We start from the raw sequence: 144179 nt of genomic DNA, 5'->3' as shown, positions 1-144179 counted from the left end.
AGTTACCAATAAGATCAAAAATTGTAATTTAAAAACGGCAATTTAATAAGTTTTTTATGATGCTAAATAGTCATAAATTAAATCCAGTTACATAAAACAAAAAAAAATTTAGTTAAAAGTTGTTTTTATTAAATATTTAAAGATTAAAAAGACATTTTACCAACGTTAATAGCAGCTGTAAACTAAATCTTTTCTCTAATGCTGTTATAACTTAAAGTTATATTATATGATGTTTTTCTTGTTCATATATTGCTTTATTACATCAGTTAAGCAAGTTGAGAAAAACTCAATGGTTATCTTCAAAATATTTAAAATTATTTATCATACTACTATGTTAATAACTATTTTTAAAATATATAACTTGAAAAAAATAATTTTTATCTATTTTTGAGGTCACAAAAAGTTTAAAGAATTTCCGTACTTAACTTTTGTACTTTCAGCTGTGTGTGTTGTGAACATCTTCTAACACTTCAGCGTTTAAATTTTTGAAATGAAAAAAACTGCGATAATAAGAAAAGTTTATAGTCAAAAATGTTCAGACATATAGCAAATTACTTTTGCAGTATAATAGGACATTTTATTCACTATACTGAATAACTTAAATATGTATCAACCTCAAAACTAATTATAATAAATTGCTTTTTGTTTTACCTGTAAAAAAACATTCAAAACATCAACTAAATAACCAATTAACTTATGGTAAATTAGAAAAACAACCTTTATGTATTTAAAAAAAACTAAAAGTTTATATTTTGTTAGAATTTATTTGTGTTAGAAAATTGCTCAATGATTTAAAAATATAAATAAAACCATTTTTCTGTTACCATTACTTTTTGTGCTTAAAACTAGTTTTAATTATTTTATAGTTTAAACACTAGAAAAAAAGCGCTCAAAATATTTGGTTCTAGGACCTGGTGCAAAAGAACATTTCGGTTAACAATTAGCACACCATTTGGATACCTTTTAACGTCTTTGTCCAAGACTTGGCTTAAATTGATTTTAAGGTTGTCATTTAACTTTTGTTTTTTATTCGAGTGTATATTAATGTTTTACGAAACTATTCGAATCATGTTAAATAAAATTTTTGTATGCATCTGTTTTAAATATATCTTTTTTTTCGCTGATTAAGTTATCTTAAGTTTATAGCAACAAAATATATACTTTTAAGCTTTTAAGTAAGGGGTATGTTTGAAAAATGCTTTGATAAAAAGTACTACAGTCTATTTTGCAAGTATAAATATACTAAAAATAATCAGGTTTAATTGTTAAATACTAGTTCTTTAAACTAATCAAGAAATTTAAAACTACTTATAAACAGATGTATAAAAAACTTAAAATTTTAAATCACTATTAAATTTTTCCTGGTAGTTTTTGATGTGCAGATAAAACTTTAGTTTTTATTTATTTGTTTTTTTTTAAAGTTGTTTATACAATCAAAGACGTAATTTTATAATTAGTTTTAATTGTTCTGTTAATAAGAAATGTGATTTGTTATTCCGTTTTAGTTTTTCATTAGAATTTAAAGTAAAAAAATACAGTTTATACTCAGTTTTAAGTAGAGAAAAAATTTATAAAGCAAATAAGGAATGTTACTAAGTTGTAGATAGTGTTTATAACACAAATCTGAATTTTTTTGATAATTTTTATTTTTGAAATAATTTCATATACACTGTTTTTATTACGCAAATTTTTTGTTGGATGCTACAAAAGCAAAAGTAATGATAAGTTCGAAAGTGAAAAAAGAACTATACCTTTTATTCATTTAATTGATACCTTTTAACATCATGTCCTGGGTATGATGTAAAATGTATTCTTAGTGTACGACTCGAGAACCGAAAAGTTTTTTTGTGAACTAAGCACTAGAACCAAATATTTTGAGCGCCTTATTTTGTCGTTCAGTAACCAATATATCTACTACAAGCAAAAAAGTTACATGTACCATAGAATTGTTGTTTTTATTTTTATTTAATAGTTGTTAGTAGTAAAAAGTAAAAAATTGCAAACTATAAATTTAAGTAGCAGTTCTAAGGTTTCACTAACTAAAAACAAAAAAAAAAGAAAATAAATAAAATCAGTAATTTTATGCAATTAATAGTGCAAGTTGATATAAAGAAAAACAATCAGGCCTTTATCGATTATTATTTATGAAATAAAGAAATGTTAAAAAAAAATTAAAACAACTAGAGAATAGAATGACAGTAAATTTGTGTTCCAGAATCCATACTTTAACTGGAAACGTTGTATAGGAATCATGTAATTCGTTATGGACATGACGTTATAAGGTACCCAAAATGTATGTAACTCGATAACCGAAAATATTTTTAGTGCACTAGGTCCTAAATTTAATATTTTCAGCGTCTTTTTGTGTCTTTCAATAAACTCTAACAATCAAAAATTGTTTGACAATTTTATCTTGTTTAAATGTGTATGTAAAACGAGCAAAGTTTTTGTGACTTGTATCTTATGTTAATACTTTTATTAAATATACATTGTTTTTTAATAAAATTGCAAACATCCTAATTAATGTTTTTTTTTGTTAATTTATGACATAGGTATTTAACAATAACACGAACACAAAACATAATTAACAGTTTATTTCTATCCAAAAAGAATTTTTTATGTCTCTTGTGTTTCTGTACAATATTGTTATTTAGACATCTTTTTGTGTCTCATCTAATCTACTAAAATGATAAAAAACTTGGTGATTTTTGATAAAGCTTATAAAGATTTTTTAATACCTTTTTAAAATTAATAGCTGTTTTAATTCTATTAATATCAAACCTTTTTTTCATACAACTAAACCTTTATAAAAACTAAATGTTATACATATATACTAAGTATAGATATGAACTACTTTAACTAAATTCAAAACATAAAACTAATAATCTACCATTTGTTCAACCTAGTAGAGCTGTAAATAATTAGGTTTGACCATTTTTTAGACAAAGTTAATTCTAAAAATGATACCAACAATTATACTTATTAACTTGATTAAAATTAATTCTTAAGATTGTTATATGTAATTTTTCACATTTTCATAACTATATTTTGATTTTTGGTTTAAAAGTAATAAACAAATACTACTGAAGGGTACTTACCTGGTTTGAGATACCATTTTTTTACATTTGTTAATCTATTTAGCATAACAAAAATATTAAAACTTTGATTAAATTTGCTCGAAATGGAAGTATAGTACTATAAATTAGTCTTAGACTTACTTTTAAAATCTTTTACACTTCTTAAAAATTAACGTAACTGTATTTTAAATTTTTATTTTATCCAGTTATTTTTATTTAGTTAGTGTTTGTAATTTTTTAAAGTTCTTGAGTGATAGTTTAGCTTAGCTTCAATTTGAAATATTAACGTTTTGTTATTATATAACATAAAGGCATATAAGAACATTGATAAAGTTCGATTAAAATTTAATTTTGACCATTGCCGATAGTTTTTATAAAACAAGGTTTTAACTCAAAAATATATTTAATCTAAATTTTAAAAACAGACTAATTATAGAAAAATAAAGTTACCTACTAAGGGTTAGGGTTAACAGTGATAGTAATATAAAATAAACAAATAAGCTTAATTAATAAAAAACTATTAGAATAAACAAAAAATAAATAAATAAATAAACTTATGCAAAAATATCTCCATGTAAAAATGTCCCCTTGTGCAAAATTTTCTTCGTGCAAAAGTAATTTAGTCCCCTCGTGCAACTTAGTCGACTCGTAAAAATTTGACACCTACCCGTGTAATGTAAATTTAATTTAAGTTGTGGCGTTTTTTAGCACGATGTTCTGACTTATTAATTAGTTAAAATTTTAAATAACTTAATAACAGTTTAAGTCTCGTGGTTTGATTTCTTTTAATCTGAATGTAAGTAGTTTATAGTTTTGTTTATTATTTAGTTTTGTGTTTTTCTTTACTTGTATTATAACTAAGATTTAATCATTAATTATATTATAAAACTTTATATTATCTGAAGTTTCATGAGCTTAAAATATGTTATACTACAATTAAATAATAAGTATAGTTGATTAGTAGTAATTGTGAAAGACCTGTTTAATTATAATACACCGCTGTATATCTTTCTTGACATAAAAATAAGTTACCTGACTTACAATGGAATGTAAATAAATTTACAATTGTTAATGTTTTTTAAAATTTTATTGTAGTGTAATTATTAGTCAAATTTTTGTATACTTAAAATAACAACTATTTAGTTTTGTGCATCAGTATCTTTTGGATGTAACCGTCATCAATTTCGATGTTGATTGGTGGGTTTCGTTACTGATAAGCTGCTCTTATATAAGATAACAAGAAACGGTTTTTTATAGAATTACAGAAGTTCAGATTGAACGCCAGCTTAACTTACTATACTAGTACTTACTACAAAAATAATGTTATAAAACTGGTTATATTAGTGCACGTGTTTTATGTAAATATACAAGATTAATAACACACTGTAAAATAAATGAAATAAGTGAAAATACAATTAATCTTTTTCTCATTTTCTATTCTCAATAACAATGTTGACGTCAATTAAAACATTGAAATTCTTTAACTTTAAATCTTTTGAAATAAAATGAAACATAAAATGTAATGAGTTGTTCGTACACGGACTTCCACGTAAGTAGTATAAATTTTGATTTATTGTTTATATTTTTTAGCTTTTTTTTTTGAGTTAAGATTATATCATTACAAGTACTATATAATTTTATAATAGTCGAATTTAATATCGTACACTGTATCTTTTTTTTAACTATAAGTCAATAGCAGATATTATTTACCTAAGGTAAATTTAACGTTGGTAGTAAATTCCATTGTTTTAGGGGGGAATTTTCTTTTTTATTACAATTTATATAAGTTATGTTAATTAGCTATCTTTTTAATGTATAGACATTCGTTAACTGTAATATTTTTTGAGTTAAAATAAATATTTAAATTTTACATATTTTATGTTTAATAAGCTTAAGGTTTCAAAAAATTGTTTAATTAATAAAAAATTAAACACTTTTCTATATATGGGATACATTGGGTAAAAACCTACCAAAAAGGAAAAGTTTATTTATATCTTCCCAAATTGGGTAATACATGAAAAAGAGGTTAATAACTCCTAGTTTATATTAATTATGTTAACTTTAGTATGTACCACACATGTACACCTTCTTTAGCTTCTACTCTTTACTTAAAGTTTTTATTTTTTACAGAGTTCTGTTGAAATGTATCAAAAATGGTTTAACTAATTTTTATAAATACTTGTTTTTTATTGCTCTTTTAGTTTTTTAATAAAATTAACTTAAATTAACTTTTTAAAACAGATGTAAAACAAGATTATTTATAAATTCTCAACAACCAAAATTAAATTCACAAAAATATATGACACTTGCAGAATTGTTGAAAATCTTGCAACAGCGGTAAAACAATGTATTAGAATAACAAGACAACAAAACATTTTTTTAAGGTTCTTTATTTAAAATATACTTTATAAGTAGTGCTTATTATTGCTGCTTAACATAGAATTTTATATTAGTTACTACAAATAGTTTAAAATATTTGTAACCCGTTGAAAACTTATTTTTTTAAGTTTGGCCAGTGTAGGGTTGTTTTTAAGAACAATTTTGATCGAATCTTATAAAAGGTTGCGTACACCTAGTTAAGATATAAGTAACTTAATTGAAAACGAGTACTTTACAGAATCTACAAAAATCAATTCAATTGAAAACCGACATAAAGAATGAATAGTTTTATTCTATTTTTATTTTACGAATTGAATATAAATTACTGTTTCTAGAAATAATGAACTACAGTGTGAGGGAAAAAGTAACTTTTACATAAAAACTATAGAGTAAATCATAAATTATTCTGCTCTCTTTGTAGACAAGTATTACATAATATTGTTTTTAGAAAATTCAAGATTAGAAGTCAATAAGCAGCAGTTTCAAATAAAGTTAGTAAATTTTATAATTTTCAAGCTTTATAAGGTTTTTAAAATTCAGGTAAAAATAGAATTTTGGAAAGGCTATCATTTTAGATCAATTGTTCACTCTTGAAATCATTTCTTAAAATAAGACTTTAAAGTTTTACTTTAAAAATCAATTGGTCTAAATAAAATAACGTACAGCTTAGTTTTTCACTATTTTTTAAGTTCAATCTTCAAAATCTTATTACCTAAAAAGCTTTTGCAGCAAAACTTGAATATTTAATTTACTTATATACAGTTTAATACTTACTATAACTTTTTTTGTAGGTAAGTGTAAAAATCTTTTTCAATTTTACTTTTAAACCGTCTTTGTTAATGTTTTTTTAAAGGAGTTGATTAAAATAATTTTTTAAATAAAGTGTTAGCTGAAAAAACTTTTTTAAAACTTATATATACTAGTAGAATACAAACGCAAATATTTTTTACAAAAAGCTTTATTTCTAAAGTCAATAACTTATACTAAAAAATTTATATTGGTACTTATTTGGTTTTTATTTATTTATACATTTAAGTGCGATATCAAGCTACGTTTTCACTTTATAAAAGTTAGAATAATAAACTTTAATTTTGTTTTATCTCATTATGATAAAAAAAACATACTTCATTTTATTCTATGTTATTTCATATAGCTTTCATAAATTTTAAATGAGAAAAGTTTATTAAAATGAAAAAGTTTTGTAGATTTTGATTTAAAATTAGAGTTTTCTGGCAATTGCATCTTAAAAACGCTTTACATATAACTTAAAGCTGATCAAAACCAAGTATTACATAACAATCGTAAATCTTAAATATTTAACTCTTTAGTTTTTCATTAAGTTGTAACAGTTTAGGATTTTTGTAGTTAGACCTATTTATTTAAAATTAATAAGTTTAAACAATAAGTAAATTGAGTATAACTTATTTATATTTAAAATAAGTTACTTATCAAAACTATTTTACTAAATGTCAGCGTAATGTTAAAATAACTTACAGTAAAACATTTTTTTAGTTAAAATAATTTAAATTTAAAATCGCTATGTTCTAAAAAGCTTTTGAATTAAACAAATTTATTTTTAGTACCATAAAATTAAAAATAAAAAGCTAAAAAGATATTTTTAAATTGGTTTTAAAATTCGATAACCGAAAGGCTCCTCTGTACATCAAGTCGTTAGACCAAATTTTTGAGCGCTTTTTTTATCTTTCAATAAGCAATATATAAAAACGGTAAGTTATTGTAAAACAAATAAAATCGATAAAAAATCTAAGGTTATTATAATCTACCAAATTGTGTACCATAGATTTTTGTACCTACATAGATTAAAAAACGATAATTCAGATTTTAAAGATGTTATGAGCATATACTCTATATGTTATAAAATTTGGTTACAAATAATTTAAGTTTAAAACAACTGTACCTTTGTTAGTACTTTTTTTTCTTTATCTCATGAAAGGTGTTGAATAAAGTTGTTTAACATAACAATTACCTTCACTTTATACTAATTAAATTGGTTTATTTTCAGCTGATTACATCAATTGCTAATGTAGTGATAAAACACCTACTTATAAATATAAACAAGCAAAAAGTGAAAAATATTCATTAAATAATTGTTTTCATTGATTTAACTTACTTCAATATGATAAAAATGCTAAAGTTTTTAGTCAACCAGATTGTTATAATGTTATTTTCAGTAGAAGTCTTTTTTATCAAAATAACTGTAACTACTTGGTAATTGAAAGTATTATACTGGTTAATGACAAAATTGTAAACTGTTTTGTAATGTGAATTAAGCTTTGTTTAGTTTTCAAAAACAGTTATAGCTTTATATTATTGAAAAATGTTAACTTAAATTTTACAAAATTTACTCTTAAGATAATGTATAAAAGAAAGCAGTTTATTTATGACAATACAGTACAAAAAAGTATTTTAAGCATTGAATTTTTAACATAGTAAATTACTGAAAATAAGATAAATTTATTTTATTTTTTAAAGTAAACCACAATATGTTATTATAAACTTAATCGAAGGCATAAATGTTATTTTTTGAATTGTGTAAACCAATTGTTTTTCACTAGTAAAAAGTAATTCCTTGTCTAATTCGAGTAGAAATTGCTTACTATGATAAATAATTATAAATCGACACCGTTCGTCTATTGAACATAATTTTTTTTTTAACTAATTAAAAAAACTAAAACGTTTACCATTTAAAGGTTTAAAGATAAAAAGTATTAGACACTAAGCAAACATTTATCATAAGCTAACTTTTTTTTTACAACAACTATTGTGTGGTTAATAAAAAAGTTATTAACCTTTGAAAAACAATATTCATTGTAGATGTTAAATTAACTACAGTAAACCATTTGAACTAATATCTATATATTTTTATCAAGTACTAGAGTCAGTTCATAGTTACAAAGTTTTTATTTTTTGTGATGATTATGAACTATGAAAGCATAAATTTAGTTCTACAATATCAAAACAGAACTTTAAATTTTTATATTTATTAATTATTAAATATTGCAAAAACTAAATTAAAATATAATAAATACAAACATAAAAGTAAAGATTTTTGAATCATATTAAACATTAAACAGACAAATATAACTTAGTACTCATTTATTTTTACACACAAGCGGAAGTCATGTGGTTATGACGTGATAAATGAACTCAGTATTAAGAGTAATGATCGTATTAAAATTTTAACATAATAAATCAATGAAATAAAGTTTATGTTTAGTTATAACATTGAAAACTAAACCATAATATGTTTTTATAATTTCACTTGAAAGCATAAACACTATTTACAAATAACTGAAACCAGAGGGTGTTGGTGACCCAACATCCAAAGGTTCATTCACCCTAGAACGTTTACTCTTAGGGCTTCATCTGAGTTTGACTTTACAATTGAGGCTTGACATAATTATTACTTTACTCTAGACTTAGTATTACTAGATATCAATACTACTTTAAATAACCAGCAACAACAATTGAATGGGTTTCTCTATTGAACGAACTTCAATGAATACAAAATTAGTTGTTAAAATTACAAAAAACTATTTAGTATGTAATTTGTGTAGTAAAATAATGTATATTGACCATTATAAAAAACTCTATAATACTTTGAGAAAAACTTAAAATTAAATGCAAAACCAAGTGTTGAAAACTACAAGAACTATAAAATTATGTCTATTATGTGAAAGATGCTTTATATTAAAAACTGTAAAAAATGCTTTAGATAAATCACTTGTTGAAAATCAAAAGAGCTATAAAAATATGAATTAAGAGAATTTTAAAACTTACCTTAAATAACATTTTTAAAATCTAACAAATAGAATTACAATTATAGATACTAAAACTTTATGAAACAACTAAATACCAATATTAAAGTGTTTTTTTTTGTAAACAGTCTCTGCAACTCCTGGCGGTTCTGTCAACAACTCAGTTTCGACTCTCAGCTTGTGACCAAAACATTACATAAAAATATTTCGTCAGTCAGTTTTGAAAATCCATCATAAAAGAGAAATTCGCGCTCTTTCTCTTTATTCTCTTTCTCGCTTTTTTTACTTCAGAATTGCCCGGGCAAGAATTGTAAGTGCAATAAACTCTTAATTTTCTTTCAAAAACAAAACCGTTTTCAAGTGAAACTTGGAATAGCATTACATAACGTTAAACTAATGGGTTTTGTTTATTATTAGGACAGGGTAACAATAAACGCATGTGCTAATGCAAGTGGAACAATAAAGCTACCTTTATTGTTAATTGGAAAGGCTAAAAACCCGCTTTGTTTCCGTAACCTCAACAAGGAAGCGCTGCCAGTTGTCTATCGTAGTCAAAAAAATGCTTGGGTCGATCGTGACATTTTTCGCGATTGGTTTTTTAACTGTTTTGTTCCCGAAACAAAACAAAGACTAAGTGAACTTGGACAAGAAAAGAAGGCAATTTTGTTCTATGACAATTGTTCTTCTCATTCTATAGTGAGGACGAACTTGTATCAGCTGATGGAAAAATCACTGCAAAGTTTCTGCCTCGAAACGTTACTTCACTCGTACAACCAATGGATTAAGGTGTACTCGAGTCAATAAAAAGGGTTTATAGAAAGTCGATTCTAAGAGATCTTATATCGCAATCAACTTTCACAATTGAAGATTTTTTAAAAAGAATCGACATGACAAAAGTTGTCGACACCGGTTACTAACATCTGCTTGGGATATGGTAAAGCCTTCTTCATTAGAAACTCAAGGAAAAAATTAATGCCTTTACAGCACATCTCTTCCATGCAAAACATAGACCCTTCAGAAAAAACTCAAGACAACGAGTTTGTACAGCAATCACATTAAATACCACATTTACAGAAGATGATATTCAAAGATGGATTAGTTGCGATGGTCCTGGATATGAGCATATGGACGAGCAAGGAATTGTTGAACTGGTTACTGGGGATAACAGAAAAGAGGCTGTTGAAGTTATTAAAGATGAAATTGGTGTTTCCTAGCCATCTAAGTGTCCATTTTTTCATGCTGAAGCCATGCAGAAAATGGACAACTACTTAGCTTACTATCGTTGCCAACCAGAAGCAACACCTGAAGATGTGTCAAAACTCATCCAATTTCGTGAGTTTTCTGCTAAGAAACAAGAAAGCACTGTAAAACAATCTTCCATTCTTTCTTTTTTCAAAAAAAAAAATTAATTTAGTTAAAGTGTTAACAGTGTAGTTTTTTTTTTATTAATTTTGAACTTATAAAATTTTGTTTCGTTTAGTTTTGTCTGTTTTAGTTCTTTTTTTTTTGAATAAAGTAAAACAAATTAAATTAACAGAAATTTTATAGTACGTTTTGTTATATACATTCATAATGTAACTAAGGCAGATAATTTGTAAAAAAAGCGATATTTTGTTCTTATCCGCTCAAAGACAAATCCGGCCGTATTTTCAAAAAAATCTTACCCAACTTGGCCGGATTAGCGAGGAAGCACTGTAATTATAAACCTTTTTTGTTTATTTTAGAATAGAAAAATTATACTAAATAGAATTAAAAAAATTAATACGTTTACAATTTACAATTTAAAAGTTTAAATTTTTTTAATTTTTAAAACTAAGCAAAAATTTTCATGTTCAGCTCATCTTTATTTTCTTCAAACAATCATTTTGTGATTAATAAAAAGTGATTAACCTTTAAATAAAAAGTATAAATTGTATAAGTAAATTTTACTACAGAAAACTATCTGAAACAGTATCTAAATATGTACCAAGTACTAGTGTGAGTTCATAGTTACAAAACTAATACGTTTTGTGATTTACATACTAAACCGCATTAAATCGTTTATACAAAGTCAAGAACAGAGCATAATATTTTCATGATTATTTGTTGTTAAACAGAGCTATTAATTTTTTAATAACAATAATTATAAAAAAATTATTAATGTTTAAAACATTAAATAAACGCATATAAATAATTTGAGGTTTACTAATTACCACACACAAGCGGAAGTCATGTGGTTATAACGTTATAGTTAAACCCAGTATTGATAATTTAATTTTTATGAAATTATTGTTATTCTATTATAAAGTAAACCATGTTGCTTCACAACAATGATGATTAAAATTCGCACTACAACTAAAAACGAAAACATTTTGTTGCTATTCGTACATCGGTTTAAATAAAACTTCAATATAGAATTGACTTAGGAAGATTAAACACACAAATTTTATTTTTAATTTATCATTGTATGTAAGACGCTTTTATATAATTGTGGTATAGGGTTATAAAATACTTTTATAACTTTTATCAAATCTAAAGTACGCCTTGCATTTGCAGGAGAATTAGTTGTCTCAAAGTATAGTTCTACAATGGCATGATAACCTATATTACTGTTGATTAGAGTTAATACTAGTGATATACTACATCTAAAGTTAAGTATTACTTTGATAAGTACAGTTTGCGAAGCAAGGACTTCTTTAGTGGTGATTTTTAAGTACAATTAGTTTAAATATATAGTAATATTTGTATTTATTAGTATGTAACAACTATATTCATCGTTTTGAACGATCAGAAGCAAGCAATTATTTGTATGAAACAATCTAGTTTCATTTTGTATTTTTAAATAGTTTTCTTTAGGTAAACTATACTGAATTTCACAAAAATTATTTGGCTTTGATCGACAGTCGAAAACATCCAAAAGTTTATTTTAATAAATTATATAAACAATTTTTTGATGATATTAATTAGTATAGCATTTTCATTTGAGTTTTTGTTAAACACATTAAATAATAAAAAAACAGTTTTAGAAAAAAAAAAAGCGTCAAAACATAGGATTAAGAATTTAGACTCTAAAGCAGGGTTTCCCAAATTCATTTACTAAATCGCCCCCTTTTCAGTACTTTAAAAAAAAATCGCCCCCCACGATTTTACAAAGTAGTTTTTCTTTTTAGTACAAACCTTTGAGATAAAAAAAAATTGTGTTCGAAATGTAATTTAGTCTAGTACTTCTTATGCACGCACTTTTGTGTTCAAAGTAGTTTACAGGGCTTTAGAAAACAATTTACAGTTATTTTCTTAGAAGCCCAGTAAAGTCTATTAAAATACTTAAATATTAAAAAACCTTGTGTAATCTGTAATCAATCCTGTTTAAATATGAACAGTTTTGAAACAATGAAACTTTTAAGTCAGTGGTGGACAACTTTTGTAGTGAGCAACTCATATTTACTAAAAAATCTTTTCTAGTTTCAACTCGTTAAAAAATGTAATTGCGGGCTGCATGATTTAAAAAAATAACAAATAAGAAAATTAAAAAACTCGAGCAAAATTGTAATAAAATTGTTTAGTATTATTGTGATCTAGGAAATACTATTGTGAACTGAAAACGAAATGAAAGTGTATTTCAAAATAGTAAGTATCAAAAAAATAAATTTTATTTATTTTGCACAAGTAGTTTTAAATTTACTTAGCGGGTCGAAATTCGACTGGATCTGCGACTGGATCTGAGCAGTACGTTACCTATCTGAAATCTTAAATGAAACCTGACATTATAATAATATCTCATATAACGAATTTTGGACATTTAGAAGTTAATACTAAGTAACTTATTTAAGCCGCACAAAATACTTAAATTACTTTATAAATAGACATATTCTAAAATAACTATACCAGAGTTTAAAAACCATAAAAAATGAACAGTTTATTTTACACATAATAAATAAAAATTGAAAAATAATTTCTGATCTAGTTTGAGGAAGTTTGACCGACTGGTTGATTATCTCACATGAAAAGTGGTTTCATCAAGTTAATCCACTAAAACATAAAACAAACTTTAATTAAAAAAAATAGATCTATATAAGCTATTAAATATTATATATTATTTGTTTTATTAATGTTTAGTTAGTAATAAGATTTACTTTAGTTAAATTTAAGAAAATATAAATTTGCAATTTTTTTTGGTTAAAAAGTTCGAACTCAAGAGGAAGTTTACCGTAATTAATATTTTTTAGGCATTATGCAAACCTGTTTTAGAATAAATAGCTTAATACAGTTGTTATTATAAAAAGACTACTTAAATACAATACAAACCAGGTTAAATAAGAAATATTTTAAAAGATCAAAAAAAATTAAAAAACTTTCATAAAATAAAGTCTGCTACTAAATTCTAATATAATGTGAAGGATGAGGTTCATGACTGCTTGCAAGTTTTTCTAATCTGATTCTTAATCAGTAAAATAGAGCCTTAAGTCACCTCCTTTAAAAATATCTAGATAAGATTTTTTGCTCAAGATGTTGATAACTGAACTGAAAGCTTTCTCAACAATATAGCTAGAAGAAAAAGCTATAAACAACAATCTAAATTCCTCTCAAATAATTGGATACTTTTGCCTTGTTTTTGTTGAGTCCAAAAGCTTTCATATCGTTCTTTGGAAGAATTTACTTTAAGTTCAAGGTCAGCTTGTTAGTCTGAGAAGGTTTCCTGTTAGTCGTTTACTTCAAAAGTATCTGCCTCGAAGGAATCCATATTTTTATCTATATGATAGCTTTTTTGTGTTAAATCTAAATTTTACTACTTATTATGTTAAGATTGTTAATAATTCCAGATTTTTTCCAGGTTTGTTTTTGGCTAAATTGTCAAATTCCAGGTTTTTCAGGTTTCTAGGTAAATTGGCAACCCTGTATAGTTTTATTTCTTAGTCTAACTTAGTGACTTTTCAAAAAACATCTGGAAATATCATGAGGTTATAGTTAAAAATAAATAACATAAATTTTTACCATTTATGATCCCAAATAACATATCTGTCAGGTTATAAAATAGTGAGAGGGATTCCAATTGTCTATGATCTATGTAATTTTTAAATAAGGAATTATATGAATGAAAATATAGTATTTACTTGAAAGTAGGAGTCATAAGCACTTGATTTTTTTTCTATTTTTTACATAAATAAAATTATCTTTTTTGTTTAAGTTTTACCTCAGGGTCAAATAATTAATAGCAAGCTAAAATTAGTAAAATAACAAGAAAAAAAGTAAAAATCTTAGAACAGCCCAAAATTCTAAAATCGCCCCCTTTTCGTCCCCTTACTAGTTATCGCCCACCCTTTCGCCCCCTTACTATTTATCACCCCCAAAATTACAAAAATCGCCCCAATGGGGGGCGATATCGTCCACTTTGGGAAACCCTGCTCTAAAGCCTACTTTGAAATAGCTTTTTGTTTCTAGTTTTACCATGCAATTATTATAAATATATAAAAACTAGTTTTAAGTATTAGCTACACTGAAGTTGAAATTATTTTCAATATTATTTTATAAAGTCATTTTATCAACATTTCAATGTAAACAACTTATTTAAGTGAAATGATTTGGTAGATTTTGATTTTAAACAGATTTTTTTGAAAAAATATTTTTACCATTTTAAGTTTATATTAAAAAAAATATATTAAAAATGCTTTATAGGCTACTTCAATCTAATCAGTACCAAATATAACATAATAATCGTAAGTCTTAAATATACGTATATTTTTTCAATTCTCTCTTTAGTTGTGATGGTTTAAGATTTCATCAGTAAGATTAACGTGTTTGAATTTGATTCAAACAGTAATTAACATGGTTAAATTTAATAATATTGAAAAATATCAACTTCAAAATTAATCAATCAAAAATTAGTTTAAGTGTTATAATACATTAAAATATTTCTAATTTTAGTAAATTAAAATAAAAATCGATCTGTATTGAAAAGATTTTGAATTAATTTAAAAATTAAGGGTTAAAAATTATGTTTTATAAAAAAGGTAAAAATAAATCATTTTAGAAAAGATAAACTTCTTTAAATTTAAAACTAAATATAATAAAATAAAACAACTTGTGTACTAGAGAGTACTAAAAACATTTAAAACGATATTTATTATAAATACGTTATAATAAGCATATACGCTGTCAGTGGTGTGTTTTGAGTAATGGCAATCTCAACTGAAAACAACTATACATTTGTTAGCACATAAATATAATTCATTTCATCGCATAGAAAGCCTTGAATACTCTTATTTTGATGAAACAATAAATTTCATTTTATATAGTTTAAATTTGTTCATTTCTGTAAATTACATTGACTGTTAATGTAGTTATGAAATACCTACTTATTAATATTAACAAGCAACTAATATTAATTTGTTTACCCTAAAATATTTTAATTAACTTCTTTCTTAAAAAACAAGTTACTTCGAAATGGTACAACACTAAAATCTTTAGTCAACTTTACTATTTTAATTTATTTGTAGTAGTAGTTTTTTTTTTGTCTAAAATAACTATAATTAAAATTTATTCTTGGTTAATGACATAATTGTAAACTATTTTGTAGTGTGGTGTCACATTATTTAAAGTTTTAAATTAATTACAACGTTGTATTATTGAGAAATGTTAACCTAAGCTATACAAACTGTACTCACAAGGTAACGCATGAAACAAAGCTGTTTTATAAATTACAATTCAGTATAATATAGTATTAATAGTATTAAATTTCCAACATACTAAATCAGTGAAAAGAAGTTTATGCTTATGACTAAAACACTTATAATTTTGAAAGCTAAACCACAACATGGATTTATAAATTCACTTGAATGCATCAACATTATTTAATAAATAAAGTAAAGGAACTTAGATCTATTACTTAATAGTTTTTAAAGTGTCAAATTCGACAATAAATTACTTACTTATGATAAATAACTATAAATCCATACTGTACGTTTAAAAAAAAATGTTTTATAGGAATTTAAAAGTTGTGAAACGTTCACCATCTAAAAGTTTTAACGTTTCAAAATTTATAAAACAAAACAAACTAATCTTATTTTGAGCTTTACGTAATTATTTTTTTTAGTATGTATTTTACAATAATCGTTATGCGATCCATTAAAAAGTAAGCAACTCTTAAACTAAAATTATTTATTGTATAAGTAAACTTTACAACAGAACAATGCCTGAACTAATATCTAAAAATCCTTAAAAAATCTTATGATAAATAACTACTAACCCACACAGTTCGTTTTTAGAAAATAAAATTATTTTAAAATTATTTAAAAATTTGAAATGTTTACCATTTAAAAGTTTTAACGTTTTGAAAGGTTTTAAACTCAATAAATAAAATTTATGAGCTCAATGTATTTTTTTCTTTTTTCTTGTTTCCTTACAACAATTATACTGTGATGCATTAAAAAGTGAGTAAATATAAACTAGAAGTATTTATTGTATAAGTAATTTTAACTAGAGAAAACTGTATGGGCTACTATCTAAAAATTCTACCAAGTACTAGTGTGAGTTAAAAGTTACTCAACTTATACTTTTTGTAATGTTTATGAACTGAAAAGTATTAATTTTTTTTCTATACAAAACAAAAAAAGAACTTTATGTTTTTAAAAAGGGTAACAACTAATTGAAGCAAATATTTTTTTATATATAGTATTTAAAAATAATAATAATAATGATTTAAACATCAAATTTAACAAATAGGTATAACTTAAGGTGTAATTACTTTTACACACAAGCGGAAGTCATGTGTTTATGACGTTCTAATTGAACTCAGTATTAATAGCAAAGTTTATATGATTTTTTTAAGTTTTAAACTTTAGCAATTAGCAACATAGCAACGATGCATTAAAATTTGTACTACCATTTAAAATAAAATAATCTAGTTGCTATTTATAAAACGGTTTAGATATATGTTTTATTTATAATTCAGTCAGGAAAATTAAAGAAACATTTTACTATTTGTTCGTAATGGTATGTAAAAATGTTTACTGTTATTATTGTATAACCTTGAAATTATATTGTAACCCTTTTAAAATCTAAAGTACGCTTAAAATTGCAGAAAAAACTTTTTGTCTCAAATTATAGCTCTACAGTGATATTACAGACTTTAATATTCTTACTTAAAGTTAATACTAGCGATCTACAGTATCCAGTCTTAAATTTAATGAAGTTAATAAGTACAGCTTGTAAAGCATTAACTGCTTTTGTAGTAATTTCAAAGTACAAATGTTTTAAACAAATAATAATGTTTAAATTTTTTAGTTCAGAAATATGTTATATCACTACTTTCGCATTTAAGCTAATGCAAGAACTATTTGTATGAAACAAACAAATTCCATTTTATAAATTTAATTATTTTTTTGGTAAACTATTAGGAAGTTCAGAAAATAAGTTGGTTTCAAGGAATAGCAAATATTTCCAAATTTTTTACTTTTATAAAATATGAAATCGTTTTTTCATTGTTATAAACTAGTATATTTCACTTACAGCTTTGTGTTATTTAAATATTTTAGCCACAACTTTACAAACTGTACTCACAAGCTAATACATGAAACAAAGCATTTTTATTTATTACAATAAAGTTTACTAAAGTAGTGTTAGCTTTAAATTTCTAACACAATATTTCAGTGAAAACAAATTTATGTTTATATACATTTTAGAAAACTAAATCACAATTTGTTTTTTATAAGTTCTTTTAAAAGAATAAATGCTATTTAATAATTAATGTTAAAGAACTTTTTCTAATTACTTAATGCTTTTTGAGTATCCAATTTTAAAAGAAATTAAAATTGAAACGTTTATTGTTTAAAAGTTTTAGTGTTTTAACATAATCAAACCCATTAAACTTTTTGTCTTTAGCTCAATGTATTTTATATTTTCATTTGTTTTTTTATAACAATCATTGTGTAATTAATCAAAAAGTGAGTAACCCTAAATAAAAAGTATGTGTAATTAAATTTTATCACAGTAAAATATCTGAACTAATTTGTAAAAGTTCCACCAATTACTATTGTGAGTTAATAGTTACAAAATTCATACTTTTTGTGATGTTTATAAACTAAAGGGCATTAATTTGTTTAAACAAAATCAAAAACAGGACTTTTTATTTATATATTTGTTCATTATTAATAAGAGCAAATATGTTTTAAAATATGATATTTACTAAGATAATACTAAATATTTTAACATCTAATTGAACAAACATATATGAATTAAGTTTTAATTACTTTTACATATATGCGGAAGTCATGTGGTAATGACGTGATAATTTATCTGAGTATTAATAGTTGAGTTCATATTAAAATATTTTTAATTAAATATAAACTATACTGTATAGTTTCATAACAACATTACATCAAAAATTGCACTAAAAAAAATTCTTGCTATTCATTAAAATAGTTAAATAAATTTTTATCATAAAATACATTTCAGAAAATTGGAAACTTTTTTTTTCGTCCTGTTACGTAATAAGTTTTACTGTTATTTTAGTATTAACTTAGAACTTACTGTTGTTTTGTTTTTTAAAATGTAAAATAAGTTTTTAGTTTGCTGCAAAACTTTGTGTCTTAAAGTCTAGCTTTACAATTGTGTAATGTTCTATAATATTGCTACTTAAAATTAATGTTAGTGAACTATCGATCCAGCCTTGAATTTAATTAATTTATTAAGTACATTATGTATAGCACAAAGTCTTTTTGTAGTGACTTAAAAGTTCAAATACTATAAACAGATAACAACGTTTTTATTTCTTAGTACATAAAGTTTTATTTTTGTCGTTTTCACAATCTTTAAGGCAATTATTTGTATGAAAGAAACAAGTTTCATTTTATATTAATAGTTAGTTTATTTTAGGTAAGCTACATGGAAACTTTCAAAAAAAATTTGGCTTTGAATAATAGTCGAAAATATCATAAAGCTTGATTTTTTAGTACTTTATAAAAATAATTTTTTGATGTTAACATTTTGTAAGACATTTTAATTTTGCTTTTAGAAAACACATTAAGTAAAGTTTAAACAAGTTTTGTTATAAAATAAAAAAAAATCTAGTTTTGTAAGTGTTAAAATGTCAAACTTTATGATATTTTTGACTATTTTTCAGAGCCAAATTTTTTGACAGTTTCCATGTAGCTTACCTAAAATAAACTAATTATAAAAATAAAATAATTTTTTTTTATACTAATAATTGCCTTAAAGATTGTGAAAAACGACAAAAATATTATTTTATGTACTAAGATTTAAAAAATTTCTTATCTGTTTACAGTATTTGAACTTAAAAGTCAACACTAAAAGACTTTGTGCTGTACAGAATGCACTTAATAAATTAAATTAAATTTAAGGGTAGATCGATAGTTCACTAACATTAATTTTGAGTAACAATATTTTAGAACATTACACCATTGTAGAAACCAATGTGTTGTTATTTGATTTAAATTTAACTAAAATTTAAACTTTGCTAAAAATTCAATCTCATGTTATAATTTAACTTGTTTTGTTTCTAAGTAAAAACTTATTTTAACTATAAGTTTTGATATAAAGCATTTGAGCGGGATTTCAAATTTTCATAGCCATTACAAGCACAAGATTGTTTAACTTTTCAATAGTAAGTTACAAATAAAATAAGCTACATTAAATTCATCTCAATTTTAAGTTCACGTTAATAATTACATTTTTGCTTAACCAATGTTTACTTTGTAAATTATTTAGAAGAAATAGAAAGCTAAATACAGCTAACATTATTATTGATGTTTTATTGATTTTAAAACTTAAATAAAATCTAAAATTTACCTTAAACTCAGTCTTAATATTAAAATCTTATTTTTCTAGTTTCCTAAGTAAAAATATTGAGAAAAAATATTGGTTTTATTTTAATTTAATTGTTTAAATGCTATTTTCCATGACTGTCACATATCTTTTTTAGATTTTTTTGAGCACTGACTATGTCTTTGACCGAAACTTAGTTTGTAAAATAAATTCTTAAAAGAATAAATTCATTATTTTTCCTTCAGTAATTGAGATCTCACTTTTGTTTTTTAAAACCAAAACATATAATATAACCTATACCATTGTTACCTAGAGTTAATATTAGTGATATACTGGATCTAGCCTTAAGTTTTATTAAATTGATAAGTGCAGTTTGTTAAGCATAGACTCCTTAAGTGGTGATTTTTAAAAACAAATAATTCAGACAGATAGTAGTGTTTAAACTTATTAGTACATAAAAATTATATTCATCGTTTTGCACAATGAGAAGCAAGCAATTATTTGTATGAAACATTCCAGCTTCATTTTTATATGTTTAAACTGCTTTCTTTAAAAAAACTATACTTAAATTCACAAAAAATAATTGGTTTCGAAAATATCCAAAAGTTTATTTTAATAAATAATAAAAACAATTATTTTGATGTTATTAATTAGTAAATCATTTTCATTTGAATTTTTGTTAAATACATAAATAAAAATATAAATTGTTTTGGAAAATAAAAATCATCAAAACACATTATTAAAAATTTAGACTATAAAGCCTACTTTGAAAAAGCAATTTGTTCCTAGTTTCACCATGCAATTATTTTAAATATATCTAGACTAGTTTTGAATATAAGATACACTAAATTTTGAATTACTTGCTATTATTTTTTGAACTATTTGAGTCATTTTATCAACATTTTAATAACAAAAACTTATTTAAGTGAAAAAGTTTTGTAGATTTTGATTTCAAATAGAGTTTAAAAAAAAACTATTTTTACTATTTTAAGTTCATATGAAAAAAAAACTAATTTACATTTGGAAAAGGTTTATAGGTTATTTCGAGCTAATCAAAACTAAATGTTATATAATAATCGTAAGTTTTAAATGTACATAATTTTTTTTCTTTGTTTAGTCTTGATAGTTTAAGATTTTATCAGTAAGATCTATGTGTTTTGAATTAATTCAAACAATGAGTAACATGATTAAGATTTATTTATATTGTAAATAAGCTACTTATCGAAACTATTTAATAAATATTAGCTTAAGTGTTAAATTATAGAACATTAAAATATTTTCAATTTTAGTTGTTTCAAATAAATATCAATATGGTTTGGAAAAATTATGAAGTAAATTATAATAGAAGGCTTAAAATAATGTTTTATAATTGCTTTTATAAAAATTGTACTAATAAATTATTGTAAAAACAGATAAATTATTCGAAGTTAAAACTAAAGTTATTAAAATAAAACAACTTGTGTACTAGAGAGTACTAAAACATTTACATAACGATGTTTCTAATAAACACGATATAATAAGCATATACGCTGTTAGTGGTGTGTTTTGAGTACTGATAATCTTAACTGAAAACAACTGTACATTTGTTAGCACATAGATATATTTCTTTTTATCGCAAAAAAAGTCTTGACCGCACTTATTTTTATGAAACAATAAGTTTGATTTTGTACTGGTTAAATTTGTTCATTTCAATAAAATATAATGTAGTTATAAAACAACTACTTATTAACATTAACAAGCAAATTATATTAATCTTAAAATCATAAATTTGATATAGTTTTCGTTTTCTTTATTAAATTAGTTACTTCGAAATGGTACTGTACTAAATTTTTTAGTTATATAGAATAGGTTATTGTATTTGTTTTAGTAGTTTTTTTCATCTAAAATAACTATAATTACTTGGTAATTAAAATTTCTTTTTTGTTAGTGTCAAATCTGTAAACTAACTTGTAAAGTGAATTTATTATTATTAGTTTTTTAAAACGGTTACACTTTTGTATTATTGCAAAATGTTATCCTAAACCTTACAAACTGTAAACACAATCGAATGCATGAAACGTAGCTGTTTCATTAATTACGCTTCAGTAAACTAAAGCTCAACTAACAGTACTAAATTTCCAACATACTAAATCAGTTAAATGAAGTTTATGCTTGTAACTTAGACACTTATAATTTTGAAAGCTAAACCATAACATGGATTTATAAATTCACCGGAATGCATTAAATTATTTAATAAATTAAGTCAAGGAACTTAGTTTTGTTACTTAAAAGCTTTTAAGTGTCTAAATTGACAATAAATTGCTTACTTATGATAGTTAACTATAAATCAACACTGTTTGTTTTGTAAAAAAATATTTTAAAATAACTTAAAAATTTTGAAACGTTCAGCAAAAAAATTTTTTAACGTTTCAAAGTTTATAAAACTAAACAAACATTTTTATTTTGAGCTCAACGTTGTTTTTTATTTTTTCTTACAATAATCGTTATGTGATCCATTAAAAAATAAGTAACTCTTAAACTAAAAGTATTTATTGTATAAATAAATTTTACTACAGAAAACTGTCTGAACTAATATCTAAAAATTCTACCAAATACTAGTGTGAATTCAAAGTTACTCAATTTATTTTTTTTGTGGTGTTTATAAACTAAGCAGCATTAGTTTTTTCATACAAAACAAAAGCAGAACTATATACTTTTGATATTGATAAAAACTAATTATAGCAACTACTTTTTATTAAATACAGTATTTACAGAAAAAAGTAATATTTAATGAATAAAACATCAAATTAAACAAAAAGATACAACTTAAGGTTAACTTATTTCAAAACACTAGCGGAAGTCATGTTTGTATGACGTGATATTTGAACTCAGTATTAATAGCTAAGTTCATATGGACTTTTTTTTCAGTTATAAACTTAACCTCCATAACTCCAACGCTCCATAACAACGATGCATTAAAATTTGAACTACCATTTGAAATAAAAAAAAATGGTTGCTATTTTTAAAACGGTTTAGATATATGTTTAATTTATAAATCAGTTAGTAAACTTAAACAAAATTTTTCATATTTGTTTGTAATGGTTTGCAAAAATGTTCACTGTTATTTTTGTATAAACTTGAAAATTATACTATAATCTTTTTATAATCAAAGTACACTTTGTATTTGCAGAAAAAAAAACTTTTTGTCTCAAATTATAGCTTTACAGTGGTTTAATATTCTTACTTAATTTAATACTAGTAATATACGGTATCAAGCCTTTAGTTAAATAAATTTGATAAGTACAGTTTGTTAAGAATTAACTCCTTTTGTGGTGATATTTAAGTACAAATACTTCAATCAAATAATAATGTTTATAATTCCTAGCACATAACGATGTTATATTTTTCACTTTCGCATTTAAGTTAATGATGGTAACTATTTATATGAAACAAACAAGTTTAATTTTATCTTTTTAATTAGTTATTTTTTCGCTAAATTATAAAAAGTTCTGAAAAAATAAGTAGTTTTTAAAAAGAGTCAGGATTTCAAAAAGTTTTTTCTTTTATAAAAATTTTAATAGTTTTTTCGATGTTATTAACAAGTATTTTACGCTTACAGCTTCATTCAGATTGGTTAGCCACAACTATATAAACTGTACGGTTTACTATCACTTCTAACTCGCTATCATTTCTAACCTGATCATTTCTAACCCGATCACTTCTAACCCGATCATTTCTAACCCGATCATTTCTAACCCAATCACTTCAACCCGATCACTTCTAACCCGATCATTTCTAACCCGATCACTTGTAACCCGATCACTTGTAACCCGATCACTTGTAACCCGATCACTTGTTACCCGATCACTTGTTACCCGATCACTTCTAACCCGATCATTTCTAACCCGATCACTTCTAACCCAATCATTTCTAACCCGATCATTTCTAACCTGATCACTTCTAACCCGATCAATTCTAACCTGATCACTTCTAACCCGATCAATTCTAACCCGATCACTTCTAACCCGATCATTTCTAACCCGATCACTTCTAACCCGATCATTTCTAACAAGATCATTTCTAACCCAATCACTTCTAACCCAATTAAACCCGATCATTTCTAACCCGATCATTTCTAACCCGATCATATCTACCACGAACTTATTTAGCCGATCTGTATTAATATATTAATTTATTTCTTTTTAAGATAAGGATTTGTTTTAAAAACAAATTAATTTCAACAAATTTGTTTTTTGTGAAGTTTAGTTTATTTTGTTTAAAATAAAACCTAATATTCAAATTGCTTTTGTTAGAATTTAATTGTTGATATTAATTGGTTTATTTATTGTTTTGACAATAAGATTTAAAATTAGATTATTAATTAAGTGTAGTTAATTATTTTTAAAAAGCATTAAGAAAAGTGTAAGTCTTTTGCATTCTAAGGATTAAATATTAAGTTTTGATAGTGGTCAATGTAAGAAATATATTGAGTATCGCAGCGGTTAAAGTCTATTCTGTACTTTCTTTTGAAATGATTCTATATGGTTAATATATATTTTTAAAATAGAAACCAGATTACCAATTTGCCTCCAAATTCAGGGAGAATTTATATGAAATACAACTTTTTAAAAATATTAATATCAGCGTTTATGAAACTTTAAATAATACAGTTAATAAAGTTTAGTAACTGTAATTATAATGGTGGTTTCATTTAAAATTAATATCATTAAATTCTAAGTTCTTTAAACGAAAGTGTATACTGTTTAATACAAAGCCAAAAGTAGAGGTAGAAGGTTTTTTAAATATTCAGAACTTGTCATTTACTCGAAGTTTGATTTAATTTTAATTCTTAAATCAACTGTTAAATTGTATTTATAGTTTAACTGTAATTAAGTTATAATTAATTATAATAAACTTAACCATGAAAGTTTAGTGTCGAAAACTTATTATTACGCATTTTTTCTTTTTCTTTTGAAATAAAGTTTATGTAGGGCATATAAACTTACATTTTTCATAAAAATTTAAAAGTTTTCAAAATTTAAAATTGCAAAAACACGATTATTCTAACGATTAATAGAAAATATTTCTACAATAATTTTCTTGATATCTATTAAAAATTATTGTTTTACAGGTTTTCAATACACAAAAACTTTAGATTATTTAGCGATCATTGATATGAAATGTAAGTATAAATTATTAGAGTAAACTATATAACTTAAAAACTTATAACAAAATAATAAAACCATTTTGTATTGTGAAACCTATTATATAGGTTTCAATTTTTAATAAAGAAAAAAACTCATCATACATATAGAGATTTAGAGGTGCAAAAAGCCACCGAGAATAAAGTCAATAGATTGCAAGCTGGCTTTACAGTAATGAATAAAAAATAAATATGTTTTGTGTAATAATCGCTTTTCGAAAAGCAAAACGAAATTTTCATACAAAATGTTAACATCAAGAAACTATTTTGATAAATTACTAAAAAGACAAGCATTATGATCTTTTCGAATATTCTTTAAAGCTAATTCGTTTTCTTAGTTTTTATTTGATTTACCTAAAATAAATTGATTATACATATAAAATGAAACTTGTTTTGTTTGTTTTAAACAAATAATAGCTTTAAGGATTGTGAAAAAAGATAAAAACACTATTTTATGTATCAAGAAATACAAACGTTGTTATCTGTTTAAATATTTGAACTTGTAAGTCACCACTAAAAGATTTTGTACTTTAGAAACTTTACTTAGTAAATTAATTAAATTTATGGTTGGATCGATAGATCACTAGCATTAACTTTAAGTATCAATATTAGAAGAACGCAATACCATTGTAATGCTTTAATTTAAGAAAAAAAGTTTTTGCAGCAAATACAATGCGTACTTTAAATTTGAAAAATTTTCAAAAGCTAATTCTAAATTAAATGCTAAAATAACAGTAAAACTTTTTACATAACATGAAAAAAAGAAATTTTTTTAATTTTTCTAAATTTATTTTTTGCTAATCAGTTATTTAATGATTTTAATGAACAGCAAGATGATTTTTAAATTAAACTTAATGCAAATTTTGATATACTGTTGTTATGAAGCTAAACAGTTTAGTTTATAATTGAAAACAAATAGGTTCACATAAACTAAAATAGTAATACTGAGTTCAATTATTACGTCATAAACACATGACTTCCAGTAATGTGTAAAAGTTATAAAAACTTAAGTTTAATCTGTTTTTTTAAATTTTTGTGTAAATTATCATTTCTTTCGTAGTAATTTTCAATTTTCAAAGGTAGTTGCCTTACTTAACAATGAATAAATGTAAAAATGTATAGTTCTGTTTTTAATTTTATATAAACAAATTAATGATCTTTCATTTTTAACTTTTATCAAATCTAAAGTGCAATTTTTATTTTCAGCAAAGAAAAAATATTTTAATGTATAGCTCTACAACGAAAATACAGTCTTAAATCTTGTTACTTAAAAATAATACTAGTGATCTACTGGATCTAGCCTTAAGTTTTGTTAATTTGATAAGTTCAGTTTGTTCAGCATTAGGTCCTCTAGTGGTGAATTAAAGTACAAACAATTTAAACAGATAATAATGTTTATATTTTTTATTACATAATAACTGTATTCATCGTTTTGCACTAACAGAGAAAGCAATTATTTGAATGAAACAATCCAGTTTCATTATATATTACAAAATAGTTTTCTTTAGGTAAGTTATACTGAATTTCATTAAATTAGTCGGTTTTGATGAACAGTCGAAATAACCGAAATTTATTTTAGTAATATATCAAAATCGTTTTTTCGATGTTATTAACTATCATGGAATCTTCATTTGCCTTTTTATTAAATGCATTAACTAAAAATAAAATATTTGTAGAATATAAAATTAAAAAGTTCTGTCAAAACTCATTATAGAAAATTTAAACTGTATTATATACTTTGAATTTGTTTCTGGTTTGAGTTGTAAATTGTTTCTGGTTTTACCCTGTAATTATTTTAAATACATCTCAACTAGTTTTGAATAGTTGCTACACTGAAGCTCAAATTATTTGCAATATTACTTTATATAGAGATTTTATTAACATTTTTATGAGAAAAGTTTATTTATTTAAAATGTTGGTAGGTTTTGATTTCAAATAGAGCCTTTAAAAAAATATTGTTACCATTTTAAGTTTATATGAAAATCAAAAAAATACATACATTTAAAAAAAGCTTAATAAATTACTTCAAGCTAATTTAAACCAAATATTATATAATAATCGTAATTCTAATTTTTTTTTTTCAAATCTCCTTCAAGTAGTGATAGTTTTAGTGATTGTCAAAACTATTCAACTAAAAAACAAATATTAGTTTAAGTGTTAAGTTATATTTCATTATAGAATTTATAATTTTAGTAGAATAAAATAAAAATAAACATACTGTAAAAACATTTTAAATTAAACTAAAAATTAAAGGCTAAAAACAATGTTTTATGATTTTTTTTATAAAAAAGATGCAAATAAATTATTATAGAAACAGATAAACTCTTTTAGAATAAATACTAAGGTTAATAAAATAAAGCAACCTGTGTACTTAAGAGTACTAAAAAGTTTAAAAACGATATTTTTAACTAATACGATATAATAAGCATATACTCTGTTAGTGGTGTGCTTTGTGTACTGGTAATCTCAACTTAAAACAATTGTACATTTGTTAGCAAATGAATATGTTTCATTTTAACGCATATAAACTCTTTAATACGCTAATTTTTTTGAAACAATAAGTTTCATTTTATATTGGTTAAGTTTGTTCATTTCAGTGAAATATATTGATTGTTAATGTGGTTATATAAAACCTATTTATTACTATTATCATGTAAATAGTATTAACTTTTTCACCATAAAAATGTTTTAATTGACGTTTTCCTTATTAAATTAGTTACTTCAAAATGGTACAAAGCTAAAGTTTTTAGTCAACTCGATTATGTAAATTTATTTGTAGTAGTAGTTTTTTAATTTAAAATAACTAAAATTACTTAATAATTAAAAATTCCTTATAGGTTAATGACAAAATTGTAAACTAGTTAGTAATGCGATTTTCACAATGATCAGTCTTTTGAAGCGCTTACAGCTTTGTTTTATTGCAATATGTTAACCTAAACCTTACAAACTGTAAACACAATCTAATGCATTAAACAAAGCTGATTCACTAATTACAATTTAGTATACTAAAGTATTAATAGTATTAAATTTCTAACATACTGAATTACTGAAAAGAATTTTATACTTATAACTTAAACACTTATAAATTTAAAAACTAAACCATAACATGGATTTATAAATTCCCTGGAATGCATTATTATTATTCAATAAATTAAGTCAACGAACTTAGTTTTATTACTTAAAACTATAAATCCACACTTTGCGTTACTAAATAGAAAAGTATTTTAAAATAACTTAAACATTTTCAAACGTTCACCATCAAAAAGTTTTAGCGTTTCAAAATTTATAAAACTAAACAATATTTTTTTACTTTGAGTTCAAATTAGGTTTTTTAAACTATATTTGTTTCTTACAATAATCGTTATATGTTCCATTCAAAAGTAATTAACTCTTAAACTAAAAGTATTTATTGTATTAGTAAATTTCACTACAGAAAAATGTTTAAACTAATATCTAAAAATTCTACCAAGTACTAGTGTGAGTTCAACGTTACTCAATTTATACTTTTTGTAATATTTATAAACTGAACAGCTTTAAATTGTTTGTACGAAACAAAGGCAGTAATTTATACTTTAAAATTTTTTGATAACTATTTAAAACAACTATTTTTTATTAAATACAGTATTTACAAAAAATAATGTTAGTGAATCAAAAATCAAGTTAAACAAAAAGATATAACTTAAGGTTCACTTATTTCTACACACAAGCGGAAGTAATGTGGTTATGACGTGATAATTGAACTCAGTATAGATAGCTAAGTTCATATGAACTTTTATTTTTAGTTATAAACTTAACCAGTTAACTTAATAACAACGATGCATTAAAATTTGCCCTACCATTTGAAATAAAAATATGTAGTTACTTTTTACAAAACGGTTTAGATATATGTTTAATTTATAATTCGATTACGAAATTTAAATGAAAATTTTTACTATTTGTTCGTAATGGTATGCAAAAATGCTTACTGTTATTTTTGTATAAACTTAAAAATTACTTTATAATCTACAATATTACTTTATACTATAACAAATGCAATTTAAAAAACTATATTTATTATAAATACGTTATAATAAGCATATACTCTGTTAGTGGTATGTTTTGAGTATCTAAAATCTTAACTAAAAACAACTTTACATTTGTTAGCACATAATTATATTTCATTTTATCCCATGGAAAGCCTTGAATATGCTTATTTTTACGAAACAATAAGTTTCATTTTATATTGTTTAAATTTGTTCGTTTAAGTGAAATACATTGACTTTTAATGTAATTATAAAACACCTACTTATTAACATTAACAAACAAAAAATATTAACTTTTTCACCATAAAATGTTATAACTGAATTTTACTTATTTAATTATTAACTTTAAAATGGTACAAAACTAAAATTTTTAGTCAACTAGACTATGTTATGTTATTTGTAGCAGTAGTTTTTTATCTAAAATAACTATAACTACTTGGTAATTAAAATTTATTCTTGGTTAATGAAAAAATAGTAAACTAATTTGTAATGTGATTTTAACATTATTTAGTTTTTATTTTTAATAACGTTTACAGCTTTGAATTATTGCAAAATGTTAACCTAAACTTTACAAACTTTAAACACAACCTATTGCATGAAACACAGCTGGTTCATTAATTACAATTCAGTATACTAAAGTATTATTTTCTTTTTATTTGTTCCTTACAATAATCGTTATGTGGTCCATTTAAAAGTAAGTAACACTTAAACTAAACGTGATTATTGTATAAGTAAATTTTACTACAGAATGATGTCTGAACTAATATCTAAAAATTCTACCAAGTACATACTAGTGTGAATTCATAGTTACTTTTCGTAATGTTTTTAAACTAAACAAAAGGACAACTTTATACTTTTTGAAAAGATAATGATTAATTATAGCAGTTACTTTTTCAGATATACTAATTACAAAAAAACATAAGAGAGATTTAACCGTCAAATTTAACAAATGTGTACATTTATTAATACAAAAAAAACAGTTTTTCATATTTTTATATTTGTTTTTTATTAAGTGGAACAACTATACAATAGTTACATAAGATAATAATAATGATTTAAAAATCAAGTTAAATAAACATATATAACTTAAGTTTGAATTATTTATAAACACAAGCGGAAGTAATGTGGTTATAACGTGGTATTTGAACTCAGTATTAATAGTTTAGTTCATATGAACTTATTTTTTCTATTATTAACTTAACCAATTAGCTTCATAAGAACAATGCATTTAAATTTCCACTACTATTTAAAGTTAAAAAAAAAGTAGTTGCTATTCATAAAACAGTTTAGATATATGTTTAATTTATATTCCAGTTAGGAAAATTGAAGAAAGTTTTTACTATTTGTTCGTAATGGTATGCAAAAATTTTACTGTTATTTTTTAAAAATTTAAAAGTTACTTTATAATCTTTTCAAAATCTAAAGTTCGCTTTGTATTTGCAGAAATAACGTTTTGCTCAAATTACAGCTCTAAAGTGATATTACAGACTTTAATATTCTTACTTAACGTTAATACTAGTAATATACGGTATCAGCCTTAAGTTTAATAAATTTCAAAAGTACAGTTTGTTAAGCATTAACTTCTTTTGTGGTGATATTTAAGTACAAATATTTTATACAAACAATAATATTCATATTTTTTATCACATATACTGTTATATCACAACTTTCTCATTTAACCTCATGCAGGCAACTATTTGTATGAAACAAACAAGTTTCATTTTTTTAATTAGTCTTTTTTTTGGTAAATTATAAGGAGATTCTGTAAAATGAATGGTTTTTAAAGAATAGTCAGGATTTTAAAAGGTTTTTTTTTATTAAAATATAAATTGTTTTTTCGATGTTATTAACTAGTATATTACGCTTACAGCTTTGTTATATTGAGAAATGTTAGCCACAACGATACAAACTATACTCACAAACTAATACATGAAACAAAGCAATTTTATTTTTATTGTGTTTACTAAAGTTGTGTTAGCGTTAAATTATTAACATAATAAATCATTGAAAACCAACTTATGTTTATTTACAATTTAAAAAACTAAACAACAATTTATTTTACAAGTTCACTTAAAAGCATAAATTGAAGCAACCCAGTTGAAGTGTGTTGATTTGTTGACACACAGAAACATATGTTGTTAGAATAAAGGAAGATTACTATATAATTTGTTTTTACTTTAATAATTATATATATATACTGTATTTTATTTAAATATAAAAATGGTTCAAAAATTTTAAAACTTTTATACGTTTACCGTTTAAAATTTTCAATGTTTGAAAATGTTTAACAATCATCAATTTTTTTGTCTTTAGCTCAATGTGTTTTTAACTTTCTTTTGTTTTTTTACAACAATCATTGTACGGTTAATCAAAAATTTAGTAACCTTAAATAAAAAGTATTATTTTTATAAGTAAATTTTACTACAGCAAACCTTCTGAACTAATCTCTAAAAATTCTACAGATTGTTAGTGTGAGTTAGTAGTTACAAAATTTATACTATTCGTGATGTTTATAAGCCAGAGGGCATTTATTTGTTAATAAAATATAAAAAAGAGGACTATTTATTTTTAAATTACTTAATTAAAAAAAGCAAATAGATTTAAATATAATAATTACAAAGATAATTCTAAAAATTCTAACATCTAATTAAACAAACAGATATAACTTAAGGTATAGTTACTTTTACACACAAGCGGAAGTCATGTGGTTATGAAGTGATAAATTAACTCAATATTACTAGTTAAGCTCATACGAAGTTATTTTTATTAAATTATAAACTAAACTAATTAGCTTCATAACAAAAGTACATTAAAAATTGCAATACGATCGAAATAAAAACATCTTCTTTCTATTTATAAAATTGTTAAATTGTGTCTTATCATAAAATACATTTCGGAAATTTGAAACCTTTTTTTTGTCTCTGACGTAATAATTTTTACTGTTATTTTAACATGAGCTTAGAATTAACTTTTTTATATTTTTTCAAATCTAAAATAAGCTTTGTGTTTACTGCAAAAACTTTTTGTCTTAAAGTCTAGCTTTACAATAGTAAAATGTTCTATAATATTGTTACTTAAAGTTAATGTTAGTGATCTGTCGATTCATCCTTAAGTTTTATAGATTTATTAACTACAGTCTGTAAAGCACATGCTCCTTTAAGTACAAGAGTTTCGAGATTTAAGTACAATTAGCTTAAGCAAGTATAAATGTAAATATTTAAAATTACATGAAAATATTATTTTTCACCAGGCCTCTCTTCTGCCTCGCAATTATTTGTATTAAACAAATTTCATTTTGGCTTTTTAATTACTTTATTTTAAGTATAATAGTAGGAAATCCAAAAAATTTAAACATACCCGAAAGTTTGTTTTAGTAATTCATCAAAATTGTTTTTACTCGTTTTATATTTTTCATTTTCTATGTTATAAAACATGTTAAGTAAAAACTAAACAATATTTGTAATGTTTTCGAAAAAAAAAACTAGTTTTGTCAAAACACTTATACAAAATTAAGACTATTAAGATTAATTTGATTAAATATTTTTGCCCGAAGGGTCACTTCTGCATGAAAAGTCAACTTTGCAAAAAGGGTAATTTTTTTACGAGAGTAAAAAATAATAAAAAGAAAGAAAATTTACTTTCCATGGTTACCAACAAAAGGTTACCAACCGAGGGTAAGGGTTTGAATTACAGTGATAATAAAAAACAATTAATAATTAATATTTGTTTTCAATTTACAGTCCATGCAAAACTTTCTTCGTTCAAAAGTGAACCCACGTGCATAATTGACACTGTGCAAAAGTGTTTTCGAATAAGATGTCTCTTCGTACAAAAATTTCCGGGTTCATTTTAGACTTTCACCCATCTCTATAAGTGAGTGTCCGTATAAGTGAAGCCCGGATAAAGTAATAAGTATTGTAGAAGTGTTTTTAATGAAAATAAGTACAATTGTTGGTAATTGAAAATTTCCTTTTGGTTAATGGCAAAATTGTAAACTATTACACTTTGTAAATTTAGATTTATTTAGTTTAAAAACACTTGCAGCTTTGTATTCATGATAAATGTTAACCTAAACATAACAAACTGTTAACATCATCTAATTCATGAAACATAGCAGTTTTATTTATTAAATTTTACTATACTGAAGTATTGTACTATAACGTTACATTTCATACGAAATGAATCAGTGAAAACAAGTTTTTGTTTAGTTATACCTTGAAAACTAAACCACATTATTTTAACACAAATTTAATTGAAAACATGAATGCTATTTAATAAATAATGTAAATTACTTAGATTTATTATTTAATATTTTTTTAATGTCCAATTCGACTCAACATTCTCACTGTTATGAATAATTATCAATCCACACTGTTCGTTTTTAGAAAATAAAACAAATTCAAACTTTTATAAAATTTATCGTTTGAAAGTTTTAAACCGTTTAAAACTAAGCGAACATTTTCATCTTGAGCTAAATTTTTTTTTTCATTTGTTTTCTTAGATTTTCTTTTCAATTAAAGTTTATTGAAGAATAGTTTTACCATGTTAAGTTTATATAAAATTTAAAATAAAACTAATATACATTTAAAAAAAGCTATATAGGTTACTTCGAGCTAATCGAAACCTAGTATTATAAAACAATTTAAAATCTTGAATATAGTTTTTTTTTTAAATTCTCCAATTAGTTGTGATAACTTAAGATTTTATCAGTAAGATATATATGTTTCAAATTAATTCAAACAGTAAGTAACATGATTGAGATTAATTTATATTGAAAGTTAGCAACTTATCAAAACAGTTCAACTAAATATCAGCTTGAGTGTTAAATTATGTTACATTAAAATATTATTAATTTTAGTAGGATAAAATATAAACTGATATGTTATTATTGTAAGCTTATTGTCATAAAAAGGACCAAGCATCAAAACCTAGGCCACTTATACAAAAAGACATACAACAAAAAGACAAAAATAAACCAGAATTGTACATTAAAAATGAAAAAACAACTGAGTTTAACTAATTAAAGTTTAAATTTAACATAAAGACACAAAAATTATAACACAAAATTTATAATTCCGGTGCTTCCGAAAAGAGATTTACAATATCCTACTCCAACTTCACCCGAACAAATGGTTTCACTCCAAAACTGGTTTAACTTTCACTCGAACAACTGGCTTCACTTTATTTGAACAACTGGTTCAGCCTTCATTTTAGTAACTTGTTAAACTTTTATCCATACACTTGTTTCACTTTTATTCGTATAAGAAGAATCGCTTTTATCTGAACAACGTGTTTCACTTTTGTTAGGAGAGCCTGCTTCATATTTACTTTCAATTCTTTAATACTCAGATAACTCAGCGTTTGTTGGACTTTCGTTGTAGCTGATAAATGTTGAGAACACTGACTATAAACAAAACTTAAAAACCCAAGGCCCCAAGCACTTTAACAGGCCAATTAACTATGTATTAAGGAACAGGTTTTGTTATACACAGAGGAAAGGCGCCGCTAATGAAATAAAGCTATTGGTAAAACCAAATTAGACGTATACTAGGGGTAGGGAGTACTTGGGTGATGTTTGCTAGACTTTTTTTTCTTTTCGATTTAGATGTGTTTTAGCATTATTAAGAAGAATTTGATATTAAAAAAAAAAAAATTCCAAAAAAAAAAATTCCGAACCCAAAAATTGATTTTGACCCTAAAAATCACTTATTTTCATGATTTTTAACTTAAATATTAATAAAATCACTTATACATGTCCTATACTTATAATTTTTATCTTAAATTAAAGTTTACAGTTATAGGCAAACATTTAAAGACATTTTAACTGTGTTTGTAACATTATGACGTCATAATCACACAAAATATGTAAATTTTGACTGTAAGGGTACATTTTATTAAAAAGAGCTAATTTATTCTGCTGCTGTGCTTTTACATTAGTGTAATGAACTAATGCTTGCATCATTCATTGTTGAACTCAAGAGAATATTTAGAGCTTGTTGCAGTTATGAGAAATGAAGTTTAAAATCAATGATGCAACTTTTTATCAGTTTTATTTTATCAGTGCAGTAAAACTGGCTAGTGCAACAAATCATCAATATATTAATTTTGAGTTTTAGATAAAAAGTTAAAGTTAAATTATAAGTTATCTGCTTTAATATATTTATTTTAAAAGTTTAATAGTTATTAAATTTTTTATAGTTTTATTACACACTAGATAGAAATTTATTTAATTTTTAGTTTATTGTTTAAGTGGTTTGAAAAGTATTAGATATCTACAAGATCTTCAAGTGTTTTATAGTTTACTCAAAAAAATTTGATTACTTACTTCTTAGTTGCTTTTGTACTAAAGATTTATAAAGTTCACTATACTGTTAAAGATAAAAAAAAACAGTTGTTGTTAATTTTTTTACAGATGAATAATAGTAGTAAATTAAGTATAATTCTGGGAGATTGCCTACCAACAACTTATGATGTTGCTATTAACATTTTTAACATTTGTTCTAACCCAAAATCACAAAAGATGAAAAATTGTGTTAAGGCGTATGCAACAGCTCTCATTTTACAGTGGACCAAAGCATTTGGTGAAGAATATGTTCTGAAAATAAAACAAGTACAATCAAAGTTGTTAACTGTAGTAAATAATTACTTTAGTAAAGTGTATAAGGAGCAGACCCGAGATAAATCAGGTGTCAAAAAGAGTTTGAGGCAGCTCAACAAAGAATGGAGACAATCTAATATATTTACAGGTAGACATAAAAACGTACCTCTAGTTGTTAACAAGTTGTTTGACATAGGCAAAAACATGGATACTCTTACTGGAGATGAGGCATGTTTTTATACTGATCAACTAAGTTCCCGTTGTGGCCGTATAAGTGAAGATGTTGATTTGAAATATGTAACTGAAAAGCAAACTGAGTTAGAATTAGCACAAGCAGTTCTGAAGCGAGACATGTGTGAGAAGTCATACATTTCGGAAGTTGATGTTGAACCTTCAGTTTCCAGTTCAAATGATGGTAGAAGTACTATCATTAGCACTAATCATTAACTTAATGATGCCATAAAAAAATTATCTTGCCTATAATACATTATAATTTTTTAATTTTTCGTTATTTATTTTGTTGTTATACTAATTGAATAATTATCTAAGAGTTTTTTAAACACTTATGACTAAATGAATTATGACATCAAACATCACGCTAATATACATACCAGTACCACATCATTTAAATGTTTAAAGGTAAGTAAGAAGTTTTTTTAAAATGTTAAAGTAACTGTTACTTTTAGAATAAAAAATTTTAAATAGAGCTATGCTTATTAAATTTTTAAAAAGTACTATTTTATCGAAAACATTTACATATTTTGTGTGATTATGACATCATAATGTAACAAAAACAGTTGAAATGTCTTTAAATGTTTGCCTATAACTGTAAACTTTAATTTAAGATAAAAACTATAAGTATAGGACATGTATAAGTGACTTTATTACTATTTAAGTCAAAAATAATGAAAATAAGTGATTTTTGGGGTCAAAATCAATTTTTGGGTTCGGAATTTTTTTTTTTGGAATTTTTTTGTTTTAATATTAAATTCTTCTTAATGATGCTAAAACACATCTAAATCAAAAAGAAAAATATAAATTTTACAACATGACCAAAAAAATGTGGTGTACTCCCTACCCCTACGTATACAACCAGTGGTTAATGAAGAAATAACAAAACAAAATAACTTATGAATTTTGCTGACAAAATGTTTATTTAAATCAAACTTTTTTAACCTTAACCGAAAATGCTCAACTTTTTCACAAGAAACTAATTCGTTCGGAAGCTTGTTCCATAAATCAACTGAACGATAAAAAAAGAATTATGCCAAACATTATTATTGAAATTATGTCTGCATGTAAATTTTCGGTTGTTACCTCTCAGTAAATAATTACATTTATGAGGTTCAAAAATAGACTGTAAATTAATTTTAGTTTTATTTTAATTAGTTTGAAAAAAGTAATTAAGTCAAACTCAATCCTTCTATACTCTAAAGACTTAATACCAAGTTTTGAGAGTCTATCAAAATAAGATGTGTATGAAATGTTGCAACGGTTGAAGACTATTCTTGTACATTTTGTTTGAATGGATTCAAGATGGTTAATATATTTCTTCAAGTATGGAGACCAAATTGGTGTGTGGTATTCTAACTTAGGACGAATGTAAACAAGATATTTTTTTTTTTGAATGTTTATATCTGTAGATCTAAACTCTTTAAAACTTGAAAGAAATAGTTGATGCAATTTGATAAACGTAATTGATATGGTGGTTCCATTTTAGGTTTTCAGCCAAAAAAATTCCTAGATCTTTAAACACTTTAGTTGAAGGTAACCTTGTGTTGTTTATTCTAAATTCAGAAGTGATACTAGATGTATTTTTTGAATGTTTAGAACCTGACATTTACTAGGATTTAAAACTAGTTATCTTTCTTTTAGCCAATGATAAATTTTATCCAAAGATTTTAGTAGAATTGTGTTAGAATGGCTAAAAATTTTCGTATCGTCTGCAAAGAGATTCATGTTGCTATCAACATCTACTTTTAAAGCTATATCATTGATATAAATTATAAATAAAAGTGGGCCAATAACCCCTCCTTGAGGCACTCCACTGAAAACAGGTAAAGACTCTGAAAAAGTTTTACCAATAACTACTTTTTGGTTTCTGTTTTCAAGAAACTCTTTGAACCAGCTAACTAAACTTTTATGAATTTTGTATTGAGTTAAAGTCTTTATTAGTTTAAAATGGGATACAGAGTCAAAAGCCTTTTGAATGTCTGTACAAATAACTTTAGTTGACTTATTGCTTAGAAATGAAACTAACCATGAGTGTAAGCAATTTAACAGTTGATAACTAGATGATCGATTAGGTAGAAAACAAAACTGTTTATGTGAAATTAGCTTATTTAAAAAAAATGATTAAGAATTTTTAGAGAAATTATATGTTCAAAAATTCTACAAAAACTGCTTGTCAAAGAAATGGGTCTGTAGTTTAAAGGGTTGTACTTACTACCTTTTTTGTGAACTGGTATGACATATTAGACTTTCCACTGGTAGGGTACAGAGAATGTAGTTAGTGAACAATTAAAAGTTAGTGAAATTGGAAGAATTAGGGAATAAATAGTACGTTTAATAAAATATGAAGGAATGTTTTCAGGCGTTCTGATTATTTTATCTTTTAAATGATTAGCAGACTTAATTATTTCATCATTGTTTATGAAGAAGTTTTTCATTTCCAAAAACTTTTTACTAACAAGTTTAAAATTTTTGTCATCACAATCTTTAATAAATACCTTTTGAAAGGACTTGTTAAAAAAAGAGGCTTTATCAAGTTCTGACATTATTGGAAAATTATTTTCATTAATTAATACAGGTAAAGAAGGTGTTAACTTGAGCTTTGATTTTACATAGCTGTAGAATTATTTTGAGTTTGTGTTTTGGCAAAAATGTTTTTCATGTTCTATGTTGAACACTTTCACTGCTTTTTCAAATTTTTTGATATAGTTTTGTATTTTTGTATCATCTGCTTATCTAACTTACATTGTTTGTAGAATTTTAGTTTTTCTCTTAACAGCTTTTTTATATCAGAAGGATATGTTTTCATTTTTCTGTTTTGTTTAATTAAGGGCACAAATTGTTTGATTGAAATGTTTATTGCTTTTATAAATTTATCATAAAACATTTGTAGATTTTTTGAGTTGTTAAAAAGAACTTTCCAATTTATTTCTAATAAAAACTTATTAATATTCTTAAAATTTGCTTTACGAAAATCTTGATAGAGTGATTTAGGAGATGGTTTTTTACTTTTGTGAACACTTATCCCAAACAAAATAACATTGTGATCATTTATATTTGTTAAAGGTGAATCAACTAAATGAAACTTAACTCTATCTAATGCCATTTAATTACAAAGCAGTAAATCGAGGATATTACCGTTCTTATGGGTAGGTGAGTCGATAAGTTGTGTAAGGAGATTATCTGAACAAAATTTAATAAAACATTTGTGACAGTCATTGTAGGTTGTGCTTGGGATATTCCAGTCTATATTTGGCAAATTAAAGTCACCTAAAATGTAAAAAGGAGACTGTTATGGAATAAGGTTTCTGATTAAGTCGATCATGTTTGAAATAACAGCTAGAGATTTAGAGGAACTAGGAGGGATGTAAACACATAAAAATCTCAATTTGAGTCCTCTAAGAATCAAATCAAAACATAAAAATTCAAAACCATCAGATGAAACAAAATTAGTTTTTATTTCAATTAATTTTAAAAAGTTTTGAAATATAACAGCAACGCCTCCTCCCCTGCCTATTCTGTCATTACGGATTATATTACACTCTAGAGGACAAAAATTTGAGTCAATAACATTTAAATTTAACCATGTTTCAGTTAAAAATTAAATCTAAATTTTGTGTACACATATAACATTCAATGAAGCTTATCTTGTTTAAAATAGATCTTATATATCTCTACTAGAGGTTAAACTGTTAGAAAAAACAGTGACTGAGGCCTTAGTATTAGAACCATTAAAGATTAAACTAAATGATTTAATGTGCATGTCAGTGTTGAAGCTTGACTTATTAGGCCCAGAGATCCTGGGCGTTAAACCGAAAGGGTAGTTAAGTACTTTCAACTATTTTGTTTTGTTTTATAACGTATCTTATGTTCAAATTTTTACTTTCAGCTTCTGCTTGTTTTTGTTTTAGTTCAAATATCAACTTTCTAAAATGTTCCATCTCTAATTTTGTTCGATCAATATTAATGTAGATACTAATTTGTTTTCCCAGATGCTGTATTTTAAGGTTTCTTAGACTCAATAGTCGTTTTCTGCTAAATTGTGTCAGTAGTTTCAAAATTATTGGTCTCGCTATATTGCAGTTGTATTTACCAATACGGTATAATGTATTTAATTCAGTTTCAGCTATCTTGTTGGAACCTAGAGAACTTTGTATTTTATTGAGGTCATTTTTTGCATTTTCTACCGTATAAACTGATGTATTGCTGATATTTTCGGGAATATTAAATACTATGACATTTTAAGCTTTTTTTTTCATTCAATTTCCTTTCAGTTTCAGCATGTATTTGATGTGTTACTAGTGACAATTTACTGTCAATGTTACTGATAAAGTCTGGTTGTTTTTTAAAGGAGTTTGTTGATGCTTCTGCATACATTGAAAGTTTCTTTTCAAAATTATCGAACTTTTTGCAAACTCTGTTTTTAATTTCATAAAAATTTCATTTAATGAACTGATTTGGTGATCAAGAGACTTTTCTGTAGTTTGTTTCTTGTAAACCTCCTCATGAGTTTTTTGTGTATTCTGGATACTGATTTCAAGTTCCTTGATTTTAGTTTCATACTAACTTTTCAAGTTATGGATTTCTTTTCCATTGATTGAAATTTTGCATCATTTTTTCTTCCTAGTTGTAGCAAACTTTCCTTTGTTGCTTTACTAACTTTGCAGTTTTCAATGATAATTTTTATTTCCAATTCAGACATATTAATTTACTTAAATATAGCCTTATTCAATATATTTGAATGTTGTTAAAAATTATGAGTAAAAATAAAGTTGAAGGCTAAAAATTATGCTTTATAATTACTTTTATAAAAAAGGTATAAATAAGTTATTGTAGAAAGAGACAAGTTCTTTGAAGTAAAAACTAAGTTTATCAAAATAAAGCAACTTAATTACTAAAGAGTACTAAAAAAATTTAAAAAACGATATTCTAATAAAAACGTTATAATAAGCAAATACGCTGTTAATGGTGTGTTTTGAGTACTGGTAATCTTAACAGAAAACAACTGTACATTTGATAGCACAGAAATATATTCCATTGTATCGCATAGAAACTCTTGAATATACTTATTTTTACAAAACAATAAGTTTCATTTTATATGGTTTAAATTTGTTTATTTCAGTAAAAAACATTGATTGTAAATGTAGTTATAAAACACCTACTTATTAACATTATCCAGCAGATAATATAAATTTTTTAACCAGAAAAATGATTTTATTGACGTTTTCCTTATTAAATTAACTACTTCGAAATTGTACGAAGCTAAAGTTTTTAGTCAACTAGTGTATATTAATTAATTTATTATCGTAGTTTTTTAATTAAAATAATTACTTGGTAATTAAAAATTCCTTCTTGGTAAATGAAAAATTTGTAAATTAAATTGCTATGTGAATGTAACATTTTTTAGTTTTATAAAACGCTTAATTATTTGTATTATATCAAAATGTTAACCTCAACCTTACAAACTGTAATCACAATATAATGCATGAAATATAGCTGTTTTATTAATTACAATTCAGTATTCTAAAGTATTAATAGTATTAAATTTTCAACATACTAAATTAGTCAAAAAAAGTTTATACTTATAATTTAAAAACTAATAATTTTGAAAATTAAAAGGTAACATAGATTTATAAATTCACTGAAATGCATTAACATTATTAAATAGATAAAGTCAAGAAGCTTAGTTTTATTACTTAATAGTTTATAAGTGTCTATATCGACAATAAATTGTTTACATATGATAAATAAATACAAACGTTTTAACATTTACAAAACTAAATAAACATTTTCTATTTTAGTCTCAGCGTGGTTTTTTTCTTTTTATTTGTTTCTTACGATAATCGTTATGTGATCTATCAAAAAGTGAGTAACTCTAAAACATTTGTATAAGTAAATTTTACAGTAGAAAACTGTCTGAACTAATATCTAAAATTCATACTAAGTACCAGTGTGAGTTCAAATTTTCTAAATCTAAACTTTTTGAAATGCTTATAAACTGAAAAGCATTAGTTTTTAATACAAAACAAAAGTAGAACTTTATACTTTTAAAATTGATAACAGTTTAGTGAAACGATTATTTTCTAACAAATATAGTATGTATAAAAATGATAATAATTATTTAAACATCAAATTAAACAAAAACGTATAACTTTAGGTATAATTGCTTCTCCACACAAACGGAAGTCATGTGTTTATGACGTGATAATTGAAGTCAGTTTTAATAACTTTCTTATATAAATTTAACCAATTAGCATCATAGCAACCATACATTTAAATTTTCACTACCATTTAAAATAAAATTATGTAGTTTCTATTCATAAAACGGTTTAAATACATGTTTAATTTATAGTTCACTCAGGAAAATTAAAGAAAACTTTTACTATTTGTTCGTAATGGTATGTAAAAATCTTTACTGTTATTTTTTTTATAAACTAGAAATTAAATTGTAATCCTTTTAAAATCTAATGTACACTTTGTATCTACAGCAAAAACTTATTGTCTCAAATTATAGCTCTATAATGATATTACATACTTTGTTACTTTAAATTAATACTAGTGATCTATTGTATCAAACCTTAAATTTAATAAATTTAACAAGTACAGTTTGTTAAGCATTAACTCCTTTTGTGGTGATATTTAAGTACAAATAATTTTATCAAAAAATAATGTTTATACTTTTTAGCTCAGAAAAATGTTATATTAATTGAATAGAATTAATTTTTTGCAGTTCACTATTTGTATGAAACAAACAAGTTTCATTTCATATTTTTAACTAGTTTTTTTTGGAAATTATAAGGAAATTCTGTAAAATGAATGGTTTTTAAAGAATAGTCAGGATTTTAAAAGGTTTTATCTTTATAAAAATATAAATCGGTTTTTCGATGTTATTAGCTAGTATATTACGCTTACAGCTTTGTGCTATTGAGAAATGTTAGCCACAACTATACAAACTGCATTCAAAGGGTAAGATATTAAACAAAGCAATTTTATCTATATTCAGTTTACTAACGATATGTTAACGTTAAACTACTAACGTAATAAATCATTTAGATCAATTTATGTTTAATTAAAATTCAGAAAACTAAACCACAATTAGTTTTTACAAGTTCACTCGAAAGCATAATTTCTATTTAATGATTAATTTTAAGATACTTTTTATAATAATTAATGTTCTTTGAGTATCTATTCCACAATAAATTTCTCACTATGATTATTTTTTATATATACACACTGTTGTTTTTAGAATATATAATAATTTTTGAAGTATTTAAAAATTTTTAAAACGTTTAAAAGTTTTAATGTTTGAAAATTTTTAAAACTCATTAAACTTTTTGTCTTTAGCTCAATGTATTTTATATTTTATTTGTTTTTTTTCACAACAATTTTTGTGTGATTAATCAAAAAGTGAGTAACCCTAAATAAAAAATATTATTTGTATAGATGAATTTTACTACAGCAAACTATCTAAACTAATTTCTAAAAATTCTACTAATTACTATTGTGAGCTAAAAGCTACAAAATTGCACTATTCGTAATGTTTATTAACTAATGACCATTAATCTGTTTATATTAAATTGAAAAGAGGACAATACACTTATACATTTGTTCATTGTTAAGTAGAGAAACTACCTTTGAAAATTGAAAATTACAAAGAAAGATATGATGATTTACACATAAAATTAAACCAACAGATATAATTTAATTTTTATTACTTTTACACATCAGCGGAAGTCATGTGGTTATGACGTAATATTTGAACTTAGTATTACTAGTTTAGTTCATATGAACTTCAGAAAATTAAAAACATTTCTTTTTTTCATGTTATGTAAAATGTTTTAATGTTATTTAGTATAAACTTAAAATTTACTTTTATATTTTCAAATCTAATACACGCTTTGTATTTGCTGCAAAAACTTTTCGTCTTATAGTCTAGCTTTACAAGGATATTACGTTCTATAATATTGCTACTTAAAGTTAATGGTAAGGAACTATCGATCCAGCCTTAAATTCATTAATTTGTTAAGTACAGTTTGTAATGCACAAAGTCATTTAGTAGTGATTTAAAAAACAAATATATAAACAGATAACAACGTATTAATTTCTTAGTACAAAGATTTTTTTGTCCGTTTTCACAGTCCTTAATGCATTTATTTGTATGAAACAAACAAGTTTCATTTTATATTTATAATTAGTTTATTTTAGGTAAATCAAATGGAAACTAAGAAAAAATATTTGTTTTTGAATAATAGTCGAAAATATCATAAAGCTCGTTTATAGAAACTTATCAAAATAACTATTTCGATTTTAACATTTTGTATGAAATTTTTACTTCAAATTTAAGATTAATTTATATAAAGTATTAGCTAATTGTAAAGACTTTTATATTAAATGTCAGCAAAAGTGTTAAAAAATATTACATAAAACATAAGTTTTAATATTAGTTAAATGAAATTAAAATTGGTTTTTTCTTTAAAGCTTTTGTTTTAAGTAACTTTAACTTAAGTATTTTAATATTGAAAATTAAAAGCAAAATAATTAATTCTATAAGTTGATTTTAAAATAAGGTACAAAAATATGAAAACATAACTTTATGTTTTTATATTTATAAACTATTAAAAGTGCAATAACTTTTTTAAATATAATAACTACAAAAATAAAAATAATATTTAAACATCAAATTTAACAATTAGGTATTACTTATCGTATAATTATTTCTACAGACAAGCGGAAGTCATGTGGTTATGACGTGATAAATGAAATCAGCATTAGGATAGAAGAACGTATGAGACTTTTAAAACAATAATTTAATGAAATCTAGTTTATGTTTATTTATAACTTTGAAAACTAAACCAAAATATGTTTTTATAATTCACTTGAAAGCATACACGTTATTAAAAATTACGTTAAATTACTTTGTTTTGATACTTGATATTTTTTCATTGTCCAATTCGAAAAGAAACTACTTACTATGATAGATAATGATAATTTTACTTTGTTTGTTTTATTAAATAAAATTGTTTAATAAAAAAATTCGATACGTTTACAACTTAAAACATTAAAAAATTTTAAATGTTTGAAACTAAGCAAAAATTTTCATGTTGAGTTCAATTTTTTTTTCTTGTAACAATCATTCTGTGATTACTCAAAAGACTTTCACATGAAGCAACCATTTGCTAAGCATGTGAAAGCATGATAAACCGTTTGTAGATTGATCACTGCAAGATTTTCGGTTGTGACTGACTGATGAGTCCTAATAAGGACGAAACCAGTCTCAGTCTACCGAAACTTGTGGTCTGATGATCGAATTGATATGATCAACCGTTTTATCAAACCTGAGCTTGTCTCATGGCAAACCAAAGTCCAGGCTTCTGCTCTGCTGACTTTAACCGATGTTTTTTCTTAATCAAAAAGTGAGTAACCTTGAAATAAAAGTATAAATTAAGTAAGTAAATTTTACTAGAGCAAACTATCTGAAATAGTGTCCAAATATGTACCTAGTACTAGTGTGAGCTCATAGTTACAAAACTTACACTTTTTGTGATGTTTAAAAACTAAACCGCATTAAATCGTTCACACAAAAATTAAAAACAAAGCATAATAGTTTTATATCTGTCTATTGTAAAAAAGAGCTATTAATTATTAAAATACAATAACCATAAAAAAATTATAATTGTTAAAACATCAAATTAAACGCACAGATATAATTTAAGGCTTACTTATTACCACATACACGTTATAATTAAACCCAGTATTTATAGTTTAATTTATATGACATTATTGTTATTAAATTATAAAGTTAACCATGTACCTTCAAAACAATAATGATTAAGATTCGCAATACAGTTAAAAACAAAAAAAAAATGTTGCTATTCATACATCGGCTTAAATGAATTTTTATTATAAAATTGACTTAGGAAAAATGAACACAGACATTTAATTTTTAATTCGTCATGATATGTAAAAGCTTTACTGTAATTGTGGTGTAGACTTAGAAATTACATTTTTAATTTGTATCAAATAAAAAGTGCAATTTTTATTTTCAGCAAAGAAAAAATATTTTTAAGTATAGCTCTACAACGAAAATACAGTCTTTAATATTGTTACTTAAAGTTAATACTAGTGATCGACTAGATCTAGCCTTAAGTTTTATTAATTTGATAAGTTCAGTTCAGTTTGTTAAGCATAAGGTCCTCTAGTGTTAAATTAAACTACAAACAATTTAAACAGGTAATAATGTTTATACTTTTTATTACATAATAACTGTATTCATTGTTTTGCACTAACAGAGAAAGCAATTATTTTAATGAAACAACTCAGTTTCATTATAAATTTCAAAATAGTTTTCTTATGTAAGTTATACTGAATTTCATAAAAATTAGTCGGTTTTGATGAACAGTCGAAATAATCCGAACGTTTATTTTAGTAATATATCAAAATCGTTTTTTTGATGTTATTAACTATCATGGTATGTTCAATTGCCTTTTTATTAAATACCATAACTAAAAACTAAATAAAAAGTTTGTTGAATATAAAAACAAAAAGTTCCGTCAAAACACATTGTAGAAAATTTAAACTCTAAAATATATTTTGCATAAGCATTTTGTTTCTGGTTTTACCCTGTAATTATTTTAAATATATCTCAACTAGTTTTAAATAGTTGCTACACTGAAGTTCGAATTATTTGCAATATTACTTTATATAGTTACTTTATTAACATTTCAATGAGAAAAGTTTATTTATTTGAAAAAGTTTGGTAGATTTAGATTTCAAGTAGAGCCTTTAAAAAAATATTTTTACCATTTTAAGTTTGTATGAAAATAAAAAAAAAACTAAAATATATATTTTAAAAAAGCTTAATAGATTACTTCAAGCTAATTAAAACTAAATATTATATAATAATCGTAATTCTAAAATTTTTTTTTTTTCAAATCTCCTTCAAGTTGTGATAGTTGAAGATTTTATTAGTAAATTCTACGTGTTTAAATTTGATTCAAACAATATGTAACATGTGATTTTTTTATATTAAAACTTAGCAACTTATCAAAACTATTAAACTAAATATTAGCGTTAGTATTAAATTAAATTACAATAGTTAGAGTTTTTAATTAAAGTAAATTAAACTTAAAATCGCTTTGTTCAAAAATGCTTTTAAGCTAAGTAATTTTATATTTGGTACCTTAAAATTAAAAGTTGAATGAGTATTTATAAATTTCTTTTAAAATTCGATAACCAAAAGGTTCCTCTGTACACCAAGTCCTTAGACCAAACTTTTTGAGCGCTTTTTTTATCGTTCAATAAACAATATATAAAAAAGATTCAAGTAAGTTATTGTAAAACAAATAAACTCCATTAAAAATCTATTGTTATTAAAATCAACTAATTTGTGTACCATAGATCTTTAAGGCTCCGTATATTAAAAATCGATTATTTAGATTGTAATATGTAATAAGCATATACTATAAATTATAGATTTTGTTTATAAAATATTTTAAAAATTTACAAAAATAATTTTAAAAACAACTGTACCTTTCTAAGTACAAACTCTTTTTTCTTTATCTCATGAAAGATGTTGAATAAAGTTATTTAATAAAACCATAAGTTTCATTATATTCTAATTAAATTGGATTATTTTCAGTTTTATACATTGATTTTAAAGTATTGATAAAAAACCTACTTATAAACATAAAAAAGTAAAAATTAATAAATGTTCATTAAATAATTGTTTTCATTGACTTAATTTACTTCAATATGCTAGAGTTTTTAGTCAAGTAATTTGTTATAATATTATTTTTAGTAATATTCTTTTTTATTGAAATAACTGTAACTACTTGGTAATTTAAAGTATTCTATTGGTTTATGACAAAATTGTTAACTATTTTGTAATGTGAATTTCGCATTGTTTAGTTTTCAAAAAAACATTTAGTTTTATATAATAAAAGAATTTGAACTTTACATACTGTACTCACAAGATAATGCATAAGCAGTTTATCATACTAATTCAGTATACTAAAGTATTTTAAGCATTGAATTTTTAATATAATAAATCAGTGAAACTAAGATACGTTTATTTTCAATTTTTTAAACTAAAGCACAATATGTTTTTACAAATTTACTCGAAAGCATATATACTATTTTTTTGAATTTTGTAAACCTACTGAATTTATACTACTAAAAAGTAATCTATTGTCCGACTCGACTAGAAATTGCTTACTATGGTTAATAATTTTAAATCGACAACGTTCGTCTATTCAACATAAAATCATTTTAAATTAAGTAAAAAAAAAATGCAACGTATACCATTTAAAAGTTTATAGGTAAAAATTATTTAAATCTAAGCAAACATGTTTTGAGCAACTTTTTTTTAAACAACTATTGTGTGGTTAATAAAAAAGTTACTATTTTTTGAAAAATGATATTCATTGTAGATGTAAAATTAACTACAGTAAACTATTTGAAATAATATCTAAAAATTCCATAAGTACTAGAGTAAGTTCATAGTTACAGAGTTTTTACTTTTTGTGATGTTAATGAACTATGAAAGCATTAATTAAGTTATACAATATCGAAACAAAACATTAAATTCATATTTTTTTAGCTGTTAAATAGTGCAACAATTTTGTTTGTAATATAATAACTACAGAAACGAAAATAACAATTTAAATATGAAATTTAACAAACAGATATAACTTAAGGTTTACTTATTTCTACACACAAGAGAAAGTCATGTGGTTATGATGTAATAATTGAACTCAGTATTAAGAGTTAAGATCGTATGATACTTTTAACATAATAAATCAATGAAATCAAGTTTATGTTTAGTTAAAAGTTTGAAATCTAAACAACAATGTGTTTTTATAATTTCACTTGCAAGCATAAACGCTATTTACAAACAACGTTAAATTACTTTGTTTTTATACTTAATATTTTTTTTCAGTGTCCAATTTGACAAGAAACTACTTACTATGATAAATAATAACACACCTTTTTTGTTTATTTTAGAACAGAAGATTATTATAAATAAAAAAAAAATTAAGACGTTTACAATTTAAATATTTAAGTTTGTTTAAATGTTTACAACTAGGTAAAAGTTTTTATGTTGAGCTCAATTTTTTTCTTTAAACAATAACTCTGTGATTAATCAAAAGTGAGTAACCTTTAAATAAAAATTGCAAACTGTATAAGTAAGTTTTACTATAGCAAACTATCTGAAATAGTATCTCAATATGTACCAACTACTAGTGTGAGTTCATACTTACGAAACTTATAATTTTTGTGACGTTTGCATACTAAAACGCTCTAATTCGCTAGCACAAAATCAGAAACAAAGCATAATATTTCTATATTTGTTTATTGTCAAATAGAGCTAATAAACATAAAAATACAATAACTAAACATCATTATAATTATTAAAACATAAAGCTAAACTCACAGAAATAATTTGACGTTTACTTATTACCACACACAAGCGGAAGTCATGTGGTTATGACGTTATAATTAAACCCAGTATTAACAGTTTGATTTATATGAAATTATTGTTATTCAACTATGAAGTAAACTATGTAGCTTCGCAACAATGATAATTAAAATTCACACTACAATTAAAACAAAAACATTTTGTTGCTATTCATACATCGACTCAAATAATTTTTTATTATAGAATTAACTTAGGAAGATCAAACACTAATAATTTATCTTTTATTCGTCATGGTATGTAAAAAGCTTTACTGTAATTGTGGTGCAGACTTAGAAATTGCTTTTATAACTTTTATAAAATCTAAAGTACGCTTTGTATTTGCAGGGAAAACTTGTTGTCTTAAAGTATATTTCTACTATAACATGATAAAATATACTATTGTTACTTAGAGTTAATGCTAGTGATATAATGGATCTGAACTTAAGTTGTATTAATTTAATAAGTACAGTTTGTTAAGCAAGCACTCCTTTAAAGGTGAGTTTAAAGTACAATGAATATAATTATATAGTAATGTTTGTATTTATAAGTATAAAATAACTATATTCGTCGTTTTGAACGATCAGAGCATGCAATTATTTGTATGAAACAATCAAGGTTCAATTCATACTTTTAAATAGTTTTCTTTAGGTTAAATATACTGAACTTCACGAAAATTAATCGGTTTTGATGAACTGTCAAAAAAAAAAATATTTATTTTAGTAATATATCAAAATTGTTTTTTCGTTAATATAAACTAATATGGGATTTTCATTTCCCTTTTTTATTAAACACATTAAATTAAAAAAAAAAGTTTTGGAATAAAAATAAAGTTTCGCCAAAACTCATCAAAAACAATTTAGACTCTAAAGCCTACTTTGAAAAAGCATTTTGTTCCTAGTTTTTCCTTGCAATTATATAAATATAACTAGTCTAGTTTTAAATATTAGCTACACTGAAGTTGGAATTATTTGCAACATAATTTTATATGAATTTATTGTTTGAAGAATTATTTTAGAAAAACTAAGTTTCGGTCAAAGTCTTTGACCAAAACTGAGTTGGTAAAATAGATTCTTCAAAGAATAAATTCATTATTTCTCATCTAACAGTTAAGATCTCTTTATTTGTTATCTTAAAACCAAAACATACAATATTATTTTATATAGTCGTTTTAATAAAATTTCAATGAGAAAAATATATTTAAGTTAAAAACTTTGATAGGTTCTGATTTCAAAAAGAGTTTTTGAAACATATTTTTACCATTTTAAGTTTATATAAAATAAGAAAAAAAAATATGTTTAAAAAAACCTTTACAGGTTACTTCTAGCAGATCCAAACCAAATATTATAAAATAATTGTAAGTCTTATATATAAATATTTTTAGTTCTCCCTTCAGTTGTAATAATTTAAGACTTTATAATTAAGATCTATGTGTTTTAATTTTGAATAAAACAATAAGTAACATGAGTAAGATTTTTTTATATTAAAAACTAGCTTTTTATCAAAACTATTCAACTAAAAGATAAATGTTAGCTTAAGTATTAAATTACATCACATTATAGAATTTAAAACTTTAGTAAATTAAAATAAAAATCGATATACTGTAAGGACATGTTTTATAATTTTTTTTTATAAAAAAGATACAAATATATTATTATATAAACAGATAAACTCTTTTAAAATAAAAACTAAGGTTAATAAAATAAAGCAACTTGTGTACTAAAGAGTACTAAAAAAATTAAAAATCGATATTTTTAATTAATACGATATAATAAGTATATACGATGTTAGTGGTGTGTTTTGAATACTGGCAATCTTAACTTAAAACAACTGTACATTCGTTAGCAAATGAATATATTTCATTTCAACGCATATATACTCTTTGATACGCTTTTTTTTATGAAACGATAAGTTTCATTTTATATTGGTTAAGTTTTTTCATTACAGTGAAATATATTAATTTTTAATGCAGTTATATAAAACCTACTTATTAACATTATCATGCAAATAATATTAATTTTCTCACCATAAAAAAAATAATAAAGTTTATAATTAAAAGTAAATAACATATTGTATTCACCACTTTTGCATTTAAGCTAATGCAAAAATTATTGAAACAAACAAGCTTAATTTGATTTTTAATTAGTTTTTTCGGTAAGTTATAAGGAAACTCAGTAAAATTAGTCGGTTTTAAATAACAGTCAAAATTTCAAAAAAATAACTAGTATATTACGCTTACAGCTTTATGTTATTGGGAAATGTTAGCCACAACTTTACAAACTGTACTCACAAGCTAATACATGAAACAAAACTGTTTTGTTTATTACAATTAAGTTTACTTAAGTAGTGTTAGCGTTAAATTTCTAACTTAATTAATCAGTTAAAACAAATTTATGTTTACTTACAATTTATGAAAATAAACCACAACTTGTTTTTATAAGTTCACTTGAAAGCATAAATACTAATAATTAATTAATCTTAAAATACTTTTTTTTATTACTTAATGGTTTTTAAGTATCCAATTTCACAAGAAATTTCTATTTATAAGCAGTAACTATAAATAAATACACACTGTTGTTTTTAGATTATACAATTATTAAAAAAAAAAAATTAAACGTTTACTGTTTAAAATTTTTAATGTTTTAAAATTTTTTAAACTCATCAAACTTTTTGTCTTTAGTTCAATGTATTTTATATCTTTGTTTGTTTTTAGGACAATCAATGTGTGATTAATGAAAAAGTTTTTTAACTTTAAAAGTATTATTTGTATAAATATGTTTTACTACAGCAAACTATCTGAACTAATATCTAAAATTTCTACCAAGTACTAAAGTAAGTTAATAGTTACAAAATTTATACTATTGGTGATGTTTATAAACTAAAGCACATTAATTTGTTTATACAAAATCAAAATCAGGGCTATATATTTTATATATATGTTCATTATAAAAAAAGCAATTATGTTTTAAGATATAATACCTTTAAGAATAATTTTTAAGATTTAACATTCAATTAAACAAACAAGTATAAATAAAGGTTTTATTACTTTTACACATTAGCGGAAGTCAAGTGGTTATGACGTGATATTTGAACTCAGTATTACTAGTTTAGTTGATATGAACTTATTTGTTTTCAATTATAAACTAAACTGCTTAGCTTCATAACAATAATATATCAAAATTTGTATTTTGTATTTGATTAAATTAAAAATCTTCTCGCTGTTCATTAAAATTATTAATAAAATGCTTGTCAAAAAATAAACTTCAGAAAATTAAAAACATTTCTTTTTTTCATATCATGTAAAATGTTTTAATGTTATTTAGTATAAACTTAAAAATTACCTTTTTTTTTTTCAAATCTAATACATGCTTTGTTTTTGCTGCAAAAACTTTTCGTCTTAAAGTCTAGCTTTACAATGGTATTACGTTCTATAATACTGCTACTTAAAGTTAATGGTAAGGAAGTATCGATACAGCCTTAAATTTTTTAAATTTATTAAGTACAGTTTGTAAAGCACAAAGTCTTTTAATGGTGATTTAAAAAACAAGTATATAAACAGATAACAACGTATTAATTTCTTAGTACAAAAATTTTTTTTTGTCCGTTTTCACAGTCCTTAATGCATTTATTTGTATGAAACAAACAAGTTTCATTTTATATTTATAATTAGTTTATTTTAGGTAAATCAAATGGAAACTAAGAAAAAATATTTGTTTTTGAATAATAGTCGAAAATATCATAAAGCTCGTTTATAGAAATTTATCAAAATAACTATTTCGATTTTAACATTTTGTATAAAATTTTTACTTCAAATTTAAGATTAATTAATATAAAGTATTAGGTAATTGTAAAGACTTTTTTACTAAATGTCAGCAAAAGTGTTAAAAAATATTACATAAAACATAAGTTTTAATATTAGTTAAATGAAATTAAAATTGGTTTTTTCTTTAAAGCTTTTGTTTTAAGTAACTTTAACTTAAGTATCTTAATATTGAAAATTAAAAGCAAAACAATTAATTCTATAAGTTGATTTTAAAATAAGGTACAAAAATATGAAAACATAACTTTATGTTTTTATATTTATAAACTATTAAAAGTGCAATAACTTTTTTAAATATAATAACTACAAAAATAAAAATAATGATTTAAACATCAAATCTAACAATTAGGTATTACTTATTGTATAATTATTTCTACAGACAAGCGGAAGTCATGTGGTTATGACGTGATAAATGAAATCAGTATTAGGATAGAAGAACGTATGAGACTTTTAAAATAATGATTCAATGAAATCTAGTTTACGTTTAATTATAACTTTGAAAACTAAACCAAAGTATGTTTTTATAATTCACTTGAAAGCATACACGTTATTAAAAATTACGTTAAATTACTTTGTTTTATTACTTGATATTTTTTCATTGTCCAATTCGAAAAGAAACTTCTTACTATGATAGATAATGATAATTCTACCTAATAAAAAAATTCGATACGTTTACAACTTAAAACATTAAAAAATTTTAAATGTTTGAAACTAAGCAAAAATTTTCATGTTGAGCTCAATTTTTTTTTCTTAAAACAATCATTCTATGATTACTCAAAAGACTTTCACATGAAGCAACCATTTGCTAAGCATGTGAAAGCATGATAAACCGTTTGTAGATTGATCACTGCAAGATTTTCGGTTGTGACTGACTGATGAGTCCTAATAAGGACGAAACCAGTCTCAGTCTACCGAAACTTGTGGTCTGATGATCGAATTGACATGATCAACCGTTTTATCAAACCTGAGCTTATCTCATGGCAAACCAAAGTCCAGGCTTCTGCTCTGCAGACTTTAACCGATGTTTTTTCTTAATCAAAAAGTGAGTAACCTTAAAACAAAAGTATAAATTAAGTAAGTAAATTTTACTAGAGCAAACTATCTGAAATAGTATCCAAATATGTACCAAGTACTAGTGTGAGCTCATAGTTACAAAACTTACACTTTTTGTGATGTTTATAAACTAAAACGCATTAAATCGTTCACACAAAAATTAAAAACAAAGCAAAATAGTTTTATATCTGTCTATTGTAAAAAAGAGCTATTAATTATTAAAATACAATAACCATAAAAAAATTATAATTGTTAAAACATCAAATTAAACGCACAGATATAATTTAAGGTTTACTTATTACCACATACACGTTATAATTAAACCCAGTATTTATAGTTTAATTTATATGACATTATTGTTATTAAATTATAAAGTTAACCATGTACCTTCAAAACAATAATGATTAAGATTCGCAATACAGTTAAAAACAAAAAAAAAATGTTGCTATTCATACATCGGCTTAAATGAATTTTTATTATAAAATTGACTTAGGAAAAATGAACACAGACATTTAATTTTTAATTCGTCATGGTATGTAAAAGCTTTACTGTAATTGTGGTGTAGACTTAGAAATTACATTTTTAATTTGTATCAAATAAAAAGTGCAATTTTTATTTTCAGCAAAGAAAAAATATTTTAAAGTATAGCTCTACAACGAAAATACAGTCTTTAATATTGTTACTTAAAGTTAATACTAGTGATCGACTAGATCTAGCCTTAAGTTTTATTAATTTGATAAGTTCAGTTCAGTTTGTTAAGCATAAGGTCCTCTAGTGTTAAATTAAACTACAAACAATTTAAACAGGTAATAATGTTTATACTTTTTATTACATAATAACTGTATTCATTGTTTTGCAGTAACAGAGAAAGCAATTATTTTAATGAAACAACTCAGTTTCATTATAAATTTCAAAATAGTTTTCTCATGTAAGTTATACTGAATTTCATAAAAATTAGTCGGTTTTGATGAACAGTCGAAATAATCCGAACGTTTATTTTAGTAATATATCAAAATCGTTTTTTTGATGTTATTAACTATCATGGTATGTTCAATTGCCTTTTTATTAAATACATTAACTAAAAACTAAATAAAAAGTTTGTTGAATATAAAAACAAAAAGTTCCGTCAAAACACATTGTAGAAAATTTAAACTCTAAAATATATTTTGCATAAGCATTTTGTTTCTGGTTTTACCCTGTAATTATTTTAAATATATCTCAACTAGTTTTAAATAGTTGCTACACTGAAGTTCGAATTATTTGCAATATTACTTTATATAGTTACTTTATTAACATTTCAATGAGAAAAGTTTATTTATTTGAAAAAGTTTGGTAGATTTAGATTTCAAGTAGAGCCTTTGAAAAAATATTTTTACCATTTTAAGTTTGTATGAAAAAAAAAAAAAAACTAAAATATATATTTTAAAAAAGCTTAATAGATTACTTCAAGCTAATTAAAACTAAATATTATATAATAATCGTAATTCTAAATTTTTTTTTTTTCAAATCTCCTTCAAGTTCTGATAGTTGAAGATTTTATTAGTAAATTCTACGTGTTTAAATTTGATTCAAACAATATGTAACATGTGATTTTTTTATATTAAAACTTAGCAACTTATCAAAACTATTAAACTAAATATTAGCGTTAGTATTAAATTAAATTACAATAGTTAGAGTTTTTAATTAAAGTAAATTAAACTTAAAATCGCTTTGTTCAAAAATGCTTTTAAGCTAAGTAATTTTATATTTGGTACCTTAAAATTAAAAGTTGAATGAATATTTATAAATTTCTTTTAAAATTCGATAACCAAAAGGTTCCTCTGTACACCAAGTCCTTAGACCAAACTTTTTGAGCGCTTTTTTTATCGTTCAATAAACAATATATAAAAAAGATTCAAGTAAGTTATTGTAAAACAAATAAACTCCATTAAAAATCTATTGTTATTAAAATCAACTAATTTGTGTACCATAGATCTTTAAGGCTCCGTATATTAAAAATCGATTATTTAGATTGTAATATGTAATAAGCATATACTATAAATTATAGATTTTGTTTATAAAATATTTTAAAAATTTACAAAAATAATTTTAAAAACAACTGTACCTTTCTAAGTACAAACTCTTTTTTCTTTATCTCATGAAAGATGTTGAATAAAGTTATTTAATAAAACCATAAGTTTCATTATATTCTAATTAAATTGGATTATTTTCAGTTTTATACATTGATTTTAAAGTATTGATAAAAAACCTACTTATAAACATAAAAAAGTAAAAATTAATAAATGTTCATTAAATAATTGTTTTCATTGACTTAATTTACTTCAATATGCTAGAGTTTTTAGTCAAGTAATTTGTTATAATATTATTTTTAGTAATATTCTTTTTTATTGAAATAACTGTAACTACTTGGTAATTTAAAGTATTCTATTGGTTTATGACAAAATTGTTAACTATTTTGTAATGTGAATTTCGCATTGTTTAGTTTTCAAAAAAACATTTAGTTTTATATAATAAAAGAACTTGAACTTTACAAACTGTACTCACAAGATAATGCATTAGCAGTTTATCATACTAATTCAGTATACTAAAGTATTTTAAGCATTGAATTTTTAATATAATAAATCAGTGAAACTAAGATACGTTTATTTTCAATTTTTTAAACTAAAGCACAATATGTTTTTACAAATTTACTCGAAAGCATATATACTATTTTTTTGAATTTTGTAAACCTACTGAATTTATACTACTAAAAAGTAATCTATTGTCCGACTCGACTAGAAATTGCTTACTATGGTAAATAATTTTAAATCGACACCGTTCGTCTATTGAACATAAAATCATTTTAAATTAAGTAAAAAAAAAATGCAACGTATACCATTTAAAAGTTTATAGGTAAAAATTATTTAAATCTAAGCAAACATGTTTTGAGCAACTTTTTTTTAAACAACTATTGTGTGGTTAATAAAAAAGTTACTATTTTTTGAAAAATGATATTCATTGTAGATGTAAAATTAACTACAGTAAACTATTTGAAATAATATCTAAAAATTCCATAAGTACTAGAGTAAGTTCATAGTTACAGAGTTTTTACTTTTTGTGATGTTAATGAACTATGAAAGCATTAATTAAGTTATACAATATCGAAACAAAACATTAAATTCATATTTTTTTAGCTGCTAAATCAGGGTTTCCCAAACTCATTTACTAAATCGCCCCCTTTTCAGTAACTTGAAAAAAAATCGCCCCCCACGATTTTACAACGTAGTTTTTCTTTTGAGTACAAACTTTTGAGCTAAAAAAAGCTGTGTACGAAATGTAATTTAGTCTTGTACTTCTTATGCACGCACTTTTGTGTTCAAAGTAGTTTACAGGGCTTGAGAAAATAATTTACAGTTATTTTCTTAGAAGCCCAGTAAAATGTGTCAAAATACTTAATTATTATAAGCCTTGAGTAATCTGTAATCAATTCTGTTTAAATATGATCTGTTTTGAAACTATTGAAACTTTTACGTCAGTGGTGGACAACTTTTGTAGTCAGCAATTCATATTTAATAAAAAATATTTTCTATTTTCAGCTCGATAGAAAATGTAATTGCGGGCTGCATGATTTAGAAAAATTACAAATAAGAAAATTAAAAAACTCGAGCAAAGTTGTAATAAAATGATTTAGTATTATTGTGATCTAGGAAATACTTTTGTGAACTGAAAACGAAATGAAAGCGTATATCAAAATATTAAATATAAAAAAACTAAATTTTATTTATTTTGCACAAGTAGTTTTCAATTTACTTAACGGGTCGAAATTCGACTGGATCTGCGACTGGATCTGAGCCGTACGTTACCCACCTGAAATTTTAACTTAAACCTGACATTTTAATAATATCTCATATAACAAATTTCGGACATTTAGAAGTTAATACTAAGCCGCACAAAATACTTAAATTACTTTATAAATAGGCTTTTTTAAAATATCTATACAAGAGATTAAAAAACTTTAAAAGAATTAACAGTTTATTTTACACATAATGTTATAAATATTAAAACATTATTTCTAATCTATTTAAAGGAAGTTTGACCGACTGGTTGATTATCTCACATGAAAAGTGGTTTCATCAACAGCTTAAGTTAATGCAGTAAATTTACTAATTTTAATGCTAAGATATATTGTAAGCAAGTTAGTTGTAAAGTTAAAAATTTAATTTTTAACTTTTTAAACTATTTTTTCGTAGTAGAATACCATGAAATAGCATTTGACTTGGAATAATCTTTAGGGAACTAAACCTTAATTCTAACAATTTTTATTCTTTATTTAAATTCAAAAAAAAAACCAATCTTTTACAGTTAATTCTGTGAACAGAAAGTGATCAATTAAAAAAAACTTTTAACTAGGTTTAAATTTTGTTTTGTAACTGTAGCAATCTTTTTGATGGCTTATTTAAGCCGCACAAAATACTTAAATTACTTTATAAATAGGCTTTTTTAAAATATTTATACAAGAGATTAAAAAACTTTAAAAGAATTAACAGTTTATTTTACACATAATGTTATAAATATTAAAACATTATTTCTATGAAAAAACATGAAATCTACTAAAACATAAAACAAACTTTCATCAAAAAAAAAAAGATCTATATAATCTATTAAATATTATATATTTTTTGTTTTATTAATATTTAGTTAGTAATAGACTTTACTTAGTTAAATTTAAGAAAATATAAATTTGGACTTTTTTTTGGGTAAAAAGTGCGAACTCAAGAGGAAGTCTACCGTAAATAATATTTATTAGGCATTATGCAAACCTGTTGTAGAATAAATAGCTTTATAAAGTTGTTATTATAAAAAGACTACTTAAATACAATACGAACCAGGTTAAATAAGAAATACTTCAAAAGATTAAATGAAATAAAAAAACTTCCATAAAATAATGTCTGCTACTGAAGTCTAATATAATGTGAAGGATGAGGAATATGACTGCTTGCAACGTTTTCTAATCTTATTCTTAATTAGTAAAATAGAGCCTTAAGTCACCTCCTTTATAAATATCTAGATTAGAACTTTTGCTGAAGATGTTTATAACTGAACTTAAAGCTTTCTCAACAACATAGCTAGAAGGAAAAGCTATAAACAACAATCTAAATTCCTCTAAAACGATTAGATACTTTTGCCTTAGTTTTTGTTGAGTCCAAAAGCTTTCATATCGTTCTTTGGAAGAATTTACTTTAAGCTCAAGGTCATTTTGTAAGTCTGAGAATGTTTCCTGTAAGTCGTTTACTTCAAAAGTATTTGCCTCGAAGGGATCCATACTTTTATCTATATGATAGCTTTTTTGTTTCAAATCTAAATTTTACTACTTAGAATGTTAAAATTGTTAAAAATTCCAGATTTTTTCCAGGAGTTTTTATGCTTAAATTGTCAAATTCTAGGTTTTTCCAGGTTTCTAGGTAAATTGGCAACCCTGTATAGTTTTATTTCTTAGTCTAACTTAGTGACTTTTCAAAAAGCAACTGGAAATATCATGAGGTGATAGTTAGTAAAAAATAACATAGATTTTTACGAACCATTTATCATATTATCAGGTTATAAAATAGTGAAAGGGATTCCAATCGTCTATGATATATGTAATTGTTAAATATGGAAATATATAATTGAAAATATAGTATTTACTTGAAATTAGGAGTCATAAGCACTAGATATTTTTCTTTTTTTTTCATAAATAAAATAAACTTTTTTGTTTAAGTTTTACCTCAGGGTCAAATAATTAATAGCAAGCTAAAAATAGTAAAATAGCAAGAAAAAAATAAAAATCTTATGACAACCCAAAATTTTAAAATCGCCCCCTTTTCGCCCCCTTACTAGATATCGCCCACCCTTTCGCCCCCTTACTAATTATCGCCCCCCAAAATACTAAAATCGCCCCCAGGGGGGCGATATCGTCCACTTTGGGAAACCCTGTGCTAAATAGTGCAACAATTTTGTTTGTAATATAATAACTACAGAAACGAAAATAACAATTTAAATATGAAATTTAACAAACAGATATAACTTAAGGTTTACTTATTTCTACACACAAGAGAAAGTCATGTGGTTATGATGTAATAATTGAACTCAGTATTAAGAGTTAAGATCGTATGATACTTTTAACATAATAAATCAATGAAATCAAGTTTATGTTTAGTTAAAAGTTTGAAATCTAAACAACAATGTGTTTTTATAATTTCACTTGCAAGCATAAACGCTATTTACAAACAACGTTAAATTACTTTGTTTTTATACTTAATATTTTTTTTCAGTGTCCAATTTGACAAGAAACTACTTACTATGATAAATAATAACACACCTTTTTTGTTTATTTTAGAACAGAAGATTATTATAAATAAAAAAAAAATTAAGACGTTTACAATTTAAATATTTAAGTTTGTTTAAATGTTTACAACTAGGTAAAAGTTTTTATGTTGAGCTCAATTTTTTTCTTTAAACAATAACTCTGTGATTAATCAAAAGTGAGTAACCTTTAAATAAAAATTGCAAACTGTATAAGTAAGTTTTACTATAGCAAACTATCTGAAATAGTATCTCAATATGTACCAACTACTAGTGTGAGTTCATACTTACGAAACTTATAATTTTTGTGACGTTTGCATACTAAAACGCTCTAATTCGCTAGCACAAAATCAGAAACAAAGCATAATATTTCTATATTTGTTTATTGTCAAATAGAGCTTATAAACATAAAAATACAATAACTAAAAATCATTATAATTATTAAAACATAAAGCTAAACTCACAGACATAATTTGACGTTTACTTATTACCACACACAAGCGGAAGTCATGTGGTTATGAAGTTATAATTAAACCCAGTATTAACAGTTTGATTTATATGAAATTATTGTTATTCAACTATGAAGTAAACTATGTAGCTTCGCAACAATGATAATTAAAATTCACACTACAATTAAAACAAAAACATTTTGTTGCTATTCATACATCGACTCAAATAATTTTTTATTATAGAATTAACTTAGGAAGATCAAACACTAATAATTTATCTTTTATTCGTCATGGTATGTAAAAAGCTTTACTGTAATTGTGGTGCAGACTTAGAAATTGCTTTTATAACTTTTATAAAATCTAAAGTACGCTTTGTATTTGCAGGGAAAACTTGTTGTCTTAAAGTATATTTCTACTATAACATGATAAAATATACTATTGTTACTTAGAGTTAATGCTAGTGATATAATGGATCTGAACTTAAGTTGTATTAATTTAATAAGTACAGTTTGTTAAGCAAGCACTCCTTTAAAGGTGAGTTTAAAGTACAATGAATATAATTATATAGTAATGTTTGTATTTATAAGTATAAAATAACTATATTCATCGTTTTGAACGATCAGAGCATGCAATTATTTGTATGAAACAATCAAGGTTCAATTCATACTTTTAAATAGTTTTCTTTAGGTTAAATATACTGAATTTCACGAAAATTGATCGGTTTTGATGAACTGTCAAAAAAAAAAATATTTATTTTAGTAATATATCAAAATTGTTTTTTCGTTAATATAAACTAATATTGGATTTTCATTTCCCTTTTTTATTAAACACATTAAATTAAAAAAAAAAGTTTTGGAATAAAAATAAAGTTTCGCCAAAACTCATCAAAAACAATTTAGACTCTAAAGCCTACTTTGAAAAAGCATTTTGTTCCTAGTTTTTCCTTGCAATTATATAAATATATCTAGTCTAGTTTTAAATATTAGCTACACTGAAGTTGGAATTATTTGCAACATAATTTTATATGAATTTATTGTTTGAAGAATTATTTTAGAAAAACTAAGTTTCGGTCAAAGTCTTTGACCAAAACTGAGTTGGTAAAATAGATTCTTCAAAGAATAAATTCATTATTTCTCATCTAACAGTTAAGATCTCTTTATTTGTTATCTTAAAACCAAAACATACAATATTATTTTATATAGTCGTTTTAATAAAATTTCAATGAGAAAAATATATTTAAGTTAAAAACTTTGATAGGTTCTGATTTCAAAAAGAGTTTTTGAAACATATTTTTACCATTTTAAGTTTATATAAAATAAGAAAAAAAAAAATGTTTAAAAAAACCTTTACAAGTTACTTCTAGCAAATCCAAACCAAATATTATAAAATAATTGTAAGTCTTATATATAAATATTTTTAGTTCTCCCTTCAGTTGTAATAATTTAAGACTTTATAATTAAGATCTATGTGTTTTAATTTTGAATAAAACAATAAGTAACATGAGTAAGATTTTTTTATATTAAAAACTAGCCTTTTATCAAAACTATTCAACTAAAAGATAAATGTTAGCTTAAGTATTAAATTACATCACATTATAGAATTTAAAACTTTAGTAAATTAAAATAAAAATCGATATACTGTAAGGACATGTTTTATAATTTTTTTTTATAAAAAAGATACAAATATATTATTATATAAACAGATAAACTCTTTTAAAATAAAAACTAAGGTTAATAAAATAAAGCAACTTGTGTACTAAAGAGTACTAAAAAAATTTAAAATCGATTAATTTAATTAATACGATATAATAAGTATATACGATGTTAGTGGTGTGTTTTGAATACTGGCAATCTTAACTTAAAACAACTGTACATTCGTTAGCAAATGAATATATTTCATTTCAACGCATATATACTCTTTGATACGCTTTTTTTTATGAAACAATAAGTTTCATTTTATATTGGTTAAGTTTTTTCATTACAGTGAAATATATTAATTTTTAATGCAGTTATATAAAACCTACTTATTAACATTATCATGCAAATAATATTAATTTTCTCACCATAAAAAAAATAATAAAGTTTATAATTAAAAGTAAATAACATATTGTATTCACCACTTTTGCATTTAAGCTAATGCAAAAATTATTGAAACAAACAAGCTTAATTTGATTTTTAATTAGTTTTTTCGGTAAGTTATAAGGAAACTCAGTAAAATTAGTCGGTTTTAAATAACAGTCAAAATTTCAAAAAAATAACTAGTATATTACGCTTACAGCTTTATGTTATTGGGAAATGTTAGCCACAACTTTACAAACTGTACTCACAAGCTAATACATGAAACAAAACTGTTTTGTTTATTACAATTAAGTTTACTTAAGTAGTGTTAGCGTTAAATTTCTAACTTAATTAATCAGTTAAAACAAATTTATGTTTACTTACAATTTATGAAAATAAACCACAACTTGTTTTTATAAGTTCACTTGAAAGCATAAATACTAATAATTAATTAATCTTAAAATACTTTTTTTTATTACTTAATGGTTTTTAAGTATCCAATTTCACAAGAAATTTCTATTTATAAGCAGTAACTATAAATAAATACACACTGTTGTTTTTAGATTATACAATTAATAAAAAAAAAAATTAAACGTTTACTGTTTAAAATTTTTAATGTTTTAAAATTTTTTAAACTCATCAAACTTTTTGTCTTTAGTTCAATGTATTTTATATCTTTGTTTGTTTTTAGGACAATCAATGTGTGATTAATGAAAAAGTTTTTTAACTTTAAAACTATTATTTGTATAAGTATGTTTTACTACAGCAAACTATCTGAACTAATATCTAAAATTTCTACCAAGTACTAAAGTAAGTTAATAGTTACAAAATTTATACTATTGGTGATGTTTATAAACTAAAGCACATTAATTTGTTTATACAAAATCAAAATCAGGGCTATATATTTTATATATATGTTCATTATAAAAAAAGCAATTATGTTTTAAGATATAATAACTTTAAAAATAATTTTTAAGATTTAACATTCAATTAAACAAACAAGTATAAATAAAGGTTTTATTACTTTTACACATTAGCGGAAGTCAAGTGGTTATGACGTAATATTTGAACTCAGTATTACTAGTTTAGTTCATATGAATTTATTTGTTTTAAATTATAAACTAAACTGCTTAGCTTCATAACAACAGTATATCAAAATTTGCGTTACGATTAAATTAAAAATCTTCTCGCTGTTCATTAAAATTATTAATAAAATGCTTATCAAAAAATAAACTTCAGAAATTGAAAACATTTCTTTTTTTCAAGTTATGTAAAAAATTTTAATGTTATTTAGAATAAACTTAGAATTTACTTTTATAATTTTTTTCAATACTAAAATAAGCTTTGTATTTGCTGCAAAAACTTTTTGTTTTTAAGTCTAGCTTTACAATGGTATAATGTTCTATAATATTGCTACTTTTAGTTAATGCTAGTAATCTTTTGATCCAGCCTTAAATTTAATAAGTTTACTAAGAACAGTTTGTAAAGCACAAAACCTTTTAGTAGTGATTTAAAAGTACAAATAATAAAAAAAGATAACAACATTTTTATTACTTTGTACATTAAAATAATAAATTTGTCCTTTTTCACAATCCTTAAAGCAATTATTTGTATGAAACATCCAAGTTTCATTTTATATTGATAATTAATTTATTTTAGATAATCAAATGGAAACTAAGAAAAAAAAAATGGCTTTGAAGAATAGTCGAAATTATCATAAAATTTGTTTTTTAAGTAATTTTTCAAAATAATTTTTTGATGTTAACAGTGTGAGTTCATTGTTACTAAACTTATACTGTATGTGATGTTTATAAACTAAACTAACCATTAACTTGTTTTACTTGTTTCTACAATATAAAGACAGAATTTTATAACTTAAGAGTGAAGAATAACTCTTTGTCAATTTATTAACAATGTAAAATCTGAAATAAAAACATAAACACTAAAATGAGCTATAGTCTAATTATTCTACATCCCCTCCAGCTCATTTAAGATGATAAAAAGTTTAATTCAATGACATAGCTCGTCAAGAGGGTATTTAAATAAGTAACAAAAATATTTTACTAAGATGAAACTAAATTTTGTGCATTAACAATGCTCAGTTAACTTAAACAAGGGATTTATTTGAGGAAAAATAAATAAATAAAAACTGCAATAAAACGCACTAAATAAATCCAAAACAATTCAAATTCAATACAAGACAATTCCACGCGGAATCCTTCCTGGCTCAGCAATTATCACTATCAGCAGCAATTGAACACTCTGCACCTATCACTTGTTGTATAAACAGGAACAAACAGACTTCACTTACGGTGATTTCTACTTTGGAGTACTCCACTCTCAAGCTTCCCTGGCGCATTGAAGTCTTTCAACCTACGCAAAGCAAGCGGCACCTTATTATTTTTTGGGAACCATAGGAGCAGGAATGTACTCTTCCTCAACCTCTTCATGATCCGCTTCAACCTCACTGGTTTTACCACCAGTATTGGCACCGTTGGAATCCTCTGTAATCTTTACAGAAGAATCAGGATGTTGATGACCAACATTGCACTTAAATGAGCTTGGTAGATTACTGCTCCAACCATGGGAAGTTTTTGCTTCAATGCTTGTTGAGGCTTGGTTGTAAATCCTTAAAAACTTTCTGTTCCTTTGAGTAAGTCTCCGTGAAGCATCAACTCTGACTACATACTGATCATGTGGAAGTACCCCCATTACCACTCCGCTTCTGTCCCATTTACGTGGAAGAGTGCCACTCTGGTTCTTTAGTAGACACCTACTGCCAACATAGAGAGGTCGCAAAGCCCTGGCTCTCTGGTTAAGTACTTCGGAATTCTTAACAAATTTTGTACGGAGCGCCTCTTCTTTAAGCTTCCATGCTTTTCTTCACATGGGTTGCACATTAGGATTGGAGAACTTTTCAAGTTTGTTCAGAATGAGAAACTATCTCGCAGCTGACGTCCATATATAATCTCGGCTGGAGATACTTGACAATCGCTATCAGGAGTATTTCTCAAATGGATCATCGCACTTAAAAACTTGTCTTTTCCAGACTTCAGAAGCGTCAACATTTGATCTTAGCAACCTTAGCCTGTTTGACGGCTACTTCCGCTATACCGTTTGATCTTGGATAGTAAGCTGAAGATATTCGATGCGTAACATCCCAGGTTTTAAGGAATTCCTTTGTTTCACTGGACGTAAATTCCGGTCCACTATCACTCGATATTTCCTCGGGTACTCTAAACCTTGAAAAAAAAACTCGGAGGCACTTAATTAACCCACGCGAACCTGCCTGAGAGGTTCTGCTGGGTGTGAAAAATATTTCTGACCAACCCGACAACCTGTCACCGACTACCAAAAAATTGTTTCCGGCAAACTTGAAAAATCTGCAAATATTTTTTCAAAAGGGTTTGTAGGAGGATCAGATGCTTCTTCTGGCAGTGATGGTTGAGAAGGTGAATTGCGGTTGCAGCTTTGACAATTGGCAAGAATCGCTTCAATGTCTTGTGTAATACCGAGCAAGAAGACAATCTGTTGGGCACGATTATGCATTGATGTGACTCCTTGGTGCGCCGAGTGTAACTTGTTGAGAATCCGATATCGTAAACTGACGGGGGTTACTACTCTGTCCTTGTAAAGTATAACCCCATCACTTAGGTACAATACATCATCGTATCTAAAATACGCTGACAAAGATTCATCATGTTTCAAGCTTCGACCTTCTTTGATACACATGGATACTCTTGAAAGAACTTTGTCATTTAGTGCCTCTTCTACAATTTCCTCCCAAGTGATTGCCATTGAATGGCATACTTTATTACTCAATGAAGCAATTAGAAGTGATTCGTTAGTCAAATCACTATTATGTAAATTCACTTCATTAATCGAGCTTGGATAACGCGATGCAGCATCTGCCGCAAGATTAGTTTTACCTGGCATGTAATGCACTTGAAAAGCCATGGCAATGTACGTTGTTTGAGCCTAAAAATGCGCGTGTTGTGAATTTCGTTTAAGGTGCGATCACCAAAAACCTTTACCAGTGGTTTATGATCCGTAACAACCACAAGATCTTTGCAGCCCTTAGTGAAACACTTTGTCTGTTCTAATGATCAAGCAATAACAAGCGACTCCCCTTCTATGGCAGCATAATTCTTTTTTGCCCATTCAGAAACCTTGAACCTGCAAGCGTCATTTTTCAGCCGGTGGTGCAGCAATCTGGTAACCGGCTATTGCATTTGTAGTGTTTCTGCAAAAGGAAGTAGCCCACTCCTTGCTTTGACCAGTCTGGTCTAAGACAAGTCAGTTTCCCAAGATCAAACATTTGAACATCGCTCTTTATTGTGTCAATGATTATCTCTTTTGATTCATTAAATGATTGGTTTAATTTTTCTGTCCACATATATTTACATTTTGGACTGAGAAAATCTCTAAACGGTGCCATGACTTTACGAAGTTTGGCATAATTTGCGACTTGATTTGTCAGACCAAACCAGTTACGTATATCTGTGGCAGACTTTTGGGTTGGGAAATTGCGAATGGAATCCAGATATTTGGGCAAAAGTTCTATACGTTCATCAGAAATTCTAAATCCAGCAAAATCAACGGACTTTTGACAAAACTGGAACTTTTTGGGATTTAGAATGATGCCTGTATTGCCAACTTTTGACAGAAAATCTATTGTTCGCCACCAGTGACACTCTAATTCTGAATCAAAAAACATAGTGTCATCAACACATCTCTCCTTTCTTTCAAAATCAGATAAAATAGCTGCAAATCGTCGATTGTAACCATCACCAGGTGATACAAAGCCTTCAGGTGCTCTAGTATATCGGAACCTGCCAAACGGAGTGATAAATGTAGAGAGGTGTTTATCACTTTTTCTCAGTGGAACTCCATGATACCCGTTCCATGCTTCTGTTACAGTCTTGAACGTTCCCTTTGGAATTCTGCGTGCTAGTTTAAACTGAGTATCTGTAGCGCATGTCTCCCACTTGCAATACTTGTTAAGTGGTGAGAGATCTACTGTCCTGTTAGGTTACCCATCCTGTTTCCTGGTGACCACCATACGGTGAAACCAGCTTACAGGTTCACCAAATGGGACACGTTCCAAGACACCCAAGCTCACATCTCGAATGAGATCTGCTTAACCTGCTTCTGCTAATGAATTGGCACGTGAGCTGGTGTATGACAAGCACGTGGTTTAGCATCATTCTCCAAATGTATCTCAAGTGGAGACTCACTCATTTGCTGGAGTAGCTTATGTGGACATACATTAAACGTTAAAGCTGCGTACCTATGTAAGAGCCAATCACGCATTTTGCTCACGTTTGTATTTGTTGCCTCAAACGGAAGTTTGTTTGGTCGGTCTGGTACTCTATTCCTTGGCGGGCAATCATAGGTCACATCTTTATGCGAGTCCAGTCTATTCGGATCATTTTTATTTGAACTTACAGCAACTTCAGAATGCTGATGAGGCAGTTGAGATCCAATGGTGGGAAAATCCTTATTAATAATCAGGAGGTCAACCATGGTTTCATACGAGATAAGGAATCCAGTCACTGAATCGCTTACATAAACAACTCAATCACATCTAATAACCTCCTTCCTTGGAGACATTCCGCTAAAAGTCGCTTTGAAAGCCCCTAGAATGTTAATAGGAATTTTATTGGCAGCCCGAATTGTGACGGATACAGGCATTAAATCTTTCTTACAAAAACCAGCCTCCTGAAAGTTTTTCCACCTGAAAAGGTTCGACTGTGCTCCAGTATAAGCTAAAGCACTTACCCATGCAAACTTGTTTGTGCCGTGTCTAGCAATCTTGACTGATGAACGAGGATGATCAGTCGTTGCCTTTGCTTTACGCAAGGACTTCTTGCTGAATATTGTGTTATTCAACATGATTCTTTTACTTGCGTATAGTGACATTATTTGTGTATCTTGTTGCATAAAATCAGAACGATCAGCTTGGATTTGGAAAGCGTAACTTTTTTTTGATCGATTACGCCATATAGAAGAGACTGCAGATATAGTCCGCGAATTCTCAGTTGCATGGCGTCACATTTCTTTACTTTCAATAAAGGAAACTATATCAAATGATGACCTGGATAATATATCTTCAGTACTGAGAACTTCTCTTTTTATGTCATCGTCCCCAACGCCAGCTAGCATCACGTCTTTTATTGCTTCTTCTGTGTTTCTCGTCACATTGCTTTTCACACAGTCACACTCACTGACTGTAGTGAAATTGCAGGTTGCTGCTTTGTTTCGTACACGTGTGGCAAATATCCTAAATGATTCATCATGGTTATGATGTAGGTTTATAAGTTCTGCTCTCTTTATATCAATAGCAACTTTTATGACTGCAATCGATTCCATCAGTTTAGCAACGTAACTTTCTGATTTGGCCATCAGTCGAGGATCACTTGCTAACATAAGATCGCCAAGCTTGTCCTGCGCACACTGAAAAAGCTGTATGCTTGCATTTTGGTTGCTTATATTCGAACCAATTTTGAATGCCTCCCACCTCCGAATGAAAGCAAGCCATGTCTCTTGGCTGATCCCCCGGTCAACCCTTGGTCGAATCAGTTGAGATGCATTTGGCATTACTCCATCATTGGAAAACCCAGAAACTTGCTGATGCTCCACTTTGTGGAGATTGAGAAGGCTACTCACTACATCACTGGATAGATCTGGCGTCTGGAACTCGCATCCACGGATTGGGCACTTTACTACAACCATTTTACTTTCTCAGATTGTTGATAAAATTTAAAATATAGAATAACTCCTTGTCAATTAGTTTAATAATTTATTAACAATGTAATATCTGAAATGAAAACAAGTATAAACATAAACACTTAAATGAGCTATAGTCTAATTATTCTACAAAAAATAATTCAATATAGAACTGTGAAACTACGTTTTAGAATATTTCAACTACATAAAATAATAATAAAAGTTTAAACATTAGACTAAACATATATATAAAACATACAGTTATAACTTATGTTTTAATTACTTCTATACACAAGCGGAAGTGGTCGTTGAACTAACAAAAATAGTTCAATAAATAAATAGTAAAATAAATAGTACATTTCAAATTATTGTTATTTAATTATAACAATATATAAGGACTTTAATAAGAATTAATTTATACTACAACCAACATATATTTTATTTAGTAAGTTAAGATAAAAATCGCTATACAGTAAAGCCATTTAGAAGTAAGTATTTTAATTATAACTGTTCAAAATATAGATTTAATCATTTGTTAACAAAAGATCCTAGTTAAACAAGTTCACTGGAATATAAATAAAAACAAATTATACAGCAATCTTCCTTTATTGTACCAACTTATGTTTTTGTGTGTTAACGAATCAATACACTTCATCTGGGGTTTTAATGGAAAGAAAAGTGTGCATCATATGATGCTAATAATTCTAGTATAACTACAGTGACAATATATTACCGCACGAACCAAAATAAAACTCTAGCTAAATCTTTTTTGTTGACGTGAGATGATGATGCCGTTAGACAATCTCTAGTTCAAATAAAAGATTGGTCTAAACACTTTGATCATCAGATCACAAATTTGCGGTAAACTAAAACTTTATAAGATTTTGGATGAGACCGAGTATGAGTCAACCATAAGCTTGTGATCTGATGGTCGAAGTGTTCAAACCTTAATGTTAACCTAAATTAGTTAACTTTAATTTACTACATTATTTTAATGTATTGGTAAAAGCAGATTTTTCCAAAAATATATTAAACAAAATTCAAATTTTTTATTATTCAAAATAAGCGTGTTATTTACACTCAAACAAATAGCAAAGACGATAACAGCTATCATTATACACGGTTCATGCTTCTAATTGTACGAATAATGACTGTTATCTGATTATTATAATATCACAGCTGTTATTCATACGCGTCAGTTCTCATGATTACTAGAGTTTGCTATTTAAATTTAGTTACTTCACTACTTGAGAGTTTTATATAGTCTTTGAAAACAGTGTAATTTCTTCGATTTTTTGAGCTTAATCATAGCTTAATCATCAAAAAAGCAAATATTAGTTATATTAATTATTTCTCGTAATTAATGTAAAGAGTTAAAAACTAAGCTAATAACCATGGAGCTTGTAATAAACATAATCATTAAAATTTTCTTAGAGCATAACTTAATTTATATTGATTAATAGAAAAAAACGTTTAATGATAATTATTTTGTTTAGAAAAATTTTAGTCTACAAGTGGATTTACGAATAGCTTTGTTAAGTTTAAAATTTTTATTTTAATTTATCAAGCTGTGATTAAGACTGTGACTGATTTTTGTTTATGGTTTCTATTTAAATTGATATTTCATATCTCATTATTATTTTTAAAGTGCTTACAAAGAAGAGGTATATAATTTTAGTATTAGTAAATATTTGAAATATTAAAATAGTAGACTTTTACTAAAACATTTCATTTATCAATTATCAAAATATATAATAACATTTTCAAAATTTTGCGCAAGAGTACTAAAAAATGAATTAAATAAACAAAACAAATCTTAAAAAAAAACTGACTGAGGGTAAGCGGTCACAGTAAATGAAAAAAAATTGGATAAAAAACAACAAAGGGTAAGGGTTAGAGGTTTTAGTGAAAGTTTGAACAACTAATGATAACAATAAGAAGAATAAAAATGTTAAATGAATAAAATTTATCGAAAAACGATTAGATTTAGGGTTATCAGTGAAATCGAAAAAAAAAAAAACAATAACAACAAAAAAAATAAGTTTAAAATTTTTAACCCATTGGTAAAACTTCTTCGTACAAAAATGTTCTTTCGTTAATATTTGACACCTACACTTAATAAATATAAAGAATCAGTTTAAAACAAAATAAAGAAGTACAAAAAGGTAAATATTTTAATTAAAACCACTCAAAATGAATTATTTACAACTCAACACTTTTTTAAGTGTTTATTTAAATTTTTAGTTTTACATACTTATTTGAAATTTAGTAGCAATAAACAATAAAGTGAAACTAAAGACTACTTTGAATAGATAAGTTCTTGTTTCTCGAAGGCATAGTATCTTGTATTGAATATATGTTAGAAAAAATTTACAAAAACCGTTACTGATAAAAAAATAAGCTTGTTTTTAATTTAAATTTTTGGTTTGTTACAGTTTTGTATATCTGTTTTTCAAAACTAACATGCCTGGTATCCTAAAGGTTAAAAAAAATCATTTTTTAAGTGAAATTAAAAATTATCTTTTCAAGGTTATGTAAAACTGATTAAAACTAGTTTCTGAGATTTTAAAACCGAGCAACTTATTATCTTTTAAACACAAAAACTTTTATTTTTTAATTTTGTTTCCTTTTTATTACTTATTTTTGCACTTTGTATTTTTCTTTCACAATTTTTTTTTATTTTTAGTTTCAAACTTTAGAAGTTTTGATTTTTGATTCTCCTTAAACTTAAATAAGCTTAAAGTCTAAATTAATTGTTTTTTAAAATAAAATTCAAAAAACTAAAGAGACTATTGTGTGACTAAATAATGAACCCGAAATTACTCGGACCCATTTATCCGTTTTTAATAATTTGTCTAGTTAATTACGTTCAATAACATCAATGGTCTAACAAATAATTTTCAAAAATACAAATTACTTAACCGGACTGTTTTACTTTTAATTTATGTTTGACTCGTCAATTTATTTTCTTTATCGTCAAAATGGATTTAAGTTGGTGATACTTAGAACTACCTTTTAAAATTTACTACTTGACTGACGAAAAAAAGGTGCTTATTTAGATTAGTTAAGTAAAGTATAAAGTAACCTTGTTTGCAAAAATAATCGTTTGAGAGTCGTAATTGGCTTCATACAATTTGACATTTAAATTAAAAAGTCTAACATCTATTATACTTGCCAACACTTTCAATAAGTAAAAATCTTTAATGTTTTTAAGTTAAATTTTTACGAATTTCTGCATGAATTGAGAAAACGAAGCATTAAAATTTGGTTTAGTTACACATTTGATAAAAATATTTGTGAACTTTTACTGTACAAGTTTAAGCATTTAAATTCTTGTTAATCTTTTCAACATGTGTAGCATATAAATCACATTTAAGTGCAATTATCTTTATCTGATGTTCACATGATTTTCTAATGTTTGCTTTTCAAACTTTAAAGTTCTGATATAAAAGTAAAAACTAAAAGTTTATGGTTTTTAACCTTGAATTTACGGAGATATAATAATACGTGTGCTAGTTATCAAAATTATTCTAGCAGCAAGCTATTAGTTTCTGTTTTAGTTAGTATATTAGTTCGTCTAGCGCTCTTTAGAACATTTTCAATGTTATATTTTATTTAAAACTTTATTGCATTTCAAAGTATTAACTTTATTGACATACGTTTTCAAATTTACTTAAATTGAATCTATTTTTTTAATTTAACTGTATTTATTCAATATTTTATATTTCTTTCAAAAATAACAAGACACATATAGTTTGTAAATAATTCATGTATGAACTTGTTAAAAAATAAAGCAATCTTAAAAAAATGTTTGACCTTTTAGTCTCACTAAAATAATTTCTTATAAATTTATTTGAACAGCTTTTTATAAAGTTTTATCGTTCTTAAAAGATTTCAAGTTAAAGTTTTAATTGTGAAGTTAGCTAAATATTTATACTTATTTTCGAATTTAAATAAACATTTCAAAAGATGTTGTTAAAACCAGACAAATAATCAATTTTATTTTAGCCTTTATCAAAGTTTTTATCACAGCATTCAAAAAAACTAAACTTGTGTATATAAATCGTACAACATATGGTTTTATAAACATAACTTACTTAAAGACACGGCCTTTTTCCTTTTTTTTTCAAACTTATTCTGTGCGTTATTACCTAACGGTGATTTTTATGATAGTACTCTTTATTGTGACAGTAGCAAACTTACTACTTGTGTGGCAGTAATATAGGTGTCTGTTCCATTATTAACTAGTGATAAAAAATAAGGTGATTTGGCAAAACAAATATTGAAAAAGAAAGTTTTTTAACAAATTTTTTACTATTATATGTAATTGATTACAAAACATTTCTAGAAGTTATTTAAATTTTTTCAATTTAAATTTTGTATCTAAAGAAATTTTTATTTAGATGTTATTTAATATACTTCTATTAAGACTTTCTAGCTTTTTGTGTTAGTTTTTTTTTATTAAATAATTCAAATTAAGTGTAAATTATCCTACATAAAAACTTTAACTAAAAGTTTTCAAACTTTTGTTCAGACCTTTTGTTTACATAGAGATTCTAAAGAAAATAAATGTTCATTTTTTGTTTTATTTCAAAGCGAGTTCTTAATTATAATTAGAGTAGTTGACAAAAGTTTTAATATTGTTGCAATCTTTTAAATTTATTTTAGACTATATTCTTTTTAAACATTTTCTAAATATTTGATTCTCGAAAAACAAGTACACCTTATAAAATTTTCTATCTTTGTACTTAAACATAATAAATAGATTATTTTCGCTTGTATGCTAATATTTAGTAAAAAGTGCTACACAGCATTTAAAAATTCAACATTAAAACTAGTAAAATAGTAATAACAAAACAGTGTTGGTTTGGAAGATTAACTTTTTTTTTCTTTAAAAGAATAACTTAATTTGGCGAAATTTTTAAAACTAAGCAAAATCCCGAATAAAATATGTACTATTTTTGTTGCAAAACATTTTGTGAACATTTAAAAAGTTACTTTAGATGTTAATTGGAGAAAAATCAACACTTTAATTGAAGCGTTTCAAAATATTAAGTTTCAATTTTTATTTTAACATGACTACTGGTTAATTGATATTGACAAAAAAGGTGAAAATGTGTTGAAAAATATTTTATTACTTACTAATTAACTCACAACCGAATTAGTGAATATAAACTTTATTTATTTTTATAACAAAAATGAAGTTTAGTCACTTAAAATAACAATCGTAAAGTATAATGATGATTTAAACAAGGTAAAAAAAAATATAATGTGGTTTTTAAATTCGTTTAGAAATTTTTTTATAAAACTGGTGAGTTTACAAGGAAAAAGATGCTGACAGGTTTCATTTTCTACTTAGACCGTCCGTAAACTAAACATAGTTATGTTTTATAACTGACAAATCTCTTTTCGCAGCTGATGTACCGAAAAAAAATTCATTTGTCAGTTAAGTAAAAAAGACAATGAGTAATATGTGTTTAACATATTAATTTAAGTTTCTCCTATTTCTATTATTAATAAAAACTAATACATTCACTTTAAAAATTAATCTTTTGTAGCAATCTAAACAAAATTCTTTAAGGATGTTAATCATTATTTACAGATATAATTTTCGATAAGTTAGTTAAAGATAATCTCTGTAAATTGATTACAAAAAAAAGAAAAAAAATAGTTTTAGTATGATGTTAATAACATAAAACAAAAATAAGAAAATAGAATATGGTTAAACTTTTAAAGGATCAAACCATCAACAGTAGTTAATAAATTGTTAAAGCTGCTTTTTTTTAATAAATTGTTGCAATTTAGTATTTTGTGAAAAAACGTTTTAAAATTTTAAGAAAAGTTCAAATCACCGTCAGTTTTAATTTGTTAAGTAAAACTTTAAAACGTATAGATTTTATATAGACATGATAAGTTTAAAATTTTTTGATTTTAATCATAGAACAAGACAGATAAGCTAAATACCGGCGAAGGAGAAAGGACTCGCGAATTTTTCATTACTTCTTACGTCACAATGTTGTGGTCTTGATTTTTTTTTTTTGATATTTTTTAACTTACATCTGCCACCTGCGGTGGCTAAAAATATTTGTTGAGTTTTATTTTCGGTCAAAGAGGCGTCATTTAGTCGCGGAATGTGTGAAAAATTGCTCTCGGTAAATTTGACAAGTTTATGAAAAATTAAGTGATTTTCTCATTTTTTTTTAATTCTTTACTACTTGTGTGGTCGGTCAACTAAGTTGAAGAACCTTATGTTGTCTAAAAAATAACTTTTGATAATTAAGTTACTAACTTTAGATTGTATAGTATTGTGTCGCAAACACTTTTCACGGTTAATTTCGAATAAACCTACAAAGTGTGGTTAAACCAATTAACAATAGTTCAAGCGAAAAGTGAGTAGTAAGAGTTGACGAAAAATTGCTACCATTTCATGTTGTGAAAAAGTACTCTGGCCGCTAACAGTCGCACTTCTGTCTTTTTACTCTTTTCTCTCTTTATATAGGTATAATTTTAGAAATTAACCAAACATTAATTTACATATTTTAGTTAAATCTAAAAAATTATAGCTGTATTAAAACTTAACTCGATTATATAGGTAAATAATAAAACTTCTAGTTTTTATTTTAGTTATGTTTAGAAAAAGGTTGTTTTATACAGCAAAATTTGTTCACGAACCAAGGAAACTATTCAAGTTTTAGTAAAAACTTGTATACTATATTTTAAAATCTTAGAAAGTGCTTTATAGTTAAAAACAAGTTTTCAGTTTTTAAATGGTAAAAAATACATTTCCTAATCACCAGCTAAAGAATGTAGGAATAAAAATTAGCAATCACCTTATTCTACGTGATGATGCATCTGTAATCTTAAATTGTTATAACTTTTTTAACTAAACTGATTAATCAGCTTATGATAGTATGAAGTGTTCTTAATTTTAATCATTTTACAAAAAAGGCGTCATAGATTCGCTGAATTTGTTTAAAATTGCCCACGGCAGAGATAAGGAGTTTTAAAAAAATATTTTTAGCTTTTACCTGATTTTGTATTTATGCTACTTGTCAGGTCGACGAACTAAATAAAAAACTTTTATGACTTTCTGCCTGAAAGTGTTTTTGATAAGCAGGTAGCTATGTATCATCTTACTTAGTGTTGCAAAAAAATTAAAAGGAGAGTTTGCAAGATATCGTATGACACATAAACATCAAATCAAGCGAATCAAAAGTGACAAAATTTCAATCAGCAACCAATTGATGTTGTAAACTTTTAATATGTCCACTAAAATGCACTGTCTTATGTATTCCCGTTTTTTATCATATTTTAAAAGTATTATTATTCGCACTTAAACACTTTATAATTAACTTTTTAATCATTAGTTTTAGTTGATTATTTGAGTATAGTGTAGCTGTAAAAACCATAATTTGGTGGAAAAATATGTTTTTTTTTTTCTAAGTTCGTTTTTCAAAGTTAAGATATAAGTTAAAGTGTTAAATAAATGAAGTGTACTAATAAAATAAGTAAAAAGTACTAAATGTTTATTATTGAAATTATTGTTTTATTATTTTACAAAATTATTTAAAGAATACTAAATTATTTTTGTTTATTCGTTATTGACCTGAAATCTGAAATACTTAAAAATATATTATTTGAAACATAAAAACAGATAAAAAAGTATAAATAAAAGAGATATTTAGTTTCTTAATTACTTATATAAAAATAAATAATTATAATGAAAATGTTTTTAAATCAAATTTTAGATTTTTTATAAATTTAACATAAAAATGACTCAATGTAGAAGTTAATACAAAGGAAATGTTAAAATAAAATAGAACCTTGAGATTTAAAACTTTTTTAATTTACACTTGATATAAGTTTTTGTTTTTCTAAAATTATTTGAAGTTTAAGAAAGTTAATTTTTTTGTACGAGTCCATCTTTAATAAATAACAAACCGTAAATATAACTATGTTTTAATATGTTGGTCAACCATGTTGACATTTATAATATATTCAATTATTTTGATATTAACAAAGTTTTACATACTATAGACTTTATAAATTTATTATATTTTTATATGAATTAAAAAGCAAAATACAATTTTATATATGTTTACCAGTTTTAGTTTTAACATAAACCTTAATTTTGTTGACATTTAGTTTTTATTTTAATTCTATTCATAAAATGCAAAAAGTTTAAGCTAAAAATAATAAATCTAAAACTAATTTACATAAATTTAGTTTTCTTAGAGCCTGTTTTGACCTAATCACACTGTTTAAAAACTACATATTACAACATATAATAGAAATTTTAAATAATAGCTTTTAACAAAAATGGTACCTCATCCATCTAATATCGGTATGAAGGAGTTGAACCAACAACTACCAGAAAGTAATGAAATCGCAGTTTCCGGTATTGGAAATCCAAACTTTTACGAACAACCTGAAACGTCCGAAATAAATGCTGACCATAATAACCAGGCTCAGTGGACATCCTTAGCTGAAACATCAAATTACCATCAAAACGTTTCAAACCAAACAATATCTGAGAACGAAGTATCCGATTTCAGCTTGAACAAAGATTTCAATAACAGGTTTGTTGTTTTATTTTTTTTTTAATTTGACATTCAAATGTGAAAATATTTTAAAATCACTTTTTTAACAACTATATTTATATTTGAATATTTAATATAGTATTTATGTTCAATTTGAAATGGTATACTGCATACATAGCAACTTTATCATTTTTTTAGTGTGTTTGTAAAATTTGAATTGAAAAAAAAATACAAGATGTGAATTAGTAACTTGTTTTTTATAAATATCTAAAATTACTATCAGCATTTTTAACCACGGAATCCCCAACGAACAATTATATATTGGACAGAAAAATCAAAGTAATCCTAGTAACTATTTGACATCCTCAGTTTCAAATCACAACAATCCTTATAGTGTTGATCACGACTGTCGAAAATGTGAAGAAACAATTGATGACCATTATTTGGAAATGGTTCTAAACAAAGACGCTATTTGCAAGTTTGTTTAATTTGTTTTAGTTTGAAATCAAAACGTTTGTTTAGAATACTCATGCTTGTTTTAGTTTAAATTACCCATGTTTTAGACAAAATAAAAATTATTTGGACACAATAGTTTACAACGCGATTTAAAATAGATCTTATTTGAGTTAAAAGTCTTATTGGCTCATACTTGTTTTTACAAACTTTATAATTAATCAGTTGTCAGCAAATTAAGTTTTTAAGCCCATCTAAAAGCTACTTTTGAATTAGTAAAAAGTTAATGAAACTGATTATAGCCAGAAGTTTTCCTAATATTCTTAATATTTAATTAATTTTGTTTAATGTTTCAAATATAAATGCGTCTGTTGACATGGCTTAAATTATATAAAACTAAAAAAAATACTTTAATGGCTTGAGTTCAAGTTTTTTTTATAAGTTTAAAATTTTTATTTTTTGTGCTTGATTAGTTATAAAAACTATTGCTGAGAAAATGAAAATGAACTTATTAACATACTTTAAAAGCAAAATTACTAAAAAAAACAGCTTAACTAAGCTTTAATGTGATCAAGTTTTTGTAGAGACTAAATATGGTATAACTAAAACCTAGTTCAATTAAAAGAGAACTTCAAAATTTAGTTCGTAGCAAATATACTATTGAATATTAGTTTGCTTATATATTGTTAAACTAGAACTATAACATTTAAACAGATTTATCTTAACTTTATATATGTTTATTAATTGCCAAAAAAGTACTACACTTGGAAAATTAGCTGATGGCCTTCAGGTATGCATACTTAATTGTTTTATTTGTGTTAGAACCTGTCATAAAATTTTTGTATGAATCAAAAAAAAATTCTATTTATAAACTTTACTAGATTTTTATTTATAATGTAAACTGTTCAAAAACATAAAGAAAGTTTTTAAACGCCTGTAAAATGCAGTAATAATTCGTCTTAGAATTGCTAATATGATACCGAAAGAAAAATTACCTGAAATACTTTAACGACAATCAATCTAATATATGTCTAAAAAACACGTGTTGTAAAATATCTTTAACTTTAAGCCCTTTTTCCCGTTGCATTTATTCTTAAACTTTTGACAAACCAAAAAAGGTGCTAAATCATAATAAATAATGTTATATTTTAGATTTAGTTTATACATACATATTTTATAGATTTTTATGACATTTTATTTAACACTATCAATATTTTTAATGAATTGTAAAACTGTTTTGAGTTTGTTAGAAAAAACTTTAATCAATTAATTATTCTTTGCTCGAAATTAAGACTTTTTCATGGCTTACCGTCTGTACTATTATCGTTTTCATTTAGTCTTAATCTAGTTAAAGTGATAATATATTTATAATTATTATGGATTGTTTTGTGACCTTTAAATGAATATAGCTAATGATTTAAAGTGATTCAATAAATAATACAAACTGAGTCTAAACCATTTTAAGTATCTCTTTTATTAAGCTACTTTTATCTAACAATATTTTTTTGATAACTTTTTGCCATAAACAGACATACTTTAATTAAGGCAGTAACAAGTTATAACAAAATAATCGTTTTGAAATAATAAATATAATTCTATGTTAAGTAGAAGTAATCATAGTTTATAAAAATTAGTTAGAAAAAAATATATTACTTATTTACCAAAATCAAACTTAAAAAAAAGACAATTGCAGAAATTAATTTCTACACAGTTAAGATATTCTAGATAAAATGTATTAGACATTAAATGCTTCACACACTATCGCAATGTATTGTAACACCATAGTTTGTAATGACTGTTTTAAATTTAATTAGACGCATTTTCAATTAATTTTTAGTTGTAACTTAATATAAAAAAGAACTGTTTAAGTATAAATTTTTAGTTTTATATTATTTTAATTCATTTTAGTTCATACTCATTTATATTACCAACAGACACGCTTTATACCCATTGTTAGAAATCATACTTCTAAAGATCGAACTGAAAACCCTCGAAACTCAAACTTCACAAAATGACGTCACAAGTATTACGACGTCACAATCTTTTAATGATGATATCCAATTGTTTGCCGAAGGGGTTAATACTTAAATTCAATATATTTTCTTCTTAGTGTATTCATGACTGGTAAACTATCCTATTTATTTAGATAAAAACACTAGGATTTAAAAAAACGTTCCTTGTGGTTTATAATAATGTGTACTAGTATTTACAATTTCTTCTAGAATGCATCTATATTTTAACATTTAGTTAGCTTTATAAGTATGTACAGTGTTTACTTATATATTAAAAAGCTTAATTTATAGTATTTTATAATAAAATTAAAATATGCAAGTATAGTAACCTTTAATGTGCAAGTTGTTTTCAATCATTACTAAATGAATAATTTTAAGATGCAAAAGGAAAATCGTAAGTGGAGTTTTGATCCGAACAATGAAGTAGATCATTTGGTAAGTAAACTAATAAAACAGTCGACTTGTTTTTTTAAATTTAAACTTAGATAGGCTTTTGTGATTTTACTTGATTAGATATAACAATATGAATATTGAAATATAATTATAGAGCAAAAAACTTGTACAAAACCCATATAGTTTGTTTATATGTAATAAAATTTAAACTTTTTGAGTATTTTATTTTCTAGAAAAATCTAAAGTATATTAATTTAATTTGAAAAAATTTTAGCTATAAACCTACTTTTAAAGCTTCTTAAAATGATTTAAATTAACTTAATGATGTTTTTTTTTCTGTTATAAATTTAGAATATATGGTTATTAACTGGTTATATTTGTATACAGATGGTTCTTGCAATTACTGTGCTTCAAAACCAGTTAATAGAATTAGAAAGAGTAAGTTAATTATTAATAAGTTTAAATAAACAACTTTATCAATTGTCTAGTTATTAATTAAAATTATTACAAAACAGCTTTAGTTTTTTGATAGAAATTTAAACCAAACAATTCAAATTTATGTCTCAATATAAATAACAACTTTTAAAATTAAAAGTTGTTATAGTTTTAAAACTAGATTGACTTCAAATTATATACATACTAAAGAATTTAAATTTTCAGGTTGAAGATATATGTAAAAATATCACATCAAATTACAGCACCCGTTTTAGAAAAACACTAAAATTTGAACACATTACTTCAAGTAGGATTCCATCATTGGAAAAGCGATTTCCAGGGAGTTTTGAAAATGACGTTAACTCTAGATGTGAGTCAACTATTCCCGGTAATAGCTCATTAGACCTTAGCAACAAAAAACTACCATCGACGGATGAAAATGCAGAATATCAGGTTTAAACTAAAATTATGATTTTCAGTATTAACAAAGCATCTACATTTTTTTAGTTTTTTACTGAAATTTCAAAATAAGTAACTTGTATGAGCATGTGTTAATATTGCTTTTAGGGAGTTAATAATTCTGAAAAACGTTTATCTAAAGTATTTTAAAACACATATATTAGACTAACTTAATAAAAAAGTAAAGCTTTTCTATTACTCTCCATAATAAGTGAGTTTAATTTGCTTTATAAGACCATATGTTCCCACATTCGGTAAAGATAAAACTTAACTTTAAAGTCAAGCTAACTTGATTAATATAACGTTTAAAAAGATAATAATAATATCATAACAAAAACATCAAGGTCAATTAAAATTAACTTTTGTTTACAGTTCTTAACAAGTTTGACATAAATAGTTACGTACCAATAATTGATCTAGATAAAGTTTTACATGTTTGATAGCTAAATATATTTTAAAGCTTCTCTCTTCAACAAATGGTCATTCAGAAGAATTTGTTACGACAGCATCAGAACCACAACAAGTCTTTCGAGGTGATTATAAGTTTTCAAAAACTACTAGCAGTGATAAACCTTTAACGCAGCAAAGTATATTTGAATCTTATAGCACATATAATGCTAAGCTAATACTTGTTTGGAATACTTTTTAGTTAAAAAATTGAATGAAACTAAATTTTAGCTATATAAAATCTACGTTGTTTTGTAAACTTATATATTAATCATATATTAATCGAATTTTATATTGTATTTTTTGCCTATCATTTAAGCTGACTTACCTAAAAGTTTAAAATGTTAAACTTATAGAAAAACTTATTTTAAAACAAACTTTTTTTTACAATCAAAAAATCAATTAATTTGTACTCTTTATATTAATCTTTTGTTAATTGCTTCGAAACTTAAGTTATTTTATTTATCAGAAAAAAAATTACGACATGTTGAAAACCCTAAATACTACTATACACATAGCAAAAACAATACTTGAAACATTTTCAACAATTAAACTAATAATTTGATGATAAAAATGGTATAAACTTATGTCCATTAAAAAAAAGTGATCATTTAAACAAAAGTTTTTAAAAAAAGTTCAAGTTGTTGTTAAAGTTAAAAAAAAGTATTAGAAAAATTCTTCAACAGTCAATACATTTTTTGCTTTTTGACATTCTATGTCATTTTTTGAGGAATTTTTTCCAATTTGTGAACAAAATCTTTACTTTTTTTAGAAACAAATAATAATATACATACTGTACTAGTTTAATTAGTACTTAAGCAGACTTAAACTGTGTTTTCTTAGTTTTGTAAAAACATTAATCTTTGTTTTGTGTCTTTTTTTAATATTAATCTCTAAACGAATCAGAATTTCTATAAGGCTTTTCATATTTTTGTGCAAAACATTAGTAAAAGTTATGTCGAAGTTTTCTACAAATTATCTTTAATTAAATTCTTCAAAAAATATCTTGGTTGATTTTTAAGTCTTCCGCACAATTGAAATAACCAATAAGTTTTTATCATTTTAACTGACTTAAAAAAGTGTAATTAAAATTTTTTTTCTTGTGATTTTGTATTGAACAAGTTTTGTTATTTTTGTCCAACAGATTATTTTTTTTTTAGATTTTCTAAAATAATTACACAAAACATGAGTTTTAAGTAATGTTTATACTATGAAATTGGTACTAATATAATGAAATAGACTATATTTATACTTGTTAACTTTTAGGTAATAAATTTGAAGGATCAACACTTTCTGAAATCAGTGAAGGTTCCATAAGCGGAAGAGTAGAAAACCAACTAAGAAAACCACGAGTAGCTTTTTCAGAATCGACAAAAACTATCTTGAGAACATGGCTTTTTAAAAACTTGACTGTTAGTTACAAATTAAACTTATAAGTACTGCCTTACACGGGAAATATTGAAACTGCCACGTAGTTTTAACATTACATCTCAACTTCAATCATATCTCTTTTTTCATAACCTTCATTTTAACTTGTAAATTAAAATTTTTAAAGAAGTTTATATTTGTTATTAGTTATTACTAATTGATTATAAAAACTCATTTAAACGCAACGGAATTTAAATCTTAAAAAAGTTAGTGATAAATACATAACTAAATATAAATTTTAAAGTTTTGTGTTTAAAAAAAAACAAAAGAACTTTAAAATATTTTAAAAGTTCTTGGTCTTTTTTCGATTCTTCTCGATTATTTAATTCTAAGTTATTCATTTCTATTTATAAAAACCGTACTTTTTTAACATATTACTTATATCTAAAACTATACTTTTTACTTAAAAATACTATGCTTTAAAATCTTAAGAACATAAGACGTGTATACATTTTGTAAATGAAGCATTAATTGACTAGATTTCACTAAGATTATATTATAGTTGTTTTAAATTTTATATATAATCAATTTAGAATCCTTATCCATTAGAAGCGCAGAAGAACATTTTAGCAAGACAAACCGGTCTGACATTAAAACAAATAGCTAGCTGGTTAGTTATATAATTAACTTTCGTAGTATGTATACTATATGAATTTTAAGCAAAATTAAATGCAAAAGATTATCAATTTAGCACTGTAGCACAAACCAGTCAACTAAATATATATTTCGAGCAGGTCTCATCAGTAGACTAAAAAGCTAACGAGAGATAGGATTTTACAAACTTATAAAGTAACGAAGTAACTATAATTAAAATAAGAGAATAATAAAAGTCAAATGCAGCTAGTAACAGTTAAAATTATTTAAGCTGTTTTTCATTATAACGAATTTTATTTATACTTTTTTTTAAATTTTACTTATATTATTTTAATATTTTCCTTTAAAAAATTAAACTTGGGTCTTTTTAATGTATGAGATATATCTGCGCAAAGCTAACATGTAGATATTTAAAAATCTTCAGTTAATAAAAGTAATAAATTTAAAAAAAAAGTGATTTTAGGTTTGAATAAAGTATGTTTATCAAAAAAAGATTGTAGAAATGTAGATAATGCTTTTTACTGAGGAATTTTTAAGTTTTAACATTATTTGATACAAGTCCTTATTTTTTTCTTTTACAGGTTTATTAATGCTCGTAGGAGAATTGTACAGCCAATGATCGATCAACGTTATAGAGCAGGTTACTTTTTATACAGCTACTTTAAAACATTTTATCTTGCTTTTATTAAGTTTCAATAACTATTGTTTGTTAAACCCGTATATTCATTAAAAAAAACACAACTTAAATGTCGTCTATTTTTTTCTTAAAACAAAAAAATAGTTTTTAATGTACTTATCGACAGAATGACTTATTAATAACTACTTGTTTATAAGCTGCGTAAAAAAAACCTTTATTTTATAAAGCCTCAAAGCAAATGATGAACGTTCCCTCTCAAGACCAGATACAAGTAAACAGTGGATTTAATTCAGGACATCAATTAAGATATCCTATAGCGAGTAGGTTTCAAGGTAAATCGGATTATTTTGTACAATACATAAACTATTTTTATGTTACTAATATTTGACTTATAATTGAGAAGCTAATTAGCTGTATGAATATATACAAAAAAAAAGTATAATTATCTATTATTAACTTTATTTTTGTTTCGAAAAAGTTGTAACAGCAGAAATTAACAATTAATTTTTAAAATTAACAAAACTCAACTATGATTGAAAAATTGACCAGTAGTTAAAATAGATATTAAGAAAAGAGTTATTAAAATAACTTAAATTATATTTTAGGATTTCAAGGGATGTCTGCTAAAATAATGATGAGAAACAATTACAATCAACATCAACCAGGAACTCCAAACCTTCATCCCATGGTTCATCCTCCGTTTATGAATTTTCTTCCACACAACCAACCTCAAACGAGTGTTTACCCTTACTACGTTCACCATGGGAGTACTGGATTGCACCACGGCTATCAGATGTCTGGTAATTATTCGCGGCCCACTTACTAGTCGCTTGGTAAATGATTACTTAACAGGCAATGTATAAATACATAGATTTTAAAAATTTCTTTAATGAAAGTTATTTTGATCAAAATTTATTAAGAAGTTTTGATAATTTTAAATATGTTAGGCAATTTTTTAGTAGCTTAAAATGATTAGACGTTTAGGGTTAAGTGTTGTTCGTTGAATTCTATTTCTCACAAATAAATTTTTCATTTAGCAGTGATACTAGATTTTTGTTAAAGACTCCCGCAATAATAAATTTTTCACATTATTGTTTTACTTCTTTTGCTAGTTTAAATTTATATTCAAAGTTTACAAACTTTACTTAACTTTATTATCTAAAAACGATTAAGAAAAGACACACTTAAGTTTTAATATAAACAAAATTTATTTATGTTTAATGTAGCTTGTAATTAGTTTGTACTGTTTTAAATGTCAAAAAATAAAGATAACACTAACCTAAAAAGAGTGAGTCATATTATGAAAATCAAAAGGATTGTTTGTATTGATAATTTTCAAAAACTTATTTAAAAAAAACAGGTTTTACAAATAAAACCGGACAGTCTTAGTTTTTCCTCGTATAACTAGATAAATGAAACTTTCTTGATTAAACTTGAATTAATGATAAATTATTACTGGTAAAAAATAAGTCCTAAGTGGGAAAAGTATTGCATATATTTTGTTATAAAAGTTTGTATAACTTATTAGTTGTTTAAGATGTAAAGGGAATAGTTCTTTGCAATAAACGGTTGTTTTCAACATTAGTTTTTCAACAATTTTAACTTTATTTATCTTAAGTTTAGTAATGTTTTATAGGAAAACATTATTTTTAACTGTATTCTTTTTTGAGAACCTGATTTACTGCTCTAAAATTATAACCAAAAATTTTAAAGTAATTTTAATACTAATTTTTAACTAATTTGTTTTAATAAATATTTACAAAAACATTATAATACTTTGTAAAGCGATTCAGTTTAATTAGTTATCTAATAAAGCTTGATGTTTGATGAAATGAAAATTATTTATTATTTTAATTTTCAATTATTAAATTTTTGCAGTTTTTGACTTAGTAAACTACTACTTGGTTAACTTGAAAAATTATTATTTACTAATATCGTAAAGTTAATCTTGAAACTTGATTGACTAGTTCAAGTTCGTTATGATATTTAATCTTATAGATATTTAAACTATGATCAAATTTTTTTGTTAAAACTCGGAAATAGGTCATTCTTGACTTGAAAAAATAAAATTAAATAAAAATAATTTAAACATTGACTTATCGATAAATTAGTAACTGTTAATCGATCATTGGAATCAAATGTTTAATAAAAATTAAGTAGTTTCACTAAAAGAGTTTCAATATGATGCTTCTTTCTATAATGCACGTATGTGGTATCTACTCTATTTACTTCTTTCTTTGTTTCTTAACTATAATGAAAATAAGATTATCTTCTTAAGTTTGTAATCTATAAAAAATATACAAATGGTAAAATTGACTGTCAAAACTTTTAATTTACATGTATCACAAATATCCATAATATCAATAAGTTTTCCAAATAATTTTTTAATTCAATCAGTATGTCCTTAAATTTTGTTACCATACACAAATTATACGATCGTATTTTATTTTCTGCTAAGCTACTCGCATTCTTGTTGCGTACGTAAATATTTCGACAAAACTAAACGTGTTAAGTTCAGACATGTATCCATAAAGTTTGTTGCTAAACAAAACATTAAGGGTTAATAATTGTTCACATAAACTTATACGAGGTCATTAGGGTGTTAAGTTTTAATAAATTGTAATGAAAGTTTGTTGTTACACAAAACAATTAGGTTTTTTTTTTGTTTGCAAAAAATTATTTATTTACCTAATTTTATAAATATAAGTTGGTACAAAATTCTAAAATGGTTTAATACAACTTTTTACCTTATTGAAGTTATAAAACAACTGTGTTAACTAACAAAAAGTAATTTACAATTTTAAAACGACTTATACAGAAATTATTTCTAAAATGCAAGTTCAATATGTGAGGAAAATATTATAAAAAAAAAAGTTTAAGAGCAAAAACGACAAATAAACAAATCTTGGTTTAAATACATTAATTTCAATTTCAAATACACTATAGCAAATCTTTACATTAAAAGTTTCCACATCTTTTTTTGTTGTTCATAGAAATCTGTATAAGTTTATATTGGTTAACTTCTATAAATTTCCGCGGCTAGAAAATTTCCGTGATTTTTTTTCTTAATTGTTTTGTTTAAACAAATATTGAGTCCTGCAAGCTCTAGATTTAGTTTAAAACGTTTTACTAAAAGATTTTAATAAAACAAGAAACACTTAATCATTCACTTAGTATTGTTTGGCAATTTAAAAGTAAAAAAATGTTGATAATACAGTTTATCACGCGTTTTTACTGATAGTTAATATTATCATTGTATGTTTTATCAAAGTTGATTTTTACGTGAAGTACGTGAAAACGTTTCTCCGATGTCTATCAACAATGTGAAATTGATTAAGTTTTGTACGAGCCCTTTGATGGTTGTGACGTCATAATACTTGTTCTTAATCAGATCAAATCTAAAAATGTGACTAAACAAAAGATACAAGAACTAAAACGAAGTTGACATGCTCAAATCGGTAGTAAAAAAATAGATAAAAGGTACAAATAAAGTTGTGCGTTATCTACCACCGGCAAACATGCATAGCTACAGCGGGGAAGCAGAATTTTTAACTTTTCACATCAATTAATGCTTATTAAAAGTTGTGTGGTCAGACAGTTTAAACATTCAAAAGTTAAATGCCAATACCAATTTATATTCTTTTTTTTTTAATTTTTGCATCCCATAAAAGTAAGATTAAGCAAACGAAAATTGATCAACTTTGAACTACTTGATAAAATGACACTTAAAAGCATGAAATTGTGTTTTTTTTCTCTATATCAGAAAAATGTGGAAAAATTACAGAGCATTTGATGATGGCCTTTGATGAGTAACACCTGTTATCTAAGTGAAAATGAATTTAGTTAGTTTTTATAGTATAATGATTGAATAAAGTAAGTTTAGCTAACTGTTCAAAATTAAATTTTCTTTATGTTAAACCATTTATACTATTTACATACTATTGTTTCTTTCATACAAAAGTGTAATTGTATATTATACTACAAATTAGTATAACTAAAAATATAACTACAAATTCGTAAACTTATTAAGCACAATAAAACTTCTCTTTGATAGTTGTTGTTTATAAATGGGAAATAATGTCTATTTATCTATTTACGTTGTTTGTATATATCAGCTAAAACCAATTAAACTTTTTTTTGTATGTTAGACAATTAAGGTAGACTAAAATAACAAAATAGAAAAATAATAAACTTTGAATAAAAAGAAAAAGAAAACAACTTTCGTCAATAGTTTAATAAGTAAAATTTATGTCTGTGAAAAAAATTTATTACTTTTTATAGTATCCTAAGTTTGAAGTATTAAAAAATTAAAATTTTAAATAATTTTTTGTTTAATCATCTGTGCACATTTGCTTGTTTGAAAAACACTAAAACATAATAAAATTTTATAGTAAAACGTTATAGCAAAAATTTAGTAATTAGGCAACATTTAAAATTGTTTTTGTCACCTTTTAGCATTCTTTACAAATAACAAAAAAAAAAAGTAAAAATTTTTTAAACTCAATTTGGTTAAATTCTTACAACTAGTAGGCCGCACAAATTTTAAAGACTAAATCTTATGAAAATTATTAAATCTTTCATAAATTTTCTAATCTCGCTCGAGGCTATGTTCATAAAATTAGCGATTTCAAGGTGGCTTTCTAAACATTAAAAATTAATTTCCAACTAACTAACAACCAGGGTTATTGATCAAACAATAAACAATTCAAAATTATTTAATGCAACCACACCGGTTTTGAACAATTTTGCTGATTGCTACTTGCAATTTATTCCCCTTTGCCAGAAGTCAGCACATTTTTCAGCTCTTATCTCATGACTGTTTCCATATGTAGCTTGCAAATTAAGATTCCGCACAAGTTATAAAAACTAAAAAATGTAATACATTTTTAAAATTTTTATAAAATTTTCAACCACTCACGAAGCCATGTTCACAAATTTTGCGACTTCAAGGTGACTTTCTAACCAATAAGAATTAAGTACTAACATACTAACTACAAAGGTGATAGATAAAAAGATAGATAACCCGAATTCTTTAAAGAACCACACAGGTTTTGAAATCTTGCACAGATTGTCACTTACAATTTATTCCCTTTGCAAATGGTCAACACATCTCCTTGCTCTTTTTCTTGCGTGTTTCTGTAAGTGGCTTACGATTTACCGTTTTGAAAATTTAATATTAACATTTTAGCCGGAGTAAACTAAATGCCTAGGGTTTTGATAATAACTTTAAACTTAGTATTTTTACTTTCTGGTTTTTTTGTTTAAGTTTTATGAATACTCTGATTGTAGTTTGATAAGCTGTGTAATATTTCTGAAAATGCAATTAAAACGACATTCTAGTTTTATTAAACTTTTAATATTGACATTATATATTATATAAGTTTTTATTTTCTTAAAAAAATAACTCGGCAGTTGTGATAGCTTTCCTAGTTTCTATAATTGCCTACAAACCTTAAATTCCGACAGGTATTAAATAAATGTCCTAAAAACTGTATATATTTAATAACTTTTATGTTTAGCAAAATAAAACTAAGCATGCTATTGTATTGGATCATACAAATTTACCAAATAAGAATGTAGTTAAATTCTAACAGACTTTTCCTTCCCTTCTTGCAAAATAGTAATTGACATCTGAATGTGACACTTTGATACGCATCAAAAAATCTGTATACATAATTTAATTTTGTTTTGTTTGTTGCTGGCTGGATTATAATTTCCAACCGTTTATTCTCTTTAACAAAATAGGTGTAATTAAATTTTAGTAAATTAAGAATTGTGCACTTCAAAGTTTCAAATAAGTTACAACTTTTTTATACAAAAATATTTGCTTGTAAAGTACATTTGAACTTTTAGTGACGTAATGATTATTTTAATAAAAAGATTAATTTATAGAGCATAAAATAAGTTACTATCAATTTAGTGCTTATTGTGTAGTCTAATCTTTCAAAAATTTGAAGTGGTGTAGACCGGATTTACATTTTATTGATGAGCGAATTAGGTAGTGATTGTTATCTGTGTACCGTAAAAGCTTTGCAAAAGCTATAAAAATCTTAATATTCTTTCATTTTAAAGAAATATATAAAGTATTTATTTTGAACCTTTAAGCCAATAGTTAATGTTTACTACTACTATCTTCTTTGTGCCTTCAATGTTTATTCTATTTACATTGATGAGCCCATTGAGCGAAATACTGTTTGCGAAACATTGGCTTTATTAGAGTATAGTTTTAATTTATTAAACTTATTTTTCATTTGCAAGTGTTACAAGTACAAGTTGTTTTTAGAGCAAACCTTTTAACTTGGCTTCTGATTTCAAATATACAGCAATAAACTCATGCAATTTTTAAAAAATCAAAATCACAACTGTTTCAAACAGAAAAATTCGCATAAAAATGCATCTAAACTTAGTAATGAAGTTTTGTAAAAGAATAAATATCCTTTTTTAAAGAATAAATATCTTATAGAATAAAAACAAATTACAAGCAATCTTTTTCGCTTAATGGTTCCGTAATGGCTAGTTTAGCTTTAAATTTTTACTTATATAAACCAGTTTATCAAGCATAGAACTTTATATGCTGCTGGATATTTTTTGTGCTTAACAGAGATTTCATTTTAGTATGGGCTTTATTTAAAATCCATGCATTTTACGGACTGTAGATACCGTAATGATATTGTACTTTCTCAAAAAACTTCACTGAAAACCACATTTTTACACAAAAAAATTCGCAAGTTAAGTATATCTAAACTGTTTAGTGACGTGATGATTATTTTGTTGGAAAAACAATTTGTAAGGTAGAAAATAGAAGCTGGCTTTTGCTTATAAGGAATATATTTTTTGTCCGCTGTCGTTGAATGCTAATTTTAACTGGTGAAAACCGGACTAAAATTTATTAACAACTATAAGTCAATTATTTTTGCATTGCATTTTAAAAATAAGATTTTATTAGCAACTGTGTGCACATCTTATATAAAAAAATTTATAATAGTAAATTTAAGCGTTAGTTGTGAATTTAATGAATTTAAATTTTTCATGAATAACATGACTGTTTTAAACATAGTAGGTTTGAAACTCTAAAATAAAATTGTTATGCTAATTGCAACGAATATTTTCATTCTTATACATACTTAAGCAAGCGACTTTATTTAGTGTTTTTGTCAAATCTTTTTTTAACGATTAAATATTTCAATTTAATTCTGACTTCGAGAAAAGCAAATAAGCTCATGCGAAATCTTTTAACTCAAACGCCTTAACTTTTTTACACACAAAAAATTTTTCGTTCAAAATTTGCATCTGAACTTTGTAGTGACGTCCACACAGTTTTTAATCAAAAATAATCAATATATATATGAATAAAAACATAAGCTAATGCTGGTTGAATGTACATCATCATGGCTGCAGCGCTAAATACAAATTTGTACTGGTGGAAACCATCTTACGTTTTAATATGCAGCCTTAAGATAATTTTATTCTTAATGCTGCATATTATTAGATTAATATACAGCATCAAGATAAACAACTGTGTAGCGCTATAAAAGGGATCGACGGGAGACTTAAGAGTATTAGCCACTACTGTATTAAAATGTGCTTTATTTTTTTATTTTAGTCCTTATCCAAACGCGACTTACAACCCTTAGCCCGACCCTAACTCAGGGGTCGGCAGCCTTTTTAAGCCGCGAGCTGCACTTTACAGAATTTCTTTTTCCGCTGGCAGCAGTTGTTTTAAAATGGTTTTTGTAAGTTATATAAAAACACTGTATTTAAACAAAAATATGTTTAAACAATCAATAAAAGAGGGCGTGCGAGTTTATTAAGTCCTAATTGCGAGTTTTACAGCAAAAAGTTTTCTTTTTATTATTTTTAAATGGTACATTTAGTGTAAAAAGTGTTCACGGACAGCAGATTCCGTCTTTGATGGCCGCATTTGGCACGTGGGCCGCAGTTCGCCGACTCTAACAGTTCGGCCCACAAAAAAGTTCAATGAATATGAAGTGGTCGAATGTTTTGCCACTAGTATTGCTACAAACTCGGCTGACACATTCAAGCCTCCCGGGTCGGCAGATTCTTTTTCATATAAAGTATTTTGCTGGCCGCACTTATATAAAGTGGTCGTGGTAAAAAAAAAATTAAACCAAAAATAAGATAAAATAAGTAAGCACTGGTAAGAACTAGATATTAAATTGACAGCCTAGTTATAAGTTTTATATCGACAATTTGTTTTTATTGTTTTGAAAGCTGTGTTTATAGCTGAAAAGTATAAATCAGGCCGTAGTTTGCCGACCCCTGCGCTAGTATAACACATGTGCCTGTTACGAGTAAAGTTTACTTTCCAATTAATACACATCTTTGTGCTATAATTTTTAGTAAATATATATAAACGTTAGTCATCAATTGAATGAAATTGAACTATAACATAAAATTTCAAAAATACAAAAGTAAAATTTTTATGCCGATTGAACGTATTATCATTGCATAAAAAGTTTAGTGTACATTGAAAAACTATCTATACTATTTATCTACCTTAAAATTATTTTTTACAAATTTACTTAACAAAGCTTTTAAACATCTTATAAGCTTCTGCATTAAACTTAACTTATTTTAGACTGAAAAATAATCAACATGTTCTATTAAATTAAAGTATTTTCACTCTTATTCATATTTAAACAAGTGACTTTGCTCAGTGATGTTGTTGTAGTTACTTTTTATTGTTTTTAATAGAAAACAATTTTAATTCCGATTTTGATCACAGCAAATGAATCATGCAAAAAAAATTCAAAAGTTTTAACTTTTTACACAAAATGAATTTCGCTTAAAAAATACAAGCATTTAAACTTGGTAGTGACGTAACGATTCTTTTGAAGAAAGAAAATTTTTATAGAATATGTATATTAAGAATTAAAGCCAATCTTTTTGCCAAAATCTTTAACTATAATCAAACATTCTGATACTATTATTATTATAATTACAATACAATATATTTTTCTAATTGCTAACTTAATCTAATCAAAATAATTAACAAAAAGCATTTCTCCTTTCTCTCTCTTTTTTCTTTCTCTCTTTTTACTTTCATTTACTTTCTTTTTACGCATGAATAGTTATTTTGTATTTATCAATAGTTGCCTAAAACGTGCTTGTTCTTATTTTGTTGAAGCCTGAAGAGATTGACTATCTGTCTTTCGAAACAGCTGTTGTTAAATAAAATAAACTATAGCACTCTATTTGTATAGAATATGTAACAATAAGTTACAAACAAATGTTGAATGTACAGTTCAAAGGACATTTCATTGAATGCAATTTTTAACTGGTGTTCACCAGCCTACATTTACACAGCACTTTTGCATAAGGCAAGACTTATATATGTTTATTTTTTAGGTAACTATAAAACTTTACTAACTAATATAATCAAATACATAAGGTAGAACAATTTTAATGTTTGTTTGGAAAAAAATGTCAGTTTTAAACATACATGACTAATAAAACCGTAGTGAAAATTTATATGCTGTTTTCAATGAATGGTTTTTACTTTAAATCATATTTAAACAAGTGGCTTACTATTATGTCAGCTATATTAGCTATGATATTTACATTTATTAAAAACTTGTTGTGTTGATAAAATTAAAAAGACTTTATTGATTAAAAATGTTTGAGTTGTAAATACCCTAGAACATATCATTTTTATTGAACAAGTATGTTGTTATAATAAAAAGAAAGTTTATACTGCTCAAAAAAAAAAAAACTTGCAGAAATGAAAGTGTATAAATTGGAAGCCAGCAATAACCAAAAGATACAAAGACACAATTGCTCGATTAAAAAGAAAAGTTACAAAACGAGCCTGACAGGGGACTTGAACCCCTGACCGTTGGATTAAAAGTCCAACGCTCTACCGACTGAGCTAGCCAGGCTCACGGTTGAAATTGATTTGCAGCGTTTATAAAGACAAGTGTTACTGATGTGAATTGAAACTTTGTTTGGATAAGACTCATTGAAATATGTTGAAACAAATTTGCTCAAAGATTACTTTGCATTTGATAGCTTTTGAGCTATTGTTTCAACTTGATATATGCAGATGTCTTTAAATGAGCTATTTACTTAAAATAACTTTATTGAAAAGCTAGGATAAAATGTTGAAACAATAATTTTTAATAAATATCTACATATGGGGTAAATTAAAAATAAAACAATAAACTATTGTTTTTTACTTACTCAACACTGCTTTTCATCAACTAATGAACTTCTGCTTTAAACTTAACTTTTCTATAGATTGTAAAATACTACACTAGTTCTGTTACATCTAAAACAAAAGTATTTAAGTTTATAAAAATAAATTTGTTTGTAATACGAAAAACACATACTATTAATGTTCTATAAACAACTGCATTAAAAAATATCATGATCAAGAATTAAAACACAACTAAGTTTAAAATAACTAGACTTATTAATATAATGTATGAATTTAAAACTAAAAGTTCAAGGAAGTTAATAATAAAATATTTTCATTGTGTTATTACAATTGTTTTACTTTTATACAAATTAATGAACTGAAATTATTCTTAAAAACTATTTAATTATGTGAAATAATCAAAATACCCAGAGTGCTTACATAAACTGTTTGTATAATTATAAATTTAATCAGAAGAAATATACTTCATAAACACGCTTTTTAAGTTCGCATTTAAAACGGTTTATAATACAATTATCAGTCGTTTTGAAAAAGTTACCATTAAATTATTCAGATTTAGAATTTAAGATTGTTAATATCTATTATTAATTCTTTTAATTAAATAGTTTTCAAACTTTGCAAGTCTAATCAGTTTTTAGGTAAAAGCTTTTACTCTAAAAGTTTACATCTTAAGAATATTTTTTTACACAGTTAGTTTAAATTCAAAGCATGGGTCAAAACTTAAAGTAAATTATTAAACTGTAAAATATATGATAAAATAAACTTACTAATAAGATTTAATAACTTTTTTATTTAACTGAGTTTAAAGTTTTTTCGTCAGGTAAAACTTCTAATAAATATGTACTTAAAATATATATACATTAAGAAAATTATTAATTTTATTTAACTGAGTTCCTTTCAAAACTTTAACAAATAAAAAGAAAACAATTACTCAGTTAGTAGCACGTATTTAAAACTTTTTTAAAAGTCTTCAAAGTTTTAAATCTTAGACTAAATTTTTCAAATCGACGTAACATGTATTTGTAAGTTCAGTCAGTAAGAATTTATTGAGTTCAATTTAATAAATTCAATACAAATTATATGTTAGTTTAAAACGGTAAGCTGTATTATAACTTGCATTACATTATTCAATTTTTAATCCTTAAATAAAGTGCTGAAAAAATAGAATTTATAAACAAATCTTAGTACACAGTTTGAATTTATTAAAACACAGTTTAATATGAACAAGTAACCACAGTTTAACAAAACATGTAAAAAAATTATTGCCAAAAATGTTTCAGAAAATAGATACACAGTGCTAGATACAATTGTAAAAAATCCATATCTTTATTTGAAAACCATATTTAAAAAAAGTTTATCTAACTTAAACAAAACTGAGTGTTATTTAAACCGAACCAAATTCCTTAAAATCAGTAAAATTAAAAGGTTTCAGCTGTAAATTTCAAGTTAAAACAAATTAAAACCAACAGGCAAAGTAGTAATTTGTAAGCTTAAAACTTGTAACTTTTTTAAACAGCACAAAACGAAGTAGTATAACTAAATGCTCACAATAAATATGTGAAATATAATCTACCATATATGGGCATGTCTGGTCATTACCTTATATGGCAACATGTCCACTTGTAATGTATTATAAACTAATGTGATGAACTTATACCTTTAAAAAGACAAAAAAACTTTTAACTTTTCTCAACATCAAATGACATAAATTATAAAAATTTTAACAAAAAAATTGTAGTTTTATGATACTAATCAAAATAACACAAATAAAAAGAAAGAAAAATAACCGAACAAAAAGTGCTTGAAATAAATTTCCAAATATGGTCATACGTATCATTCATGACCATATAAGTACATATGTACCACATATGCCCTTATATGGTCTGATAAACGTGGGCCTGGGGACTCGAGGTCCTCATCAACAATCCAGGTTCGTGCATGAGGTCTATGACGTATTTGGATGGGGGATAACCCACGGGACCTGAAAGTAATTTATATTATTAATAAATATGTCTATTCTATGTGATTTTATAATTCCTGAAAACAATTAGTTTATACTGTGTAAATATAGTTTCTTTTAAAATAAGTTTTTATACTACCTGAAAGTAAAACTTCGTTTGTATAATATATATTTACTAATTTTATAATATACAGTTTTTTACTACCTGAAATAAACAGCTAGATATATTAAATATTTAATTAAACCATATAATTTTACACTACCTGAAAGTATCATCTCGTATATATAATTTATTAAATAATTATGTTAGAGTTTAAATATTACCTAAAAGTAATACTTAGTATATATTATTTTTACAAATAAATATAATATAGTTTTTTGTTACCTGAAAGTAATACTTCATTCCAAGCAAGATTGTAGTTGCCTCTTATTAAAGTGCAAGGAATGCCTATGCGGTCCGCTAATACCTGGAAAATTATTTGTAGTTTTTATTGTGATTTTGTTTTTAGTTTTGTTATTTATTATGATATGACCATTTAAAAGTATAAAATACGAACTGCTATAAAGTGAGCATTATTGCTACAGTTTTGTATTAAATAAAGCATAACTGCGAAGTTCTAAAAATAAGTTACTTTATTTTGTGCAAAATATATCAAGCTTAACAAATTAAGCAACAACTAAACAATTTTATTAAGTAGAGCTTTATATAAATAAAATATAATTAGTTAAACAAAATATCACCTTATAAAGCAGAGCCCTGTGAAAATAAGTTCCCCTCTTAATAGAGCCCAGTGGCACCACATTTGACCCATATTGAACTTTCAGCTCGGCCACGTGAATTTGCCAGTTGAACTCTAGTGACCTTTCCCGTTCCACCTCACCGCCCATGCATGAAGATACGTATCTGTTATTTGATTGGTTAAAATTAATTTGCATAAGAAAAAGCATCTGTTATTAGTCAATATGAAAGGTGTTTTTATACAGCATGCAAACATTTGTTTTTTAGCGTTTACTCATATAATATTAAACGTTTAAATCTTTTTCTTTATCGACAATATAGCTTATAAAAGCTGAAAAAAAGTAAGTTTGAGTTATTTTAGAAACTTGATTTGCATGACGGAACGTATCTGTTTGGTTCAAACAAAGTATGTACTGGCTTTGATTTGATGATATTCAAAAAATTGATCAAATCAAATCAGCTGAAAGTATGAGACTAGTTTAAATATGTTTAATGTTATAAAGAGTTAAACCTAAATGTCTAAACTTAAAAGTGCTAAAAAACCCGTTTTCCTTAAAATATTGTAAAAAACTTCTGCAACTAGGTTTAAAATTTAAAAAAAGAATAAATAAAGATTTAAAGGAACAACGCATCTGAAGCATTTTAAAGTTATAGTCGATTATAAAAATAATTTAATAACAAATATTTTTTATGCACATAATAAAACAAAAATTAATGAGAAACATGCTATTTGACTAGTTTTTGAACCAGCCGTATTATTAATAAAAAATGCAAAGATTTTAATTTGCATCCGTAAAAATTTAAGCTGTTTATTTCCAAAATATTTTGAGAGCATTAAAATACTCTTTTTTAGTACAATAAATTGAAAAAAAAATATTTAAAAGGCAGTTCATCAATCTTAAGTTTTAACTATTTATAGTAAGTTGAAATTAGACTTTCTAAAAAACTTAAATAATGTTTTGACAAGTCATTAATAAACTATATAACATTTGTAATAAATGAAATTTTAAGTAATTTAAAAATTTGTATTTATGTACAGTGTACAATAAAATCCTGTTTAAAATATCTAATAAAAAAAAAAGGATTGAGTAAAGTTTTTGTATCAATATTTAAACATTTATACTGAATTAAATATTTATTATATTTTAATTTGCTCGCATAGAAGGTATAATGTGATTTAAAACCAATTTTTAAGCACTTTTATAGATTAACGTTTAAAAGTAGATAAAATATTTGTTTGATTTATTGATTTTTTGAGTATTAAACAAACTTTTTAAAATAGAACTAAAAGTTATATAAGCTTATAAAAAATGAACTGTTAAAATTTAATGTATAAAAAGCTCTAAATGTAATTTTCCATTATAACAATTTTAAAAAAGAGGTCCCGCCGAGATTTGAACTCGGATTACTGGATTCAAAGTCCAGTGTGATAACCATTACACCACGGGACCTACGATAGCTCACGATATTTTATGTATAAATACTTACATAGTTGCGTCATAAACGTGTTGCTTCATAAAACGTTTTACAGATTGGCTTCGTTTTAGCTTACTTTGTAAATTAGATAGCTATTGTAGAGTGTATTTAATGCAAGTAATTGTTTTAGATAGATACTGAAGTTTTAATTTCAGCTTTATGCTAATTTTAAGCAACTTAAACTTTTATTAAATAATAATTAGCTGTTGTATCAAACAGAATATCTTGAATAAACTGTTATAAAACAAGCTTTTGAAACTATGCTTTTTTAAAGTTTATTACAAGTTATAAAAACAAAAACACACATTTAAATAAATAGTTCAAATAATAAAATATGCAACTTAAGTTTTATCTGCAATGTTTTTTTTATTCAAGCACTTTTGCGCTAAGCTGTGAGTAATAATTTCATTATAATTTCATAATAATTTAATGGAAAAATATATTTGCCTTAGCATAAAAGCTTTTGTTTTTTGAAACTAAAAAAAAAAATATAAAAAAGTATTAATATATTAATAAAATAAACTAACTGTGCCAAGGCAACAACTTGTTCTTTGTAACTTGGTATTGGTTCAATATTTTTGATGACATCATTCACATATTGTGATAAGTTGTGATCTAATGGTGCGACATAAGTTTTTTCTGTAAAAATATATTTATATAAGTAAAATAAAACAGGATAGAAATGTATTAAGTAAAATTATATGTTAAAAAACATCATTTCAAAAAATACCAAACATGCTTTGATTTAATCAAGTAAGTTTAAGCATTTGAGTAGAATATAATAACTTGGTCTGTTCGGTATTTACCTGAATTTCAATCTCAATAAAAACCATTATAAAAGTGAATACTAAATAATAAATGAAAACCTCTTTTTTCCGCTTCTTTTTGTTCTTGTTCAAGTCTTTCTTTTTCTTCTGTTTATAAAAAATGTTAATAAGAATATGTTTCAAAAATATTCTTATTTTTATAAAAAATGTTTCTATAAGAATGAATACCAAAACTATTTTGTCTTATATATCTTTATTAAAATATAATACTTAGCTTAATAATATATATTAAAATACATAAAAACATATTGTTTTCTAGCTTTTTATTTTAATGTACAGTAAGTAGATATATTTTTTATAATTTACTAAAATTGAGGGTTTTGTTTGCATCTAATGTACATAAAATGCACTACATTACTAATTACAAAAGCACAATATCTGATCAAGGTTCAAAAACTATGTTTATTTTATTTTTTATGATAGAAACTTATGTCAAGCAACTTTAAAAGTATATTTAATTTTTTATATTAATTCTATCAATAAATTTGGTAGATTTTCTTTCATAACAAACTTCTTAAAAAAACCCGAAAAACTTTTCAAAGTAAATAAAAAATTGAGTAGATGTAATCTAGAAAGTGCTTTTGCTTAACTTGAATAATGATAAAAATAAACATAGTCACTATTTTTGTTAATTATCACAAAAAGTAACTTTGTAAAAAGCAAGTTTTATTTCGAATTTAGCACATTAAACTAAACCAAAAACTTTAATAAGCTTTTTAAACCGTCTAAGTGTAAAATTATTTTGCCTAAAAGCTCTATTGAATTAAAGTATTAAAATGTACAGAAATTTCGAAAAGCAACAAAATTATTTAATTGAAAAAAAGTGGAGGTGCCGGGCATCGATCCCGGTACCTCGCGCATGCTAAGCGCGCGCTCTACCATCTGAGCTACACCCCCACACGTCTGAGTGTGAATAATTGCGTTTATAAATTTTTTAAAACCAGTTCACACCTTTAAATCGACATTGTGATGTATAAATACTTATTGTACGGAGCGTTTAGTGTTTTGTTCTAAATGAGTTGATTAATTTATAAATAAACTTTTGTTTTATATCAGCATTTTTTTTGTGTGTTATATTTAAATATTTCTTTTTTTTTGTAGATAATGATCAGATATAAAACTAAAGTATGTATGTACTTTAATTGTTAAGTATTTAAAAACATAGCTTTAACATGCACTTATAACTATTAATTTTTTAAAGCTTTGACTTATATGAAATACAACAACAAAAAGAAGTGCAAATAATATAAATAAATTTGTTATCAAGTTATTTCAGCAAAGTAATTTATCTGTAAAATTTAAGGTTTGAAAACATTTAAACATTATACAGTATTACAAAATAAAATTAGAATATGTTGAATTTAAATAAACTATAAATATAAATACCTTTTTCCCTTTGTAACCTTTCTTGAACTTCTTGCATTTGTTTTTCTTTGTCAGTTTTTCTTTTTCTAATAATAAAATAATTACTAACATTAAAAATATAAGTCTACTATACTTTTTACCTAAATAAAGAGCAATCAATATTTTAAAATGTTTTAAAGCTTTAATATATTTTCACTGCAACTCTCTAGAAACTTACTGCAGAAATTTGAAATAGAACAATGGCTTTTAAAGTAAAAACAATAACTTTAAAAGTAATTAGATTATTGGAATTAGATTAATGTAAAAAACTAATCAACAAAAAATAATCATTATTCATTTAAGTTCTAAACATTCAGTATACTTAATCAGATCACTCATGTAAAATTAAACATCTAAAAAACATTTTCATAGTAATGTTCTGAATGTTAGACATTTATTAAATAAATTATACATATAGTAATTTTTTTAACTAAAAAAGATTGCTCAACTTAACAAAAATAAAGAACTTTACTATGAAAAGTAGTAAAATGTTTTTTCTAAAGAAATTACTAAAACTTTGTTTGATTTTTTTAGATAGAAGACATGTAAGCTTTTTTAATTTATTGCTAGAATTAATTTAAGAAACTAAAAGCTTATTATTTTTAAACAATCTCATAATTCAATTTTATAGGCTGTTTTTAAGGTTAATTAGTACTAAAACAAGGCTTTAAAAATTATTTAAATATTTAACTACATACAAATAAAAATAAATAAATCAATAATTTTTATATTCGATTCCAATTTTAATGTTAAAATAACTATTTAACTAAGTTATATTCAAATACTACGATATTTAATCTTAACAATAAAGTTAATTCTAAATTTTCAAATAAATTTTGTCATATAAAAGTACTTCTTAATATCATACTTGTATAAATTTAACTAATTTCTACATTTAGAACTACATTTATGTACAACATTTAAAGATTTCATTATTGCTTTTTAATTTTATAGGAGTACTTATCAATTATTTATTTTTGAAATATTACATTAATAAAAAACATACAAATTATTTTATTATAATCTAGAAGTACTTCTAAGTTTCATATTAAAAAAATACAATGTTGCCTTTTAGGTGTAGTTTTACATATAACATTAACATTTTTTTTTAAACCTTTTAGATGTATCATACCTTTATAATAGTATTATTTGTTATAACTTGTTTTAACTTATACTGTATATACACCTTTTTTATACATTATAGGTGCATTATAACTACAATAAAACTAAATTTAGAAAATATTACTATTTTAAATCTACTTATAAACATTACATTTACAGAATATCAATATTTTACCCTCTAGATATTATTTAAGTTTAAAACTTATAATACATTCTAAGTATACTTTTAAATAGCATATTAATATTTGTAATACCTTCTAGGAGTACTTCTGCTCGGAGCTCTACTGTCTGGTTTATTTGTTTCTTCCATAACTTGAGATACTCTTTTCTCCCTAAAATAAAAACATGTATATTATTTGCAGGAAAATATTTTCACTAACTTGAGAGAGTATTCTTCTTCATATAATAATTTTTTTTTATGTAATATAGAAATATTTTACGTTATAGTTATATTATATAATATAGAAATATATTTATTTTAATAGACTTTGAAATGTGTCTTCTTTTAAACATATCTTCTCTTTAATATAATACAACTGTTATTATTATCTAGCATAAAAAGTTAAAATTTCTAAGTTTTTATCCTAGCAAGTTTAAATTATGGACGCCAAGCGAAAATTCTATTTATAAATTTCTAAACTTTTTGGATGACTGATTTGTGTTATACATTTTTTATAAAAATAAACTAAAGCGTAAAAATTATACAATTACAATCATGCAATATGATGCAGTTGTCAAAATCAGAAAAAAACAAATTTTTGTAGAAAAATAAAAATCAATAGACTTTTGATATATACTAAAGCTGAGTATCATACACCTTAAAACTGAGCTAAAAAACTGAAAAAAAAGATAATTATTTATTTTTATTATGTGTATAAGTATTTAAATTAAATAGACATACTTAGCGAAAAACAATAAATAACTTATTTAGAAAACAAAACTTTAAAACAGAATAAAACAAATAAACAGCAGAAATAAACAAACTCGACAACTGAAGTTTTGCTATTTGATTCATCAGGCTTTTCTTCCGGACTAAAAAAAAGTTATATTGATAAAGATATTTGAAGTAAACTAAAACCTTAAACTTTATTTTCATAGATAAGTCTAAGAGTGGTTAAAAAATTTAATTATAAGTTTGTGTTGGCAACTTTGTATCAAAGTGTATTAAAAACTTTTAAACTTTTTTTTTTTTTAATGAAACTTATTTAATTTAAAATGCAGTTTTTTTTATTTTTGAAGATAAACTTAAATAAAGGTTTTAGTAATTCTATAAATAAAATTTATCTAAGTATTATTATTATAGAAAACAAAGAAACATATATTTTTATGCAGTTTTTGTTATACTGTCTAGTAGTGATTGCATTAAGTTTTCTACTTATTTGTCGCCAATCATTTTATTTAAACTGTATAACAAATTAAAAAAAAATCTTTTAAAATGTATTTTAATAAAAAAGAAAAACCACAAAATCTACTTTACAAAAAAAATTTAAAATTAATTATTATTTTTGGAACTGTTTTTCTCAATTTATTTTAAGTGTGCACAGTTTTTAAAGATTTTGATAGCCTTAAATTTGGAAAATCTTTTTATAACATTCATAAAAAAAAAACTAACTCTTCAAGTTTGTAGTTAACCAATACAACGGCTCTTTTTTCGTTTATTTCCAGTTTCCCAAGAACTTCTAGTGGTATAAATTCGGCTCCTTTTCTTATCTGAGAATTTGTAAAAAACATTATAAGGCTAGTTAGTGTTTCAAAGTATAAATAGTTTGTTAAATATTTGTCATTTATAATATCAAAATTTTGCGAGAATGAGTGAAAAGTACATAAAGTTGATTACAAGCTTCAATTTATTTTCGGCAAAACTATTTGAACTAGTCATAGTTAGAGTGAAAATAGTTGAAACAGAAAGTCTAATCAAAACAAAATTCAATTATTATGTCACAATGAACGTATTCTGTGTTTATAAACGATATAATTCCATCATATCCATGAGCCTAGCTAGCTCAGTCGGTAGAGCGTTGGACTTTTAATCCAACGGTCAGGGGTTCAAGTCCCCTGTCAGGCTCTTTCTTTTCAAAAATTTTTGCTTTTGATTTATTTCAGCAATCTTGGTACTAAACTTAAAAAAACTTTTGGCTATAAGCATTTTTTGTTTAAAATGTAATTTAAAAAATGTCTTCAGTGAGTTTAATTTTTTTAGGTAGCCAAACGATTAAGTCGAACTTAACTTTTGTTTAGAACAGTTTCATAATTGGTATTTAATTCAACAAAAAATCTGTCATTTCTTCTAGAAAAATTTAATGTTTAAAAAACTTTTACTTAAACTCTGGCATATTTGAACTTGAATAAATAAATTGCAGTTAAGCATTTGAAGGTTGAAGTGACGTAACATTTTTTTTGAAGTATAAAGTGTTACAGAAAATTAAATATATTATATGAGCTTATTGTTATAACAGTTTTGTGTTAAAATTTCCACTGAATTTTTAGACTGGTGCTAACCGGTACAAATGCGTTTAATGATCAAAAAAAAAATATTTGCCTACAGAATTCTCATTTATAAATAAAAAGTTCTTACTTGACTTGCATAAAATACAAATTTTATAATGAGTGGCGACGCTAATTCTTTAAACCTAAAAGAAAATCATAAACCAACATAAAAGCGGAATCATTAAACAGAAAAGCGCACTTTATTCCAGACGGTAATAAAAGTATTTTGTCTACAATATTATTTCCGTCTTTAAAGTTTCGAAAATTAATACAAATTATCGTTGAACTAACAAACAAGTCTGTACGTCAGAAAAGAAAGAAATTATATACTTTCTCTGTAAAATAGAGAACGTTTTGATTACATTGGCATTTGGAAGTTAAATTGTGAGCTTGAAATACTTCGGAATGTCTATTTATAAGATGTAGTCTGTTTGTTATTAAAATTTAGGTATAAGCTCATTAGTTATCGAAATGTATATTTGTGTTCATTTTTATTGCTAATAGTTTTGTATTTAATCTGTGGTGATCACTTGTCTTTGTTTTGTAGCTTGTAGATAAAAATATAAATATAATCTGACTTCTTACTAATCTATATATTTCTGTACCTTATTTTACATATTACCCATAAGCAATCCCTTTATTAAGACAACTTTAAATTGTTCAAACTTCTAGGTTCATTTTGTTAAAACTTTCAACTTATTATGTAAACCTACCTACTAAGTCTTATATTATTTTATATATAACCTCGTGAAAAAAAAATCTAGCCCTTATATTTAAGCTACAAACTCATAGTATTACCTGAAAAACTAAAACCTTGATTCGACTAATTGCCACAGTTTAACTGAAATTTAGCATTTGAAAACATATTTACCTCAACAATCTTAGTACTAAAGATGATTTAAGCCTTTTTGCTTTGAAGTATAGTTAGTTAGAGATGCTAATTTAAAAAAATAATTCTTAAGCCAGGTTATTTCTAGATTAAAACTAAAAAACGTTTTTTGTAGCAATGCTCAACATTAAACAACAAATTTAACTCCTACATTTTATTTTGTATAGAATACTCCGAATATTTTAAGTACATTCTTCAACAAGCTAACAATAGCATCTAGAAAAAAATATAAATTTAATTTTTGTCTAAAGAAATAACTAAATATCTACCGGTATGTATATATGCATTTAACGATAATATAAACACATTATACGTATAAAAACTTTTAATAAAACTCTGTTCAATCTAAATCAAATAAAATTTGAAATTGAGCGTTTGAGATTGTGGTGACGCAATGAAAATTTTGAAGCAAAAAGTTACAATTAAACTAAATAAATCATAAGAGCATATATAACTATAATGCTGGAAGTATTTTCAATTTATTTTAGACTGGAAAAAACCGGTGTATATAAGTTTAAAATTCATCCATATATAATTTATCTACTTATACAATTAGAGGCATAAATCTTATATAGAAAACAAGATTTTAATTGCTACAAAGACAGATCAACATGCTTAAAAAGACTTATTTTAAATCGTTTCCAAACGTTCACAATTCAGGTTGTTTTGTTGAAACTTTTGACTCAAACCATTATTTATAATTTTGTATACAGTAAAGTAGTTATTTTGTAAAAAGAAATTCTTAAAAAGCTAGTCATTATTTCTTATACTATAACTTTATATTTTTGTCTATAAGTACATTCTAAGATTCTTAGTTTACAAATTGAAACAAAATAACTTGAAACGAATCATATGAAGATTTTAGTGACGTAGCAATCGATTGCAAGCATAAAAATTGTAAATAAAAGTAATTTAATAGAGTAAATTTATAGGAACGTAGATAATAAGCAAGAAAGTAAAGTATTTAAGCTGGTACCATACATACATAAATTATAAGCCGTAGTGTTGTAAGTGAAAAGAGTTGATTTAAAACATACTTACTAAGATTAAAACCATTTTATGATATAATGGTAATTTATGTGAAGCTTAATCACTGCGTCTTATTTCTTTAAAAGCAATAATTAATGCCGAATTTTTTCAAAATGCTGTGTTTTTCAAAAGATAACAAAAATTAAAGTAGTAGAAGTATGGAAAAGCATTTGAAAAAAATTCTTAATACATTAATTTTTTCTAAACTTGAATGATACAAAGCGTAATAAAAATACTGTTAATAAATAACTAACCAAACTTATAATTTATTCAGATACTTTCTTAGGTTTTTCAATTAAGTTTTAAGAGTAATGACTAACAACACCATAACTGTAAAAAATGTATATATATAAATTTTATAGATACTTTAAAGTTAATGAAAATAAAGTTAAGTAAATAAAAGTTTTGACTGAAAGGTAGAAAAGTCAGCAACAAATTAAATAAAATTAACAAGAAAAATGATGGCGCCTGAAAGGTGAAACCGAACCACTCTGACGTTAATCAGCTACGGGTTTGAAGCCCGCACACCAGACCACTGAAGCTCGTTCAGGCGACAGGTAAAATGACAAACTTGATATTTATACGCGTCGGTTCGCTTGCATGCGAGCGTTTGTTGGTTGCGTCACAAAACGAGAGAAGCTTAATTGGTAAAGCTTGATAATTTGAGAGAACTTGGGTTCAAAATAAATTTTTGAAAAAGGAGGCTGACAGGGGACTTGAACCCCTGACCGTTGGGTTAAAAGTCCAACGCTCTACCGACTGAGCTAGCCAGGCTCACGAGTAGTTTGGGCTTTTGGAATTTATAAAGACTAGAGTCAAAAAAGCTTTTCAAAAAAGTAAATTTCAAACAAGTTCGTTTTAAAGCTGTACTTTAAGAGCCGCTATATTGAAAAAGTTACTTAATTTTTGTTATGTGAACACTTTTAATTCTTTTGCTACCAAAAATAGCTCAATATATAAAATTTAAATTGATAAAAAAAAAATGTTGAAAAGTATACAATTACAACTAAAACTGTATTTGAGTTAAAAAACCTGAAACTATTGAGCAACTACTCAACAACAACTACTAATAAACCCATTATTATTATTACAACTGATTTATAAACGCTAATAAACTTTTTCATATAAAACTACTAACTTTACCGGGGTCGTAGAAGTGCATGCCAATGATGTCTTTAGTGGCAAGTTGTCCTTTAACGCAGTATTTAGCAGATAAGTTGGATTCTATCAGTTTGTCGAATGCTAACAAACTGCTGTTCATTCTACGTTCGTTTGAATTGTTTATATCGTGAAGTAACTTCAATGTTCTGTAAGAAAATAAAAAAATCAATTTTGAACTGTTGATATCATAAAGCAGTTTCAATGTTTTGTAAAAAATAAAATGCTTAAATATTAAAGTTTGAATTGTTTATATCATAAAGCAATTTCAATGTTCTGTGAAAATTAAACAATACAAGTTATGTAGTAGCAAATAAACACCTGTTAATAAAAAAAAACCATTACCATGCTTTAGACTAACTGTCTTATACAAAAAATAATTTTATTTTGTAAGATTAATAAAACTTGACTAGTTTTATTTTATCTAAAGATAGTTGTAAGTAAACTGAAAGATAACAATTATAGTTGAGACTAAACTATCTTTAAAAAATAGTTAAACTCATTTTGTTTTATAGCATTTAGAATATTAAACATTTTTACAACTTTAAAAGCGGTTTAAAACAAAGGAATATGTAGTAATTAAAAAATACTAATCTCACCCCAGTTTCAGCAAAACATCAGATACTTGTGGATCCGAAGCACATCTGGATAATAAAATTGTTTTATAAGTTTATTTTAATTGAATTACAATTAATTAAAAATACACCTAGAAACTAATTACAAATATAACTTATCATTGAAAAAATATTAATTAAAAACAATAGTAAACAAGAAGAATAATAAATTAAAATACCTGGCTAGAGCTTGACAAGTAAACTTTCTAACTTCAGAACTGTTATTTCTAAGAAGTTGTACTAATGGCTCTACAACATTCTGTGATACCATCTATAAAACGAAGAAAATTAAATGAATTGTTATATCAGATATTTTACTAAAAGTTCAATAACATTCTGTGATACCATCTATAATACGAAAAAGTTAAATAATCTATTGTATCAGAAATAAAAAGTTGTAATAAAAGTTCAAAAACATTCTGCTAAACTATCTGGAAGATTTAATATTTTTAAAGTTTGCTGATTAGTTGATTTAAGTAAATAAATTTCTTTAAAAAACTGACAAGTATTTTAAATAAAAAAGTTTGTAGTGCATGAAATAAAAATAAGGCTGTGATAATTTCTACACTTTACAACATGATCGAACTATTAGGCTATTTTTCATTGCACCAAAAAAAGTGTATGAAATTAGCTATGTGAGTTTTTACTAAAACAAATTTGAGTAGATAAATTTTCCAAAACATTTATTACAATGATCAACTTATTAGTTAGCTTTTAATATTTTGCGTAAATATTAATTTTTAGCTTGACTAATCTAGTAACCTTTAAGATATCTAAAAACTAGTTTATAAATGTATAGTTACAAAATTTAAGCTTTAAATCTTTACGTAAACAATTATTAACTATCATATTAATAGTTTAAAATTTTGTATTTTCTACTAAGTAGAAAAAAATGTTTAATTAATTTTACTTTTATTGAAATAAGCTAGTGATAAGTATAAGCTAACCTTCAAACAAAACCACAAAAAAAACTTTGTATACTAAAAACTTCATGATAGTCAAATAAATTTACAAGTATATCTCATAGCTAAATTTGTGTTTAGAAATTATTTCTTCAAATTTCTGTAAATTAAACAGATACATAAATTGGTAAATATTACTTTAAACTAATTGTAGTTTATCAGGATTTTTAAAATTTTAATAGTTTTGAACTGAAAAAAAAAGCTATAGTGCAATGTAAAACTCTACAAAAAATCAATTTAACATGACTAACCTGTTCTCTTGCTTGTGCACCATCTATGAAGCAAGCCAATAATTCAGCAGATTTGCTACAAACCATCGGATTATTAGAACTTAAAGATTGACCAATGGCAGCAATCACTCCGTGTTTCATTATATCATGTCTGTAAAAAAAAAATTATATCAGTTCGTATAACTAATTACGTACACGTTACATTGTGTCTGTGGAAAATAAATGGTATTTATTTAGATAACTTATCAGAAGTTAAAAATAGTTCTATGGCATAGTTTGGTACATTAGTTTAAAAATATTATGAAAAAAGGAGCCTGACTGAGGACAAAATACATCATATTGAAAAAACCGGCATTTTATTGTTGTTATCAAAGAAATATGACATAATAGTTTAACTTTAACATCTTCAAATAAAAATGAAAACTATGTTATAATTTTGTTTTACCTTATTAAATAAGTTATATATCAAAAAGTTTCAAAGAATTGTTTTATGACTAATAACACTACGGCTTACAACTTAAGTAAGCAGGTGTGGAACCAGCTTTCAAATATTTTATGTTCATTTGCATTGTATTTCCCTGACTTTTAAAAATCATAACTTAAAAAAACTTTTGCTTACAAATGATCGTTACGTAGCTAAAATCTTCAAATGAATTATTTCAAGTTATTTGTTTCAATTTGTAAAAATTAGAATTTAGTCAGTAGTATCTGACACAAATATGAGTTTATAGCTTAGAAATACTGATTAGCTTTTTTAAACAATGTTTTTACAAAATAACTACTTTATTTATATAAAACTATGAAAAATTATTTTAATTAAAACTTGTATCAAAAGTCCTTGACATCTTAACGTAAGAAAACGATTTAAAATAAGTTTACTTTTGTATGTTAATGATCTATTGTAGCAAGTTATTTTTTATAAGTAAGATTTATGCTTCTTTTTGTATTAGTAGATAAGTTATATTTGGATGGTTAATCAAATTATACATACCGGTTTTTTACCAGTCTAAATTAGGTTGAGTATACTTTCAGACATTATAGTTCCATATGCTATTATACTTTATTTAGTTTCATAACTTTTTGTTTCAAATTTTCATTACGTGACTACAATTTCAAATGCTTATTTTCAAGTGATTTGATTAGATAAGGCAGAAAATAATTTTTAAGTTAGTAGGTGATATGTGTTTGTTAGACCATAAAACTAATATATGTATACCGGTAATTTACCAGTCTAAATTAAGTAGAAATTGTAGCTGTCTATGTATTTTCACCAAGCTTTTATAAATTATAGAGTTTAAAAAAATATTACTTCAAAATAATCGTTACGTCACTACAATTTTCAAATGCTTCATTTCAAGTGATTGTTTTTAATTTGAATGTAGCTGAGTTCAAATAAGAGTCTTTGGCAAAATAAAAATACATGATTTTTTTCCAGTAACTATCATTAACTTTTTTAAAAACTGAAATAGATATAGAGAAGTTAAATTTGTTGTTTAGTATTAAGCATTACTACAAAAAAAATTACTAAGTTTTGTTAAAAGAAAGTCTTGCTGAAGAATTAAATTTATAAAAGTAGAATTTTTAGCAAACTAATGATTTTAACCAAAAAATAAAATTAAATCATGTTTTATACCAAGAAGAGATAATTCGTAAAATAAATATGTTACCAAAAAGTTTGGAAAATGTAGCATGACAGGGGACTTGAATCCCTGACTATTGGAATAATAATCCAACGCTTTAACGACTGAGCTAGCCAAGCTCACGAGAGGACTAGGTTTGTAGTGTTTATAAAGACAAACTACGTTTGTTGTGAAGAATTATATTATTGAAATATAACTGTGACGAAATATTTTAGTAACAGTTTTGATAAGACCAATAAAGTGTTTATACGTGCTGTGGTCATACTTAGTTGTTAAATTTGAGATTTATTTAAGTAGTCTTATTTGAACCGGCTGTTGATTAAACAGTAAATTTATTTTAAATTAAAACTTTAGGAAATTTATTTCTTATAAAGAACAATCATTTATTTTTAAAATTAAATGCAATTAACTAAGTTTTCAGTGTAAAGCTTTGTACATTAAATTATTATTTAAGTTCAGTAATTTAAGTAGTTACTATTTTATATTTTTGAAAGTTATAAAAAATTTAAGTAGTTTTAACAAACCACCATAGAATTTTTTTATTTTAATTTTATAGACTTAAGAACCGTCGTTATTCTTTAAACAACTTACATATGTTATTACTAATTAATATTTGTAAAACTTGTATATTTTGCTTGAAAACTTGCTTATAAAATTAGATAAGTTATAAGATTTACATGATTATATTTTAAACAATCTTAAAAAGTAATTTATAAGTAAAAAATATCAATGTAAAGAAAGACAACTAAGTTTAGGCATGTTATGCATATAGAAATAAATCACTGAAGCAGATAAAAAATCTGTTAAGTTGTTGTTTTACACTGATTTATTCTTAACTAAAACTAGTACTACTTGAAATAAAAAATTGTAACTAAAGAACAACTTTATCAAACTAAAGTTTATAAACAAGCAGTATTAATTAGTATCAAAATAATAATTTACTTAATTATTACTGAGCACAAAACATTTCATACCACAGATTCGCATGCTTTTAAAACTAGATAAACACTTTTATACATAATCAATAACATACATTTTAGTTAATTAATAACAAAAAAAGTATCAAAACATGTAGCTTGATATTAAACGTAAAAAACATAAAAAAAATTTGACTATTTAGTTAAAAGCTTTGATTAAAATCTTAATGTGCACAAATTTAAAGTATACAATAAGTAATATTTTACAAGATAATAAAATGTTTACTTAGTTATTTTATACAGCCTACAAAAAAAAAAAACAACTAAAACAAAAAATATCAAATTAAAAATACAAACTAAAATGACAAAGTTTTAATTTTTCCCAAAACTACTAAGAAAATAATAATTAATAAAGTGTTACTGAATAAAATACTGTAACTAACAAATAGATACTTACGCCAACTAGGTTCTCAAACCTAAAAAAACTGTGTATTAAATAAAAATGTACTTGTGCACTATAGATTGTTATGCATGTATTTAAACAAAACTGTAAACACTTTTATATCACACTACTGTGCATTTGAAAATATGTAATGTACATATTTGTAACGTAGTATAATGTAGTGTATATTTAAAACCGATGGGAAAAGCAACTCTATACTATATAGTTAAGAAATATTCAAGAAGTACCGAGTATAAACAAACCTGAAAGACAAAATAAACAAATATTAATTCAAGTATAAACAAACCTGACAGATATTTCAGCGGACATGTTTATAAGACAAGCTGCAGCATTTACAGAAACCATATCTCTACAAGTATGAGGAATTAGTGAGTTGATAAGGTGTTCCAGACCTCCAGCCCTTACTATAAACCTGTTAATTATTAAATATTTGTATACTGCTGTTTATTTATATAAATATCACTGAAAGAAAGAGGAATTAGTGACTTGATAAAATGTTGTAAACCGCCAGCTCTTACTATAAACCTGTAAATTATTATTTTACCGTATATTGTGATTAATTGTTTACATAATCTACTTTAATTCTTTTTATTTTTTGTTCTTAAAAACAAATTTTTTAAAAGGAGCCTGACAGGGGACTTGAACCCCTGACCGTTGGGTTAAAAGTCCAACGCTCTACCGACTGAGCTAGCCAGGCTCACAATTGACATGGAATTGTAGCGTTTATAAATACAAAATACGTTTTTTGTGACGTAATAATACAAAACTTTGTTTAAACAGGAGTCACTTGACTTTGGCTTACTGAAAACTATTGCTACATACTAGAAAGTTAGCAATAGTTGGAAGCTATTTTCAGTGGTAAAAGATCAAAATTGAGCTAATTAAAAAAAGTTTATTAAGCGGAAAAATAAACAAATATGTAAATATAACTTACAGAGAATTATTGAGACTTTGGTATGTAAGATTAGCCAATGCTAAACATGCAGCTTGAGATACTTCACTGTTTTCAACTGGTATTAGTGCTACTAATGATGGAATTGTATCTGAAAGTAATTATTTTAGAGTATCTTAATATTTTTAACTGGTATTAGTGCTACTAATGATGGTATTGTATCTGAAAATATTTATTTTATTTGTCATACATTCAGTAACATATTTGAATATTTTCAATATTTGTTATATATTTAGTAATACAAGAATTCGACTGGCAGGAGTGATACTAATGATGGTAAAATATATGTAAACAAATAAATAAGACATGGGATTTACTTTTTGTAATCGAAAGTTCAAAGTTAACAGTTTAAGTTTTTTTATTGATTTCTAGCTAAACAAGTAAGTCAATTTTGTTCAAATAAGTACTTATAAAAAGTCCTAGTATTAAAAACATAAACTATTATCATTTTAATAGCAATTATAAATTAGCACAATAAAATTAAACTTATGATTTATTTAAACATCAGTAAAGTATAAAAATTAATAAATTTTATTAAGGACAAACCAATTTTTTTGGAGGTATTTTTAGCACACACATTAGTATAAACAAACAAATATAAATAAATATTATTAAAAACAAACCAATTTGTTCAAAGGTATCTTTAGCACACTCATTAGTATAAACAAAAATAAATAAATAAAATTTATTAAAAACAAACCGATTTGTCCGAATGTATCTTTAGCACACACATTAGTATACGCCAATACTGCCATTGTGTTACAGAGTGCAATCAGAATGCTGTCATTATCAACATTTGTGCTAAGCATGTGCCACATACAAGCTTCTATGTTCTGTTCGTGCAATACCTTGGCGTTTCTCTCTGTGTAGGAAAATATGTTTATTAGAATAGTATAAAAGTACTGTAAATAATTTTGACTATTTAAAATATTTCATTACATATAAAAAACAATAAGATATTGATTTTTCTACATTAGTTCTATTGTAATGTGTTTTATTATTATAACCCACCATTCTTAGTAGCCCTCCTAATAATTTATTTTGTATTTTAGGAAATATTGAAATTTATTTTCTAAGTTTTATTAATATCTCACCATTCTTAGCAGCCCTTCCAATTGCTTGTGCGGCGTACAATTTGACCTGGGGGCTGGGAAAATTGTTTTGCATGAAAACCAACAGGGTTTCCAGACCACCTGAGTTCCTGAAAGATTCCATCATGTCTTCTGACAACAGGCAGTTTGATATGGCGTGCAAAACTACCATGTGTAGGTCTTGATACTAGAAAATAATTTTTATGTTGAATTATTTTTTCAACCATTAATTATTTTTTATTTAGATATAATTAATTAAAAGTTAAGTTATGTATTTTAAGAATATTATAACAATATTTTTGAAATGACGTGAAGCATAACTTCACCCGTTAAGATAATGAAAAGTTTTTATAAAATGAATTAAGAATTTTTATATCTAACTTTTAATATACATATAGATTTGTTAAGAGTTATTTTATGTGTTTTATTAATTTTATAACAGACAGTTTTATATGTCATATAAAACTACTATATAGAGAACTAAAATGAAATTTTTTTTTTATCTTTACTATTACAAAATTAAGTTTTGTGCATAAATAATTTTATATAATTTTATTAGAATATGATATTAAATTTGATATGATTTGTAAAACTACCATGTTGGTACTAACAAAAATTTGAGTGTTAAAAAATTTAATGCCAAACTATGGAATTTGTTAAAGTATAAAAAGTATTTGTTTATTTTAAGCAATGTATATTCCTAATGTCACAGATAATAAGTGTTCTTTCACATCTTTATATAAGACTTTAAATTGAAATAATATTTTGTATATTATGTTATTTCAAAAACCAAATGGTTTTACTATTTGTAAGTTTTTTCATTTTTGTTACAGCATAACTTATGTATAGTAACAATTTATATAGTTTTTAATTAAAAAGTGAAAACTTTTATAACTAGTATATATGTTTTTTTGAAAAACTCAAACTTTTTGATAACAAAAAAAATTCCAAATACCTAACTCAAACTTGTATAAGCTGTTTTTGTTGCACAAAGTACGCTATAAAATTCGAAATAAAATATTCATCTTAAATTAACACTAAATAGTGTATAAAGTAAATAACCTTTTTGGTTAGTAGACCCATTATTTTTTCCATTCCGTCTAATTGGTTAAATTGACTTCTTGATTCATCTGTAAAAAATATACTATATTTTGATAAACACAACTGATTGTAATATCTACAATTTAAACAACTTTTAATTGTAAGCATGAGTTGCTTTATAACTATTAACTTTTTCATTAAAATAAACTAAGAGAGTTATTAACATTAACTATCTATTTTAAATACTGATCAACAAAGTATATTTTAAGTTGATTAAGCTTCAAAGCTTGTTTTGTTTCAAGTAAAAGATCCTACATAATGGTATAATTAAAATCATTATAAAGTACTTTGAATATAGCTAAATGTACTTATACATTTGTACAAACTAACAAAATCAAATTGAGTTTGAGTGATCTTTTTTATTGAAGATTATTTCAAAAGTAAATTTTAACTAATAACAATTAGCCTTTATTTTATAGCTTATATCTCAGAGCTTTTTGTATATTATAAGTAAAATATTTCAAAAGTTCAAAGCTTGTAATTTATTTGTTAAACTTTATAAATATTTAAAAGTATAACCTTAAAAGTTATAAATAAACATGAGAATCAAGATCTAATTAAGTTAAATACTTAGATATTAAAATTTAGAGCTATTTCTTGAAGCTAAAGTAGTAATGACTTTTAATACTTAAACTTTGTACTATCCAATATCTTTTTTTTTTATGTTTGAAAACTAAAGCTTCAGAAATACAGTTTTATGATAAAAATAAACAACAACATTTAAGTTGAACACAGAAGTTTAAGTTGATCCTGAACAACAACTTCAGTCTTCAAGTTTTCAATACAAATTGAATTTAATGAGAGATAAATAAATAGACAGATTTTAAAATTTTGAATGCTTTATTTTATTAAACTTAGATTCAAAAGCAACTGGATATAATTTACGACTAAACTCATTTTCAAATTACTAAAAACTTCAATGAAAAGTTTTATAATTACTTTAAAGTTATGACGTACACTCAGCATATATTGACCTAGCGTTGTACAAATGGTTCATTTTTGTTAAATTGTATGCCGGTTTACACCAGTTCAAACTCAAATTTGACATATTGATGCGAGTTTGAGAGGCAATAATTGTTTATTTTATATAATCAAAAGAAACAATGTTCACTCTAAATAATCGTTACGTCACTACAAAGATTAGATGCAATTTTTTATAAAAAAATTTGTAATTCTGAGTAAAAGTTTTTGCTTGAATTCACTGCTTTGTTACTGTAACGATAAACCAAAATAAAAAGTGTAGTCTAATAAAAAGAATAAGATGAGTATTAAAGTAAAAGAAAAGTTACGTTTTTGCTTCATTACAAGTATTAATGTAAAATATAATTATTTAAATCAAGTAGAAATCTAGCTGAGCCTAATAGAAAGTCACTTGTTTAAGTGCAAAAATATCAGTCTAACAACTTTAAGTTTTGATTCTGTAGAACTTTTATTTAAAGAAAAACATTATGTTGTTAAAATACATCCATTTAAATAACAACGAACGGTTATTTATATATCTTAGCAAGAGTTTCAACAACGAACGTTCTTAAAAGTTGTTTCATAACTTTAAATTATATATATGAAAAGTTGAAAAGTACTAAATACTTTCTTTAATAGTATAGTAATCTATGAGCCTAGCAATACATTATTTATTTATTATTATTTTTAGTTGTGTAATAAGATGCAGACTGGTTAGTCAACAGCTTTGTTTACTTCAGTTGTTTGATACATTATACCGGGTTACACCAGTTCAAATTTTTAATAGAATAAAAGGTAACATGTTGTGAAAATTACAGGAATGTTATTTTATGTCAAAAAATTTAACTTTCATTTGAATTAATTTAAGAGGTCACTAAAAGTTTAGATGTTTTAAAATCGATTATTATGCACTATTTTGCATGAATTTTTTTTATTAAGTTCATATCACTGTATTGAATATAGTATCAGAAAGTTGAATAAAAAGGTACACTTTTAAAATAATAAGTTTTACTATAAAAGAAGTATAGCTAAATTGTAGACTTTCTTAGTTTGTTAACAAGTAAATTTTTTTTTTAAAGTAATATTAAAGGTGTGTTTTTAGACGACTGTATTTAATGTATAACTTTAATTCTGAAAGTTTTTTTTATATTAACAACGAAAGATTTATAATTTTCAAAGTTTTATAAAGTTAGCTAGACTTATAAGCATCAATAAACGAAAAATGATATAAAAAAGTCATAATATAAATAAAAAAGAGTATAAGCTGAAAGTAAGTTTAAAACTAAAATGCTTAGAGCTAATTATTATTACTCGAAGCTAAAATAGTAATAACTTAAAATAACTAAACCTTGTACAAAAATACATTGAATTTATATACAGGTTTCAAATTTAAAGGTTTATAAATACAGCAGAACAATAAAAAAGAATCCTAACTAAAAATAGTTTAATTAGTTAATTCTAAACATCAAATATATTTTTGAAGTTGATTTAGTAGCATAAACCAATTATACTTTGCTCTTTTTATCAAATAATGTCTAATTAACAGTTTGAATGTTTATTATATGCTCCGCAGCAACAGCAAACACTAATATCAAGAATTGCAAAAACTATTAAACTTTTTTAAACAGCTACATAACTTTTTTTAAATACGCTTAGCAAATGTCGAGCATATTGGAAAGATTATATAGTGGTATAATAATATGTATACTGGTTTACACCAGTTCAAAACAACCAACAATTGGTTGCCCATCAGACTATTCAATCAACAACTCTTCTAAGATATAATTATATTTTAATGTGAAACTTTCTTTAAAACAATCCTTACGTACAAATCCAACTGTAAGGTACAAATTTTACCTGGGTTCAAAGTGCGTACTTTTTTAATGATCATAACGTTTTTACTATAATATATTAATTGTTTGATGAACTATACCGATTTACACCAGTTTAAATTTTCAAACGTTAGGAACGCAATACTCCATGTAAAAATGACTAGTTTATATATTATATTCTGTAAACTAATTTTTCTTCAAAACAATAATTACGTCACTGAAATTTTACATGTAAGTTTTGAGCTATTTTTTAGGTAAAAATGTTGTTTTTATGAAAACTTTTTCTTAAATTCATCACTTTATCATTATGTAATATCAGAAAATTAATTAAGAGGTACAATCTTAAAATAGTAATTTGAACTATAATAGCAGTGTTGCTAAATGTTAAACCATTCTTTTAAAAAAAACTAGTTTAAATTTTTCTGATAGTAACGTTAAAAGTGTGTTTTTATACGATAATAATTAATCTATAGTTTTAAAACTGGAAGTTTTTTTTCAATGAAAGATCAATAAATTTTAAAACTTTATAAGTAAGTTAAACTTTGTAAAAATTTAAAGATGAAAAAATTACAGTTTTAAAATTTATAAAAAAATGAGTTTTAATGTTTAAGTAAGTTTAAAACTAAAATCTTGATACTTAAGAAGTAATATTTAAAAGTAATTAAACTAAAATAATACATTGACTTTATATGCATGTTTCAAATTTAAAGGCTGAGAATTGCAGCACAACAATAAAAACGAATCTTTACCTAAACATTAAAAAAAAAAATTCAACTAGCTTCTAAACAGCAACTAAACTTTTGAATTTATTTTGATTTACTGGCATAAATTATATTGTTAGTATTATAATTAGCAGTTTACTAGTGCATTAGAAGCTTGACAGCAGCAAATTTTGAGATATATAAGTACTATTAGCGAGAATTAGAAGAAAAAACAATTTCTATGTATCCACAGCTAAAGTTAGTTCAGAATAACAAACGTTATACATGGGTATTTAAATATGTATGCTGGTTTTCATCAGGTAAAATTGGAATTAAATATATGGGCCTTCACTAACTCAACTAATAATTGTTACTATAATGTTAATACATTTTATAAATAAAACTTTTATTAAAATGTTAGTTACGCCACTGTAACGAAATTAACATTTCATTTTAATATTTTAAAGCTCTTGAATAAATATGGAATTTTTTGTAATAATAAAAACAATTTTCATTATTCTCAAAACAAGCTTTTCCAAAACAATTTTTATAACTTTCAAAACAATTTTCTAATTCATTTTTACCTACTACCTTAGCAGTTCATTATTATACTATATTTTCAATATAACATAAGTAATTATTTCATTTTATATTGCAATGAGAAGTAGGCTGGTTTGTACCAGTTTAAATTGTAACTATAATGGAGGAGTAATGGGTACTGAAACAGTTTTCGCTTGCATTTAATTTTGTATCACAAATAAAAAGTTTCTCTAAAATAACCGTTACGTCATTACATACTTTAGATATTTTTTTGAACGAAATTTTGTTTTCAAACTTTTGTAATTTTTTTAGTGAAAGTTTTGAACAATTTTATAAAAATATATGTAATCAACAAACAAGTCGAGATTTTTACTTAAAAAAAAAAAAATAACACAGTTAATTAACGAGACTTACACAAAAAATTAAAAAACTCTATATAAAAAAGTTAATACAACATTGAATATACAATGTTTTTAAAAGAAGTACAAATTGTATAAACCAAAAAAAAAAAAGGATACATTAAATAGTTAAATATTTATAGTAACTTGAAAATTAGTGAGTTACTTGTTACCAAGTACAGAAGGGACTTCGATAAGGCATGTACTTTAAGAGGTACACCTAAATCTTGAAAGTATGAACCAAAGATTTTATTGTACTAAAACATCTACGATATTTCATAAAGCTAATGAAAATAAACTTTGTAAAACTTGGTTTTATAACGATTAATACAAATACAACACAATTATTGTTTTTATAAATATAGTACAGACTATTTAAATCGTAAAATAATTAAAAATACATCAACTACTTTGTGGTACTAAAAGTATAAAGTTAGTCCCAAAACATTAAGATACTAATGTTCACAAAACATTAAGATTTGCATGGGTTTACCATCTGGACAGCTTATAGAAGTTTAACTGTGTATTTAAAAGCTTTATATTTATTATTATTCTTGAACACAAATAGATATAATTCACGACTAGAATTCATTTACCTTAATACTTAAAACTAATATGAAAAGTTTTCAAAAGGCTACTTAATTTTTTTATTTTTTTTTTAATACATGCACATAATCATCTAGTATTGAGAAAATATTTTTAGATTTATATAGCACTATGTATGGTGGTTTACACCGGTTCAAGTTAGCAACAGAGGAAAATGTCTACAATCATACATGAAGCTTACTTCTTTTATATACTTTATTTGTATTTTTAAAATAATCGTTACGTAACTACAAAGTTTAGATGTATATTTTAAGTTATCTTCCAATTTAAAAAAATTGTATACTTTGAGTGAAAACTTTTGTTTGAATTCACTGATTTGTTACTGAGATAATAAACCAACTTAAAGTGTGTACTTTAAAAAATTAAAAGTAGCACAACTATAAAAGTTAGAGATAAGTTACGTATTTTACTAAACAACAATAATAAGTACTTGTATTTAGTTTGTGTAATCAGTTTAAAATACCTATTATAATTCTAGCAAGACCTAACAGGAAGTCACTCTTTTAAGCGTGAAAATACTTGTATGATAGTTTTAGGCTTTGGTGTTGTTAAAATCTATAATTTGAATAAAAAATATTTTGTTCATCAAACTAAATATATCCAACTAAAACCCAACAGTTGTAAATAGTTCAAAATATTTTATAGAAAAAAAAATCTTAAACTGTAACTTTTTTTTATGTTACATTGAAAACAGTATAAAAAGTGCTAATTATAGAGTTACTTCAATAATAATAGTAATCTATTAGTCTATCCATAACTAATTTGGCCTCAATTTCAATTTTAAAATAAGATGTAAGCTGGTTAGTACCAGTAAAAAATATCAACAATATCCATAACAGTAGATGTTAGTAGTAATTGCTTGCAATTTATTTTATAATTTGTATAAAACATTGTTTTAGAATAATCGTTACGTCACATAAACATTTTTATAATGAAATTTTTAAACAAAACTTTTCATTATAAATAAATGGGTGAAATTTTTAAACAAGTTTATTATTTAATTTATAATTTGAAATTTTTAATCTTAAAAAGAGAAAGTTAATACAACAAAAACACTATTCATTAAATAAACTCACATTAAAAAACTAAATTTCAGTATACAAAATCCTAATATATAATGTTGCAGTAAAACTAAGCAAAGTAAAAGCCATTGAAAAATTATCATAAATAAACCAAATAAAAAGTAAAGACTAAATACTGTAAGGTAAAGTATCTATAGTATTTAAAAAAAACTATATTTTACAAGTTACATTTTAATAAGAACAGTCAAAAAAGTACATCAAAAAGGTACGCCTTTGTTTTCAAAAATGGTTAAATAAAAAATATTTTAAATTTTATAACAATTTACAAAACTAATGAAAATTAACATTCCATAACAGAGTATTATAACGACCCAAGCAAATATAATACAATTTTTACTTTGAAAAAATTATGCATAGTATATTTAAAGCGTACTTTAATAAAAATGTCAGTTATTGTTATGAGTGAAGAGAGTAAAATTAATCTCCAAGCTGCAAGGTACGCTTTTTGCCTGTGTTCGGAGCGCGCACCTTTTTTATGTCTATTCCGTTTATAACAGAGTATTTTAATTTGTTTGACAACTTATGCTGGTTTACACCAGTTAAAATACTTGAACGATATCAACAAAACTAATCTTAACACATCGAACCAGCATTTTCTGGTCTTTATTTTATGCTTTATAAATAAATTTTTCCTTTAGATAGTCACTACGTCACTGAAAAGTTAAAATGAAAACATCTACTTTTGTGCAATTTCGTATGAAAACTTTTGCATTGGTTCATTACTGTGTATGGTATATTATGAGAAAGTAGATTAAAGGTTCACTCTAAAAGAATAATCTAAACAAGTTAAAACTTATCTCTACTGAAAAAAATGTCTAAAAGTTTTGATGAGAACACATGTTTAATTGACAATGATAAATACACTTCAGTTAAATGAATAAAAAAAACCTAATTATAAAGATATTTAGTATATTATGAGAAAATAGATTTAAGGTTCACTCTAAAAACAAATAACTTAAACAAGTTAAAACTTTTCGCTATTGAAATAATTTGTAACAGTTATAGTAAGAACATGTACTTAAAAGGTAATGATAAATACACTTCAGTCGAATGAATTAAGAAATATACTTAAAAACTTCTTTAGTACTGCTAAAACAAATTGAAATAAACAAACTTCTTTTTTTAAACATTTTGTATGAAACTTTACAACATTAGAAATTGAAATACTATGAAAAAAAAATTTAACAAAAAATATTATTTTATTCACTTGTGAGATATTTTGTTGAAAATATTATGTAGTTATATAATAGTATTTGTTGCTTTAGTTTTTACTTATGCATTTAAAAACAACTTAAAATAAAAAGTTATATTAGAGTTAATATAATAATGATGCAACAATGTTATTAAACTATGTAAAAGAAAGTCTAAAACGTTCTACACAAAAGTAAAATTGAAATATTAAGTAACCAAAGGTATATGCACTTACTTAAGAAATAATACAAGTCACGCACTACTAATTAACAATTGGCGCGTTTATAGGTTACAAATTAATGTGTACCGGTCTGACACCAGTTCAAATTACAATGACTAATTTAGTATATAACTTGATGATTAAGTAAAATTGATTGTAACTTACTTTGTATTTTGTAAAACAAAATGCTTTAAAACAACGATTACGTCACTACAACGTCTTCATTTACCAAGCTATTTTGTGTAATTATTTTTTGCATGAAAATTTGCTTCAATATACTACTTGATATGTATTAGAATAAAGTTGAAAGGTTTACTTTTTAATGAACAAGTTCAGTTTAAAAAGTAAGTTAAAACCTAATACAAATATCTGGTTTTAAAAATTATCTAAACTCTTATTTATTGAAAATACTGTTAAAATAATTAAAACAGACTTAATTGCCAATAATAAATGTATACTTGAGTTAAATGCTTAATTATAAGATAAAATTGAGAAGCTTATTATTACTGATCTATCAGATTGTATAAAAACACATTTATTTCTCAAGGTTTGTATTAAGTTTCACAATATTGAAAGTTGTCTATCTGCAAATCAAAGTTTATCAAAAATATTAGTTTGTGAGTTATCTTGATATAAAAGTGAAATGTATGGACTATTTGTTGCTTGTAACTTTTTAACAACATTTTAAACCTTAGCAGCTAAAATAAACTAGATTGACTATCAATTACTTCAGCTAGGTCTACTTATTTCATTTGATATTATAAATAATAATTAAGTTTTTATATAATTTCTTTACAACAAAGTTCAAATAAAATGATTTAGGATACCTTATTCTAAAAGCTGTAGTCTAAAAATACATTGAAGCTTATTAAAAGAGTTTAAAAAACCATAACTTATTTAATTTACCAGACTTAAGCTTAAGTGTTAGTATTGTAAGAATCAGTTAAGTCTAACAAAAACTTTTTACTGATGAATAATTTTAAGTATCTCAAAATCAGTTAATTTACATTATTAATCAATAAAAGTTGTTTTTATTTAGTTTGTTATGTTAATTGCAATTTGATTGTCTAAAATCTAAACAGGTATAATTATAAATGAAATTTTAAGCCTACTCACTTAAAATAAAAAATATTTGAAGCACATTTTAATATTAAAATTTTCAAAGATAGTTCAATTTTAATTGTTTATAAACAAACAAAATATGTTTAAAAGTTTTTAATAAGCAGTGTATAAGCATTTTTAATTTTAATAAGTTTTTAATAAACTTGCTCATAATTAAAGTAAAAATGTATTATTTGAATGAGCTAATAAACATGCTAAAATAACCATTAAATTGTAGCTAAAAACTGTTACAATAGCTTGAAAGAAATATAAAAGCTTAAAACTTCTGTTTACATAAAGACTATAAAAAGCTTATAAACTTACAAAATTTGCCAAAGTTTAATTAGCAGCTCAAATGTGTTTTGGAATTAGAAGACGCGCAGCAATTAATATGAGCTTAATAATAAGTTATTGATTACTTATTTAAAAACCTAAACTAGATTATATAACAATTTTTTTTTAAGTTGAACTTTTAATGATATAGTAATAATAATAATATTCTGACTAAAAAAACTATTTCAATCAAATTTTGTTTATAGCTATAGAATAAAAGTAACATAACTTATTTAGATTTTTGAAAACTATAGCAAGCTATTGCATGAATTAAAAATTTATCTTTTAAACTTTAGAAGATTTTAAAGTTCTTATAAACAATTTTACAATCAAAACTTATAACGATTTTGTTTTTATAAACAGCTTAGCTATATCTTTACAAATTTCTAAAAATCTTTCTATTTTATAGTTTTTAGATAATTTTTTTATTTAAATTTTATAATTATAACTTTTATCTAAAAATCTTAAAATTTTACATTGTCAACAATTTTAAATAATTACGTCATATTAACATGTTGTATTTAAAATGCTAAAAAGTTATATTATTATTGTAAAGTTGCAAAAGTTCGTTACTAAATTTTATGGAAACTATCTCAAACAAAGTATATAATAATCACATTGCACACTTAATCATTTTGTTCAATTTTGTACACTAAAAGTGATGGTTTTAAACTTAAATTCAAATGGAGGTATATTTAAGGAACCCAGCTTAATTGCTAACAAAAGCTAAATGAAAATTTAAAACTTTTAAGCATTAAAGAGAAAAGCAATTAGCATGCAAATGTGCTCTGCCTTTAGGCTTAGGTTTATATACTCTAATAGCGAGATTTTCTAACAGCAGAGTGGCGCAGCGGAAGCGTGCTGGGCCCATAACCCAGAGGTCGATGGATCGAAACCATCCTCTGCTACTTTCTCGCTGTAATCGTATAGTGGTTAGTACTTCACGTTGTGGCCGTGACAACCCAGGTTCAAATCCTGGTTACAGCACATTTTTTGTTACTAACGTATGCTACTTAAATAATTTTCTTTATATTTGTTGATTTGTGTTTTTTATTGTTCGCATACTTTGTAAGTGGTTAAACTTCAGGTTACAAATTTTGTTAACTAATTATTGAATGTGAATAAAAAAATTGTAATTTGATTTGGAAGTAATAATCATGTAAAGTTTTGTATAACTAATGGCCCGATTTCTGGTTACATTACTTCTTTAAAGCTTTATGGTGATTTGATACTAATCTTTATAAAATTTATATAAACAAGTATTACTATGAGGTTTTTGTTTGAATATTTGTAGAAGCTTATTGCCTTGATTAAAATTTTTATATAAACAAACTGTTAACCATGGAAATGCTAAATCATTAACATATATTTATCACATTTCTGGTTTAAACTATTTTAATATAGCTTAGTACAATGTTTATGTAGCCCGAAAACAAACATTTTTCTAAAAATTTGCCCACCCCTTATAAAAGGCTGCCAACCCGGTTCTATATAACATAAAGTATTAGAGTTTTTGTAATTTTCTCAAAAAAAAAAACGTTTAGTAGTGACGTAATAACAAAAATAATGCAGTTTATTTTACATCTTTCTTTAATATTATTTCAAAATTACCTTTTAAACTAGTTGCTCTAACCCCTCTACCGATAATCTGCACCGCTAACTTAGCGGTTTTAAATGTATTCAAATTTTAATAGAAAGATTTAAGTACTTCAAATTTAAATCTAAATAACTTTTAAAATCACTAAACCGATACAAATTTGAAGTATCAGTATTAGTTTCACTTGTTATTAAAATTTTTAATATAATATTTATATACTTGGTTAAATAAACTATTAAATGGAAATTTTAAATTAAAAAAGGAGCCTGACAGGGGACTTGAACCCCTGACCGTTGGATTAAAAGTCCAACGCTCTACCGACTGAGCTAGCCAGGCTCACGAACAGATGAGATTTTTAGCGATTATAAACCTACATTTGCGGTATTAAAGTGGGTTTCAATTTCTAGTATATTCTTAAACAAACACTGATTGAAATGAGTGTTTTATTTTATAATTGTTTTTAAGTACCAGTTAAAATTTTATGTATTTAGGTATGAATTGTTTTAAAGTTCACTTGTTTTTTAATGATTGGTAAACGGTTTATAAACTAAATCAAAAGTTTTTGAGATCAAATTTAAAACTTCATATTAATCAATAGCAAGTTTAAACCTTGCCTAATGGATACTTAATTTAATCAGTATTTTTTGAGTACTAAATAATCATAATAATTTACACATCAATATTCTGAAATGAATTTTAGATTTGTTTTAAATATATTGTAGGAGATTAGAACTTTTTATCGGTAAACTTATTCAAATTTCAATAGTTTCAGTTTATACTGTACAATTTTTTTTACATAAAATAGATATATACAGCTTTTATTTTTATAAAACAAATTAATAAAAGCTTACACACTACTATTTATTTAATACTCCAAACTAATGTATACTTCATGTTTTTTAACTTTTATCTTTTCAAATTTCAAATTAGTTTATCATAATTTAATTCAATACTTGGCATATCATATAACAACATAAGTTACAATTTTAAACTTTGTCTTTAAACATATTTTTGCTTTTAAGTTTTTTATGTTGCCAATAAAAATCATAGTTTTATCAACTTGTAGAATCTTAAGCAATAAGTTTATTTGTTGTATCAATTTTTTAAAAACTTTTAATATAAGATAATTAATCATTTTATTAATTAATTTACACTTTTTAAACTCTGATTATATTCATTTTGACTAAACTTATTTTCTAAACAAAACTAATCATTTAAAATGTATTTATAATCAGAAACTAAGATTAAGATAACATACTTCACCTTCAGTGTTATTTTTAGTAATTTTAATATAACAGTAAAATATTCAACTTTGTTTTTAAACAACAATTTTAATTTCAAAGTAATATTTTTAGTAATTATTTATCAAAGCAAATAAATGATTAATAATTAGCAACAATACTAGTTTTTACAATTAAATAATAACAATTTTTAAATACCTTAAGTAAGCAAACATACTACTTTCTAGTAGCATACAATGGGTAGCTTGAAAAACCTGCAAACTACTTGCATACTTACTGATTCAAGAAATAAAGCGTTTTTCATGTTAATTTATTTAATTTAAAATATTAAAGCAATATGTTTTTTGATTCATTATTTATATGTTTCAGTAAAATGGCTTATAAGGTATTAAAAAAAATCTTTAATTTTTTGCCGACTCAGCTAATATGTAAACGATTTACAGTTTTAAACAAACAGTTTACAGGTTTTTCAAATTACCCGAACAATTGATATGTTATAATTATTTTAAAGTATTTTTCAGTGACATGGCTCAATAACATAGTTATATATTATAAACATTACCACTGTATTGTAGCATAAACCATTTATTCCAAACTTATAAAAACTGAGCACATTATAACTTTTCTATGCACACTAAAATTTAACATTTATACTGACTTTATCTAAATTTTCTTTATCATTTATTTATCTTTGATATAATGTAATGAACGCTAGTTTGAAAGTTATTATAAAAACAGAGTGAAAATGAACTTACAAGTTAAGTATAATTTATATATATTAATAACATATTTACAGCGAAAAATAAAGCAGTTTTATATACATTACTTCAAACTTTGGGGATGTTAGTATAAACAACGCGTTAAACTATCTTTATTTATTTTCTAACAACTTTTAGAATCACAATTAACATCTTTAAAATACTGTTTAACTTTCAAACTTTTTTTTATTTTATCAAATTTCTTGTAATACTCTAACTAATGTTTTTCATTTTAATCGAATTTTTCAACACATCTAGAAAATATAAATAAAACATTTTATTATTCTTATAACAAAAAAGCTGATTTAAAAATTTATCTTCGACGCTTTGGAACTATTTTTCAAAATGTTTGTCTATTTAAAAACACTTTCATTTTAAGTTTACTTTTAAAAGCAAAAGTATAAACTCATCTTATTTTTAATCATTTTGTGAAAATATAGGTTACATTTTTAATTTTTTAGTCATTTAAACATAAACGTATTGAATCATAAATTTTTTGCAAAAGTCCTTTAATAGTACACCTATTTATTAGTAAACTTTTGCCTTGTTGTAGTATAGTCAACTTAACACATGGTTATCTTACCATCTTTTTGAAGTACAGCCAGTGTATTAAACTTTATTTAAAAACAACCATCTTCTAGTTATACAGTCGATATACTGAATGAGCTGTTTTTCTAATCATCTTAAAATAGCACAGCTAGTACAGCTCGTGCATATTCAGCTAACAATAAAAACAAACCAACTTGTAACAGTACAATCAATATACTAAATTTAACTTAATTCTAATCATATATTCAATTTGGTTTATAAGTGTTTTACTGACCATCTTGTAAAAATACAGCTAATATAAACAGTTCAAACAATCAACAAACCAACTTGTAACAGTACAACCAATGTATATTATATTCAAATACTATTTTAATCATGCACTAATTTAAATTCAATTAACTACTAACCGTCTTGCAACAATACAGCCAATGTACTCAAAGCGACCATCTGTATTGTCGGATATTCGGAATTGACTCTTTCCATCAAACTTGTTATTATGCCCGCGTCTCTAACTTTCATTCTGCTTTCGAAATCCTGTGTAAATGAATGATTATTAAGACTGAGGTAGATAATTAAGTTATACAGTTAAAATAAGTTTTACTGCACACTTTCAAATTGAAGTACTTTTATAATACTATACAACTTTTAATGCAGTTATTACGTCATAACCAAAGGTAAACGCATAGTAGAGAAAAAACTGTTGATAATGTTATTTTTTCAGTACATACAGTATGCAGGTAAAAATATAAATACATAATTTAACTTAGATATTTTTTGTTTTCTGGTATAATTAACAAAAACCCTAAACCAAAAAATTGTAACAGATAAAATATTTAGCAAAGTAAATTCAAGTTTTTATCGTTATCAGTGCTTGATAGGGCGAGAAACACAAAAACCTAAAAGATATATCAGTGTTAATAGAAACAATAACATATTATAATAACACTACTAACAAACCTCAACTAATTTATTAAACAGAGCAACGAGTTATGTTAAACATATAATAATAGTATAAGTAATATATTATATAACTATTATAAATAATAACAAACCTCAACTAATTTATTCAAACACAACAGCGAGTTATGCTGAACATCTGCATCTTGACTTGATTGGGCCAAATAGACGAGCTGCTCTATGGCGCCACCGTCGCGAATGACGGATTTGTGCGTGAAGTCGTCCGCAAGGTGGCATAAGAGAAGACACGCGAATTCCACTACTACTTCGTCCTCTGTAAAATTATTATAAATTTTAGTGAATAACTTATTACTTTATAAGCTAGATGGCACAATAAGAATAAAAATAATAAAAAAGTTCGACTGCTACTTCGTCCTCTGTAAGTTTATTGTAAATAACTTATTACTTTATAAACTAGATAGCAAAATAATAATAATAATAAACAAGCGGATTCGACTGCTACTTCGTCTTCTGTTGGTTTATTATTAATTTTTATAAACTACATTAACTTTTATTTAATTGTTAGTATTTATAATTATTGATAGTAAAATCAGTCATACAATATTGTTTATTTATATTTATAGTATACACTAAATGGCATAAGATAATACAGGCAAATTTGATTACTACTTCGTCCTCTTTTGTAAATGAATTAATAATGTTATTAGTCTTTATATTCATATTTAATTACTAAACGGCACAATTAAAAGCAGTAAACTTAATAACTACTTCGTATTTTGTTTAAAAAATCAATTTAGTTCTTAATAAAATAAATTTAGTATTTTTTGTTTTAAAATTGTTTGTAAATACTATATTTATTATTTTATTAGTCAAGATGCCATAAAGAGCAAGAAAGCAAACTCGACCATACTTTGTCTTCTGAGAATTTATCGTTAGTACTCAACTTTTTAATATAAAAATTTTTAGCTAAACAACATAAAATAAGGCAAGCAAGCTGTACTTATGTTATTACTTGTTATTTAAGTATATTAAATTATTATTACTTGTAATCTATATTGTCACTAATTTAAAGTAGCTTTAAATTATTTATTTATAAATAGGCTAAATAACAACAAACAAGTTTTTGCATAAGTAAACTTGTCTATCATAAATAATATTTTTACTAGCATTTTATACACATGGTACAAATTATTATGGTAAATGACACAACACATATATTAATTTAACTGTTTTATTAAATGAAATTAGAGAAATCACAATTTTGACAAGCGTCTTGTCTTATGTTGTCATAATGAAATAAAAAAATTATAAAAATATATGTTAATTCATTTTTAACAAAAATAAGGGTTGTAGGAGAACAACAATTTATAAGTAAACTTGTTTATTGTTTTGAACAAAAACAAGTTGCTTTTTACTATTATATGAATAAAAGTTTATGTGTTTACAAATAAAAAGTTAGCTAAAACCAGTTCACGGTAATAGCAAGACAAGTTTTAAGAACAAAATATTTTTTTATTTAATGCTAATTCATTAATAAAGAAAATATTCTTAAAATATTAATCAAAACTAAATACCGATAACCACATATTTTTAATAAAAATCAAAATGCTAGATAGGTATACAAATGTTTTACACTATTTATGATAGTAATTTATAAACTTATATTATTGTAATTAATTTAAATTTATTTTTAATATTGCTTTGTCGGTTTACTTTTTTTCTGTACAAATATGCACAGTACATTTTATATTTTTATGATTAGAAAAACATACACTGTTTATATTATAAACTGTGAAGTTATCTTAATTTTAACTTTGTTGAACCATTAAATAAAGTTAAACGGTTTAAAAATTAACTAAAAACAAATTTCATATATAAGTAACAACGTTTAATAAACAATTATCTGGCTTAAAATAAAGACTGTAATAAGTTTACACCCAGATTTGAGTTTTTCTTGCAAGCATGAATAAAAACGAACGACAACACTTAGCTTTAGATTTACTGATAAACACTTGCATAAGCAAGCAAATAAAAATGCTGAGCTAAGCAGAAATGGAATGCTTGCAAAGCTAAGTGAATGCAGCTAAATCACTGCACTAAAACTACTCTCTCAAATTTTCTAGCCCTACCGAACAAGCTTCTCTCGTTTCATGACGTAACCAACAAACGCTCGCATGCAAGCGAACCGACGCGTATAAATATCAGGTTTGTCATTCAACCTGTCGCCTGAACGAGCTTCAGTGGTCTGGTGTGCGGGCTTCAAACCCGTAGCTGACTAACGTCAGAGTGGTTCGATTCCACCTTTCAGGCGCCAATATTAATTTTTCTAATAATTAATAAAAAGGCCATAAAAGGGGGTCCAACATTTTTTTTTACAAAAAATAACTTAGATATACTTATAAAAGCTTTAAGTACAAACTACAAGCCAGTTTTCGATTGATAGAGTGGTTCGATTCCACCTTTCAGGCGATCATTTTTATAAAATTTAAATAAATAACCAAAAAAAATGTTTTTGAAAAGAGGAGCCTGACAGGGGACTTGAACCCCTGACCGTTGGATTAAAAGTCCAACGCTCTACCGACTGAGCTAGCCAGGCTCACGAGTGAAACTGATTTGCAGCGTTTATAAAGGCAAGCTTTACATTATGTAACGTAATAATTAAAACTTTGATTAGGTAAGACTGCTGATTGCTAAAGTAAGGGCATGTATTGTGTAATAAACTTAATTTTTAAGTTGGTGTTATGCGTACAAGCTTTAGATTTTTTACATAGCTCCTATGTTTTATCAACGCAAAGTAAAACTTTTCAATCAATTTTAAATAATATTAAATCAGCAAAACTACATAAAATTTATATAAGCTTATATTAAAAAAGCTTAAACCTATTATTAACAATTTTTTAAAAGCTTATACTAAAATAAATTGTTTGTCATGTACAAGTTGAAAGTTTTTTTTTTAACCAAACACCCATTAGAAATTCCAATATGTTTATTCAAAGTTAATAAGGTTTATTTGAAAATTCTGGTTTACAATTGTATAATTCCGTAGCTTTTACTATTTTCTACTATATATTTATACAAGCTCTAGTCATCCATATGTAAATTTAAATATTTAATACATACTATATAAAATCATTTTGTTTTTTTATATAGCTTGTGAAGGTTTAGAAAAATATCGGTTGCATATTTAAATAATTTCTGTTTTTAAACAAATTTAAACAGCTAAGAAAACTTCAATTTGTTTATTACATACGCTTGAAAGAATTATTAATTCATGAGTATATTTATTTTTTAACTGAAACTATTATAAGTTTTAGCATAGTTACCATCAAGTTTAGCCAATAAAATTACAAGTATGAAATGTTTCTAAAATTTGTTTTAACTTAGCTATAGTATTTATAAATCAACTACATAAATTCATAATTTTATTTAAAAAAAAGTTTAATATTTAATAGCTATAAAGTAGAAACGTTAACAAAAAAACTAAATTAGATTTAGAGTTTCCCTAATTAAATTTTGTAAAGAATATTACTTTTTTTAAAGCTGCTATAGATTGAAAAAATAGATTACAGACTATTTTTTTTAATCAAGTTCATTATTTAGTGCTAGAAAACTTTGTGAGTTTAAGTTAAAAACAAATATAGAAATAAAAAAAATTTGATAGTACTTTTAAATATTTTAAAACAAAAACATTTATGTAGGCTGTAAAAACTTTCTTTTACTTTCAAAAGTTATAAATAAAGTAAGCTTAAAAAGCAAACACTGCTACTTAACTTATACTAAGATAGGTTACACTGCTACTTATACTAAGATCAAAATTATTTACCAAAAAGTTCCTACACCGGGAATCGAACCCGGGCCGCCTGGGTGAAAGCCAGGAATCCTAACCACTAGACCATGTAGGACTGTGGGGAAGAGAATAATGTGCGCTATATAAACTGATAATACTTTAATCAATTATGTAATTTGGAAGGTGTTGCAACATTTAATTGAAATAAATTAGCTCGGCATGTAGTTTGTGTCTAAAGCTTTTATAAATTAATACTTATAAATTTCTACACAGCACTACATGGTCTAGTGGTTAGAATTCCTGGCTTTCACCCAGGCGGCCCGGGTTCGATTCCCGATGTAGGAACTTTTTTGAAATTTATATGTAAATATGTTTTAACTGTAAAAACATTTTATTTTTAACTAATGTAAACAGAGCTTTTTGAAACTAGTTGAAACACTATGCTAAACTTATTGTAATCAAACACAGCTTATTAACCAATTTTTTTACAATTGAAATACTTACAAATAAAAAAACTTTTCAAGTGTACAGTACATGCTTGATTGCAAGCATTTATATATAACTATTTTTATAAATATTGTATTTATTATTTGATATGGATCAGTTTATGTTTAAACACTTTTTAAAAGCAAAATATTTAAAACTTCAACAAATACTTTTGAATTAATATAATGTTTATATATATATATATATATCATTAAATAAATATTTTTACATTATACACTTCACATATACATGTAAACTTTTAAACTAAATTCAGTTTTGGAATTAGGAGCTTTGTTATAACATAAATACTGTTTTATTAGAAATAAAGTACAAATTCTGCTTTAAAACTTTAATTTATTTTTGAATGAGTCAAAGCTAAGCTTTCAAGTTGTTTTGGTACTATTAAAACCCTTGGAAATATATAAAACAATTTCAGCTTATTTATTAACTAAATTTTATTAATTTGCATTTGAAAATTATAGTTTGAATTTTGCGTTGTAAGCGACAAGTATTTTTATACTGTACAATTTTATGAAATATTAATAAATCAGACATGTTAAAAACTTGAGCATACATCTATTTATTAGATTTATTTTATTGAAAACTTTAAAATATTTTAGTTTTTGAAATATATTATGTATGCTACAGTAGTATCATATCAAATATGCATATAATACAAATTCAAAGCTAAAACTACAATATAAATTATGCTTAAATAAAATAACGAATGTTTATATTAGCTTAGTCCATAGTTTTAATATAAAGAACTTCCAAGGTTTCTCAAACAAAAAATTTACACATGCAGCTTGTAAATTTGTATCAAAAGTAATTAAAACTTTAAACATTTTAAAGTTTTTCTAGTTTTTTATTTATCTTCAAATTTGGCGTTTAAAATTAAAAAAACTTTACACTAAAAAGTTAATTGACTCAATTCAAGTTAATTAACTATCTTAAATTGTGATATGCTCACTACCTACTAGTAACTTACAATTATTTATAAAAAGTAAAATAATGGGTTAGTATACAAATATTTATTTAATACTAGATCACTACAAAATATAAGAAAAGCATTACATTGCTGTTTTATTAAACACAGTAATATATGAAACTGAGTTTGTTCATTTATGCAGATACATTTATTCATAATGTTAGTCTAGTTTTTATAAGAACTTGAAAAACGATTCGATTAAATTTCGTGTTATAAAAACTATTTTTAAATTATAACTAAAATAAACATTGAAAAAAGTATTTTAATATCTAAACACATGTTAAGTGAAATTTTAAAGTTTTAATTACTCATAGTTTAAATAAACTTTAGCTAAAATTCAAAATAAAGGTACCTAAAATTTTTTAAGTTTGTTTATAATTTTTTTCAGAAATTATTTAACTTACTAAAATTAGCTTTATAAAGTTAATACATCAAAACAAAGCTTTTATTTTCAAGTTAAAGTTCTATGAAGTAAACCATATTGCAATCTTAAAATATATAATTATAATTTAAAGACTACAAAAACACTTCGCAAAAATTAAAAAAAAAAAAAATTATTGGCAAAATTAAATACTAAACATTTTACTTTTCATAAATAGTAAAAATGTATTTATATAAAAGCAAATGCATATTAATTTTATCATAAGTATGATTGTGCCTATTTAGAAAAAAAGCTTTTTACATAAAAAGTTAATAATAAATTTATTTTGATTTTGATGAAATAGAATGTATAATAAAAAAACATATTTTTTAAATTATTTAGGAGCTATAAAAAACTTATACCTACCAAACAACGACAATAATTTATTTAAACAAAAATTAAAAAAAATATATTTAAACACTAGTAGAAAATCTAAGTTTTTAAGTAGTTTTTATTAAGCATTAAATTAAACAACAATAAGTTCAAATATAGTTTTGTTAATTAAAACTTTTTTACTAGTGGTAAAAGTTGATTATCCTCTATCGTAAAACTTTTCCCAACAACATTATATTTAAACACTTTGTTAAAGCTAAATTAAGTAACAACAAATGATCAAAATAAAACAAAGCTAAGTTGATACACAGTTGTAACTCTTTATTTATTCAATTCGCTGTAATAAAGAAACAAAACACATGTTAAAACTCCCCCTTTATAAAATTAATTTGAAATCTATTTCTGACCAGGTAGAAAAACCTGAGCTCATGGGTATGGTTTTAATTTCGTTTTGACAAAAATTATTTTTTTAATTCAAATTTTAAACAAAAGCAGGTTTACAAGATTGAGCCACTGCATTTGCAAATGCATAGAAAAAAAAGTTTCAAATGTTGGGGAAATTTAAACAACGAACCCAGGTTTTACAACCCATATTACAAAAAACTATGTCTTCAGATCTTTTAACTTAAAAGCTTAAATGATGATAAGTTCAAATACTTTTTATTTCATCAACTTAAACTTTTTATGTTTTCAAAATTCAATATGAGTTTTGAAGCTATGGGAACGCAGAAATAAATTTTTATACTCCAAATAACTAGGACATTGTTTACTGTTTCAATGTGGCCATTGAACTTAAATACAAATAAAATAATATTTAAATTGTTTATTATATCCATATAAGATATCAACAGCAGGTGTAATATAAATTGAATATAATTAAAATTATAAATTAAATAACCCAAACCATCAAAGAGCAGATCAATAGCAGAAGTGATACAACATTTCAACATATTATGTTATTTTTTATATAATTAATAAAATATATAATATAACTAACCATCAGAAAGCAGACCAATAGCTGAAGTTATACAAGTTTTATAATAATAAAATTAGTTAATATATAAAAATACTCACCATCAGAAAGCAGGTCAATAGCTGAAGTGATGCAAGTTGGATTCACATTTCTCATATATGTTCTTATTTCACCTGTAATATTGTAATTATTTAAAAATATTAAATTTTTTCCAATATTATAATCATTAATTACTTTTTCAAATATGTTTTGTCGTTTACAAAATTTACAGCCTTATTTTAAAAAGTACTATTTTAAATTTATAAAAAGTAACTTAAAGTTTTGAGTATCATTAGGCATTGTAAGATTCTTTTTTCCAAGTAACCATACCAAATTAATTGTAAATTTGAATTATTATAACCAGTTTAATTTTTGTACAAAATTTTTAAGTATAAAAAATAAAATAATTAATAAACAACTACTAAACTTTCAAAGTGAACTAAAAAGATAAAATAATCAGAAATAAATTTTAAAAATAGAAATTAGAAAATTTTTGTGGTACCAAATGCACAAAAAATTTTACAATTTCAATTAGAAACTTTTCAATAATTTCAATCACTGTAGGCAAAAAATAAAAAAGTATAGAGAAGTGGCAATATTTCACTACAAGCCATTATAAAAAATTTCAGAATTTTTTATGAGTTAAACTTTTAAAAATCATGAATAGACAAACTATTTATACAATCTTTTTCACCGTTAAAAAGTTAGCCATTAGGTCATATATTTTCTTCTAACAGATTAAAGTTATAAAATAAATCAAAAATCAACTAACTGTTTTTAACCATAACAGAGTAGGCCATTATAGCATATCTTTTCACATACTTATCTTCATGATCTAGCAGCGGAATCAGATAATCAATTGTGTTCAGTGAATGCAGTAATAGTTTGTTCTCATCAGCTGTAAAAAAAATAAACACTTTTAAAACTACACACAAATAACAAAACAAGAAACTTTCGAAAGTAGTTTTTGTTTTACAATATTTGAGAAGACTTAGACAGACCATTTGGTAGAGTATATTAAGTTTAAAAACAGTTGCTTATAAGCTTTCTTTTTAAGAGTAAAACTTGCAAAGTTAAAGTAATAGTATCATTGCAGAAAAAAACTTTCTGTGTTTAACTACTTTATAAACAATTAAAATCTGAAACGATAACAAGAATAAATATAAACACACATATATAATACAAACATTGATATGTTGTAAAATGAGCTACTGTTTAGTTTTTCTGCAATTGCAAAAAACTTTTATTTAAATATTTTGTTAAGGTACTTAAAAATAATTTTGGTTAAAACATACTTTACATTTAAAAAAATATCTTAGCTTAACAAATGTTATGGTAAAGCTAGAACATAAAATTAAAATTACAAAAAGATGCAAAAAAAATAAATGTATAATAAGTGTTTGTGAGAAAAACAAAAATAATTGGTATATATGGATCATCAAAATAATAGAGAAGAAGCTATAAAATTTATAGACACTATCTAACAAAAATAATTAATTTTTATACAGTACAACCATTGAAAATAAAATGTAACACATCAAATACCAAATTAGTTTCATTCTAAATTTAGATAAAACGTATTTGAATAAAACTTTTTAAAGGCATAAGGCTTAGTCTTACATAAATAAATAAGGTAGTTTAATCGTTTGCAAAAATTTAAGATACTTTTGAGATATAAATGATCAAAGTTTAAGAGTTTCATAGTATTTTTTTATAGAAGGCTGAAGCTTAAAAGGCAAAATCTATATTTTATTTCAACTCTATTTCTCTCAACATTTTTGAGCAATCTTTTTATAACTTAGACAGAAATGTAAAACACAATCTACCTCTTTATTAGAGATCATCTCTACCTCTTTATTAAATAACCGCCCATTAACTTTTTCTCTCCCTTAATAAACTCCTTATATTTAAATATTTTATTTACAATTAAAAACACGCTAACAAGTATAAATGCATACACACACATCTAATTTAAAAATTTCTAATAATAAAACAAACTCAGTTCAATTATTCTACAAATAGTTATTGCCAACTTTAAAAAAAAACATTTGTTAAAATTTTATCTCAGGGTAAAATATTCAAATACAGGCGTATGTTAGTAAAATAGCAAGCTAAAAAGTAAAAATATATATGACTGCCCAAAAATTCAAACCCTTCCACCTTTTACTAGTAATCGCCCATGAGTTACTAAAATCGCCAAAAAATATTACAAAAAAAAAGTTATTTGTCAATTTTAAGTCTCCAAGAAAACTAATTACAAAAAAGTTGTAGTCCATAGATATGTATTAAAAACTTTTCACAAAATTAACTATATCTCTAACAACAATTAAAATTATTATTATTTTAAAAATGACTTCTGATATATAATTTAAGCTTTTATAAAACTGAAAATGTTAAGATTTTTAAATAAAAAAAATTGGAACTTTCAACACAAGGGTTTGGAAAAATTGCGGCTCTAAAAGCCCAAATCTGTGGCTTGCAAGGTTATTTTTGGCTAAAAACAAACTTTTTTAAAACCATAAAAATAATAGGGTTTGTAAGACTTAATTACAATTAGGCTCATAATTTAATAATATAACATTAATAGTTTTCTATTGTTGGTCGTTTTATCAATCTTTTGTTTAAATTAGTATTTTTATGTAAATAATTACAACTTTAAAATATCTGCCTCAAAGCCTTTTTTCTATATATAGTGCTGCCAGAAGGCAATTTTTTATAAGGAAAAGTTGAGTCACAAAAGACTGCCAACCCATGATGAAACATAGTGCGAACCAATTAGTTTTTTATTTAAAGTTAAGCAAAAAAAAAAAAAAAATGTTTCAGTACAAATTTGCTCAACTTATTTTAGAACAAAATTAAATGAACTTGATTTATACTTCTCAAACCTCGTCACAGTAATTATCGACAAAAATAAACATTCTAAGAGTAAAAAAAAAAGTTAAAACAATTTTTTAGTGCAAACCTAGTCAGGGCTACACAAGCTTTTTACAACAAAAAGTTTACAGTCATGGAAAAAATATATCTAGATTGTGTTATACATAAAAAATATTATGCTTCAAAAATATCAACAAAGTTTTAACTTTATACACATAACATTGTTTAAAGTACTTTTAAATTTTGATTTAACTTGTTTGCTGAAGAAGAACTTGAAAGTACTTTAAACAATATAATTAGCACAAGTAAAAACATTAGCAATTTTTTGAAGTGTAACAGTTTTTATACGAAGTATGATAAAAACAAAAAAATCACAAAGAATAATTGATATATCTAAGGCCGACTTGAGATTTTCAAACATTATATTATTGTTATCATGCATATTGTAAAAAATTATGAATACAACAAACCTTTCAGTGCAAATCTGAACAGGGCCTCACAAGCTTTCGTCAAAACTTCAGCTTCCTCTGATTTGAGCATTGTGACCACTGTGGAACAGTTCTTACTTTCAATTACCACTGCTTTGAACTGGAAAAAAAAGACTGTATAAATAATTAGATAGTTGTTTTAAATAAATTTTTGAATTAAAGTACTAAATAATGTGACAATTTTGGAACAGTTTCAACTCTCTGCTTTCAACTGGTTGAAGCTAAATTTACTGGAAACAAACTTTAAAAATTTGTATAATATAAAATATTTAGAGACAATATAGTGTACTAACTCTTAGTACCATTTACCACTGATCTAAGCATCTTAAAAGGATTTGTTTTTGTACTGAATTTTATTACAAAGTTTACATACAGTTTACTCATTTGTAAAGTTTGGAAGGTTTATTTATTAATTTTGCTTAGCACATCGCCAATCAATCTAAGTACGAAATACATTATTAATTAAATATGAATAGAAAACATAGAAAATGCACTACAGTTATTTTCAAAAAAATGAGCTAAAGACAAAAGAATTACAAAAATCAGTTGGCATACATAGAAGATTTAACAAACTTAATCATATGTAAAAATGAATCCTGAAAAAATATGACTACTTAAGAGCAGTTTTTACTTTAGACCAGGGTTTCCTAAAGTGAGTAATATGGCCTCATTGGGAGCCATAACCTGCAAATGGGGAGCCATAAGATATTAATTTGAAACTTCCACCAGATATTCTTGACTTGGTGATAGAGAGTAAAAAAAAGGTTTAAGGGCACAGGGGGGTAAACACCTTTTTCGAATTTGATCTTATTTTATGTAGTTTTTACTAAGCTACAAGATGCATTTTACAGATTTAAAAAATTCAAAATAGTTTTTTAGATACAGCCGGTCAAAGTTGGAGGCAACAATAGGATCCTTATGGGAGGGGAGGTGCAAACTAAAACGGCAAATAACTAGAAATCACTAAAATATATCTTCTCCTATGTTTTTTGAGATAACTTCCTCAAACTTTCAGGAAATGTTCCTTGCAATATGTAGAAAATTATGTTGGAACAAAATTTTTTAAATGAAAAAATAAAAATTTCATAACAAAAAAAAACTGTTTTTTTGTTTATTTTTTATATATAATTTTTGTTTTTTAATTTTTCAAAATTCTTTCCGACAGATTTTTTTAAATATATCAACAAACATTTCCTGAAAGTTTGAGGTATTTATCTCCAAAAACGTAAGAGAAAATAGATTTTTAGTGAAATAGTCTATTTTATCTGTTTTAGTTTGCACCTCCCATAAGGAACCTATTGTTGTCTCCAACTTTGACCGGCTATGTCTCAAAAATTATTTTGATTTTTTTTAAATTGTAAAAAGTATTTTGTAGCTTAGTAAAAACTATAAAAAATAAGATCAAATTTCAAAAAATGGTGTTTACCCCTCCCCCTATGCCCTTTAAGTGATTTTAAGAAAAGTTTTGTATATAATGGGAAAACTTTAAAACTTTAAGTATATATTCTAGAGTTCATGATGAACAGAAAAAAGTCTTAAGAATTTTTAGGGGAAAACTTAAAACTTAAACTAGACAAGGGCTTATTTAAGTATATAACTTATAATATATTCTCATTATGAATTGAAACAAAGATTATTTAATCAATAACATATTGTAAATATTAACATTCACAATAAAAACAAATGTTTAAAATAAATTATTTTTTCAAAGCATTACTGGACTACTGAAAAAGTTTTTAAGCATGATAAATTGTAGGCATATACAATTTAAAAAAAAAATAGTTTCTAAGATTTTTACATAAAAAAACTTGTTGAGTACATTATATAAGGGATTAGTATTATGTAATATAAGCTCCAAAGATTAAAATTTATAAACTTAAACTATATATTTTAATGTTAACTAACAATTGTAGGATTAAATTTAAATGTTTTATCTTTTTAACATAAATTTTATGTTTTATTTTTATCAAAATAAAATCATTATTGTAATTTGACAAAGACTTATCAAAAACATTTATTTTATTAAAACAAAGTAAGAACTCACAGTAACTTCATCATAATTAAAAAAAAACTTAGATTTATCTATCTTAAATAAAAAATTCACATTGGATCTTTGTCAAAAAATATTATTGTTAAAAAAAAATTGAATTAAAACTTAAAATGAGAAACTCACAGTGGACCTTTACCAAAAAATTATTATTGTTCAAAAAAATATGTATCTTAAAAGTTAAATAAAAAACTCACAGTGGTTCTTGATGTCTCATCATCCTTTTTAGGCTTCTTCATTTTTATCTATTTTATAAATTAAGTGTACAAATGAATCTGTTAAATTTTAGTATTGATAAACAGTATTCTACACACTATTTTTTAAATAAAAAATAAGCGATATAAAATTTATTTTAATTTAATTTTTCATATTTATATTATAAATCCTTCTTTTCTTATCACACTAAATTTCAATAATCCAATACAAATTCCAATTACAAAGATGTCTTATTTTATATACAATTTCTCTAAATACCTTTTTTGCATAAATGTTTTCCATTACTACTTTGTCCATATTGTTATTTTATTATATTCTCTGTAAAATTATATACTGTTAAAAAACTTCAAAACATTTCTTACAATTACTCTAACAGTTTTTAGTTTTAATAAGTTTAATGTGAAAACAAACGACATTTTGTGTTCTGTGCCAGAATTTAAACATTTATTTATCTATTTTGTTAAGTGGTTTAAGGCCTTATAAGGTTCATTAAAAAAATTCTCAAGTTTGTTTTTTGACAAGAATTAAACAGTGTTGCAAATTTTATTTACCAATATTAATAACATAATAGAAAAAAATTAAGTAAATAATAAAATTACAAGCTTAAGTTTTAATTCAAGAAACAATCAGTTTGTACAACAGATAATGATAAAAACATTTTACTAAACTGATCAAAGACAGAATACAAGTGATTTTTTTCGTAAAACTGGTGACTTTAAAAGTTAACCCACAATTGACTCAGATTCTGTTATGTTTTGTGTATTTAGAGCTTCAGGATTTTTCTTTTGGTATCTTAGAATTGGGCCATAGGGGGGAGGGGGTAAAATACTTTTTTTTACAAAAATTAACTTTGGCTTTTATATGAAAGTTTTAAATACAAACTTCAAGTAAGTTTTTATAGAACTTAAAAATTTCATTTAATTTTTGAGGAATTTTATTTTTAGTAAAAATTTCTG

General features: G+C 24.5%; 1 protein-coding gene and 12 non-coding genes across 13 annotated transcripts; 4 read left to right on the top strand and 9 right to left on the bottom strand.

The window, feature by feature from the left end:
• Window positions 1-95132: 95132 nt before the first annotated feature.
• On the bottom strand, window positions 95133-95205 carry Trnak-uuu (transfer RNA lysine (anticodon UUU)). The gene has a single exon. It is a non-coding gene; the product is annotated as a tRNA-Lys (tRNA).
• A 1580-nt stretch (window positions 95206-96785) lies between these two features.
• LOC145829184 (armadillo repeat-containing protein 3-like) lies at window positions 96786-143279 on the bottom strand. The gene is made up of 24 exons (XM_082936910.1): window positions 143205-143279; window positions 140943-141060; window positions 138371-138496; window positions 137661-137732; window positions 130706-130884; window positions 130061-130187; window positions 116506-116573; window positions 115447-115630; window positions 115053-115214; window positions 114335-114443; window positions 113687-113812; window positions 110402-110531; window positions 109368-109459; window positions 109174-109218; window positions 108555-108723; window positions 104624-104721; window positions 103996-104043; window positions 103266-103343; window positions 101872-101936; window positions 100525-100572; window positions 100186-100297; window positions 98185-98347; window positions 97829-97910; window positions 96786-97464 (listed from the first exon to the last, which is right to left on the bottom strand). The coding sequence occupies exons 1-24, from the start codon at window positions 143244-143246 to the stop codon at window positions 97358-97360; spliced, it is 2550 nt and encodes an 849-aa protein (XP_082793036.1). The 5' UTR covers window positions 143247-143279; the 3' UTR covers window positions 96786-97357.
• On the bottom strand, window positions 99562-99633 carry Trnaq-uug (transfer RNA glutamine (anticodon UUG)). The gene has a single exon. It is a non-coding gene; the product is annotated as a tRNA-Gln (tRNA).
• On the bottom strand, window positions 101310-101382 carry Trnaa-agc (transfer RNA alanine (anticodon AGC)). Its single transcript has one exon. It is a non-coding gene; the product is annotated as a tRNA-Ala (tRNA).
• Trnak-uuu (transfer RNA lysine (anticodon UUU)) lies at window positions 105004-105076 on the top strand. The gene has a single exon. It is a non-coding gene; the product is annotated as a tRNA-Lys (tRNA).
• On the bottom strand, window positions 107882-107968 carry Trnastop-uca (transfer RNA opal suppressor (anticodon UCA)). Its single transcript has one exon. It is a non-coding gene; the product is annotated as a tRNA-Sec (tRNA).
• On the bottom strand, window positions 114025-114097 carry Trnak-uuu (transfer RNA lysine (anticodon UUU)). The gene has a single exon. It is a non-coding gene; the product is annotated as a tRNA-Lys (tRNA).
• On the top strand, window positions 126345-126416 carry Trnam-cau (transfer RNA methionine (anticodon CAU)). Its single transcript has one exon. It is a non-coding gene; the product is annotated as a tRNA-Met (tRNA).
• Window positions 126424-126495, top strand: Trnah-gug (transfer RNA histidin (anticodon GUG)). The gene has a single exon. It is a non-coding gene; the product is annotated as a tRNA-His (tRNA).
• Trnak-uuu (transfer RNA lysine (anticodon UUU)) lies at window positions 127369-127441 on the bottom strand. The gene has a single exon. It is a non-coding gene; the product is annotated as a tRNA-Lys (tRNA).
• On the top strand, window positions 132796-132882 carry Trnastop-uca (transfer RNA opal suppressor (anticodon UCA)). Its single transcript has one exon. It is a non-coding gene; the product is annotated as a tRNA-Sec (tRNA).
• Trnak-uuu (transfer RNA lysine (anticodon UUU)) lies at window positions 133095-133167 on the bottom strand. The gene has a single exon. It is a non-coding gene; the product is annotated as a tRNA-Lys (tRNA).
• On the bottom strand, window positions 134402-134473 carry Trnae-uuc (transfer RNA glutamic acid (anticodon UUC)). The gene has a single exon. It is a non-coding gene; the product is annotated as a tRNA-Glu (tRNA).
• Window positions 143280-144179: the final 900 nt, after the last annotated feature.

Source organism: Thalia democratica, chromosome 2 (genome assembly GCF_965202585.1).
Source record: "Thalia democratica chromosome 2, ktThaDemo2.hap1.1, whole genome shotgun sequence".
Taxonomy (NCBI): domain Eukaryota; kingdom Metazoa; phylum Chordata; class Thaliacea; order Salpida; family Salpidae; genus Thalia; species Thalia democratica.
Note: the sequence above shows the minus strand (reverse complement) of the source record. Positions and strands in the feature narration are given on the sequence as shown.

What these genes read in the sequence shown, in the direction of transcription:
- LOC145829184 (XM_082936910.1), bottom strand. Translation starts at nt 143,246, where the DNA reads ATGAAGAAGCCTAAAAAGGATGATGAGACATCAAGAACCACT. An exon ending in GTTCAGATTTGCACTGAAAG is followed by an intron (nt 138,497 to 140,942) that starts GTTTGTTGTATT and finishes TTTTTTTTACAG; the next exon opens with CTGATGAGAACAAACTATTA. An exon ending in TATTGACCTGCTTTCTGATG is followed by an intron (nt 130,885 to 137,660) that starts GTGAGTATTTTT and finishes ATAATTTTACAG; the next exon opens with AGGACGAAGTAGTAGTGGAA.